This window comes from Anopheles coustani, chromosome 3, assembly GCF_943734705.1.
Source record: "Anopheles coustani chromosome 3, idAnoCousDA_361_x.2, whole genome shotgun sequence".
NCBI lineage: Eukaryota > Metazoa > Arthropoda > Insecta > Diptera > Culicidae > Anopheles > Anopheles coustani.
Genome location: NC_071288.1, coordinates 31,840,817 through 31,984,995, shown reverse-complemented (window position 1 = coordinate 31,984,995; position 144,179 = coordinate 31,840,817). Strand labels below are relative to the sequence as shown.

General features: G+C 42.9%; 3 protein-coding genes across 3 annotated transcripts in view; all 3 read left to right on the top strand.

The window, feature by feature from the left end:
- Positions 1-40,950, top strand: part of LOC131259433 (uncharacterized) — a 60,460-nt gene extending 19,510 nt beyond the window's left edge. The window contains exon 4 of the mRNA XM_058260935.1: positions 40,897-40,950. Coding sequence (XP_058116918.1) covers positions 40,897-40,950 — 54 coding nt within the window. The remainder of the gene's footprint in view (positions 1-40,896) is intronic.
- A 12,096-nt stretch (positions 40,951-53,046) lies between these two features.
- LOC131259424 (DDRGK domain-containing protein 1-like) lies at positions 53,047-53,721 on the top strand. Its single transcript, XM_058260924.1, has one exon. It carries the CDS (start codon positions 53,047-53,049, stop codon positions 53,719-53,721), a length of 675 nt encoding a protein of 224 aa, XP_058116907.1.
- An 18,833-nt stretch (positions 53,722-72,554) lies between these two features.
- On the top strand, positions 72,555-119,341 carry LOC131259628 (neuroligin-3). Its single transcript, XM_058261168.1, has 8 exons — positions 72,555-72,787; positions 107,611-107,828; positions 108,031-108,180; positions 109,132-110,197; positions 111,216-111,334; positions 111,473-111,733; positions 112,846-113,778; positions 119,058-119,341. Exons 1-8 carry the CDS (start codon positions 72,555-72,557, stop codon positions 119,339-119,341), a joined length of 3,264 nt encoding a protein of 1,087 aa, XP_058117151.1.
- Positions 119,342-144,179: the final 24,838 nt, after the last annotated feature.

Below are 144,179 nucleotides of genomic sequence, written 5' to 3'. Positions count from 1 at the left end.
GTGGATTATGCTTGTCAGACGGTGTGGCCTGAAATATGTAACGAGCATGGGTTGGTGGAAAAATGCTAACCAAAGTTGGTGGACGAAAGAGACACATTCAAGTCACGCTTCAGTTATTACTATCTTTATGAAACTCACCCAACGCTTTGAAGGTTTACATTTAAAAACTTTAAGAATAAACAGTTGTCGGAACTATACTTAGACTAAAAATGAATAAGATGCCGTAGTAAGAAGGTTAATTAAACAGTTTATATATATATATATGATTGACTTAATATGAGAAAATGATGACTTAATTTTGTCTTTAGCCATGCTTCGACTTAACGATATTTTGCTGAACAAAAAGCCAATTCAGAACTTCGATTTTGATAGAAATGCTACAGAAAATCTCTGTATAATCTCTATCGTTATCAGCGTTGTCATCGAAACCGTCACTGACCACAACCACGATGGCCGTGATTATCTTTGGGTTGCGATACCGGATTTATCACAAACCGCAAAACAACCACCCTATATAATGAAGATGCTGGCACTAACCTCGCATTGTAGAAGTGGTTGATTGGTGTCGGATAAGGATTTGTAAATGCACGCAACACGTGTTTTCGATTATTTTTAATCTGCTTTTGGCAACAATTGCAATTCCATTTCTTAAAATTTTTCTTTGATTTAAACAAATCACATACGTCTTTAATACGCTTAAAGGAGTCATCTTTAAGCGTACTTTAAACAGTTAGTCAGACTTTGTTCAACAAACTTCTTTTAGATTTGTTTTTTACATGTTCAAACATCTCTTTTTACGGAACGTAAGGTACACGAGAAATAAGATGGTGCCGGTTGACAATGTTGCCGTTGTTTTCTGCTCCAATTGGACAACCTTCTGTCATGACCGGCTTGACTTGGTTGTCGAAAGTCTTCCGATTCCAGTATTCATCTGGTCTGTGGCATCCTTTTAGCATACGCATGCTGGCATCAAAGTGAACGTCAGCTGGTAGGTGTTGGCATCGGGTCCGGATCGGTTCGTAAACGGGTTTCCCGTAGACTTGGGATATACCGGCTTCTTCACCAATGTTTTTTTCTATTATGCCCCCTAAAGGCCTGCGCAAACACTTGCCATTAATTATCCATCGAGTAAAGGTCGGGGCAACGACACGACGATTCATATAGGACGACGGGCACCGGGAGTTTGAACAAGGGTGTACCGAAAACATTCCAGTCTTAATCCAAGAAGCTTTTCTGCCGTGCTTTCGCTCCATTCGCCATGAAGACTACCGATTTTGCTGGGAAGCTATTCTACAGAGCTTTTTGTTTTGAACCTCTGTTAAAGCGTCCCAGCATGGCAGCAGTTTTCAACAACGCATCGGTGAACACGATAACAGGGTGCCTGTCGGCAACCGCTTCTAGACACAGGTAGAAAGGATGTGAAGTAGAATGTATATTTTATGGGCACACATTTGCCGACATACCGGCATCATCAGCTGCCAGGATGTGAACGTTTTCAACGATAGAATACGCTTTTTTGAGCGTTCCTTTCTAAAATTAAAACAAAACTAGTGATGACAACCATACTTAGTTTTAAGGAGCATATCAAAATTGAAATTTATATTTGTCCTTATCATATTATTTACCGTGAAGACAAATGTTTCAGTAAGCATGTTTCTCCAAAAAGTTCAGATCATCCGATGAATAATTCTGCTTGTAATATAATCAAACGCCAAGAATCAACGACAAACCCTCACAAATCGGATCGTTCAACCCGTATCCCGAATCTGGAGTATTTCATTAAATCGTTAATGGTCGCATTAATTTGATGGGATTGATTATTTGTAACTGTACTTTCATGGGTCATGGAATATTTTTCAAGGTAAGTAAGCCTTTATTCGTACGAGAGTAATAATAAGTATTGTCTGTACTCGTCTGAAGATTATTTATCCAATTTTTCGCCATGATCACACATTTATCAGCTTTCCAACACCCCTTTAATCATACTTCAAATGAAAATCATGTTGCATTTGCTACTGCCCATTTTTGGTTGCCAATAAATTCGGTCGCCATTGGAGTGAAAACTTTTACAAAATTTGCGAGAGAGTTCAGCGCATTGCAGGTGGAAATGAAGGCCGGGAAATAATCGCTACTAAAGCGAGCATTTTTCCCGCCCTTCGACTCTTTCAAACCCTTCAGCAACGAGTGCAGCTGTTGGTACCGGAGGTGTAAACCAAGGTGAAAAGTGGTCAGTTCGTGCTGGACAGCGAGTTGGTTTGAGCTATGACACCTTCTCATGAGCATCAAAGCTGTGCAGTGGCATTGACTTCTGTCGGTGCGCATATCCTCACGTGCGGGATCCTATAGATACGGAGAAAAAAAGCAAAAACACGTCCAGCTTGGCCACTTTTCTTCCGAACTGCTGTATCAATCGGGTTCTCTGTGGTCATAGAGTTAGCCCACCATACACACATTCACACACACAAATATAGTTTTAAGGTGCTGCATTCAGGTACGGTTACTTGTGCACACTACTGAAACCAATCGGTTTGAACCGAGGTCCCTTTCGCAGAGTGTGGATTTATGAATGGCTAAAAGGCATTCGGAGCACGTTGCCTTTTCGGGTAATTTATATCATATTCCATGGTTGCACGGCCCTGCAAGTCTTTTCCCAGAGCTTAGTGTAGTCTGTAAAGGGTCATGACAGTTGAGACATTTACGTCACTCTCGTTGGTTATAAACATACTTGAGCTGGCATAGGCAAAGGGGACAACCAACACTTCAAATAAATAACACGTAGTGGAGACGATCAACTAAACGATGATAGAATCTAGCCACATTTGTGCTGTGCAGAGTAGGAAATTTTCATGTTTCATTGGAAATATTTAAAGATTATTTGTAGTATGGCCGTAAAGTATTTATATTTATCAAATAGCATATTGGTTGGAATGTGATGAAATATTTTATGTATGCTTTTTGCTTTGATATAATCTGATGGATACATAGTTTGGTTAAATTTAAAGAAAATCGTAAGAAATCGAAGATATATTGTTGTACAGTGTGCAAACTCCTAGGGAACAAAAGATAAAATAAAATAAAAAATTCTGATGTCCGTTTAAAATCGAGGCGTATGTAACAACAGATCTGACGGATATTAAACTCTTTTATTTACTGTTAAGTTGTAATGGGATGTCACCTGCGTCAAAATTACTTTAGGCTTGGCAAATAACGACCAAATGTAGAGACGCGACACTACCCAGAAGGGTTCTCCTATAGCATAAACTTTCTTATTGCTGGCCCATTTTTTATTGTTTGAAGAAATAACAAAAGCTTTGTTTTCAACAGACGTTGAAAAGGGTTTGAGTTCTTGCGGTATCGCTGTTTATGACCGCATGCTTTGTCCTATATCGCAGATTTTTATCTCCGTTCAGCCGAGTTCAGGTTTTAGGCCCATTTCATACTCGGGTAAGGTGGTGATAAATTGCATCGTTTATCAATTAAAAACATCAGCGCTCGTTTAAGCCAGTTTCTTGGGTCTATGGGAAAGAATAATAAATCTCGCTGACCACAAGCCACGCAATTTTTCCAGAGTGTGGCAAGTTTTTGGACTGAAATGAATGAGGTGAATTAAAAACTTTTCGGCAAGGTTTGGTGGTTTTTAACGAAGTAAAGAAGCAGTTAAGAGATTTTTTTTTAATTGTTGCTACAAAAACTAGTTGAAAAGTCATAGAAATGGTTAGGTTTTGCGCCATCAATAAAGTAAAAATAGAAGAAAAAAACAAATTATTTATGGAAAACCTTAATATTGTTAAAAAAAATAATCGAAATGTATATTAAACTATTTTGTACGTAGCATTTATTTTTGAAATCTATACATTTAATTAAAATAAATAGTGAATCGAAGTAAAATGGTTTTTAGATCAAAAAAATTAATACAAAATGTTAAAACGATAATTAAAACGCAAATACAACACCCAGATCCCGTTGAGGAAGTATTTTATCATACAAAGCATATAATTTAAGAAGAACCACACAAAATATAACGTTTCGGTGAGTTTTCGATTGACGAGCAATAATTTCAATTTTTTGCCAATCGGACTTGAGGGGGCAAAATGTAGAAAACATATTCGCTGTTTAGATTCCATTTGTACCGACTCCAAGCAATCGAAAATCTTTTTGTGGAATTGATACCAACGAACGCTATGCTACGGAAAAAACGAGGTGTACCAACGGGCTGCCCGGCACTCACTGTAAACCCGCTAATGGGGCATCTGGATGTAGCCTGCTCTTTTCAATATGACTACGACCATCAATATGTTTACCCTTGTTTTTAGTACCCACCAAACGCAAACACTTTTTGCAAAAACCTGTCCTAACGAGTGTATGTAGTCAACGATCGAATGCGATGAATATGGATGCGTGGAGTAGAGAGCGAAATAAATGTTTATGCAATCAATTGTTTATTTGTGCTTGGCGGTTTAAGTAATGTTCAAAGTTCATAAATAATAAGGCGCAGATTTTAACATTATTTCAGTTTTAATTTCCTCACTGTTATGTTTTACATGTTCCGATTGTTTTACAAAACTTGCTTCAATAAACTGTACACATAACCCTACTTTGGTGAAATGGAGACGCCCAGTAGTTCACTAACTAGGGGTGATGGAGGTGCCTGGTGTTTCGCTATGCTGCTAGGTACAGCCTGTCTTCAATTTTCACTGAATTGGGACCAAAAGGTCTCTACAAAAGAGTTTCAGCATCTTTTTTTGCTAGTACTATGAATCTCCTCATGTAAAGTACATTCGGTGTTTTGATCCTACATATTCAAGGATTCTGCAAATGGAACTTGCTCTAAAGAAATAATTTCAAATAAAATAGAAATATTTACAAAACAAGAAGATCCCAACCACATTTTTTTACTAAGGATCAAATGAATTACATAACACCAGTTACAAATGTTTCTTGTACGTTGCTAAAAATCGAGAAAATGACACCCGAGTGTTTTATGGAACTCGAGGCAAAAAAACTAGATCGTTTTTCACTTACGTGCTTTACATAATCAGAATTTTTTTTGTTTACTTCGTAGAGATAGGAGACACTTTAAGCGACAATGAAAAAAGTAATACGAATGCTTGAAAAAAATGATTTGAACCAGATGGTCTTCTGGCGCTACAAGCCATTATTTTGATTTTGCTAAACATTAGTGTTCTATAAAAAAGGGCACAACGAACAGGACAGGTGTTAGGTGAATAAAAGCGACAGGTGAATAAAAGCGCTGAAAAATAAGAACCACATTTTCTGGTTTATATTTATCAATGTTGAGACAGTGGGGTGCCAGAAGCTAATAAATGTGAAAGCCTGGGACACTTGTTAAACTTCTTTTATGATACCATCGTATTGACGGTTGACTACAATAAGCAATTACGACGAAGATAGAACGTAGTGCTAGATTTGTTTTCATTTTCACTCTTTCCATCGCCAACTGAGAGTAGAGAGTTAATGAGAAAGTGCTTTCATTTTCCAAGCAAACAGCCACCTTCGAGGTACAAAAATTTCGCCAACACTGATTGTTTGTACAGAATACGAAACAATACCAAACCTAATATTGCATGGTCGGGAAATGGAGTAATTAGGCAACATTGGAGTACATATATAATGGAGTAATTAGGCTGCATTCTCTTGAAACTCTTTAGTATCATTTGCATTAAATCGCCGCTTATGGTGAATGATGTGTGAAAGTTTTTTCTTTATTTCTTTAAGCCGTTTTAAAGAAATTTTACACAAGCGGATACTTCTATTATTCAGTACCAGATGGCTGGAAACATTGAGAAACATATGTTATAAAATTAAGGGATATTGTTGATGAAGTATCGCCGACTATGACGACCAATCCTTTGCAGGGTGTTTATTTCGATGTACATTCAGTTAAAAATGATTGATTATGCAATTAAGAATAATTAAACTGCGCCTGGCTGGCGTCACTCACATCCCATTTCCCAGGAAACGATTTCATAAACTCCCAGTGCCAACCTTTCGAGGCTTTGCTTTTTGTAATCTTTATGTAACATATTTTTATGTTGTTGCTAAGTTACAAACAACCGACAACTTTCACGTTCTGATTTGCAAACCATGTTCAACTGGACCCACATTTATCGTTCTCGTATATCGGACAGAAAATATGTTTCGATAGAATGTACTGCATTTTCCACAATTTATTTGAATTATTATTGTCAAATAAAACGTTATAAACTGAAAATGGATGTACAAAATGTGTAAAATAAATCTTTTAATCCGTATTATGAATGCTGAAAACGTTTAAAACTGCGGAATGGAGTAAAAGTGACGGCCATTCTAAAATATTGCAAGCATACGAGGACCACTCCACGAATTTATTACTTGGAACCATAGACCAAACAACTTAAAAGATTGCGAATTGCTTCTAGTGCCTCTTCAATTCCTTATTGTACGATTAGTAAGACAACAATAAACACTTTTCTTCTCTGAAAATTGTTATTGTGCCAATTCTACCAAATAAAGATTTCCTTTATTGTGTGTGGTTCTAGCACAAACAAAGTTTTAGTTAAGTATATGCTTCTATATTCCGTTTCGGAAGAACCAAAACCGAACCCAAGGAACGCAAAGCCAAAACAATGTTACATCCACTCAAGTAAAGCTCAAAATTTAATTTCCAAGAAATGGGCCGTGGACTCTGCTCTTCATACCGTAGCAGGGAGTTTTTGCTTCTTTTCCTAATGGTAGTAGTGTTCAAAAATTTGTTGAAAATTGGATCTCCTCTTGATGGAAGCGTGTGTACCAGCACGACGCCAAAAGAATGCTTCCCACAGCATGAGTTCTCCCACTCTACCGATGAAATGCTGTCAACTGCCGGATGGATATCGGATGGTTGGCAGCGGGGACATGCTAGAAGAATCCAGTACAGCTAAAATGACAAAAGTTTTTGATTATTTTACGTCTGGCCTGGAGGTGCGATTTCATTTTTTCTTCTCCTATGTTGGCATGTTGGCTAGCAAAGGGATGAGAAAACGTTGCTAAATGGCCCAATTTTGCACCGGCCACTCTCAGTGTCGTTATTTTTTACTGAGCTATTTCGTTTCATTTTTTCTGCTGGCTCTAAGAACTCGAGAAGAACAAACAGTAATTTTTATTCACTTGAATTATGATTATCCATTTTTTATACTCTACAGTTCTTCTATTGAATGTGGACCAAATTTTATGTCAATAACAAGAATACTCTAAGAAAACACGAATCTTATTATTACAGCTCTGGTAACACGCCATACTGTCAAATATTATCAAGTTTACCCTGGCCATTACCATCAATAAGAAATTGCTTCCCGCATCGATCAAAAATAGCAAAACACTTGCAAAACGTCCCCTTTTCCTACAACAACGATAACCAAACGTTGCCTTTATTATCCAGGTGGCTAACAAAGTGAATAATTTATTATTATGCTGGTATAATTAATCATTGCAGTTTGCGAATACTGTCGCGTCCCAGGGTATCACCATCACCAAAAATTTCAGCCGCCCAATCGTTGACGCCGATGAAGGGCACCCTCCTCCACTTGCCACGCGAATAGTGACGTCGTGTCACGGTTATCGGCGAGTAAATCGACGCGACGGTTTTTGACAGCTATTAATCACGCGTGCAATGCTTCACGGGATCACGTACCACGGGATGACGGACGGGGATATGCCTGTCGAACACGAGCCAAAGTGAACTGAAACATTTGCACAATGACCCGAACATGAGAGGTTTGTTGTGCTTTATGTAATGCATATTAAGTTGTTTATGAAAAGAAGCTAATGGCGTTGGCTACATCTTTAGTTTTCTAATTCTCATTTTCAAAGAACCTGCGAAGGTTTCATTCGCTAACCTTATTAAATTGAATATTATTATATCACCAATTACACAAAAACATTACAAACACAGCTATGTATAGTCATGCAGAAATCAATCTTAAAGGATTTAACCAATTTTCGTTCGAATTTGACCGTCGAAAACCGATAACTAAAGAAACATAGTCAGGAAGGTAATGACCGAAGAGATTAGCTGCCCGAACCTTTAACCCCGATACATGATGACATGATGTTCCAGCGGTTTGCTGGCTGGGAATCATTATATTAACATCACAATACTCCTTCGGATGGGTGTTTGTTTGCCATCGATGGTTCCAGAGGCATGTTAAACGACAGGTGACAGGCGATCCAGGAACCGCGTTCACACTTCCAGTAGATCGAGTGATTTGCGTTGTTTGTCGTTGACATTATTTTTCCATTACACCATGCTGGGATCCCTCCGCTTTGGTCATAAGGTAATATCGGTGGCATTTCCATTACGTTCCATTTTTTCCAGCTCCCTCCATTTGTGCATGAAAAGGGATGGAGTAGCATAATTATTGGTACAGGTGAAATCGAACGTCATGCAGAAATTAAACACGGTTGGAAGCATACGACACGAATGTGTTTGTTTTTTATCGTAACACCAAACAAACATTTAAGCCATCTTTAATTAGTTGGATTAATGAGAATTTTCACACCCATACGAGAAGTGTAACGTTTTACATTCATTTAAAGTCTAAGTGAAAGATAATGAGCTCAAAAGGTTTATTCTACTGAAATGGAGCTATCTAGTTGGTTCTATCAAACTCTTTAATTTCTTTATTGAAGATTATATGTGTCACACCTTTCATGGCGTACCTTAATGAGCGGAAATTGACTTTATTTCGCGTTAAGATTTTAAAGGCGCTATTTAAACGTCCCTTTACTCGCACCACCACCAATATCATCCGTTCTGTTTTAAGCACTCGCTTCATCCCAAGCATGATATTTTCCATACGCCATCGGAGGATGCTGTCAGCCATTACGGCTCGGTGTCGCACATGACGTGCCAGAGAACCGACGGTAGGTTAAGTGTAAAATTGTTCCCGTGGCTGGCAAGACGGCTTTCGAGAGCTGGGTGGCACGATAGCATATGGGAAGCATTTCTTGGCTGGAATCAGCAGGGGACACATTATCTTTCGATCGCTCAAAACCCGAGCTGGCATCTCGCAGGTGTTTGAGCGAATGGCAGGGGCCACGGCGGAGACGAAACGGTTCGGCACAAACCGGTTCGTTCATCAGCTTTGCACTTTGAGATCGTGTCAAGTCACGAAACGAATCGACGCAACAGCTGGAAGTACATAAGTGGCATCGGTTTTACCCCCGTAAATATGTTCTTCTTCCCAATCCTCCTCTCCAGAGCCGACGACGAGAGAAACCGGGGGCAGAAACTGCACACTATCTCGCCAAGTCTGGTGACATCGACGATTGCTCCATGGTTTGATGGCTTTTCGTCTGACGTTAAGTATCTTTTGATTAAAAATGGATCGATTGTTTCCGAGATTGTGGTTGGATTGTACACTTGTAGACGAGCACTTTCCTCACGGAGCCCATATGTTGTTCTGAGCTTGGAGATGGCAAAGCGTTTCGAGGTGCACTGATATACGACTTTCACAGCAACGTGCACAAGCTGGAGAAAATGTGGCAAAACGGAAGCCGAACGGTGATGAGATGCTGCAGATTCTGAGACAAATAGACTTAACCACATTGTCACACATTTCATGAAGCGAAATGTAGACATTTTGATGGTAAAATTAATTGTTCATACTCAAAGGAGTTCCATAAGTATTGAAAACTTATTGTAGATACAGACTTTATTAATTGGTGACTTTCAACCCACTTAGTTGCACTAGACTGAACATTTCTTTACATTGTTTCTTTAACCATGACCAGCCTTTTTCTCAATATGTAGAATGTTATGGTAAAATACTAAAAACAAATTACAATACAACAGAAAAAACTAATCAATTATTTTTGATAGCCAGCTGAAAAGTAAACTTGAAAATGTCGATAAAAATGTAAAAACAAAAGCCGTTAAAAATAATTTCACCAATTGATCATCCGAGCATGGTCTTTGTTTGGGTTTTAATAAATTTTATGAACAAATTCTAGCAGCACATTCAACGACTTGAATGGTCCATGTACAAAACACAAAAACTCAACCATTCGATTTCTTTCGCTTTAAAGTACAATTAAATTTCAAACTCCTTTTTTTAGAACATTACACACGATGGAATTAAAACAAACCGTTGTTAGCAAACCTCGTCTAATGCATCCTCGGAAATCATCGTTTGGAAAATCGTGTCGAATGGTTCGTAAAGATCAATTGGCTGGAATTGGAGCTTAGGAGAGCCGGTTCAAAAGGATAAGAGCTCACCAGCACAACGCTACGTTACTAATCCCGGTGTTCAAATTATCTTTTCTATTTACCCGATCTGGAACGATCGTAGAACTGTTTTCTAGCTCGAGGCTGAAATGAAAAAAGCAGGACTCTTCCCTTTTAGATGGCATCGCTTTAAAAATCTTGCTAACCCCGGACGCGTCGTACACAGCAAAGTCTAATTTGCCGGGCGGGAATCTCAAATGCACACTATCACAGCGAAGGTGGAAGCGCCAGGTACAGAACGCAAGCGGTACGTCGTCCCGAGCACCATCGTCCATTTTATGGGTTGGATTTTAATTAAATGAATTCACCCGGTAATTAGTTGCATTTCACCACGATCCTCACCGCAACGTTTCGTGGAAAAACATTTGTCCCTCCAGCTGCTGCCACATAGAAATCCGGAGCCTGGAGATGTCTGAATATGGGCAACTCCACCCAGGTTGATGGTGCAATCCATTTAAACAGAGCCCAGTAAACGTGGCTTCGATTGCGCCACTCACGGCCGGGCTGAATCGATGGGAGACCGGGAAATCTATGCGCCTCCAAGCGCGATTTTGTGCAAGGACTGGCATGCCGAGCTTGGGGTTGTTTGCATGTGCGCCGGTTCTGAGTGAATAAAAGTAATTGCTATTGAAATTATATTAATGGGCATGTTTTATCGAGTGGAATCAGAGCACAAAATCGGCTAGCAATCACTACTCTTTCCACAATCGTTGTCTTTAAACTGCGGATAGGTAAAGAATACGGTTCTATTCTGCGATTATCAAACATTTCAATTTCATAAATTGATTTGACGATCAACCATATCCTCTCTGTAGAGTATCCGCCTTACCTGTAGCTTTAAAACGATGTTGGATCTTTTAGAAATACTGAACGATTTAAATCGGCAGCCTTACATCAACACCTTAGGCACGTTTGCCATTATCCATTGTATTGGAAGCGGTAAAAATGACTTTGTAATCTTCTCCTATACACCACCACAAGTTTTCACCGTTGCCCGAAGTACTTCCGATAAACTTTTCACACTTCTCTTCAATACCATACGACTCCATTGAACTGGCGTGGCTATTATGGACCGTTCTTTTTTCTCTTTGCTGTGATAAACAGCGCCGGCTTCAAGCTTCACCAACGTCACCAGCCAAGATGGTGTTTTATTAATGCTTTATGTCTTATCAAAAGCCCATTAAATCCAGTCATCGATTACACGTACTGATCGAGGTGGTAAGAGCATGGAACAAGAAGGCGAAAGAGAGAAGTTGCAAGTAAGGTTCGAGAAACACTTTAAATAACAATACCAGTACCACCGGTGATAAATAAAAACCCAACCCCGCCAGGGCTCCAACAAGTACGGACCACAAGAATGAGGTCGTTAGTCTGGCTGTGGAGTGACGAACGGCGAGTAGCAAACGGCATAACAGCAAACGGCAACGGTTGATGTGGCCAATTTGCAGAAAATGGCACAATTTTTCACTTTTCTGACATCGATTTGACAAATTTTAATGAACCATTTCAACCAACCCAAACACGGACGGGAAGTAAATTCCGGGTGCCTGCCAGTTGCCAGGTGCAGCTTTCTCCTTACTAAAAAACCAACTGGCATTTACGCATTCTGACAGTTTTATAAACGGCTTGTTTACATATCGTTCAATGGGCAAGTTCAACTTTGACTCCCTAACGACCTTCTACCCGGCAAGGAAAACTTATCCTCCACCATACGAATCGAGCCCAGGAAGCATATGATGGTTACGAAATTAAATGAATTACCGGCCGAAAAAGTTTGCTAATCGCCCTCTTAAATTACAGTTAGAGGGGACGTTGGCATTAGATAGCAATAGCGTGGAAGGCGAGCGTAGGGAGGGTGAAAGTGAGATGCAAACAATTTCTACGCGTCGAAATTTCCCCTACAGCGTAGGAATTTCCCCTAAGCGTCGGAATTTCCCCTTAACGCTGTGCTGTTGCTAAGGATACTATGGATGCAGGATGGAGGGGAAACATTTTTTTTTTTGGTAATCGATGGTACCTACCAAAAATACACCTTAGGTGTATACACCTTTGTTGTACATAAAATACACCTTTGGTGTGTGGTGTATTTTACACCACCCTACACCAAAAATACACCAAATATACACCAAAAATACACCTTTGGTGTACACACCTACCAAAAATACACCTTTGGTGTACCTACACCAAAAATACACCTTTGGTGTACATACACCAAAAATACACCAAAAATACACCTTTGGTGTACCTACACCAAAAATACACCTTTGGTGTACCTACACCAATAATACACCAAAAATACACCTTTGGTGTACCTACACCAAAAATACACCCAAAATACACCAAAAATACTACAAAAAATACACCTATATAGCAATAGCGACGGTGAACGAGCGAAGCGAGCACGTAAGCGAGATGCACAATTTCGACGTTCCGGTTTTCCCACGCACTTTGCTGCTGTAGCTAAGGATACTAAGGATGTACGATGGAAGGGGAAATTTTTCTTGCGCTCTGATTGGTTGCGCGGTTTGATGAACGTTGAATGAATTTTTGGTAATCGATGGTTACATTGATTATCGATGGTTACTTTGCCGAAAAATAAAGCAAAGCGGAAATCTGTTATACAGTTTCATTCAAAAGTTTGAAATAGTTACGAAATGAAACGTTTTCGTGATTTTGGGGACATGACAAGCTTACCGCTTGTACCGGGTTTACCACCCGCAACATAAACGGCCGCAGGTGCAGTTAAACATAATCGGTAGCCAGTGGCGGTCGGTTGCCCATTCACAAGCCTATCCGTTAGCGTGCCACTGCGGCTCGGAAACCTAATCTTGCCAACCGCATTTTACGCGCTTTGACAAGACGGTTGCGGGGTTGCGATATCGAGCGCCGCGAAGGGTGGCCCAGGCAAGGATTGCCCGTCCGAGGGGGCTATTAAAAGGAAATTAAAATATAAAGTGCCGCAGCGAGCAGGGAGGAAATGGAAGGGCTGGTGCCAAGGAAACCAAGGCGCCATGGTGTAGGACTACACGAGACAGTAGGTAATAGATTTTAGCACCAGGCAAACCAAATTATTAATCGCCCTCTTAAATTACAGTTAAAGGTGACGTTGGCATTAGATAGCAATAGCGTGGAAGGCGAGCGTAGGGAGGGCGAAAGTGAGATGCAAACAATTTCTACGCGTCGAAATTCCCCTACAGCGTAGGAATTTCCCCTAAGCGTAGGAATGTCCCCTTAACGCTGTGCTGTTGCTAAGGATACTATGGATGCAGGATGGAGGGGAAACTTTTTTTTTTTTGGTAATCGATGGTACCTACCAAAAATACACCTTAGGTGTACACACCTACCAAAAATACACCTTTGGTGTATACACCTTTGGTGTACATCAAATACACCTTTGGTGTACCTACACCAAAAATACACCAAATATACACCAAAAATACACCTTTGGTATACCTACACCAAAAATACACCTTTGGTGTACACACCTACCAAAAATACACCTTTGGTGTACCTACACCAAAAATACACCAAAAATACACCTTTGGTGTACATACACCAAAAATACACCAAAAATACACCTTTGGTGTACCTACACCAAAAATACACCTTTGGTGTACCTACACCAAAAATACACCAAAAATACTACAAAAAATACACCTATATAGCAATAGCGACGGTGAACGAGCGAAGCGAGCACGTAAGCGAGATGCACAATTTCGACGTTCCGGTTTTCCCACGCACTTTGCTGCTGTAGCTAAGGATACTAAGGATGTACGATGGAAGGGGAAATTTTTCTTGCGCTCTGATTGGTTGCGCGGTTTGATGAACGTTGAATGAATTTTTGGTAATCGATGGTTACATTGATTATCGATGGTTACTTTGCCGAAAAATAAAGCAAAGCGGAAATCTGTTATACAGTTTCATTCAAAAGTTTGAAATAGTTACGAAATGAAACGTTTTCGTGATTTTGGGGACATGACAAGCTTACCGCTTGTACCGGGTTTACCACCCGCAACATAAACGGCCGCAGGTGCAGTTAAACATAATCGGTAGCCAGTGGCGGTCGGTTGCCCATTCACAAGCCTATCCGTTAGCGTGCCACTGCGGCTCGGAAACCTAATCTTGCCAACCGCATTTTACGCGCTTTGACAAGACGGTTGCGGGGTTGCGATATCGAGCGCCGCGAAGGGTGGCCCAGGCAAGGATTGCCCGTCCGAGGGGGCTATTAAAAGGAAATTAAAATATAAAGTGCCGCAGCGAGCAGGGAGGAAATGGAAGGGCTGGTGCCAAGGAAACCAAGGCGCCATGGTGTAGGACTACACGAGACAGTAGGTAATAGATTTTAGCACCAGGCAAACCAAATTATTAATCGCCCTCTTAAATTACAGTTAAAGGTGACGTTGGCATTAGATAGCAATAGCGTGGAAGGCGAGCGTAGGGAGGGCGAAAGTGAGATGCAAACAATTTCTACGCGTCGAAATTTCCCCTACAGCGTAGGAATTTCCCCTAAGCGTCGGAATTTCCCCTTAACGCTGTGCTGTTGCTAAGGATACTATGGATGCAGGATGGAGGGGAAACATTTTTTTTTTGGTAATCGATGGTACCTACCAAAAATACACCTTAGGTGTATACACCTTTGTTGTACATAAAATACACCTTTGGTTTGTGGTGTATTTTACACCACCCTACACCAAAAATACACCAAATATACACCAAAAATACACCTTTGGTGTACACACCTACCAAAAATACACCTTTGGTGTACCTACACCAAAAATACACCTTTGGTGTACATACACCAAAAATACACCAAAAATACACCTTTGGTGTACCTACACCAAAAATACACCTTTGGTGTACCTACACCAAAAATACACCTTTGGTGTACCTACACCAAAAATACACCCAAAATACACCAAAAATACTACAAAAAATACACCTATATAGCAATAGCGACGGTGAACGAGCGAAGCGAGCACGTAAGCGAGATGCACAATTTCGACGTTCCGGTTTTCCCACGCACTTTGCTGCTGTAGCTAAGGATACTAAGGATGTACGATGGAAGGGGAAATTTTTCTTGCGCTCTGATTGGTTGCGCGGTTTGATGAACGTTGAATGAATTTTTGGTAATCGATGGTTACATTGATTATCGATGGTTACTTTGCCGAAAAATAAAGCAAAGCGGAAATCTGTTATACAGTTTCATTCAAAAGTTTGAAATAGTTACGAAATGAAACGTTTTCGTGATTTTGGGGACATGACAAGCTTACCGCTTGTACCGGGTTTACCACCCGCAACATAAACGGCCGCAGGTGCAGTTAAACATAATCGGTAGCCAGTGGCGGTCGGTTGCCCATTCACAAGCCTATCCGTTAGCGTGCCACTGCGGCTCGGAAACCTAATCTTGCCAACCGCATTTTACGCGCTTTGACAAGACGGTTGCGGGGTTGCGATATCGAGCGCCGCGAAGGGTGGCCCAGGCAAGGATTGCCCGTCCGAGGGGGCTATTAAAAGGAAATTAAAATATAAAGTGCCGCAGCGAGCAGGGAGGAAATGGAAGGGCTGGTGCCAAGGAAACCAAGGCGCCATGGTGTAGGACTACACGAGACAGTAGGTAATAGATTTTAGCACCAGGCAAACCAAATTATTAATCGCCCTCTTAAATTACAGTTAGAGGTGACGTTGGCATTAGATAGCAATAGCGTGGAAGACGAGCGTAGGGAGGGCGAAAGTGAGATGCAAACAATTTCTACGCGTCGAAATTCCCCTACAGCGTAGGAATTTCCCCTAAGCGTAGGAATGTCCCCTTAACGCTGTGCTGTTGCTAAGGATACTATGGATGCAGGATGGAGGGGAAACTTTTTTTTTTTGGTAATCGATGGTACCTACCAAAAATACACCTTAGGTGTACACACCTACCAAAAATACACCTTTGGTGTATACACCTTTGGTGTACATCAAATACACCTTTGGTGTACCTACACCAAAAATACACCAAATATACACCAAAAATACACCTTTGGTATACCTACACCAAAAATACACCTTTGGTGTACACACCTACCAAAAATACACCTTTGGTGTACCTACACCAAAAATACACCAAAAATACACCTTTGGTGTACATACACCAAAAATACACCTTTGGTGTACCTACACCAAAAATACACCTTTGGTGTACCTACACCAAAAATACACCAAAAATACTACAAAAAATACACCTATATAGCAATAGCGAAGGTGAACGAGCGAAGCGAGCACGTTAGCGAGATGCACAATTTCGACGTTCCGGTTTTCCCACGCACTTTGCTGCTGTAGCTAAGGATACTAAGGATGTACGATGGAAGGGGAAATTTTTCTTGCGCTCTGATTGGTTGCGCGGTTTGATGAACGTTGAATGAATTTTTGGTAATCGATGGTTACATTGATTATCGATGGTTACTTTGCCGAAAAATAAAGCAAAGCGGAAATCTGTTATACAGTTTCATTCAAAAGTTTGAAATAGTTACGAAATGAAACGTTTTCGTGATTTTGGGGACATGACAAGCTTACCGCTTGTACCGGGTTTACCACCCGCAACATAAACGGCCGCAGGTGCAGTTAAACATAATCGGTAGCCAGTGGCGGTCGGTTGCCCATTCACAAGCCTATCCGTTAGCGTGCCACTGCGGCTCGGAAACCTAATCTTGCCAACCGCAATTTACGCGCTTTGACAAGACAGTTGCGGGGTTGCGATATCGAGCGCCGCGAAGGGTGGCCCAGGCAAGGATTGCCCGTCCGAGGGGGCTATTAAAAGGAAATTAAAATATAAAGTGCCGCAGCGAGCAGGGAGGAAATGGAAGGGCTGGTGCCAAGGAAACCAAGGCGCCATGGTGTAGGACTACACGAGACAGTAGGTAATAGATTTTAGCACCAGGCAAACCAAATTATTAATCGCCCTCTTAAATTACAGTTAAAGGTGACGTTGGCATTAGATAGCAATAGCGTGGAAGGCGAGCGTAGGGAGGGCGAAAGTGAGATGCAAACAATTTCTACGCGTCGAAATTTCCCCTACAGCGTAGGAATTTCCCCTAAGCGTCGGAATTTCCCCTTAACGCTGTGCTGTTGCTAAGGATACTATGGATGCAGGATGGAGGGGAAACATTTTTTTTTTTGGTAATCGATGGTACCTACCAAAAATACACCTTAGGTGTACACACCTACCAAAAATACACCTTTGGTGTATACACCTTTGGTGTACATAAAATACACCTTTGGTGTACCTACACCAAAAATACACCAAATATACACCAAAAATACACCTTTGGTGTACTTACACCAAAAATACACCTTTGGTGTACTTACACCAAAAATACACCTTTGGTGTACCTACACCAAAAATACACCAAAAATACTACAAAAAATACACCTATATAGCAATAGCGAAGGTGAACGAGCGAAGCGAGCACGTAAGCGAGATGCACAATTTCGACGTTCCGGTTTTCCCACGCACTTTGCTGCTGTAGCTAAGGATACTAAGGATGTACGATGGAAGGGGAAATTTTTCTTGCGCTCTGATTGGTTGCGCGGTTTGATGAACGTTGAATGATTTTTTGGTAATCGATGGTTACATTGATTATCGATGGTTACTTTGCCGAAAAATGCAGCAAAGCGGAAATCTGCTATACAGTTTCATTCAAAAGTTTGAAATAGTTACGAAATGAAACGTTTTCGTGATTTTGGGGACAATTTCGAATCGAACATTGCATTTAATCTTGGGAAAGGTGGTGCTTCAACGTTTTGGGAAAGGTGGTGCTTCAACGAAATGAAAATAACCAACGCAGAATAAAATCAACAATAAAACTACCGGGCCCTGTAAACGGGCACTGTGAATTGAACGTAATACCGGGCCCTGTAACCAGGACCTGCACACGGGCTCTGTAAATGGGCCCTGTAAATTGGCCGTGTTGCCGGGCCCTGTAAACGGGCCATGTAAATTGGCCGTGTTACCGGGACCTGTAACCAGGACCTGTCAACGGGCCCTGTAACCGGGACCTGTCGACGGGCCCTGTAAACGGGCTGTGTTACCGGGCCCTCTGTAAACGGGTCCTGTAACTGTACGGTCCTGCAACCGTGTCCTGCAAAAGGGCCGTGTTACTGTGCCATGTAAACGGGTCATGTAAACGGGTCCTGTAAACGGGTCCTGTGAATGGGCAATGTAACCGGGCCCTGTAAACGGGCCCTGTAAACGGGCCGTTTTACCTAGTTAACAGCGAAACTTCATTACTACACTTCGTTGCCACTAGAAAGCTGCTCGTTCTGGCAAAAGTACCCAATTTAAAATATGTTCATCACTAAAACAACTCAAGTGACATCATATTTTCAAATTTGGTTGTTGAGTTGTTCTGCAGTTACCAACTTGGTCGATGTTGTTTTTGAATAATTCAATAATAAATGAATTTGAAAATGAATTTTGTAACTAGAGAGTAAAGTGTATATTTGCACAAATAAATGTTAAAATCGGCATATATTTTTTTCAATATTTTGTCGAATGCGAAGGAAACTTAAAATCTCTCCCCATACCGTTGCCACCCATACCAACCCCCTTCATTCAGGAAATTATGTTTGCAAAGCCATCGGCTCATGAAAACGGTATATGACTTCATATTTCTTTCGTTCTTTGGCGTCACCGGTTAAGACAACTCTACATGTTTGTTCAGCACCCGGTTGTTCGGGAAGGAATTGAAGCAGATTAATTTAAATCTGTTTCCTTCAATACAATCTCACCTTTGACGAGCAATAGGTTCTTAGCTTTTTTATTGTTGTGAATTGTTGTTTTGTTGCTAGGCTTTTCCATTGTGTACGTGTCAACAGCTCAAAATCTCAACGAAGAGCGGGAAAAGCCTCGTCTAGTGACAGCGACTTTCATTTGAGCAGGTATTTGGTCGGAAAAGCTGCTTATGGTACAGTTGAAGGTAAAACATTCTTACCAAACGATGAACGACGAACCATGCCAGGTTTGGTTCGGCGTGTGGTTCTCATACGCCATAAGGTTCGGTAATCATGTTGGATGCCATTTGCTCGAACAGCGTCGAATAGGGTCTTCCCAAGAATGGTTGGATTAAAGGAGTCGCATGTGTCTGGAAACAGGTTTAATGCTCTTACACGGAGCAATTGGAAATCATTGAAAAAATAAACAACGGAGAGAATTACCAACATGGTGCCTAACGTCACATTAGGTGTTTTCTTGTCGCAATTGACTTTTCCCTCTTGGAGGTAAATAAATCTGAATTACTGACCATAAATACACTTAGATCTCTTTTCTCTATTCAAACAAAAAGGTGCTCGAAAGAAGTACTTTCGGTGCAGGGGAAGCAATATTGGCAGGTAAGTAATAATTGATCGGTTGACGATAATGTCAAATCACCCGCAGACCAACACCAGCTTGCATTTACGGCAACGAAACAGAAGGCAACGACCAAACTTCCTCATTTTCTCCACGACTAATTTTAAGCTATTGTGAAGGACAGGATTAAACCGTATAATCCTTTGTCATTAATTTTTGTCACCATCGACACGTAGCTCACACTAAAGTTCTCCGGTACGCGCCAACCACCCGCTAAGCGCATGCCAATAACATTTTTTCCCTTCAAAAGAGGAAGAGCGCAAAATAAGGAACGGTGTGGTGCAACAGTGGTGTGTGGCTTCGGAATTTCCTTTGGGTTGGACCGAAAGGCGCTTCGTCACGGTTGTAAATGAAGCGTAACGAGCGTTTGGCGCAGACTTGCCGGAAATAATGAAATTAACATTTCACGCCCAACACCATCCGATAACAGGCAGCTCTTTTTTGGTAGCAAAGACAGTTTTTTTGCTTCTGCCATCTAGCTAGCCAAAGAAGAGTGTAAGGTAAGGGCCTGGTCGTTATCATTACCCGTGCGAACGTTAGTGTGAGGCTAACGAACAATTGGATGAACCGTGAAAATTTCTTTGGAACTGACACCGTCGATGAGCAGGCGCAACATCCTGCCAAACAGAGGATTAAGCGTTTATGATTGACATTTTCTTAATGAGTTCGTAATACCTGATTTTCTTACACACAAGGTATAGCAAAAATAAATGGAAAGTTTTAGACAAGTGAATGGAGTTTCATATAAATACAGATTTCACATATCTTGGGAGTCATGTAGAAAAATAATATTGAGAAAAAAAACGTCATACAAGAAAAGCAAATAAAATATAGTAAACAAAACACACTACTGACAATGATCACGAGCTGATATAAAAGCAGGCATCGCCTGTTGAATTTAATATTGTGTTCTAAATTCAATAACACCTGGAAGCGCCACACTGCCTTCGTAATCCTGCTATCGGTTACGATGAACTTTTTATTATTCCATGATTTGCATTCGTTAATATTCAACGAAGAGGAAACAGAACATCTGAAAAATCAAATTCGAAACAAACAACCACCATCTCTCCCAATCCCTTCGATCTTTGCCCATGTGGACAAAGATTGACATATCTTTGCTCGGTATGCAGCTGATAGTAAGAAATGGATTGAATATCCGAAAACTTTTGAATATACGAAAACAAATGACAACCCATTGCTCGCTACATGTGTGCTTAGGCCTGCAAATTGGAGAGCAAACAAGTTCATCCATGTGGTTTTATAAAAAAAAGCTTAATTTGAAAACGGTTGACCGGTTCAACCTAATTAAAAGAACGAAAAAAACACAATTGATTGAATTTCGCCACAGGTTTCCGATTTTATTTTCCTACTATTTACACCTTTTGCATTATCACGGAATAATCTTAGCAAATTACGTTACACTCTTCAGCGGTTTCACTGCATTGATCGTATGATTGCGTTCCTGCTCGACATTTTTTTCTTGCATTCTTGTCGTAATCGATTATCATTATGCGTTACGTGGCATAACCGATCACCTCCGCCTCATATCGCGCGTACACGGAAACCAATTTCATTCGTTCCCTCCTGTTTTTATCCACTCATTCTGTTCCCCTCAAATGGTCCTAACGAGCGAATGGAGCAAAGTCTTGCTCCCCAAAGCTGGTGTGCTAGAGTTTGATTCCAGGTCGTTGAAGCCGTCTGGCCGAGAATGTCGTCACACACGGAGCGGAAAAAACAATAAATTATTCGGTCCAATTTCATCAATCGTCCGTTGATTGACAGGTTGGAAAAGGCATAAGAAGGACGGAGCACCAAGATACACCGAAGGCAAGGCAAAGGAAACCAGTTCTAGCAAGATGAACGCCTCCAAAACCACGATGCTGTCGGTGGTTTTTCCGTGCTGAGGGTTTGTGCGTTTTTATTTTCCCTTTCTTTGTTTTGTTCGGGTTGCGAACAATTTTCTCAATTCATCATTCGAGCCGCAAAACCACAAGCAGTTGTTGGAGTAGAAGGAAAGGGGACGGTCGTAGCCTCGCTACGGAACATATGAGACAGTGAACTTTGGCAGTGGCCTTGAACGACGGTGAACAGATGAAATACATTAGCTAATACATACTTGACATAACAAGGTTTCCGCAGGCGATGACAAGAGTAAAACTGCTAGTCGAAGGCGAACCATGAGAAGGGTACGATTACGGACAACAACTTCAAATTGGGTCTTTTCGCTTTTCCTTTAAGAAATACTAGATGTAAGTTTTGTGGTAAAAGATGCAAGTGATAAATGGAGCGAACGGAGTGCCGAATTGATTATATCTCACGGACAATTTGTAAGCTCCTTACATTTAATTCGTGTCAAATGACAATCACAAACCTGACCATCAAATATACGGAACATTATTCTAAATATAGAATGTATAACATTGGTCGTTCAAGTTGAGGAAATGGTTCAAAAAAATGTCTCACATGTAATGAACATTTTTACATTTTTGTATTCTTTTTGGTCTAAAATCGAAACATTACATTTTCATAAAAATTTTAGGATTTTGTTGACTGAATGATGGTCAGTTTGCATAGCTTATATGTGATTGTGATTAGCAATAATTTGCGATTAATAATCAGCCAAAATTTGTTTTATTTGCTGCGATTAGTATCAAATAAACTTGTAAAAAATTACATACACATAAGAACGTATTTTCGTAGCAGGTACCCTCAAAATAAACGCCGCGCAACGAAAGCAGAAACAAAACATAGGACAAAAAACCCGGGCAATGCTCGAGTGGCCATACAAATTGCATCCACAAACTGTGAAGGGATTAACGATATAAACTGAACATAACGATTTTTTTTCGAAATTCCCGTCGAAGTCACGCTGCGTGGCATGTCAAGCTTGAGCGATCCCAAATCCAGGAGCTGAGCATGTCTGAGTGGAAAACTGGAGTGTTCCTTGCGAATGATCGATGCGGAAGCTTCCAAAGTTCCACCATGGACAAGTTCCACCATGGTGCAGCTTTCGATTTGTCGCAAACGATAAGAGGCGCTGAAGATAGTGACCATTATATTTTAACGTACTCAAGCGCAGACGATTCATTCGAATGCAAAAGTAAAATGGTGTGCTGTTGATTAAATTGATCGATAGTCGATGATGCTTGTAGCTGTGAAGCTTGGATTACTTTTGTGAACAGTTTGAATCATTTGTCTCGTCGGTAAAATCAATTTATTCTTATCGTTAAGCATAATAATATTAGGCGGTCAACATAATCTTAAATATAGGAAAAGGGTTGTTGGTCTTAAAAATGAAACTGCCAAACCATGATAAAAAAAGTTTGTTTCTGCAGAACTTGCACTTAATCCCATTAAAATTATCGGTAGATATAATGCTAACACGCTATTCACAATTTTAACGAGATGTTTTATCATGTACCAGTCATTTAAAATGATCATTACATGGACCACAAACATTCCCAGGAAAACGATTTTCCCCGCTGCAGAAATTTATGCGAAAAATATGAGAAAAGTTTTACCCTCGTCTAAGTTTTACACTCGACGTACACGTGGTTTGGTATCTTCCAGGATTCTACAGTAGCTCTTCCAAAGCTTTGCATTCCCAAAAAGAAAAATATTGGATGACTTGCTTTAGGAAAAGAAGTGGTGGGTATGGGTTTGGCCACCAATTTGGAATGAAGCTTATTTTTCAAGAACAGTTTTCATCCTATGGGTTGGGCAGAAATAAAAATTAAATTGTAGTAAAGGGATGACGATGCAGTTAAATTGATTGAACTAGATTACTTAGACATTCAGCAATACTTTTTTTTAAATAGTGTATCACCATGTTAACCATCAATTTGCATACATCTACCAGATTATTGAGGCTGTAATTTTAAGAAATTTTTCAAATCCTTTGCTACGTTCCATCTAATCATCCAAATAGTATACATCATCCAAATTTATATTCAATTTCATCCAATTTCATACATTAAATTGGCTCGGTGCACTGCCCTAATGCGCCCTATTCTATTTGAGCCGTTGCCTTTGGGATTGAAGCATATTTTGTCATCAGAAGAAAAAAAAACTCTTCAATCTGTGGGTAGACACTCTTGAAGTGCGCGTGCCAAAGTGGGCAAATGGTTCATTTTCAATCAAGCTCATTCTTAGGAAAATGTTCAATTCCATTGCTTGAAATGGCGCTAGTGGCATATATTAAGTTATTTAAAATAAACTGCACACAGGATTGAACTTTATTCTAAGGAAACATACTTCAATTATACCTATTTTCAACTGACATTGCGACTGACTGGTAAGTATAAATCACACTGAAGCGAGTTTGGCATCACTGCTCTAAGTCAACACATACAAGTATCTGAGTCAAAGCGGCATTATTGTCGTATTGTAGTCATTTCGTTCAAGTAAAAACCATCAGGAAAGTGTGCATCTTAATTGTCGTCCCGTGAAAACCACCTTCCATACGCTTTTGCGCTCACAATAAAGTAAAATTACCCTGGAAAAGCAGGAACACTCTCTCTGTAAAAGCTTGCAGCAATACCAAACAGTTGTTTCTGCTTGTTTGCAGCGTAGAGTAACGTTTTTGTGGATGTTATTTGTGTAATTGTAAGTGCACAACAAATAGAATGAATTGAAACACATACGGTCGTAGCAGTTCTGCTCAGTCGAGCTTTCCATACACGATTGGTACTACCATCTATAGCAGGGGTCGAAAAGGCCAGTCCAAGGACAAAATCCGTCCCGCCAACTTGTTTAATGAACTATTCTTGTTATATGTTTAAGAAAATCTAAATTCAACAAAAATAAGCATAAATATGTACAAAAAAGTTTTACGCTAATATTCCAAATATTCTATCTTTTGCACTTTTATGGTACTATTCAGAAAGTTGACACTCGATTCAAAAGGGTACTACTTTGAAAACATTAAATCATCATTTAAGGCATCCTGCCAGCGCTTTCTATTTTCATTAATTCATATGGCTCTTTTTAAGAAATGTATGCGGGAAGTTCTCGCAGCAACATTTTAATTGCAGTGAGGTAAAACTTTCAGACACTAACTACTTTTCCATAAAATGTTTGCGAAGCGTGTGTATGTCTGATGTCGCATCCACTATTCTATCTTGGCTCATATTTTAGTTGAACTTTATAGTTACAACATCTTTTGGTTGTGCTTCCATCTGTAAATTCTTCAATTCTGTTCATCTTTTTGAATGCACTTTATTTGATTCGTACTACGTCTTATTTCGGAACCATAAAACTTCCTGGACTTGTGGAATCACAAAACAAAAAACACAAAACAAAACGTTGTTTATATTGGTTATATGAAAATATTAGTCAAATAGAAGTATCCTAATTCATTCGATTACTGATACGCACTGTTCCCGTGTCAGTCTTCAAGCATTTGATCTACAGCAATTGATATGAAATAATGCTGTTAGCAGTCATTGCGCTACAATGATAAACGGAGCTCTGTCTCTCACACTGCGTACAGTCGTCTCCGTTAATATTCATGACCCAACATCACTGACGGTATCAAATAAAAATTGCTCACGAAATACATGTATGCGCTCATGACAAATGCGAATAGTTCCCTGTGGGCCTACGGTAATAAGCAGCTGTGCTGATGGTCGACATTCTCTAATAATTCCATCTACTTACACCCGCCACTGTGACCCTTGCGCCTACCAAGCCACTCTAACCACTTGTCGAGAGAGTCTTCCGAGAGTGGCGAATGTCCGAGGGCCGGAACTAAGGCAATAAATTAAGAGGACGAAAGTTTGCGCAATGTGTTCCACGTATGAGCGGTGGGCATAAATTTGGCCATTGCTAACTAACTTTGTCGAACTCGTTACTGTGGGCTTGTTATAATGGCGCCTTCAAAAAACCCGGTTCAACACTCTCCGTTCTAGTTCTCGCTATTATCGCCTCGGATTTTTGGAAGCGTAGTAAATTTAATCCCGACGACAAGCCGACCAGGCATTCCTAGGCAAGCGATAAATCAAAGAAAAAGTTTTGATCCTTGGACTGCTTGTTTAAATGGTTCTTCAGGCCGTTTTTATTGCCAAACAGCCGGCCGTTCCAAGGAAAAACATTACACTTCCGGAGACAATTCTATTGCTACGAGTGTTTTCCATTTCCTCAGAGGGCCATTTGTTGGCCTAACCTTTACTTGTTAGCGTTTAGAACGCATCGATTGTAAATTTATTACCCGAAGTAAAAGAATAATTTTAATGTTTGAAGTGAACATTAAAAATAAACAAATTGCTATATAATATGAATACTGTGTGTAAAAGAGACCATTTAGAATTAATTTACTCAGAACAACAAAACATTAAACCCGAAAATCATTTCACGGACACATGGTTCTACCTAATCATTTGTTATTCCATGTTCGTTCGTACTTTTCATTCCAGTTTCGCCAAGTGATGGTTTTTCAATTACTCATACAGTTAACAGCAGTACCGCAAGTAGTAACCATTCAATTTAAGTCGGTTTATCTATCCTCACCAGTCCCAATCGTAGCATTGCCACGTGACGCACATACCGGAATCAATTTTCCGCGTACAACAGTTCCCACTTCAGCTCGAAAGCGGGAGAATATTTTTCATTCCTAAAAGTACAATTTGGCGCTTCCGAGAAACTCTACTTTTCTGCAGAAGACCAATCTAAGCTACGAACTGGAGTAACTGGAGAAAGAGGGTGCTTCTGCAGTAAAAATTCGTTCAGAATGGATTTTGCCATTCTCGCTTATAAATCTTAACCCCTTTTCGACGCCCATAAACGAAAGGATTTCGTGCAAAAAGTGCACAATAAACGTAAATCAATACAAAACACCAGCCCGGTAGAGTGGCGTCTAAAGGGCGTGCACCCGAACACCCCGGAAGCCCCTTCGGTGTGTCTGCAAAAACTGCCTGACGAGTGTATTTGCTAGTGTTTAGAGCGCCTCGCTCAAGGAACCGGAGAAGCCTCAGTTCCGGGAAGAACCCCGGAAGCGTTTTGCAAGGAAACCCTTCCGGAGTACGAACTGCTCGCAGCAAGTATCTGACAACGCCCCAAAAAGGCGGGCTTTTCCGGCGAAAGTAGTCAGACCCTTGCCTGAACGACCCCATAAAATGCAGCAGATTGTGTTTTGGGTCGAAATTATAAATAAATATCGTTAGCAAACACGGGAATGGTTTATTATTTTCTTATATGCAATGTTATTCTCTGATAAATATTTGCTACTTCCGAACCTTTCAAAAATACCACGAAAGCAGACAAGTTGCTGTGTTTGTATCGCCAAAAATTCCCCAAATTTATTATATACTTTTCACTGTCTACTTTCCTCACAAACAATTCAATGTCATTTAAATTGCCGTTTAAACATACGAAGTGCCGAAATTCTCACCTTCGTTTTATTTCGCGCGGAGATGATGAAGTATCGCCCTAGCAGCGGACACATATGCCACATCCACTTTCCACAAGCGAATGCGATGATATATTTCAAATAAATCAACACTCATTGAGCATTAATTCGCTTTCAATCGTGCATCGGAATGAGTGGAGCCTCTTTTCTGTTAACACAACAATAAATTGAGGATTTTTCTTTTTCGCCCTTTGAAAAGCAAGTGTTCATGGTGAGAATTTCTAGAGAGAAAAATACACCGACCTGGAAAACGGTTGGCACATATTCCCAAGGACACACCGATTTGTCGATATGAAACGTTTGTTGTGGATTGCACACTCATCCCTGGAGTGTGTGCACGAGAGTCTCGATGTCGCCTCTTCTTCCGAGCCACCGTCTTGCAATAAAGAATGTTTTCAAACAGCAGTAAACCCAATCCGAGCCTCCGGAATGCCTGGCATATTGATTTGCGCGCAGCAGTCCGAAGGCAGCCGGTTCGTGGTTCGTTCGTCTGGCTCGTGACCGTATCGAGCCTATGAAATATGGTTTGTGTGTGCAATTTATCAGCATTTCCTCTGGAGCCAAGTGGCAGTGGTAGCAACGTTTGAACTGAGGTGCACAGGAAAATCGGAACAACGCGGTAGAATGATGCTCGATTTTTGCCTCGAGCAACGGTGTGTTTTCGGCCGTAAGCAGTCTTTTGCCCGGGTGCTATATGATCCCAGCACGGACAAGAATATGCTTTGTCGTGTCGTTGCTCGAAGCATCTAACCCTGCCGTGGCCAACGGATTTTCGCGCCAGGACCTGGACGAGGAGTTCGGGTACGGTGAGGACCAATGACCTGGTCGCCTGTCGACATCGAACGACAAAACACTCAAACCTTTCAGGGTGCTCAGATGAAGAGGCAAAATGATGAAAATCGGCAAATGAATGGTACTAAATTACAGACGAAATGGCGTGATATTTTTTTCGCTATCGTCTCGCTGAAATTGTCGGAATCCGTCGGTATCGTGAGCTTTGTCGTAAGCTAGATCCTGCTCGGTCGTTTGGTCGGTTGGCTCTGCAGGGATGGCTTCGATGCCTATGCAGATGATTGGTTGAACATGGATCCACATATCGATCTTTTTCTGATGACCATGCTGACGGACGCCGGGAAAACGGGGAACGGTTGAAAACAAAACTGATTTCTGCACCAATAGCTCTTACTTATCGCGTCCATGGTAGGTAATGGAGTTTTCTTGTCACGCAAAATAAAACATACACCACCAGGCAACTGCTCAATATGATCCAGCTGCAACCACTTTTACCCGTAATGAAATTGGCTCTCCCCTCGTTCAAGGGGAGCATCCCGTCTCAGTTAGGATTCGAACCTACACTGTTGAGGGAGCACCCGCTCGGCTGTCACAAAATCCTAGCTCCAACCAACCCGCTTTTTCATGGATGCTACTATAAACATTCTTAGATATGATTTGAAATGAAATTACAGTACATTCCTTATTGCTGCAAATCATATCTGAAACTTAAATACTTCTGGAATACTGAAGTTTAAATTAAAAAATTCTTGTTGAAATCACTCGATAGCTTCAAAAGCTTTTACTACTTTTCTCTAAAAAAAAAAGTAGGACCAGCCGATTGTCCATTGTGGTTCTTGATAACTGTATAGTCCATATGGTTTCGAATGGCAGCACAGCAATCATCTGTTCCCACAGGAAGCATTAGTAATACATGCTACCGGTTTAGGAAAAACGCTCCGACATTTTACAGCTGCTTATCAGGATATCTGTTGATGAAATGTATCCAAGACATGCCTGCTATGTACGTAAGCTTTTTCTGCTAGACAAAAGATATTTGTGGCGTTTCTTGCCACTCTTGGCAATGTGCTCTTCCTTAATGGTTGCATTATAGTTGACGCCCATTACTTACTCCGACAAAACGTTAACCATTCACAAATTCACAGCCCGTTGGTTGTCGCCAGTTTGTTTTCATCTGACCGGTGAAAGTTGGAGCAAAGTTGCAAAACATAGTTCAGCAAAGTGCGCAAAATGTTATTCTTTGTGTTCGTTCATGGACGAAATTAATATAGTTTACAGTGTCAAGACTCTAGAAGGATGAAAAAAAAATTTAAATTAATGCCGAGATCTGACGAAAATAATACAAACTGAAAAATAGCAAAACAGATTTCTGTTTCAATAGTTTTTTTCCATGCAAGTGATAGGATCTTTCTCATCAACGATCACACTCTTGATAAAAATCCCCAGTAACATTATTTATATCCAACACGTACTTTAAAAAAAAAAGTCAGAATCAAAACAATATATTGCGGACTTTGGAATATTGTTGGAACTACTGCTCCACCAGGCTAACCATTGGTTGGACACACATCTTTAGTGAAGGAATATCATCTTTAGATCGCGTTAGTTGGTAAGAAGTATAATTTTACGGAATGAATTTTCTACAACAAATCTTAAAAGCATTCAGTTTGCAGTGGTTTATGTCAAAAACTATAGAGTGATCCATTTTCTCTCTTTTGCAATGATACAAAAGATATGTGCTGCATATTTTTAAAATTTATCTTCAAAGCTGGGAAAACGGCTGCCACCTTTTTCCATAAAGATAAAAAGGTAAATTAGTCGCAGTCACTTGAAACTTTAGGACCTTCTAAGATAAATAATGAATTCAGAAACAAAACTAATAACTGTAACAATAAATAATCAAACGAAACACGAGAGTCTGGTTTCATCCAGCAGACCTGGTCAGGAGACAAACTTTAAAGCGTAGCTCCACCGGATTGCGAGCGCTATCGTGGGTAAATGGAAAAAGTTTCCCAGTAACTAACATTTTTCATTCTGCAATGATCATATCGCACCGCGGTTCGGGGCGACATTTTTCACTTTCAGTGATTTGAACAACACTCTCGCGGCGAACATAAACGATGTTTTCCTTTGCCAAGGCAGAGCGAAACATGTTTTTTGAGTTTTTTTTTATTGTTTAAAAACGATGCCAGATGGTTTCAACTTAAGGTGAACAAAACGGGAACTATAAATTTAACTAAAATGTGGTTCAAACACATTTTTTCGGATTACCAGCCATGTACGAGTCGTACAACAAGATTAATGAGGAAAAGGAAACTGAACTGTTCTCTTTGTACGGTTGGAACATAAATTATAGACAGTTCGAATGGAAAACAGAGGGATATTTCTAGCAATGTGGAAAATCTGTTATAAACTGAACGATTTACGCAACTGGAATGTTCTTCATCTACCAACCGACATATTGATATTCCAGAAACACATATCAGAATTTATCGTGCTATTAACGTTAAAGTGTAGAAGAATTGATTTCTAAACTAGATACACTACATACCGACACAAACTGACTCCTAAAGTATGGAATAGCATTCCAAAGTGCTGGTGCTAACATGCTTCTAGTTCTCATCTCAAAGCATGTGGCCAAGTGTTTTGCAGCACTCCCGCTTCGGCAGAAATATGCAAATAATTGTTCTTCATTCTCGTCGGCACATCCTTTGCTAGCCGTTGACGATGCGGAAAATGGGTCGGTAAACGATGGCATTGTGTTTGTCTAAGCACAACTAATTGAAATACTTCCGGTGTTGCTGGAATCGCTACCGATGAGTAATAACGTCCTGCAGAAGCTGCACTAGAGATCGATCAGGCAGAGTTAAAGAGTTCAATTATGCACCATGCAAAGCACTCTCATTTAACGGGTATTGGACGGGGTATTTGAAATATAAAAACTGATCAAATTAGGATGTGGAAAGAAATAAATCTTGTTAGATTTTTTTTTTTTTTTTTAATTGAATTTTAGAGACTTTGACCTCTCCGGTCATTCGTCTCTGAATCTTGTGAGATCACAAACACATTATTCTGTTGCAGAAAAATCACCATTACTGGCATACTTGTTCCAGGATTAGTTTTGCTGCCCAAAACATGACATCTTGCTTGCCCGATTGTTTAATCCCGTCAATCTATGCGACCACTGCATCTGCGCTTGACTTCTCCAGCACAACCATTTGAGGCTAATAAAAATTCTCCAAAGCTAGACGCTCGGAAAAGCTCGTTGAATAAAACATTACCTCCTTTTTACTCCTGCAAATTCGATGCAACTTTCGAATGCAAAGGCACGGGCGCATCACTTTCCACCAACACCGCCGGGCAGTTTCACACCATTTTCCAATTCAATGCGGCGGAAAACTGCACCTCAACTTGAACTTTTCCATTCGAAGTTCGGTGAAAAACTCTCCACCTGTTCTCATCTCTCCTGTGTCCACCTGCGCCGCGAAACGTTTGCAGTGGATTTTGATTTCCACTCTATTGATGTCAAACCAGAGATGAAATATCGGTCACAGAACAACTACACGTGTAGACACAGTTTTCACAGTGCACTGGCAGGAAAGTTTGGTGGGCGGTGCATGGAAACATACTTTCTAACATGGATTCACAAACCGTTCCAACACGCTCAGGTACAGCTTTGCGATGTTTAGCTAGTTGTTAGTTTCTTTTCAGAATGCCCATGAATGCGGTATGTGTTATCGAAATATGCAACTAAAAATATTGCATATTGCATGTGCGGTATTTTGCATGCATTTTTCATGAACCATCTATGTTCGATCGATCATTGCTCTATAGGGAATGAACTTTTTTGGACGTCTGTTCATGAGAAACTAATTTTGAAAACCCTAGCAAACGACCATTTTATTCCAACAAACCAAAAAACTTTCTAACTACAAAAAGAAAAACGGAAACATACCTCGATATTAAATAAAAATCGCAACACCCGAGTGCATTGACGCTTGGCAGAGGTTTCTTACAATGCGCATCTCGATTGGGCCCTGCGTATTATGAAAAACCTTCAACGAAACACGCTGTGCCACTATATTCATTTCCCAGGGTGTTGCAATACATTCTTCATGTCGCTCTGAATGAAATGTGAGAATGGAGCACATTTCAATATGTCGAATCTATTCTGAATACTCGGTTTTGTTACTCTTCTCAGATGCTTTCCGACCATTCCATGGCATTGATGTATTGCAGAGTGACAATAGTACCATTCGGGCTGATTCTACAGTATTGAGGCACGGAGAAGATTCTTTTCCTCACGTTTTCTTACATTGATCAAATTTACTTCAGAAAATGCACATTACACCACTTTACAGCACACCGTTACTATCAAGATCAATTAAAAGACAGGTCGGGTCAAAGCCATTTTTTGCACCGCCATTGTAGTGACAGTTGGTTGAAAATGTGTTTAAAAATTTCTAGCATACTTGTAGGAGTTCCCCGCTAAAATCTTCGCAAAATAGGTAATTGGTAATTCTAGATCAAAGTATCCAGGGTCTCGCAGATAGAAATTGAGTGTGTTGGTCTGCCTTATACGCAACCTTCGTCTAGAACATATTTCGACACTTCAATTACTTGTTCTGTTGATGAAACATACCAAATTTGCAGTTTTACCTCACTTTCCTGGCTGCTCGTGAGAGTTAAACAAAATTTCAACCAACTGTCAAAAAAATTTCCACGGTTTTTCTCTCGATTTCATGGTATGCGGCGACAACTTTTCCATTGACTTTCGTTACTTTCTTTGTTTTGCAGTATAAATCACAGATAAACTTATACAACGATCATACGTAGCTTTGCATGGATTATTTTGCTAGATTCCCTGACAGTTGCTCCATCAGTGTTGCACATTACCTTTTGGCGCTGCTTGGTACATCGCGACTAAAATTTTGGAGATTTTTATTTTATAACAATTCTCTCACATATCCCAAAACTGGCTACACACAGAAAAGGAAGCAGTGAACTTTTTTAATTTCCGCAACGCTCTCATAATTCATGACCCAAATGGAAAGGAATGTGCCCTTGCGTACACTGACTTTCGTACAGCTAGTTGTAAGACATAAATCATGCCATGCATTAACGAAAAACGCATGGTCAGCACTAGGAAGAGTTCCTGGCGTGACGGATCAGATCAGCTGACTAAGGTTGAGCGTATCCTTCAGCAACTAGGAGTGTTGTACGTCCTGCCGCACAACCTTGGACATAATGTTGCAAAGGGCTACTTGCACAAAATTTTAACTTTAGCGAATGCGTAAAATGCAAAATGCGGATTTCGGTTAACACCATCAGTTTGTTCCTCCATCATTTAACGTGGCACAGTGATGGAGCATACACAGAATGACATCAAAGTGCCCAAAACGAACGTCACTCACACATACACATGGTATGGAACCAGGAAGCAAGGGAACCGTCGGAATATTCAGAGTGTGAGTCTCTCCAGATGGCTCCAGCTTCTTTTCAGTAGAATGCATAATTATTTTCATGGAGAGTGGGAGTAAAAGTTGGCGCTGCAGTTGGGCGACGGGCGCGTTAGCTTAGAACAAACGTGATTTGCCACGTACCGACCATTATGCAGATACGGTAGGCAGATCCACCAACTTTGACGTCAGCCGGGAGTTGGCCCTGTCGTGCCGAAATTACTTTGCAACAGAAAATTAGCATACAAGAAAAAAGAGGCTCCGGCGCGTGGAGCAATGCTATATCTCCCTCTGCTGGTGGGTGGTTAAATGGGTTTGCTGGTAGCATAATTCCTGCTAGTGAAAGTGCTCTCTTCCATCAGACCATACCGTTCGATCAAACAATCGTTGTAGGTGGGAAAACAAAATGTCGAACACAAATTAATTTTGATAACAGATTAGAATCCCAATGTACGAGTCGCTATTCGAGCCATGTGTCAAATGGATTAGTGTTGTGGTGTGTACGTATGGAAGCAACATCGTATCACAACCTACACAAAATCATATCGCAAACTAATCTGCAACGGAGCAAGGAAGGCACGAAAGAAATACCAAACAGGTGTTAGCATCAGATAGGGTTTCCTAGTGTTGTTTACAACAAAAACATAGTTCAGTGGTTTGTTATTCTATTCCTTCCCTTCAATTTGATGTTCGAGTATTTGAAAAATATACATGGCTATGTTAAGTGAATTATCCTCCTACATGTTAATAAAAAAAAATCTTTCATCTAATCCCTTAAGAAAAGAAACCTTGTAAACGTTCCGACCATTCCTGAGGGTTGGTTTTGTTTGTAGTTTCTTTTTCTTTCTACTATTCTTCTGCCAAACTCGATATCATGTGATGGAAGGAACCAAGACGGAGTCAAGGAGAATAGACCGATATCCGCAGGAGCCCGATTAGTAAGCAATTCCTTTCGATTCGATGGAGATGCAATCAAGCGCACATTACCCTTCAATCATCCCTCGGGTGAGGCTGGATGGCCCAGGTGAAAATCTAGGGATCAATAACGCCGATCGAGCCGGTGAAGGAATTCGACATCGCTTCGAGCTCGTTTTGCAACGGTGGCTTTCTTCTTGGCGAAGGGAACCACCAGCATACCAACGCTGCCTGTAATGTAGTAACGCTTCAAAAATGTTCTTTTCCCTTTCGTCCTTGGCCGTCGCTTTGGCCAAAGGTAGAAGACGATGGTTTTCCACAAGGAGATGCTGCCGTAGGCCGGTTAAACGATGAACAAAGCGTAGATAAATTCATATATTATTCCCTCACCATCACTTTATATTCCTCCGGAAGCGCCAGGAACAATGTTTCACGTCATATCACCGTCCTTCCCCCCGGGGGTCATCTGTTGACCGACGAATTCAGCAGACGTTGCGATGGGAAGCAATTTCATCCTAGGTTTCCCTAAGCGGAGTCTGGTGATGGAAATAGATTCACTAACCAGAGGTTGATGGATACCAAGAAAAGCCTCCCGAATATCGATCACCTCGCTACAGGGAAGGTTTTTCTATTTCCATTTTCTTCTAGCAGATGCAAACAAGGTCACAGGGTATGCTGAACACTCACAATTTTTTTGCATAAATGCTTAGAGGATGTCAAACCGTTAGGAAATGTCTTGTTTCCCGAGCCATTTTTCAACATGGCATGAGAGAAATGTAGGTAACATAAAAATTGCGCGACCTTGAAACAAAAATTGAATTTTTCCAACAGCCTTAGTCATGGTTCAACCCAACCGCCCTTTACGGCGGATGACAAAACTTTGACGCACCCGCAAAAGTCCGCAGGGCAGGGAACGCTGTTTGAGTTTAGTGATAAATTGAAAATTTTGCCATCAGCATCGAAAAGACCCCTTTTTTCTTCCCTTTCTGCCTGGCAAAGTCTTCGACCGGTTTGGTTCAGACTTTCGGAGGCGACGTCTGGAAAATTTTATATGACAAGAACCTTCCAAGAACACAGAGACAGAATCAAAGGCCAGGTGTGTCTGCAAGCTGACTGAAAGGCACAATAAAATGTAATTTAAGATTATCTAGTCGGAACCAAAAACCGGATAAGATGAGTCAGATGAAGGCTTGGTAGAAACCTTTCATCGTTCGATGCTAGAGAGATGATCCAAATTTGTGGGACGTAATAGATTCAAGAATATTACCCACGTAATCGTACTGCCGTTGCTGGATCAGTGTGAGGGTCGATAACGAATTTCGTGCCTGATAGATGAAGCTTTACGGCTCAGCTAACTTTCCAGCGACTTACATAATGTTTCACTTCAGGGAGATTTGATATATTTTATTTTTTTTATGTAAAAATTAAAATCCTGTTTTACATAGAAGTATGCAGACTTTTAAGTAAAATTCATTGCAAGGGAAAAACAACTTATCTTACATGTTACGTTCATCACCTTGAAAATCAAAGTTCCTAAAATCCTTATTTCACACCATTTTGAAGCATATTTCGTAAACTATTTTGTCCACAATAAACAAACCTAAAAGCGTCCGTTATTACACGGCATAAGTTTTCCGTGCCAACCCCTCGCTTCTAACCAAGATGAGACCGCGACCACAAGGCTGGTTGAAGAAGGTTCATCTCGTTCTGGGTTTTACTGTTCTATATGTGGAAACATTTTGATCCTTTGTCGGGCGAAAATCACACCCCATCGTAACGCTGGCTCTCGTATGTTTCCACAAGGCAAAGGTTCCATCCTTTTCCTTGTCTGACGACACTAAGGGATGCTGTGTGAACGGTTTAAGCCAGCAGATGCACTTGCTCGTAATCCTCGTAGGAGAATGCAGAAAACTGTTTGCGTATCGGATGAGCTATCAATGCTAACAATGCTATTTTTGTTCTACAGTAAATTGAACAGGAAATCTGGTATTGAATGGGCAGAAAAGCAGAAATAGAAGATAACTAGTTACAGTGTACAACTAAAATTATATTGCCTAACATAGTTCAAAAAACTTCAATAAAAATGTGAAATCACATAAAAACACGTCGAATTTTGGTTTATAAGCCTATTGTTAAGTATGATGGTTAAAAACATGCCAAACCAAACCGCTTCTATCGATTGATATCGCATAATTCAAGAACAACCAAACACCCGTTGATTGTGCTTATATGTCCTCCACCAACCGTTCGCGATTCCCATCAGTAGTACGTACATCGATAAACATAATTAACGTCATGTTGGCACATAAATTAGAACTCTTGGGCATGTAAACAAGGTCCTATTGCCTACCAGAAGTGGCTAAACACATGCACTTTTGCCGAAACTGGAGGCGGCTAAGTTGCGGCGTGACGTAAAATAAATTACAAGCGTATCCAGTACTCGGTATACTCAGGTCGATTGCATTCCGCAGTAGCCAGCAATCGATTGACCTCGAATCTCTTTCCGGCCTTACAATCTGAGAGGTAATTGCTAATCTGTGTCAGTTTCGGGAGGCTGAAGGATGAGAAGTAAGAGGATACCGCACTCAATATGTAACCAATATCTGCAGTCCGATCTTAGATTTGTCTATCGAGGACATGGTCAAGTGTTTCTGTTCGAGGATATCCGGTCGACTGCAAGGAATAGGAGTTTCGCCTACAAGTGCTTGTTCTATTGAGTATGTAATCATATACGTTCAATAACCCCAAATTCATTCTGGGTACATCCGAAGGGATTCATTCCATCGAGCATGATTATTAGGAAGTCAGGGACTCTAGTATTCAATGTTATTCGACGATCGAAATCGGAACATTTATGTTAATGTATTCAACACACACGATGTTTGAATACGAACACGCGCACATGCTGATAATGTTAAAATATTTTGATAATATTGCAGTAAAATCTAACCAATACTCTGACAGTCACTTCAAAATGTGCCTCAGATGTGTACCACATCATCACCGAGTCTTCCAAATGTTACAATCTATAAATAATATTCTCAAAAGCTTGCAGCTGGCACCGGACGCTTATGAAATACTTCCTTCTAGACGAATGAAGATCGCTTTCTTCGACGAGTGGACCCTTGAAAAATGAAAAAAAACCCATGCAGCTGGCGACACCCTTATCTGCATCTCAGATCTAAAGTGTTCTGATGCAACTTCACCATGGCGAGCTCTTGTTGCGTGTGATTTTCTTTTTCTTTTATTTTCTTCAGATCCTTATTTTTATGGTCACGTTTTGCGCTCTACTTGGGAGACAAAAGAATCGCACTAGAGAAAAGAAAGACTACAGCCAGTGCGAAGGAAACCAGAGGTCATTGAACGAAATTTTGCCAACTGCCGCTCACCGCCGGATGGTTGTCCGTTCGTTAAGCTTTCGCAACCACTTTTCGAATAAATTTTCATTAGACAACCCTCTTCAATCACGATGACGCTCCTTCGCGCACGTTGGAAACAATACAAACCCGGTTGTATGCAAGAAAGGCGAACGGCTAGCGCAAGATGTGGTCGCTTAAGGAAGGCTTGATTTGTTTTACTCGACAACTTTTTCCCATTCTCTGTTTGAAGTTGTCCCAAGAGCAGTATACTGCAACCCGAGCGGCGTACCCCGAATGAATGGAGATGGTGTGGAATTTGTAGATTTTGATATGAGATAAAGCGTATCATGTGTAGTTCCTGCAGGAGTCAAAATGTCTCGAGACATGTCACGTTTTCCAACTAAATAGAAAGCAATCTTACGTAGTATGACGAAGAAACCGTGATTCAACTGGCAGTGCAAAAAATAAACCAACCGTCATTTTGACACATTTTCAGACTATAGTAGAAAGAATTAAAAGAGTAGAGAGAATTAATGCATACAAGGTTCCTTTTTTCAGGAAGAAATTTTTCCGTCAAACGGGATTTATGGTAAATTTTTAGGCACGGGCGACAGTAGATATCTACATATAACAAAGGTATAAACAAAGTTACGAATCTAGTTAGCAATTTCAAAAGGGACAGACAATAGTCTAATAGAGTGTCTGTGGAGTGCTCGGAAATAATCGTCGAACAGATTTGAACACAATTTGAATCAAAAACCAACAGATGCAGCCGTGAACAAAGTGCATCCAATTAACTCTTGGCCTAGAGTGATTTTTAAGCGGAAGGAAATAATGGGAAAAGTTCTGAAGATGCCATTGTGAAAAGAAGTGCAACGAAGAAAGAGCATGGCCGAAAAATCCCACCTCCGATGGAATCGGGTGTAAAGAATTTAAAGTTTTTCAACCATCTATTCCGGGACGGCTATCTGTACATGTGATAGACTTTCGCCTACACCGCTTTACCAAACCGCATGTGCTGAAGGTTTGAGTGGAGAATTTCGGAACCTCAGTGTGAAACCCGGTGTGAAACCCGGTCTCGTAAGTACACCTTTACAATTCACCCCTTTTCTTCCACAATACAGAAATTTATTTCTTGCGTCGTGCTGGGGCAATCCTTTACCTAGATTAAGGACCTCGCAGGAATGGCTTCCATATGGTGCCCGAGGTTGGTGTAATTTTCCACATTGCTTCCACAGGTTTGGATAAGGTTTCCTGGGGTGGTTGAGGTCTATGGCTTTGCTCGGGTTACCCGGGGTGGCTGGTTGAAAATTTACCTAAGGTGAGAAGAGGTCTATCTTACCGTCCGGGATGTACTTCACCTATCGTAGGTGGGGCGCGGGTTTTCCAAACGATGTTTGGTGTGGCGTTTCTGCAACGTTGTGACCTCGGCCGTGATTTCTTTTCTTTTTTCGCCATAGGCTGTTTAAACACCTGGGCGATGGGTTGGAACATGGGCGTTAAACATTCCCTTGTCCGTTCTGTTGCAAGGGCTTAACAAATGCGAAGCGAAACTCAGAATTCCAGTCTCGTAGCGCCTTTCGAATCGTCAGCAATGTTCTCGTCGACAGCTGTAGTTAATGGGAAATGTCACAACCCACGGCTAGTAATTAGTGAAACGACGCACGAAAGCAGTAACGTAATTCCGGGCCTTGCTCAGGTGACCGTAGAGCTTCTGGTTGCCAAGTATGTTGTGTTTCAGGCATCATGTATTTATATTTATAAGATTCTCTTTGAATATGTTTCTTATTTTATTTTAACCAATAATGCTTAACGTTTCTAGATTCCTCTTGATCTCCGGAACGCTATTGCAAAATGTGAACTTCCCAAAGTGTTTAATCAAGTATTCTAAAGTAATAAGTGAAAGTTTTCATCGTCTTTAAGTGCCTTGTTTTCAACCTCTTGATCAAATTTTATGAGTAAAACCATAGCTGGGTTGTCTTCATAATGTTAATCAACATCAACCTCTTCTTATTAAACTGAATCTATTGATAAAACGCACACTGGACCGTTTGATCGTTGATTGTATTGATTTGCGGTGCTGCTCACGCAATGTACAATAAACATATCAACTCACCCCATCGTCACCAGGAGTGTGAATCTAGGCTATCTCGTTCCAGAAAGGAATCGATCGACGTCGTTAAGAATAGACATAGTCGCAATGGAAGTGGCTGCATCTGCTGCTTCACGCGCAGTCAAAACCATGGTCAACAATCCGACTCGTACAGGATGTAATTGAAATAAACCCATCGTCTTAAGAGATTAACGTCGTAAACAGTTGCTTGCACAAACCTGCTTTCTGACACCCTAGGAGGATCTATGTCGGTCTTCGGTCTTCTAGATCCATGCCGCGTGGACAGACACAAACACACACTCGTCCACACCAGCCGTATCGAATGGATGAAGCTGCGTTAGCTACTGAATAAATGATTCCACTGAGACACTACAGTGAGAGTGCAAAATAATACGCCGTCAGGTTCGGATAAGGGTGCACTGAATCCAGATACTTGCAACTTGCAACGGGCTATCACTTCTTCGTATCAGGCTAATTTCGTTTCTGGTAGGCAAATGGAACTGAGGTTGTATAGAAGCAAGCTACAAAGCCGAAGCTCATAAAGTAGCGCTTCCAATGTTCCTTGCAAAACAATCGTTGCCTAAGGTGGCCCTTCCTTGCCCACACACACCCTCTTTTAAGGTTGGGTATAATTCTTGGAGCGAATAGACATAATTCTTGGCGCTTAATCTTACGCACTCATAAATTATGATTTATTTGAACCCGCATATCCTTGACCTTTTGCCAGACATTGTGTATACCGCGAGCTATCGAAATAAGATCACTTTTCGTTCGTTGCACGGAATACCCTTCATCTTACACTGTGCTCCATCCAAATGTCTTTCTTGGCATTTCATTTCCGTTGCATGTCAAGGTTGTTACATGTTTAATAACAGTTTTTTGAATACCATATTGAAATTGTTGTGTTTTAAAATCACTTGTTTTACAGGATTACCTATTAAGCCAAAATTTTGATTAAAGAGCAACTCAATTCCTACATCCCTTTCACCATCTTGTGGTCAGATAAGTACTGCAACCACTTATAATCTACACCTTCAGCATTATAAATAATTCTTTACTCGCCTAATCCTGCGCTCGATACATTTAACCTCCGGAAGAGTCCACAACGACACAAAGGATGTACTTCCAAAATCCACCCAGTCCACCAATGTCCTAATAGGGATAATTATCTCTAACGATCCACAATTTCGTACTCTTTCAGTGCCACAGCATGGCCGTATTTACGAGACCTTCGGTGGAAGCGGCTGGCAGATAGGAAAGTGTTTAATTTCGCACTAAATAGACTCATCCAAACGAATGTGAAGAGTGTACTTCCCGTTCCAGGAGGCGCTCTTTAGTATCACCAAATTTAGGAAGAACGGTACTTCGTTTTACTGGGTGGAAGTTGCGATTTGAAGAGAGTGCGTACTCCAAAACTGGTTGAAAAGAAATTCAGCACTTTTCGCTATGAACTTTCCCTGTTAAGTCTTGTTTATTTGCAGTAGAAACAAGTTGAGCAACAAATTTTTGAAACACATACTTTGTATGTTAATATTACTATGCATTATAAATCACACCACTTCATTCAATCAAATACTTGGATTAATTTTGATTTTTGCTCTGGTACTATTTAAAAAGCTTTACAAACTCTTACACCACAAATCCTGAGAACGGATACCAAATGCTGATTTTATTAAGAAGTTTTCATCCCCACCTGTTCGTGCCATTTGACTCAGGAAAAGTATTCGGGACGAGCAGCGAGTAAGGATGAAACCTCATTACAATTTAATTTAATCAAAATCCTTCCTCGCCAGAAGGACAGCAAGCATCATTGCTACGTGAAATTAAATTTCTTGACGCATAAAAAGGTAACCAACTTGAGAATGTCACCGGATTGTGCAACAAAACCTTTTAAAAGAGATTGGAGTCAATAAAGTTTAGCTTGTTTCCGACACATTTGTCTCTATTTATGACAGCTGAAAAAGGACGCAACACGTTGTCCTGTTCCTGTTCAATTACATATTCCAAATCTCGAACTCTTTCCAGGATGTCACAAATTAAAATTACTTTACATATTGTTACTGAACTACGGTGGAAGAAACCAAGACAAAGTAATGCCTCAACCTTACCGCATCAAACGCTGTACCTAAGATTTATACGAGAATATTTATAACTCCCACCCCGCGCCAGGTTACCGAATCCGTGCAAGAGCATTGTGTGAGGAAATTATTTATTGGATTTGTTGCTCCTTCCGCCCCACGAAGATGATGCTGGTGATCATGACCAGGAAGAATCTTCTTCACCCGAGCCACCCGAGGCTTTTGTCATGTAGACCGAAAACGGAAGCAATTAATCCTTTGCTCAAGGATTGTGCATTACCCGCCTTCCGTGCAAATCCCTCTGCAGCAGTACCGTTTTGTTTCCTGTTCTGAATTTTTCCAGCTATGAGACCATTCTTCCGGATTGGTTCCGGGTGAGGTTTCAATGGTGAAACAGTTAACGAAACAATTCCGCTGCCAAATGGAGTCAAAAATGGTGCGCCCAAGCGGATGGTGTAGCAGCTACATCCGATACAGCACACCCACTTAATAGGACGCCATTTTCATGCCAGATTCTTTGCAATTTTCTAACTCAAACGTTGATTAAATGGAACATTTGATGGGACCATAATTCAAACTGATTAATGCGTAAACTTATTACTCAACAAAACGTTCCCTACCATACGAAACGATCAGAAAGGCAGTTCGCGGATTGGTGAGTTGATAGATTTAAATTGAAACGTTCTGCTAGCAAGCGCAGAAGGCAGCTAATGAAAACAAAAACTTGACGCAAAACCATTGACGTAATGCGATATGATAATTTTTTTCAATTTCAACCATAAAAGTGATTTAGGAAAGTGGAAATCTATTACGTTTTGTTTATTATAAGGAGCAGAAACACCCTGCCACAGAAGCATAGCTTAAAAATTATGAAGATAAATTTTAAAAGTTACAGAACGACTCATGAAGTGAAAATCCTGTACATGTAGTCTTTTAATTTCAATGTTAATAAAATTAACTACTGAACTCAAGTAGATTTTTCATTTTCTCCGTAGCTTCAAGTGCTTGGTGCAGCAAAAATCAAATCAAACGACCTAAATCACCCTTGTTCCAATCATGACGTGTCCACTTACAATGCTGCTGTCCTCTACCGAGGCCCGGTATTTTGTCTCAGCGTAAAGGTTCATGCTGGTGACATAAAATAAAATGTCCGTTTGTGCCCGCACCGGCCGAAAAGGTTTTGTACTACCCGTTTTTAATTATTAATTTATTCATACGAATGTTTCCTGCTGGTCAAGTCCGGACCGGTTTATCCGGGTTGTCATTTCTTCTGAAATGCACCGTCCCTGTTTTTTTTTTTTTTTTGCAGCCGGACCAGCCCCTCTTCGGAATGCTTTGCCTTTGAATTCCTTTCCAGATGTATCCATGCAAGTGGTCGCTAGGAGCACCGTCAAGCCAACCGTACAGATGTACTCGAGGTTCGGGAACAGGATGAGCAGGCCAAAGACCGGACCCGTTTCATCCACCGTTCCGGAACCGGCTTTTGCCGAACCGAAAAAGGACCGGGAACTCATGGTCGTGATGACGGCGGGACTGAAGGCCTTGGTTTGTGGTCTAGTCCGATCTAATTGCATACCACCGTGTGCCCGGGAAAAGCCGCAAAGGCACACCCAGGGCAGACGAAACTTTTTGCTACACACACCCTTCGAATACCAGCATCCTTACTATCCCTTCTCCGTGACGTACCTTCCTGGCCGTGACGAGCCTTAGCTGCTTCATTTCAATTGCAATACCGAAGCGAATGATGTTGCTATGAATTATCGGTCTTATTCATCTCGTTTTCCTGGCAGATACTTAATGCGGCGCTCGTTAGCATGTATCTCTACCTCAGGTCGAAAGGATTTTTCTTGCACAAATTGCTATTTTCGTTATGCTTCTCTTTGCTTCACTCGTAAATGGCCGGTAGCAACGGCCGACTCAATATTCAAATACTTACTCCTCCGACGAATCCCGGAGATGGCTTACATTCGAAGCAATTTCGAATTCGACCAGCGTACCTCTCCAATAAGTGCCTCAACCCAGCGTTGGGTGAACATTTGTAAGGTGACCGGACTCGGCCGGGCTCGGTCCAGAATGGAGGAAATGTTTTCCGTTCAGGTTGGGTTGTTTCTTTCTAGTGCTCATTTGCATTTCAAGTGCCTTGCCTTCTAGTCTTATTAAATTTCAAATGAAATTGACGTATTGAAAGCATGCAAATAGGTACTGAATGACATTGTACAAGTAGAAACGTTTTTCCTAATCAAGAAAGTCTGGCCGTATAAGCAGTTTATGTGTATTTTGCAACCTGTGTTACTAGTTTATTTTTAAATTTCGGTTTCAAACACAATGTTTGAATATTGGTCATTAATATTTCTTTATAACGATGTATTTATTTTTTATCGTTTCCTTTTCAATCGACAGCTTCGCGATGGCAGATATGCAAGCCTTTTATGAAGAAAATTAAGCTATTTTAAATCTTCTTCTATTTTGTTAAACAAAATGCAAGTATTTCTGATCAATTATATTGCTGATGTTCACTGGGTATAATTTCTAAACATTTTTGCAATTAAATTTAACGTATTTAAATATCTGCAAGTTTCTTTTCAACGACAAACCGTTGGGATAGATTACATTGAACTTGTTTGATTGATAAGTCTATTGATGACGGGAACAGCCTTGCTTTCATTTCCTGCGAGATAAATTTTTGAAGTTGATTTGACGTAACAATATAAATAAAAAAAAGTTATTACTTCACCACGCATGACTAGAGAAGCAACATATTTTGTGACACAAAACCAAAACCATGAATATGTTTCGCCGTTCATCGAAAGAATGTTCGACCACATCTATTAAATTTCATTCCTCTCTTTCAAGACTAACACTACCTAGTAGCTCAAAAATGGCATACACGAAATAAAGATCGCATCGTTTACCTTATTTTCAGCGCGTAGTTGCTTTTCCAATCCATTTACTAAATCCCTCAATTTTTGAATAAGCAATACGTTGCCAAGTGGAGCGGAATCGCGGTGGAAACCATTTTACTGATTTTGCCCTATTTTTTCAGTTTCCTACTCACGACCCCACGAGCGCAAATAAATTTAACATGTGCATTTCCACTGCTCACACACAGGTCAGACCGAGATGGAGAAAGCAAAAGTAAATATTGTTGGCAAAAAATATATGTAGAGAGTAACGCTCCATAAAGTCAATTCCAGAGCGAGTGCAGCACGATTCGCACGAGGTGTGAAACAAGTAATACGTGGTGTAAATAATCCAACAGCTGCTATCGGGCACACACTTGCGGTTTGGCGGCGGTGACGAGAAAATATATTTTCCGGGTAGGTAGCCCCAATACATTTTCCCCTTTTAGTTCATCCACTTGGTCAATATGGATTCGATTCGAGGCATGTTCGAATCTCGAATTTGTGATATTTGCCCCCTGGACACGTACAACGGAGGGAAGAGTTTAAATTTTTCTCATAAAGCACATCCTATATGATTTTTATACATTTTGTTTCATTATGCGGCTCGATTCAATCAGAATTACTCGTTGTGTTTATTTTCTTCACATCGTAAACTCACTTATTTTAATTATATTTTTCCATACAATAAACATCAATCAGTAAGTGTTATTTGTCCATCGAACCAACAAAAAAGCTTTAAAAATTGTTGTCCTCTACTGGAGCATTTTCATTAGCTGATGTAAGTTTGTCACGTTCGACGAAGTATGCATCGCTGAGAAAAGCCCAACAACAAGTGAATTCACTCATCCTATTGCCCTACATCATGCCGTCTTAGTCACCTCCTTCGCTCGAAGCATTCGATGATTGATGGTTTTCAATTTGATTCTTTTTAATGTGTAAAAACACGCGCTCGGCCCATCGTGATTGATGAACGAAGTGGTGTCCGGGTGTGCTACAGTCGGGCCGACCCACAGCGACTTCGTTTGACGAGGGTTCAAAGCAAGCTTAACCTCTTAACTTCTACATCAATCGAATGCGCATTACCGAATCGAAACGAAGTGTCTTGGGGCCAAGTTAAAAAAAAAGTGCCGGCGAAAGTTTTAGCTTGATAAATTACATGATACCGGAGAGGAACAAAACCAATCGGAATTGAAGAAAGTGTAAAGCGTTCGTCATATACGCAGGCCGGAGACTTATGCAATTGTAAGTGATGAAAGATTGCAACCAGAACAAGAGTGTCCCTTAAAAAATGCATATACTAGTATAGTAAAATAGTCAAGGACTCTCCTCTGTACAAGAGGACTGACTATCCACGTACGTAAAGTGAATAAGTCTAGTAAGCTCCTAATGGAGCTTTGTCGCTGGAAAATACGTCTAACTCGGTTGATGTCCAAAAGCGAAGCGGATTAATTTTATTGCTAACTATGCCAAGGCAGTACCTTGTTCTAAAATAATTATGGGGCCTAATTATGTCGCCCGTTTAGGGGTGTGGGTTGAGTGCTCCGTGGTGGCGCTTGAACTGAGCGCAATGTTCGTTACGCCACAGAGCAGACAGTGCCAAAGACGTTCGCTTGGCCAAGAAACAAGAGGATTATCCATTACCTATCTCAACGCAGGCTACAAAAAGATCTTATGTTGAATGTTTTCATTTTCTAAAAAATTAACAATTAGCTTGAAGAGCGTTAACGCTGCCAAACAATTAGACATCGGATCGATAAAAAGATAAAACGACGCGGACACTTGCCGCTGCCAGCCGAAAAGCGAACCATGTCTGCATAAAAGCCTAGGAAAATCGATGCAGCCACTGCAGCCATATCGCTTTCAATAGTTTCCGTTTGCATCCACGGCATACCGTGGCACAATAAGGAAGCTCTAATAGGGACAGTCTCGTGCGAGCTATTTTGCCCATATTTGCATACGAATCTCGCGGCGCTCATAAATCGTTCATTTCCATTTATGCAAATTTAAACGATCGAAAAATTCCATGTGCATGTGCATCGCGGGCAGGAATACCGCATCATGGCACCCGGTCGCACGATCGCACAGTTTGGTGAGCAAACAGTTTTATGTTTAGTCTGGCCGATCGATAAACATTCAATGAATACTGAAATGCGATTCGTGGGAAGCGGTGGAATTATAAATTGCCCTGTCGGTCCTTCCGTCCGTTCACCCGCGAGTGCATTGGGGGCACCACTCCGGTGTACTTGATTGTGAAACGAAAATGTAGCCCCGGCAACCCAAAGCTAAAAGATTATTAGAATCAAACCAAGAACCGTGACACATCCATTGTCCTGATTCGATAAATACCAAAATTTCCATCGCTGACGGGATGCTTATGATGTAATTCGGTAAAACAGTGGGTGATAGGGATTCATAATGAACAACCTCCGAAACAGACTGAATAATCCAATTGGTTAATCCATGCTCATCAAACTACTTACATATTTCTCTTGTGCATAGTTCATTTTGGTTCTCTTGTAAAAACAATCATCATATGAAATTCAATTAATTACCCCATCAACTACGATTGATCTCATCGAATATCACAGTATTTTTAATAGCACTGCAATGAAAAATGGGTTAATTTTCAATTCAATCTATCAATTGGATTGCATTTAATAATTTTATGTACATGGTGTTCTAGACGATACTTTCAATTTACATTCTAATTTGATTATTTGCTTTCGGTTGGCATGTTATTAAAGTATGTAATGTGAATGGCATAATATTCAATTATGAAGCACGTAGGATGGAGGCACTATGGTACAATGCCATTTTAAAATGGATATTATTGATATTTCGTTTCTGTTTGATAAAGGCAGCTTGCGTTTTTTCGTTCTAATGAGTTTTTATGCCAACATTCCAAAACTATTTAAAATGATTTAGCAATATTTTCAATTCATTTTTTTGTGCTTGGCTCAAATGCTTGGCACAAATTGCGGGACTTGAGTAGATCCGTATCCTTTCTTTTTTCCATAGGGTCTTTGATAAAACCGGTTACTTCAATTTTAATACGATGGAAGAAGAGAAGCAGAGAAGAACCTTCCCTATCTTTCTAGCCCCTTCTTCAAAACGTGCTTAGAACCTTTAATTTCGCTTCGTTTGTAAAATTACAGTTTTCAATTCGAGTCTTGAAAGGTCCCTTTTTTTAAAGCGGATTTGAGCGGATCCAGGAAATTAAAATGACTGATTGATAGCAATTAATTACGCCGTCCCGTTTGCTTGTTTAACCGTGCATAAAATCAGTCATTTTACATCTAGTGAAATTAAAAAGACGTTTTGGGTATTTTGAAGCGAAACCCATTTACATTACTGATGTACAATAAGTTTAATGCATGTAACTGGAGTGGAACACATTCTAAACGATATATCTTGAAAACAACCACCAATGACATGTTTATAAGTAGAAACGAATTCATCTTGAAGCAAAAAGGCGCGTTTTTGTCGAGCATCTACCTCTAATCTAACCGTTTCCAAGCAGGTGTTGCTCAACATCAACCCCGCAGGAATGCTTCTTGTGGCAGATTATTTTAAATCCTTTATTTCCAACAGCCGGTACGCTCTGATTTCACATTTTCCAAAAATGTGAACGAATCCCAGGACGTGCTTTGTTCCACTGGCAAAAAAGAAGCAAACAACTACAAACTGATAAGGGACAACTCTGCAAAATAATGTGAAAACGTGCTACCATCTTAGGAGCATTTTTCTTCCTCCCCATTCGAACCCAATCCATCTACAGCAATGCCATTTCGGTAACGCAACGCCAATATAAGGAAAGCAGTCAAGCCGTGGACCATAAACAAAGCCATAAGGTGGTTCATTCTTCTTGAATTGTCTACGCCACAAATTTGTAGCGCGATGAAGGCGCGCCCGGAGGCAACTTTTACCTTCACGTTTGTTAGGTTGGCCAATAAAGTAGGACATAAAGCAAATGGCGCTCAGGCAAAATCGTTGCTCGAAAGTTGGGCAAAAAGGTTTTGTCTTCAACAATACTGGTTGAACACAAATCCGTGCTAGCTACAATTTATCGGCACCGACAGTAGCTTTGTCGGTTGAATTGAATTTCCCACGGAGTTGCTGGATGTTCCCACGGAGAGTGCGTACGCACGACACGTGTTGATAAAACCACCCAATTTATTTGTTTGTCGACCGTGTTTCCACGTTCAAACAACTAAACCTCTCGCAACCAACGATTCGGGACAACATCAAAATTCAGACTTATTATTTATGTGTAATAACAAAACGATATGAAGGGCATCGTTATGGATTATGTAACCTAATTAGGTTAATTGTTGGATCAATGTGGCTTTAAAGTCTTGGGAACATTCTGCCTAAATGCAAAACTTACAATCTTAACCAGTTTGTCACCAAAAATCTCCATCGACAATTTGGTTGAATTGGTCGTAGTGCCACCATAAGCCTGCTCATATTCTTTGCTAGCATAAAACCTTTATGTGTAAGACAATCTAGCTGTTTCGTAAAAAATATTGAACAGGCTTTCGTTTTTGATATATTCGAAAAGTTTTCTTTAAAGTCTCTGTGGATGCATGAGAAAAACCGAAGATAAGAAAAGCATCTCTCATAAAGAATTGAATCATTTCCCCAATACATTGAGTTACTTTTGGAAGATGTCTTAGGCACATCCAGGCTTTAGTGACAATCAAAATGAACCGATCCATTCAAAGCAAGTGTAAACCAGGGTTTACGTGAGGCACTCAACCTTTTTTGCTGCCCTTTCATTTGCGGTAGTCCTCCCCAACTTGAACCCTCGTCGACGGAATGCGCCGGCGCATGCGAACGATCCCCACCAACTTTCAACGGCTCGCCTCGCCAGAACTTGGAGCCAACCTGACACGGGCAGCCGTCGGCCATTGCCACCGAAACGCAGCCGTCAGTCTTCGGGCGTTCGTGCTTCCTGCATGAGTCTGGTTCCGTGAGTGTGCCGTCGTTCCGGGGTGGCTCGCCAACATCCGTGTGGCCCTAAGAGGCAGAGAGGCGTCGCGCGGAACGCTAGCGGTGGTGAGTGGTGATAGGCCCTGCCCAAGAGGAGGTGGAGAGGTGGATTGAAGGGCCAGGTGCATTTGGTTGTGTTTTTAGTAGGCTCGAGTAGGTCCTGTATGCTAAAAGATGCAGGCCCTAGTTTGCATTGGTGTGCGCGGTTATGAATGGTTGGAATATCAGTGCGTATGGAAACAAATCATAACAAGTGTGTGAAAATCCCGGAAAATACGGACCATCTTTTGATCGTCCGAGAATGGTTGTTCGCAACTGCAAGTGAAAGCTTCGTGGCACAACAACCAGATGTAAAGTGACTGCGTGCAAAGAAGTCAGACACACCTTACCGGGTGGTAATGCATAGTGTGTCTAGTTGTGTTTGTGTGTATTTTACGTTTGTAACACAAACCCTTGAAAGGTTTTCCATGTGTTGAGGAACAACAAAACCAGTCCCAAAGCGAAAAGGAAAACACGTCTCTCCTTGTCCCGAAGCTACGCAAAGAAAGTTCTTACGCTGGATCGATTTGTGCCCGGACGTTCTATTGCATAAACCTACACACATGTACCGAATGGGAAGGCAGAAAGAAAACGAGTGAAAACATGTTCAACTATTCTGAGCCGAGAAACAAAAATGAATGGTGTGGTGAGGTTTGTAATTTCGAAAACGGAACATCCCGGAACACTTTCAGTAGTGGAAAACACTTGCGACTGTGTGAGTGAGCAAGCGAAAGCTGAAATGTGACCCAGAATTTCTTACACTCCACCATCGAGGGTGACCGAAAAGTGAGAGAAAGTCAACGGAAAAGCGAGAACTTTCTCGTTTCAGTTGGTGCTGAAACCATCGATTCCTCTTCTCTCCGGCGAGTGCACATTTGCCAGTTTTCTCATTCGTTGCTCTCCGGTTTTCGCTGCACTGGTGATGCTGAAACATCCGTCAGCGGAGCACACCCGTGTAAAAGTTTTGCCAGCAGCAGAAAATTGGATGTGACATTTCACCGATAGCCAGTTATCGTCCGTGGAGCGTAGCAAGGCATCATCCCGTTTTTGCTTCTTCCGTTAGTTTTTTTTCTAACTACATGAGTCCAAACCGGTGCCCATCTAAGTGTGTGTGTGTTTGTACGTGCTTTTCCCAGTTCGTATGAGTGGATGTAACTGCAGTGTTGCCTCATGCATGGGAAAATATGCAATCGGCTGGTTATTCGCGTGGTGATGTGAAATTGTAATTGTAAAAAGTAATAAAACGCTAATCATCACCTCGGAAGGGCAGATGTTACCTACATTCAAGTGCTTTAAAACACAGAAGCAATTGTGCTGTTTGTTCTCTTATTGTTGCCAGAGTTTACGTTGAGAGTTGTCATGTATTTTGACGTTGCTCGTAGTGATTCCCGTTGCATCGGTTCGATTTCCTTTAAGCAAGATATCTATAAAAATAAGCGGTTGAGTTATTTCCACACAAAACCCTTGTTTCGTACCTGATAAAGTGAAATGCGTACCCCATAATTTCTAAACTAAATGTTCTCCGAACTCTCTTCACCATAGGTAGAACGATAAATCAATAATCTAGTGCATTTATTGAATGTTTATCGTCTGGAAAAACGTCAAAACGGCGATGCTATGCTAGCATGAAAGATACCATACTTATTTGTGTAAGAGTGTTTTGCAGTCAGTTAGCCTAGATTACATTCCGATTGGAAAAACTACTGTATTGTGTTGGCGTGATGAATCGTGGTAGTACTTTTAGGCCGATTTATGTTATGTTGAATGAAGAGAATGTTATGAGAAAATTTAAGATGAAGTGTACTAAAATTAAACTGATTTTCAGTTACATTTAAATCGTTTTCTGATACGGAAAAGAAAGTTCACCAATTGAAGGTTGATGCAAATTGAAAAATCAACCTAAATAACAATATCTGTCGTGAACTCTGGCCAAGAAAAAGTTGTGCAGAGCTTGTAGTGACAGAATGTGTATTTAGAAGCTATTTTAAATAAGATACCAATCTATCTAGCCCTTTTGTGTAAAAATAGTGTGAAAATTCGCCAACAGTGAACATGTAAGTGGAAAGTGCTACGTTGAAAATATGATATGATAACAAAAGAAGAGCAAAACTTATGAATGGATTACTCGTTTCAAGCCGTCATCATGTTTACTACAACAGATAAACTTAAGGTAAATATATAAGCTCAACTGAAGGATTTAAGGTTTCTTATACTAGTTTTTCATTATAAAACAGTTTTTCATTATAAAACAGTTTTCCATCAATACGTCTAGACGTCTAATATTACATGAAATCAGGGTTCACACATGTGTTGCAGCCATCATTATCAGCTGCTTAAATATTGTATCTAGTTTCGCTTTTTGGAACCATCTACGTTACATTTCCATAAACCCTCGTTACCAGCTACTCCAGCAAACACCAGCACGTTCCTCTTATGTGCTCGACACGATGTTTGCCTTGGCGATAAGCTAAAACCCCCGTGCCCGTTTCTGATGCAACTGCTTAGCTCTGGCGGTTTTATGGCGCCGTGCATTTGCTTACTCACGCGAAACAGCGTGGCTCACTGGGGAAAAAGGGCATGCATCAATATGTATCCCGCCGATCGAAAGCAAAGACGGGAAGAAAAGCCTGGCTCTAGGGTGCGAGGTTTCCCCGGTAGATTTATTGCATGCTTTACCGTCACCTAGCGTGCGCCGGTCGCAAGGAAGCGTGTTGTTAGTGGGCGGCAAGACCACTAATGCGAAACCCAAACAACTTTGTCCCTTGTCCTTTGGCCGTGCCGGTTTGCCGGATTTTATCGCGATAGGAAACCGATAAAACTGTTATGCTGCAACCATTTGTCCACCGGTTGGGGAGGGTGCTGAACTTCCGCAGCGCGTTCTGATTTGGAGAGCGGGAAAACCAGCACCTGCTGCTGGGCTATCAAATATGAAGAAAAATAAATAGTGTTGCGACGATCGTTCGACACCCCAGGAGTGAGTGTTCCTACCCGATTGGGATCCTGCACCGTATAAAAGGGAAAGGCAGGGTCTCAATCGGGTAGTAGCGAAATAGAAGTACCAGTGATAAGTGCGATAAGAAAGTGAGTAAAGTGAGTAAAGCAAAGAACCACCGAAATTAGAAGGACAGAGGGGGAGAGGAGTAAGTAGCAAGGAAGAGTAATGTACATGTAAATGACATAAAATGTATGTAACATGTAAAATTAATAGTTTCAGAACCGCCCTTTTGGTTAAAGAGAATCATCCCAACAACTTCTGAAATCCTTCTCGGTGAAGAAAGAAAGGAGATGGAAGTGAAGCCAACGTGCCAGCTGTGTGACCGACCACAGGACGGGGCCATGATGGAGCATTGCTGTTTGTGCAATAAGTGGGAGCATGCCGAATGTGCGGGACTGTTCGACGGGAACAAAGACCCCGATACAAAATACGTGTGCTCCAAGTGCAAGGACAAGCAGGAATCCACGGCCGCCAAGTTCCGTGAAGATCGAGGATCCGCCGGCTTAAAACCTTCCACGCGGTCGAGGAAGGGGTCAACGGCATCGACTAGGAAGAACGAACGGGGTACGGTTAAAAGTATCACCTCTACCTGCCTCTCAACGGATGTTAGAGAGCAGTTAAAGCTGATAGAAGAAGAAAGAAGCTTTAAAGAACGGGAGATACAGGAGCAGAGAGAGATGCTGCGTCGCAAGAACGAAGAGTCGGCCCGACAGTTGGAGGAAAAAAGAAAGCTCGCCGAAGAGGAGAACCTTCGTCGAGAGATAGAGATGAAGGCAGAGGCGGAACTCATCGCTCGAGAACAAAACGCTCGCCGAGAGTCGCTGGAGAAGAAGCGAGAACTGATGCGCCAACTCTCTCTACCAAGCCGTTTAGGCACCGAGGACAGCTACAGTGAAAAGGTAGTATGCTGGCTTAGTACGAACAAAGGGATGAGTGGACAAAGGCCAAATTCGCACGAGGATGCCCTCTCCCGCTCCAGCTCAGCGGATTCAGTAGCGCGGAAAACCTCATCAGACTGAAAAGGTGCCTAAAAGGGAATGCGCTAGAGCTAGTTAAAGAGCAACTAACGCTGAAAGAAAACGTGCAAGATGTGATAAAAACCCTAAAAATGGTGTATGGGAAACCAAGTTTGCTGATCCGCTCCCTAATGAATAAAATCCGAGATTTACCTCCACCAAAGCCGGACAAAATGCGAACTATGATCGAGTTTGGGCTAACCGTGAAAGCCCTAACAAACCACATGAGAGCCGCAGGATTAGTTGAGCATTTAAAAAATCCATCCCTACTCGAGGAGTTGGAAGATAAACTACCGGGAGAGATGAAGCTGAGTTGTTCCGCATTCCAAGAAGAAAAATCAGTGGAAGGGCTTGAAGGGTTTAGTCTATTTGCCTCGCGCATGGCCGAACGTGCTTGCCTAGTGACTAACGACCTTAAGGAAATTAGTAGAATAGGAGAAAAGAGAAGGAAAAATACGGTCGCCTTAAACGTACACGAAGCTCCGCCTAATGCCCAGCCGATCAAGCCACCACCACAACCACAGATACGAACACCAGTACGAAAATCTTGCACGGTGTGCCAAAGAGAAGGACATCGAATCTATGAATGTGATCAGTTCAAAGCGGCAACGGTGGCCGAACGGTTAAGCTTTGTTGAGTCGAAGCACCTTTGCAGGACGTGCCTGAATGACCATGGCAACTGGCCCTGCAAATCCTGGCGAGGCTGCGCGGTAGACGGGTGTCGAATAAAGCACCATACGCTCCTCCATCCCGAGGTATCGGTGAGAGAAGCCGTAAGTGCCTGTGCAACGCATATCGACGACGTAAACACTGCAAATCCTATGTTCCGAATACTTCCAGTTACACTGTACCATGGAAACCTCTCTAAAACCATTTACGCTTTCTTTGATGAAGGATCATCTTACTCCTTGATCGACGAATCCATAGCGAGAGAGTTGAATGTGCACGGACAAAAAGCACCACTTAAGTTGCAATGGACAGGACATGTAACGAGGACAGAATCTAATTCCGAGATAGTAGGATTGCAAATTTCTGGACAAGACAGAAACAAACAGTACAAAATGGAAAACGTTAGAACCGTCAGCCAACTCATGCTCACACCGCAAACACTTGAGTATAAAACTCTGCAGGAACAATTCCCTCACCTAAGCGGTCTACCAATACAAGACTACGAACAAGCGCAGCCACAGCTTCTCATCGGTCTGGATAATCTTCGACTTGGAGTGCCGCTGGAGCTGCGTGAAGGACGACCTACGGAGCCGATTGCTGCTAAATGTCGGCTAGGTTGGTCAATTTACGGAGGATGGGTTACAAACACACCCCAATCAGCGAGGGTGAACTTTCACACCAGACCTTGTACGGACTGTGATCAGGTAATGAAAGAGCAGCTAAACGAGCACTTCGCAACGGAACAACAAAGCACCAGCACCTATTCCGGACTCCTGGACTCGGAAGATGAGAAACGTGCACGTCGGTTACTGGTAGAAACAACTAGACGTGATGAGACAGGAAACCGCTTTGAAACGGGTCTTCTGTGGAACATGGATTACCCCAGATTTCCCGACAGCTACCCCATGGCAGTAAGAAGAATGGAGTCGCTAGACGCTAAATTCGAGAAAGCACCGGCACTGAAGACAAAGGTAGCCCCATTCAAGACAGTCTCGATACCTAAACTCGAACTGAAAGCCGCAGTCCTAGGATGTCGGTTACTTGCGAGGATAAAGGAGCAACATACCCTCACGATACACCGACAGTGCCTGTGGAGTGACGCCGGTGTCTGCCTAGCCTGGATAAAATCGGCAAATCCCCGACGTTATCAGCGGTTCGTTTCGGTACGAGTTGGAGAAATATTAACCACAACGAACCCTCAAGAATGGAGGTGGGTGCCTTCAAAGCAAAACGTGGCGGATCTGGCGACGAAGTGGAACAACGGCCCCGATCTGAGTATGGAGAACCCCTGGTTCGTTGGACCACAATTCCTGCACGAACCAGAGGATAGTTGGCCAGAAAAACGGTCAGTTTCCGACACCAACGAGGAAGTAAGAGCGATACACCTTCATGCCCGACCAACAAAAACACAACCGATGGACTTCTCGCGGTTCAGCTGTTTGGGAAAACTACTTAGAGTCACAGCGTACATCATCCGCTACATGGACAACCTGGGACGCAAGGGTGATAACAAACCACTAGAGCTCGGTGTGCTCCAACAAGCTGAGCTTAGGAAAGCAGAATTGGCATTATGGAAGAATGCCCAGAAGGATGCGTTCCCCGACGAGATAGCTGAGCTGAGTACAACGAAGGGCAATCCCGAGGGAAGATACAATGTTGTCCCTAAATCCAGTCCCATCTACAAGAAGTGGCCTTTCCTGGACGATGATGGAGTTTTAAGGACGAGAGGACGAGTCGGAGCATCTATCCATTCAAATTTCGACGCTAGGTACCCAGCTATACTCCCGAAAAATAATTATATTTCATTCTTAATTGTAGATTGGTACCACTTAAAATACCGGCATGCCAACAGAGAGACAATAGTGAACGAAATTCGCCTACACCTGGATATCCCCAACCTCCGAGCGCTTACAAGGAAGGTTGTATCCTTTACTACACCTACGACAAGCTGGAACTTTATTCCGCCCGCGACTCCACACATGGGAGGAGCGTGGGAGAGGATGGTCAGGTCGGTAAAAACCGCATGCGGAGCGGTACAAGGCTCATCTAGGAAACCAGACGACGAGACCCTAGAGACTTTGCTCCTCGAATCCGAAGCATTAATTAATTCCCGACCCCTGACTTACATCTCCTTGGAATCAGCCGATCAGGAAGCCCTAAAGCCAAACCATTTTCTGTTAGATAGCTCAAACGGGACCAAACCAATGCCATCGCCGAATCTAGACCAGAGGGCAACACTTAGGAGCAGTTGGAAGCTAGCTAGGTACTTAAGCGACCAGTTCTGGCAGAGGTGGCTCAAAGAATATTTACCCGTGATAACAAGAAGGAGTAAGTGGTTTGACGAGGTGGAGGACTTAAAGCCAGGAAAATTAGTACTAATAGTAGAAGGTACTGGGAGAGACCAGTGGGTGAGAGGAAGAATCGAAAAGATAGTGGTCGGAAAAGACGGACGCGCTAGGGAGGCTTTAGTTCGTACGTCGAACGGCCTGAAAAGAAGATCAGCAACCAGGCTTGCTGTTTTGGACGTCTTGAGGGACGGTGAACCCAACCCAATGAAGTAGAAGATAGGGTGAGTTCACGGGCGGGGGTATGTTGCGACGATCGTTCGACACCCCAGGAGTGAGTGTTCCTACCCGATTGGGATCCTGCACCGTATAAAAGGGAAAGGCAGGGTCTCAATCGGGTAGTAGCGAAATAGAAGTACCAGTGATAAGTGCGATAAGAAAGTGAGTAAAGTGAGTAAAGCAAAGAACCACCGAAATTAGAAGGACAGAGGGGGAGAGGAGTAAGTAGCAAGGAAGAGTAATGTACATGTAAATGACATAAAATGTATGTAACATGTAAAATTAATAGTTTCAGAACCGCCCTTTTGGTTAAAGAGAATCATCCCAACAAATAGAAATAGTAGAAAAATTAAAGCACAACACGGAATTTATACAGATGGTTTTGGCTTGAATCGGCCCAGGAAATTGTTGGGAACCATTGTCGTTCTTATGTTAAAGCTTGTTTGTAAGTTTTACGCATAAAGATATTCAAATGCTATGCAAAGTGCTGATATTTAAAAGATTTATTTCCAACCGTTAAGCATCTTGTATTGAAAAATATATTTTCCTGCAGAAATACCGCTTCTTTAGAGTTTCATTTATTTCGGCACTTGAAGGTGGCTGTGAACCTTAACGAAAACACTATCCTTCATTCGAAGGCGGTCTGTCTAAACGAGCTAGACTGCCCTAGTAATGGAATCTGAGCCTACAGCGAACTACGTACAGAAGCATTACCATAATTTATTACAAATATTTACCAACTTCTTGCTTTCCCCCGGCAATGGCTATTTAAGTGCCCCAAAGTCGAAGCGCGAACATACATTTTCCAAGCTCCCTCGACAGAGAGAGAAAAAGAGAAGGGCAAAGAGAGTGACGGAAGCCAACTCCGACAACCAAAACCAAAGTATTGCATGCTCCGTTTCGTCAGGGAAAACGCAGACTTTGTGCGGAAGTATGTATTTGTCGTGCAACTACAGCTCGCACTTCTTGTTGAGGCATTTCGTGAGTTTTATTTGATCTACCTATGTTTTGATTTCGTAAGATTTTACTTCACACCATCATCCTGGCCTCAAGTGTGTATATGTTTGGGTGTATATGCATTGGACACTAACAGCTTCGGTCCGAATGACCGATAGACGCTGCGTTTCTAATTAATGATTCAGCAAACCGCACCGCTAATTATGGCGTCCGCAGGGAAAAGCGATGCCTGGGAAAAAGAAATACCACCGGACCCAACCAATCCCCGAGCCCGATTCGTCAAACACCAGGCTTAGAACTCGCGGTTATATTTGTCTGTGAGTGTTCACTGACGGCAGCACTAGGCAAACCAGCTGAAAAACGTGCTTTGAAACATTAGTAAACATCAAACACAGTCACTCCGAGGTAGTAAAACGCCTTGCCTTGTGAAATGACCGGGAGCCGTTATAAAATCATGTTTATTTTACGTTTGATTATATTTGAAGTACGCCATTTTAATCAAACTGATATTGAGATTGTCTTTTTTTTTTTAATGTACTAATGCTGTTGAATACTACGGCCATGGAAAAGCTTATTGTATTAAATAGCAATAAAACAAGGACTGGCAATAAGTGAGTGAATTCTGCATTTATTGCTATTCTGCTTCCTGGTAAAATTTTCAAACTGTACTTCCACTGTACATTTATCGTACATAATTCAACAAATAGCCATCATTAAAATAAGTGATTCCAACGAAACACGGTATGTCATTTCTGAACCAACCCATTCCACTTATAATGACACGCTCAGTATCGGTAATGTCATGCTGAAAGTCCAACGGTCGCAGGAAGACAGTATCGACCTCAATTGCGTAACTCTGCGGTAGGTAGTGTTTTACGGATATGGACAAAGGGTCTTGAGTAACAATTACACAATGTGATTGCCCACGGCCTGTTTGTGGAACGATTTCGGTTGCATGTCGGCGGCATCGATTTTTGCAGGCAAAAAGAATCGTTTGTGGTATGGGAAGTAACCTGATTGCTCGTAATCATAGTTCTAAGACGAAAGGTGTGAAGTAACCTTGTCGGTTACAAACATGTTCAGCACGTTTGAGCATTAATTATGTCATGTTTACCAATCAATTTATTCTTCTTCTTCTTCTTGGCGTAACGACCTTGGTCATGCCTGCCCGTTAAGGGCTTACGAGACTTTTTTCCCTGTTGTACGTGGATAGTCAGTCCTCTCGTACAGGGGAGGGTCCGGTCTCGGTTGGGATTCGAACCCACGCCGTCGAGGTGGTGAGCCCCGGCGCTCATGGGCCGATGTTCTAACCGGCGCTGCCGCTCGGCTGTCGCGGACCCCCCAATTCAATTTATTAAGTGTACGAATTTCAATGCTATTGTTATTTGTCTGAAATGTGTTGTGAGCACGATGAAAGGATATGTGATAATACAAGGAACTTTTGTTTGTAACTAACACAGTACTCTTTTTATTATATTTACAATTTGTTTTTCTAATCGTATTTTTCATGATTCAACAACTGTTTACATACTTGACGGTCTTTAACTAATAGTTAAGATTTTTTAATGTACAGTAAAATCATGTCTACTTCAATTCAAATTCAATGTAAACAACTCAAAAGATAACTTTCAATCTTTCTTTCCCATCACTTGAGATAAACAAAAAAACTAACACAACTCGGTCCAAACGGTCCATAATTGGACTCCAACTGCTCGGTCCTACGGCTAATCCGTTTTTTGTTCATCGCATCGAAATTGAGTGTGAAGCCAGCTCACATCGCGTTCCGATTTTCTCCGATGGCGCTCTTATCTATTGCGAGTTCGGGTCCAATGTCCATAGTAGCTTACCAGCAAAAACGAACGTTGAACGATGCAGTTCTGCCGGATGTTTGTGAATCCCTTCGTCCGCGTGCGTTTCACACTTTGGCAAGCGGATTTTCCGGACCGAAGTTTGATGCTGGATGTGAATGCTACGACTCGTTCCGCTGGACCATGTGTGTGTTTGTGTGTGAGCATATGTGGCTGCTGATGCTCGCTAATGGATCTGGACGTCCGAATGTAGAACGTACGGACTTCTGGGATCAAGAGGTTTCCAATTTCAGCGTTGTTCCCCATTAACCTTATCGATGCTCTGGCGCACCTTTGGTTGAGCACATGGTTGACTGAAGTCGAACAACTAAGGCAAAATTTGATTCTCTGTTCTGGCGGGCGATTTGATCATGGCTATACAATCAACTGCATTTCTGCCAATCAAACTCCTTTCGTCCTTGTTAATTGATGTTTTTCAACTCATTCTCATGATTGAGTTGAAATGTTTTCCACTGTTGCTGATATGTGTAACAGCATTTATTTTTTATAAATACTTTCGGGGACTGTTTGATGAACATTTTCTCCCCAAATCGCTACCATCGTAACCGAAAGCTCCATTTAATGTTCATCAACAATTTACTTCAAACAGTTGGAAATTGACATCTGATTTATTTAGCAAACACACCTCGAAATCCGGTTTAATCCTCGTTCGTAACCTTGCCATTACCCGACCAAGACCCAAACGGGCGTTAAATAATATCGAGCTCCTCCTCCCGGGCGGAAGCCCTACGTACACAGCCTTTCGACACTTTCCACGGTTCGCGGGTTTACGAATGAGGTAATAATGATAAATGAAAAATGAAGGGATCGTCAGGAAACCGTGGTTAAGTAGCTTGACACCTGGTTGGAGAAGTTGTGGCCAAGAGCGGGCCGTAGCATGAAATGTTAATTCCATTATTTCCGGGAAGCTGCCTCCACCAAGTGCTCATTATGTTTCATTTGCTACGGTGACGAATCGTCACCCGCCGGGTTTGATTACGGATGCGGATGAATGGGACGATGGGGTTGGAATAGCCACCAGAACGGCGTGGTACACTCCAGTCACGCTCTGGCAGCAATGTGCGACGCGCTGAGCGTGTCCTAACGATAACGTCCTCTTGGTGGCGTCGTCGAGAGTCCTCATTTCGTAAGCAGACCAGGTTACTTCCCCTGCGTCTGAGGAAGGATAGACCCATCAGAGATAAAATAAGCCGTCAGTGTAGGCTTGTTGACTGACTAGCAGGGATGAAATGGTAAAATTATACAATATCAGGGTGTAGTTATATTGAATTAGTGTGGTTTTTATCGAGGATTGGTGGAAATGATGTAGCAGAACTGCTTACGAGTAGATAAGGGAACATTTAAAGGGAAACCATAGCCTCATCGACTTCAAATGTACTTAAATTAGGTATTTCAATAAGCATTTTAATCAGATCTCGAATCTACATCTTATCAGAGGCAAAACCACGTTCAGAATCGGTTTATGTTGAATTTTCTTCAAACTCAATTCGATCTATAAAAGAAACTTCAGATAAACGTATTTTAATTTGCTGTTTATACAGCGTTTTGACTATATGCTTTGTCCAGAAAGCAAATAATCCCTCAAATAAAGGAATTATTTTTTCCAAGTGTAGTGTGAGTTTAACTGCAAGTGTGCTAAGATGCTTAAAATGAGAAAAAAATAAACCATGTTTTAAACCGACCATATTCTACCAATTTAACGGATGCTTGTACGACAGTCACAAACAACCAGCTGTCGCTAGCATAACTCGTACACAGTAGCATTATGCCAGGGAGGGTATTTCAATAAATTTAGCTTATCGCTCTTAAGCCACTGATTTATGTGAAAGAATAGACAGCAATAAGGAGCGTTAAAAAAAACACCCTCCGCTTCAAGCGCCTGCCTTGTCTGGAATGAGTTTTCATTTAAGATCTTCTTGTAGCTGTATTATCAATGGAGAACGATGCAGAAACATAGTTATAGGTTAGAAAACAGAGCAGAGAAGAGCTTAACATAAACGTGAGATGATCACAGGCCCACATTACTGTAGATTTAAAAAAAATCAGGACTTCAAGTTGGTATGTACAAGTACATTCTCTGATATGGCAAAGTAAAAAATAAACATTAACCAATATTTTAACGACCTTTCCCTGCCCTTTAGAAGGAAACTCTCGCGGTGGTATTAAGAGAACAATGTTTTGATACTTGCTTGCACAGAAAACCCACAGAAATCCCACGCCGTTATCCTATCACGCGTGGTTCGCGTTCGTTATCAGACACACGATAAAATTAACGGTAATGTGAGCGGTATGCTTTCCAGCTGAAATGTCAACCATAAAGCTTCATTTGCCTGTTTACGATTGCGAATTAGATATGCAAAACTGAGGTAGCATGTGATGGGTAGGAATCCGTAAATGCTGCTCGAATTAAGCGTAGGAAAAACCGTGCCGTTCGAGTAATGCGGAATAGGCTGTCACTTTGCGTATTTTACAGACAAGTTTGATTTTACAAACAAGTTTCTTCCCAGTGGCCGTTTCACCTAAGTCCCTTCCGTTTTTCAACATTCATGAGGAATTTACAACAACTCCTAAAGACATAGGTCTTGTTAAACTGGTGAGTGACTATCAGACGATACCTGTTTGGGAAACCTTTTATTTTGTTTGGCCACATGAATTTTGTTGCAAGGGGGTAGATTTAAATAATAATTCTATTTGGTGCAACACAATAGCTAGAGATTCTCTTCATTAGAAGGTAACTATGGCATTCGACTAAAATTATTCGGAAAATTATGGAATTATTGTGACTATTATTGTAGTTAAGGACTCATTGTAGGTTGTTTAAGGACTCATTCGGTGCAAAAGGAATTCCTTATTATGAAACGCATTACTTGACGAATTTGCTTCCTCATTAAGCTCAAAGCTGTTTAGCGCCAACATTAGACACAAGGAATTAAAAACTGTGAGGATAATGAACGAATAGCAAACTAACATCTCGCGCCACCAGGTCGTTCGTTCTTGCGAGTATCCTCATGTTTCAAAAATGCCACCAAAAGGTAAACCGAGTGGAAAAAGTAGGACAATAAAACTCCTTTCATGAATATAGTATATCCAGCTTTTCGTGTATTCAAGCTTCAAGAGCTCGCAAGAAAGCTGCAACACTACAGCTTCTCTTTCCGTAGAAAGAAAGCAGCCTTTAATTCATACGCCATTCAATCTACAATGCTAGTAGCCGGGTGTTGCACAATCGAATGTTTGCACAACTGTGTCTCCCACCCATGCAAAAATAATAAAACCCTATTTCCAGCTACGTACGAATTTGCGCAAAGGAATCGCAACCCTCTGACGGTGTTTTGGAAAACCCAGCACAACAATACATTACCGCATGCAGCAGCAAACATTGAAAGCAAGCTTTACAAAAACTCACCACGAACAGTGTTTTTGGGAAAGTTGCTGGAAAATCCCAATTCAAACACAAATGCCCATGAATTTCTGCGAATGTACCAAAAACCCTCCTGTTTCCTGATGGTCTATGCGGCCGTAGGTTGGACAAATGTATACCGTACATGTATATGTAATGGTAAATATTTTAAATCCGCTTTTCGCGTAATGCCAACGGCGCGGTTTCATTTTTCCCGGCCCGTTTTCCTTGCCCCTCCCTTTTTTGTTTGTTGTTGTCATTTGTTGTCTTTCGGCCCCAGCTATCTCTCGGCCGAAATAGCGATGGTGGTGATGGTGTGTAGAATTCAAAAAGCGTCCCCAAGAGATCCTCGGGCGGTAGGATTAAATACCCTCGACGAAGGGAAAAGAGTTTTCCGGGTGAGGTTTGCATGTTACAGCACTGACACGGGATGGCAATGTTACGGGGAAAGTGGTGGCACTCGCTCGGTGGTGAGACGCGCACGTGTATGCGGGACCAGCACACTAACCTGGCCCCGGGGAACAACGGATATTTTCCTGTTTGTAAAGTCCCCCGAGGAAAACGGGTACTCGCTCATCCTCGCCGGAAGGCTTGTTGTCCTCTTTCCTGGATGCCGTGGATGGAGTACGTAACGAGGAGAAAGGGCGCAAAAATGTGTCCCAACCCCTCGGGCGTGTCGGAACCTCGTCCTCCCCATTCAAAGCTTGAGATGGGCCAGCAGTACCGCACAACTCACCCGTGACGCTGAAGAAAATGAGTTGGCACATCACGTGACGTTGCGCTGGGCATGATCACGTGAACCCTATTATTGCCGTCATTCAATTTGCCCCTGGAAAGCTCTCTTCTTCGCTCGAGAGATCTCCCTCTTCCATTCCAAAGCTCAGCACCGGCACCTACCCTTCCCGTTTTCAGTTCTGTTGAAAGTGGCAAACAACAAAAACAGAAAAATGGCGCGTGAGGTTTCGAATTTTATCCCATTCTTTGCGTAGTGTGTCTTCTCCCATATTCTATTATTCGTATCTTGCCTGATATTTCCGAATCTTTTCTCAACGAGCAGTTTATGGTTAAGCACCTCATCCTCAGTGAAGTAAAAATTTGCCCCAGAACAGGAGAAAAACCTCCGTCAACACACCCAAAAAATTAAAGCTTTCTCTTCACCTCGGATAAGCCACTCCAAATCTGGTCCCCTGCCATAACCCGCCGTTCAGGTTTCATCGTTTCTCATTGTTATCTTCGTTTATTATTTTTCTCATCCCGCCTCAAATCGCTCCACTCACTTTACCATCGACCATTCCGTTCGTTAGCGCTTGATGACGGTACGGCCCAAACAAAAACAATTTATCAAAACCGAAAATCTGCACGGATCACGAAATTACGATATTAATTTCGTTCGCTTTTCCACGGCCCGAGGCGGCTGTGCTAAGTTCTTTTGGTTGGCCGCACGTGAACCGCATGTTCGCCCGCACATGTAGAGATAAAAGATGGCGGGATCTGTGTGGAGATCGATTGGTATGTTCCTTTTCCTTTGATTCTTGTGGTAAACAATGTTGGTTGTTGAAAAACAGAAAATCACCCGCAACCTTCGGTTTAGAGAGTTATATTCATCTTTTGCTGCGTCGGATGTGTTTTCGTTTTTGCTTTGGTGGTGTTGGTACAGCGTTAGGTTTTTCTTAAATTTTCTTATTCTAATTTGTACCACAAACACGTTTTTGCCTTATTTATCAAGCTAAGTTTTGATAATTGCCAATTGAGTTTCTTGCTGTAAACTAACCAAGAAATATCTTAATTTATTTTTGTTTACTTTGTTTTTGTACTATGCGGTTTGAGTCCAAAACGAGTTTTTTGCCTTACTCATTCCTCCTATACAACCAAAGTGTGTAAGAACTGCGAGTAGATTACGGAAGAAACTGCTTTCGCACTGCAGCCTCTTTTCATAAGTTTTGACTTGTTAGAGGGTACAATATTGACCATCGCAAAATTGTTGTTTGCTGTCCGTTCCGTAAGTCGGTGACTTCATTAACTTAGTGGTGCTGGTTGCGCTGCTTCGAAACACGTTTTCTTTCTTTGAAGTCCGCAATCTCCTTAGCCATATCTTCACCTCTAGTGCAAAAAAAAAAAAGGTACGCAGGCAGCTCGTTACGAAGATTATTTCATAATCATCGCCACCCCAAAAACCACACCTAGTGTTCTGGCAAACTTACGGGAATGACATTCAGGCATTAAAAACCGCTAGACCGGAGCAGAATAGTATCGTCCAGGGTGGTTGAGGGTGATTGTAGAGGTGCGCCACTTTTTGCGGTTTGGATGAAACTTAGTTAGGTACCATCTTCCAATTCAACGTTCTGCCTTACGGTACGTGTCTGGTTTTAATTATGGACCATTTCTGAGAATCCGTCCAGGATTACATCGGGAGGAGTGGAATATTTAGCGACAGGATGGGCATTTTTATGCAAACGATGCCTTTATAGTTTGTTAGCTCAACGCAGGCTTGCTGTTTGAATATTGACCAGATTTTGCTCAGTCATTTACGGTATGTGAGTTGCCTGGGGACTAAAGCTAGCAGGATAAATACAAACCACGGTCCCATTTCTGTAACAAACTACTACTAGGAACAGTTCCAGACAGCCTGCTGTTTAATATTAATTTATTCACTGCTTTATAGAGCTCATGAACGGATCCAACGACAATGAATTCAACAACTTTTTTGAAAAAAAAAATGGTCACACGTGTTCGTCGAGAACGTCACAAATGACGGTGCATCGAATAATTCGAACGGAATCGTTATTAGGCTGTCTAGAAAGGCCTATAAACATTGCTCGAAAAGAGTTACACACACAAGAATTACGCTTCTTGTTTTATAAATGGACCTCAGATTCGATTCGCGTCCCCTCCAGTCGAGACAATCCGCTGCCTTTTTTTCAAGATGGTATCGCACACAATTGCGACAGGGCGGAGGTTTTCCTTTTCTTGCCCTCAAACCGGAATGAAAACCTCCGGCTAGTGCTAAGCTATGCGTGCTCATCCATTAAACGAAGGGCCGGCGAATTGGCGGCTCAACCGAATTGACATGATATGAGGCATTGAGTAATTGGATTAACTTGTTTACGAGCGATTCTTATCGGAAGGCCCGAGCAGTTGTCGTAGTTCCCTGCTGTAGAAGATATGTGACTTCCATTTCGGCTGAGTAGTGCAGATCCTTTCGATTGATTACTCCTTCCAGACGAATTCTCGCCTGCGTGCGGTACGCACTTGACTGGTCTCCTATTTGGCTTGAATTCAACTTATGTTGATATCAAACAGATGCGAGCTTGCAAAAATGCGACCACAGAACAATTGCTTTGAACATATAGTAACTTTGCAAATACTTCCGATTGTTGGTGCAGTATGTTTTTTTTATCAGAATCCAAACCAAATTTGACGTTATATGTGAAACGTGAAATATTTTATTTGACTGTACTCAGTTTACATAAAAGACTACATTTTTATGTAGTTAAACTTGTCAGAAACATACTTACGTCACACTACACATCCTTTAAGTAATGGCTAGGATGGTATAATTTATTCACGCGATACTGCTTCTTATTATTAGTGAGAATATTATGAAACATAAGACACTTTTCCATTATCAAAACGAGGAAGTTCAGTGTAGAGCTCTTGCTATCAACTTATTCTTCAAAACTTCTCTACCGTCCCAGCTTTGCGCACATCATCGCTATTGGGTTCACTTGCAGCTAACAAGACTTTCGCATCGAGAATCAAACTTTCCCTTCAATTTGTGATAGTTGAAAAGTTTTCCAAATGCTCTAAAAGAGCAATCCAAAGATGTTGGCGATCTCAGCGTTTCCGCTACAGGGTGTCGCACAACAGCTGATTTCAATATAGAATTGCAAGTCGCAAGACGATGATATCGAATGAAGCAGTAGCATATGGTATCCGAGATGTCATCCACCACATTTGCCATTTGTCCGCCGAAACCCAGCAAAAACCAGAAAGTTTTGCTGCAATTGACAAAGAACACAACGAACAAAACTCTTCGTGTCTGTGCAACAAACTATGCCTAGATTTTGCATGAGGTTATGGAATGCTTTTCATGTCTAAAGAAGAACGTTCAGCATTTTGTGAATTTCTTTTTCATAACATCTGTCTGGTTGACAAATGCTTTTAATTAGTTTTTTTTTTCATAACATCTGTTGTTACAATGTTACAAGCTACGAGGGTTCAAGATGATCTTAGAAGAATGAAGATTTGTGGATTTCTTGCTGATGAAAGCAAGAGCATAAATATAAAGCAGTTGCTATAAACTTTATGAAGAGTAGGAAAATCTCAAATTATGTTATCAAAAATTTCAAGAAATGAACCGCAAACCAAGGTTTGATTTAAATCTTCTGCTTGCAAACTTGATAGTCACTAGGTTTCACTAAGAAGACTACTTTTGGTTGTTTCCAAATGGCTTGTTTTAAAATGTTTTTCGAATAATAAAATATATTTTTAATTCCATATTTTGTTTTAATTCTCCAAGACTCTTTCAATTGAATTGAATTTAGTAATTCTTGTCGTTATCATAAAATACTTAACAATGCGTCAAGGCATTAAATTATAGGGAAGAATAGAAACACAATTAATTGTTGCTTTTCTTTTGTGTTCAAGAAAAAATCCGATCGCTTAAAATCAATATAAAAGATGGGAAAAGTTTACTCTACCGCAAAAAATAATAAACGTTTGCTAGCAGTTCATCGGTTCTCGTAGATGTATTAAAATCGATGAAATATATTTGATCAAATAAAACATCCTTCATTCCCTTTGGTGACCTAGCTCCCTGTGAGAAGGCAACAAAATCCATCATCGAACGGATCAGAGTATTCAACTAAAATAAAACCCCCACGATGCATGAAAAGGGTCTTCATTTCAGGGGAGCGGGAAAATTGAACACAAAATTCATCAGCTCAGTTGGTAGCAAACGAACCGCCTCTAATGCCGCTTCGCAAGGACACTATAACTTTCGGACGCAGTCGAAAGTATCACCGATATCAGTGTTTCCATTGGTACAGGGATGCGAAGAAAAAGGAACGCTTAAAAGGGCTTCACCTTAAAATTTCACAAAGGCAAAGAAAGCCCTCGCTAGCATGCTTCACGGGGTTTGCTGAATGAAGGTTTTGGTGACAACATTGGAAATCCATGGAATTTGGAAGCCTTGCCGAACAATTGTGCCGAGGTCCTAGTCACCCATTTTGCCCATTTATTCCGTCTCGATTCAGCTCACGGCGTATAGTGATTGGAAATGGATCGAAGATGTAATTTGAGATTATCCATCGCAATACCTTGGGCTGGGCCACATATCACGAAAGAGGGCAGCAGAATAAAACGCAGTCACATATTTTCTGATGACGGAGAAAAGGTACAAAATTACATTTTATTATCTATACTACAATCGGAGCTGTATCTGTAGGCAAGGATGATAAATTACACCACCTTCACAGTTCAATAACATACAAAGGATATTTTAATCAACTCTACGATATCTGCTCTTTGTAAAGGTATTCTTTGGTGTTTAATGAGTCCTTATCTCTTTCAAACGAAACGCTGCAATACAAAGACATTATCTTAGCTATGTTCGTTGAAATATTTTCAAGTTGAAAGGTAAATGCTCTTCTTAACTGTAGTATCTTACACATTTATCAGCAAAAGAAAACAACTATCAACTAAGAAGTATAAATGATATCAGATCAGTCACACATCACCCAGGAACGCCTTTTTTGAATTTCGAACGTTTTGCTTAGGCCCAGGTGAATTGGATTTGCTCGAATTTCATGATTCTTATCATTGTAGCAGGAATACATCTTCCATGTGTTCATAGGATCCCTTGTTGGGAAACTTTGAAACGAGATTGTGTTTAGAAAATGTCCCAACAAACCGTAGTTTAGGGAAATATTCAAAGGTTTCTAAGATTTATGTGTTATCTAGTATGCATGTGATAAGATTTTTATACAAGCCGGTTAGACATTCCCATTGTCTTTTAGAATACTTTGGTTTGGCTTGGGACAATTAATTCAATTTGGTTTTGTTTTCTATTAGTCCACAAACAAATCCAACCATCATCATTCATCATTCACCTCACAGTGCGAATAGCAACATCACCTTTACCTGTCCTAGCCAGGTAGGTTAACCAGCAGCTTAGCAAACAAAAATCTTAACCGTAAACAGTGTGCAACCTACCTTCCCTCTTAGCACCGTTTCTTCCAAGAACCACTCGTGGATTCATTTGGTCATCTTACAAAAATATACCTCACCTTGAAACCGTCTTACTAACGGCCATCTTCCCACGGGTTAGTACTGGTACCGGTTCTGCCATCTGTCCATGGTCCGTGTCCGTGTTTGTCGATGCGCCGTAAATAAACATAATCTCGCCCGTCTTCAGACGGCCGGATGTTTTCGCGCACTAAGCCATTTTCGCGGGAACAGTGGCGCTCTCCAGGACAGCAAATAATTCTGCCGAGCGCTGATGGATTATCCTGTCTCCTAGTAGCGATCCATCTTAGCGCTACGTTTCGCGGAACCGCTATCCCGACGGGATAACGTCGGGTGAACCAATCATAGCCGTTTCTTGTGCGGGAAAACATTTCACAGACGTGCACTCAAAATAGGGTCTTACAGACAGAAGCTTCTGCAAGCAAACACCAAGTGCACCATTGTTTTGTACAAATCTGTACGCGGTTTAAACTAATCTGCAAACTGGAGCAAAAGAAGGAACAAAGTTTTTTATATGAATTCATGAACTTTGTAAACCAGATTGTACGGAACCAAACACTGTCTTAGGAATAAAGTTAGAAAGATAAACCTTTTGAAAAGGTTTCTCGAAAAAATCTGTTCATCAACTTCATTTGTTTGAAAAGCAATGCAGTATTTGTAACTGCGTTTCATACTATGGTTTGCACATGTTCAAACAGCAGTAAATGGAGACTGCTTCGAGTTATGTACGTTGGAAAACAAATCTCATGATAACATCCCTGACACAGCGGCACAAACAACAAACTTCGAGCAGGTAATTTTCAATCAATCTCGACACAGCGTAATTGATTACTTGCAAAATGAATTCTATCACGCAACTACGAACGCTGACGGCAATATTCTGCCGAAATCTCTTCCCATCATAAATGATTCATAGTCAAATTACCTACGCCCGAGCCGTGGCAACATAGGACAGTCAAGCGGAATAATGTTCGCAAAAAGAGCCACTAATTAAAAATATGTCACGCTCAACCGTAAGCTCCGGTGCGACTGAGTTTAATCGATATCATGCACGCAAGTGCAGCGACCAACGGCGAAGGATCGAATATATAGCCAATTCCCACGTTTTATGTATGCTTTCCGTGCCAACCTGGCACGAGCATGGTTACGTCGATGAAAAGTGGCTGGATTTACATTCGATATCGCGTTTCACTTACCTACGTCAATTAATGAGGGTTACAACATGAGAGAAAATGTTGGCTTACAAGTGCGCTGGATTTATTGATACACATTCTTGAGATGGTATATAAATATTAAATCAATATTTTTGTATCGCTGGTTCCTCTATTTTTAAACCTCCAACGAATTTGTAAATGTGAGCAACACTGCACAGTTTGTCCACAGCATGTTATTGCAATAACTGCTAATTGCTATTGCTTCTTTGCTGCTTTTGCAGGCCGCTGCTTACGACCCCTCATTAGCCACACTCTAACTTTTCCTCATTCTTATCTGATTCTCTTACAGATCTCAACCTTGGCCAACCTAAAGTGAACTTGCAGTTGTTGGCGACTCGTGGAAACAAACAGCCTAATTACGAACCTCTAATGGAATCACGCTGGTATACAGTTACTTCTGCCGACATTGGACCAGGAAACCGCAGTCTGTTCAGCGAAAGTCGTCACACCAGTGCACAAATCCTTCCGCCATCGGTTTGGTGGTGCGCAATAAGATCCCAACGACACACGGCGTGGTAAAAATATCGTCCCGGAAAAGGGAACGCCTCGTGCATGGTGCTTATTAGTTGTCAAGCTACAACTTCAAAAACTCCTGCTCCAACCCAAACCCCTGCCAGCACCACACTTGCTGCCGATGTCGGGCTGGAACACGTTCCGCCATGAGTTCGTTTGTGTCACCGCCAGCAATCGTTAAGTGTCAGTGTTTATGATGCTCGGGCCAGATAAATGATACAAGGTGGCGGTGCTGGGCGTGTCCGGGGAGCGGGGCGTCCGACCAATCAGTGCACGGGTATGGCACGAGCACTTCGTTGGGCGGCGGTGGGAAAATAACACCGGAGATAGTTTCCAGTGAACTTTACGCCAAGCGCTGGCAGCTCGCGCTGCGAACGACAACGACGACGAGGAGGATGACGTGGACGATAGCGCAACGATTATTGCCTAGCGATTTGTGGCAATTTCTTTCCCGTGCTCTCGTGCGAAATCGAACCCGATGCCACAGTAATAAAAAAGGACATCTAAAGTGTGCACCAGCCAGGAAACGTCTGTAAGATATGTCACTTGGCACCGTTTGACATCTCCACCCGAGCTATATGTGTGTATTTGTACGACGGCAATCATTACTCGCAGACTAATGAGACGAAATAATGATATTGCAGCACAAAGTTGCACCAAGTGGCACCACCACTTCGAATGCGAGGCGTCGATTGCTTTCCAATAGTGCAGCCATCGGGGTTAATGCAATAGTACTCCATAGTAAACACAATCAGTGTGAGAAATGGAACCTTTTAAGGATCGCGCCCGCTCAACTGCTCTAAGGACAACGCTGAATGATACTCCAGCGCCGAGTGAGCTCCACACAATATACAGCAGCCGGGAAATCGTTCAGCAATTAGCTTGAGTGCCGCCACGAGTGACCAAGTTGGTGATAAGATGGAAGTGGTTAGAAGAAAAAGTGGAAAAAAGATTCTAGTTTTATCCATCCAACTCTTCAACCCAGTGTAGCGTGGAATAAAAGTGAATCAACGCAATCGGTAACGGAATCAGAAGACAACTAAACGTGCACTGGAAACATTGTCAATGTAACCTAACACGGCGCTCATAAAACGTTCGATTCGTTCTGGCCTGTACTGTAGTGATTTAATTTCAAGCTAATTACTTTTGGATAGAATCTGTCGGTACTAGAAAGAAGTGAAATTCTACAAAACTAAAACGATACCTTCTACCGAAAGTCTCTTATCGATCGGATGTAAATAGTGTTGCTCGGTTAGTGCAAACCATTCCATTATTATTCTCGTCGGGTGTACAATATTGTCCATACATTCGACTGTATGCAACGGATCGCAAAGCGGAACCGGAAGCATCGTTAGTGTAAACGAAGTCATTGAAAGAAAGAGGAACAAATACACAAACGGACAGAAAAATGATGTTTGTGAAATTCCAGTACTTCTGCATCGTATACTTCCTGCTGATGCGCTTCCTTAACGGTGCCACGATGGATCTGTACAAAAATTCGCGCCTCGGCAATCGCATCGTGCAGACGCGGTACGGCCGGCTACAAGGGTTGGTACTGCCACTGGAAGGATATAAATTTCTCAAACCCATCGAAGCGTTCCTCGGCGTACCGTACGCCACGCCACCAACTAAAATGAACAGGTAGGTAACTTAGCTGTTCTTGAATATGTTATGGAGTTTTGGATAAAGACTGACCATTTCCATTCGAAAAGCACCAGGCGTCTCCATGGTAACATTCTGAAATTTTTATCAAAATGCATATTTTTCATAAGATTTTCAACTAAACTTATTGATAACAACGATCACACAGAGTTGAGTTGTGGAAAGTCTTCGGTATAAATTTTTACTACGTCAGAGAATGAGTTATAAATAAAAATCAATCATATTATGAAGGCATGACAAAAACTCGGTCAACATCTAATATTACCTGGCGCAAATATTGAGAAAAGGAGCAAAAATCTTCATTCCGATTTTCTCTCATTCTCCCTTCATCCAACAAACTTTTTTAGAACTTTTTTAAGCCTCTTGAAAGGGGATGTTTTCATTTTGACAGCGTTTGAAAAGGGTCCTATAAGGGAAAAGACAGATTTTTGGGACACTTTTTTTTGTGAGAAGTTTTTTCGGCGCAAACTTGTCGTGAAACGGGTTTCGGCAGCCTATTTCACGCCTGGATTAAGGTGATGAATGAAGTAATTTATCAATTAACTACATCAACGCATCACAGCATCGGCTGTCCGACAAGATTGGACCATGGCGAAGGCGGATGATCAACCCGGTCGATTGTTTTTTGTGCAACTTCGTACCGTGCTCTGTTGGTCATCAGAATGAATGATAAAGGGTCGACCGGCATTGTGAATACAAGTTGTCTTTTAATTATTGCTTTTTATGCTAGACTATCCATCCCATGTTGACTTCGTTTAAACTTAGTTATAAAATTTAGGCAGGATACTTTGTAAGGAAAAAAACGAGCAAATACGAAGGAGTTAAGTGATAAATTTTTAATTATCAAACTAAAACTTTCAAATGTATGTTCAAACTTGTAGTTTATTGTGTTCACTGGGCCACCTGCAGACCTGAGTTTACTGAGCCACCAATGCCACTAAGTTTACTAAGCCACCCAGTTGTACTGGTGGCTGGAGTTTGCTTACTCACCTGGGTAGTAGGTGAATCATCTGAGTAGCTGAGCTACCTAAATGAGTGAGACACCAGTATGTTGCAGAGCTACCAAAGTTTTTATTTTAAGTACGTGGCTCACTGCTCAGTGAGATAAGGAGAGTAAGCAAGCTGGCTCACCCACTCACAACCCAACACAAATCGCAGCCGCCGTAATAAACCTTTAGGTTGATGGTCACGTAAAGTGAAAACTGCTTAAAAACGTCACTAATAGCAAATAACCTTTCCGCATGAAGGAAGTATGCATTTAGGCAATGGTATGAGGCGAAGCAAGCCGTTCGTTTTATTTGAGCGTGACGACATTAAACAATAAAAACATCTCTTCGCATTCAGATCAACGAACAAAGTTTCTACTGGACCTGGGCCAACATTATTTATTTTATTTTGCATCGCAAACTCTAACGTCGGGAACATATAATTCCGTTTCAACCAAGCGTCATTTATGTATCTGACGCAAAAATAAGCATTAACCCTAGAATGAGCAACTTGTACGACGGTTAGGGTTTTATGGGGTATAAACAGTGGTTTGGTGTTGGTACACTTGGTGATACGAAGAGTTATCGCTTGATATATATTGGCTTGTAAACGACAACGCCTCAGAAGCATTGAACTGTGATTGTTTGTTTGTGCATTTTGTATAAAAATAGTATAACCGTTACAACCATTTTGTTACCCTTCATGTTTAGCAAAATAAGGACCAAACGAAACAGCCACGGTCTAGAAATATTCTTTTCAAATAGTAAACTTAGTTAAAAAATTTAATATAACGCAAAATCTCTACCCTGTAACAGTAAAAGTAGGAACCGTTGTTTAAGGTTTTTCCTTTATAGTTGTACCAAACATTTTCTCAGTTTCATTCCGGAATCGGTTATCACGTCATGCATCGCGTCCGATTTCATGAGAAGGAAAAGATGGAGCATAAAAATTTTACGAACGAGCACATTTTCTCCCTACTGCCCGTTGCCCATCGACCCTGTTTTCACCCGTACGATGGTTCACCGCATTTTCCCGGGGCAACGGAAAACTATGACTCCACAGGCCCTTGGTGGTCGTGCCACCATCGGCCAAGGCATTCGTGGAAGCGTCGGCGCGCAATTGCTGACGCTATATCGTGCAAAATGTACACTTTACTTTCGCCTCTCTAATGGCTTGTTTGTGGGCATTCTCATTTTCGATCAATTCCTCACGACCCACTGGATCTTGGAGAAAACTACGGCACTGAATTTCGCTTTGAGCCCACGTCAAACCCAGCACGGATGGTCGCTTTTCTTTGCTAACCCCGGACAGAGAAGTAAAACTGCCGTGAGGGTCGTGAAAAACACCAAAAAGAACCCAACGTCCAATTGCATAACGCAAGACATGGAGCGACGGTAGTAAAGAAAAAATACTTTTCACATCCAATGTCTTTCCAAACGACCACTTTACCTGAGAGCATAAAAGATTTAAGATTTAAAAAAAGTTATTATAAAATTGTTTACTTGGCGAGCCAGCACAAATGTTGCAAGGGTGCACCTTGTTTAATGTTCCTAAAAATGATTCTGTATATTGAGTAGATGAAACGGTTTTGGTTCCCCTACGAAATAAAGATGATGAGTCCCACCTCTTACCACAACATAGGTATCTACAATGCATTCTTTAATAGATCTGCAGGTTCATGAAAAATTATATCTATAGATATAAAATACTTGTGCTACGGTGTTAGTGGCTAAACTCCTCCTAAACGACTGGACCAATGTTAAGCAAACTGTGTTCACATATTTCGTAATTTTACATGAGAATAGGTTTTAATTAAATCGTACGTCTGGAAACTATATACTTTTTAAATCAATTACGATATTGGTTTGTTTGTTTGCATTCAGCAATGAAATTCAGTGATAATATTTATATATGATTTTTGTTTTGATGTCTATTACATACATGCATGCTAACGTTGAAGCAAAAACATGCAATCGTCGAAGAGTTAAATGTTAAAATACAAAACCATATATTTTCATCGATCCAACTCCCACAAAGTTGTAAGAGTTACGACAGAGTTTTTGAATTCTTTGATCTTTACATAACATGGTATGGCATAAAGCATAAAAAATCAAAATGTATAGTTAAAAACCAAATATTTTCAACCGATGTATGCCGTTCAAAAATGTTTGACCGAGTCAGCTAGCTAAATAGTAAAATGTTTCAATCGAATTACTGCTGTTCTTTTATCTTGTAAATCGATTCCTAGAACTTCACCACAATGGTTATTTGTGGTGAGCTAAATACTGACCGTTTCCCGCGTCGGCTCGATATTTTAGCTCTTTGGCGTGCGCTTGAAGGCCAACCGGTCGATAAACAAATCCATGCAAAACCAAAAATCTCACGTTCGCCAGCTTGCATGCAAAATTCCGCTTGAAGGATGGTATTATTGGTGTGGCTTTTCTCACTGATTTTCTCTAACAATAGAAATCGGCTCCATTATTGAATGGTTCGGGTCAGGATAGAAGAAAAATAACCGGAACGTTGCCGCAAGCTAATCATTGGTGTCGGTGCTTTCCAAGAATACTACAGTGAAATAAAAATGGAAACCTCAACTGAAGTGAAAGGTTGAAGGCTTTGGTTCTGCAGATTCCTCGTGCGGCCAGCCAAACCCGTTTCCTTCGAAGGCTGGTCGAAAGCTGGCGCCACTCAATGGGTCTAGGAGGCCAGGAAAAAACAAACAAGCAAGTGCCAAGACCAACGCCGCTAATCAAATACATACGCATCAACTAAGTGACCGAAATTCCAAAGCAGCGATGTGAACCGAAACAGAAAAGAAAGCAAAAGGCCATTAGTGTACGGCACCAGCCGAGCGGCGCTTGCTGAAGCAGAACGATCCATAGTAAATACGGAATAGTGAAAGCTCTGAAACATGCCTCATTCCTGCCAACTAACGAAACCTTGGACCGTGCCATGATTCCCCTACAGCATCGACTGACGTGCCAGCCCGATTCGAGGTCGATCCGGGGCGTTAGTCATGGCCTTGCGGATTACTTTTGACTATTTTTCATTTCATTTAACAATTCGCCATTTTGCTCAGTAATTTTGCCGCCCTTAAGCGATGGATAGGAAGTGGAACGAAACATTGGAAGAAACTTGGAAAATTGCGTTTGCTCAGTGAAACCCCTTACAACCGACGAGAAAGAAAAATTATTCTTTCCTAGCAAGCAACCAAAACCGATCTAAAAGAAACGTTTGATAAACATTGCACCAAATTGCTGGCAAACTTGTGGCAAACGCAAATGCTTGCTATTCCCTCTACTTTTCTCCACTTGTCTTTGCCATTTCCCCGAGGGTTATGCATTTGATTCTTGGCTCGACGGAGGCGCCCAGTTCTTCATGTGCCGAATCGATCAATGGAGGCGCATGGTGTTTTGATGCCAGGCACCATTCCTTACCAGCGCCCATTTGCACTGTTGGAAAATATGAAGCTCAAATGTGCTAGAAGGTCCGCTGGGTGACATTGGAAGGCGGAAAATTAATGACAGGCTTACTACGACGAATAAGATGTCGTATATCACGCGCGAAACCTTCTACATTCATATTCACAGTGTATGGAGTTGTCAAATTTAATAAACTAACAGTATTTTATAGGGTAAAAAAATTTGTAAAATCATCATAAATCGACCATTACATAATTAAGAAGAAGTTTTCAATTTGTTTCATAAGCACTTAGCGGTTTCAATGCTAATGTATTTTTCTACATAATTTTTCCATTATTTTTAACGAGCCGTGCCATTATCATGTAACGATCCAGAAAATTGCTCTCAGTTTTCGTTCATTGTTCGGCCTTGTCAATAGATTTGCCAAGATAAACGTAAAATCGTTGACCATCGATCTTAAGCAAACAAGCGCCACTACTGACAGCTTGTCCACAATCTGCATCACCAAGCCAAATGCCATCCGTTCCAAATGCGTCTAACGGCATATTTATCCTAAGAGCTCTATTTTTATAATCGATTTCCGAGAACCAGCCAACGACGAAGGCAAACACTGTTCCCGGAATCTCCACACCTTCGGTTCTTTCCTTTTCCTTTCCATTCTATCATACCTACCGTCACCTATTCTCGGGACACTAATGCTTCGCTTGACCATGCAAAGCGTTATCATTCTCTGCCAAGCTGTTCTCATCGACCGGTTGTGTCGTAGCATAGAATCGATTTTACGCAAGTGCCGTTTCTCGTCGAGGAAGCAGCAGGACAACATTGCAACTGATGCTTAGCGAACCATTTCTCCATCCATGAAGGTGAAAATTCAATTTCAACTTGCTATGGAAAAAGGCAAACACACGCTTGAACGACCAGGTTCACATGAAGAGATTATTCGTTTATGTGCAAAAATTCTATTATTCATCGAGAAGGACAGTTACCACGCCGAGAGATTTGAAGTTAATCTCATAACGAATTTTATATTACATTTTTTACTCTACTGAACACAATATACTTCTTCCAACCACCCTGTCTTTCAACTTTTCATATTAACAGAAAGAATATGTAAACACATAATGTTTGCAACAGTACAAAACGTCTCTAAATTGTCTACTTTATATTTACTAGCAAATAACATCAAACAAATCAATCAAAACGACGGAATGCAAACGGTTACACAACGGTTAACTCAACTGCATCAATACATCCTGACCAATCCAAACACAAGCAACGAAAAAGAACTCGTACGGAAATCCGCAAACATTAGTCGAATATTCATGGTCTAGCACCACTCGCTAAATGCAGCCCCGCAAATCAATAGAGCTCTCGTTCGTTTTTCTTCGCCTAACTGAAGTTTCATGATTGGAAAAACGGAAAGGTAGGAACGAAACGAGGTCAGAAACCTAAAAGCAAACCCGTCGATGGCACTCACCTGTGAGTAAATTTTCCAAACAAAGCTTAAGCTAACCTACGTGTCGAAACTTACGTTAAGCCGAAACTTTACATGTACTCTCTGAGTCCCTTGCCGACTGAACTCTTCATCGCATGACACTAGGCCTGAGGGCTTAGGTCTGAAAATCGAACATTTTAACACACACACACGCACACATCACCAACTCTGTACAATTTTTCTATCTCCTCCTGCTCCGTTACCAGTGAAACTTTTGTTTTAAGCGCAGTTAGAAGAACAAAAAACCACCGAAAGCTAAACAAAGCAGACAAATTTTTGCCTTTGGGATTGAATTGACTTTTGAAACTTTACCAAGGTATTGTGGGATATTTTTTCCAGGATGTGTGATCTAGCACCTGTGCTGATTTTGTGAAGTTTCTTTTCTAGGTCAAGACGTTCTACAAAATGAATTATTTGCTCATTCGAAAAACTGAATTGATTTTCGTTTTTCTTTTATTTTAAGAAAAATAAATTGAAATCATAATTCCATAATCGATTTCCCTCAAATCGATTCACCTGCCGTTGAAAACCTACGTCTATTCAATGGCAAGGCGTTCGCTGCCTGAATTTGTCCTTTCGTGTTCAAATGCCATAAAGAAGTTGTGCTAACTTTCGATTCAATTTGCCACCTGTCACCTAAGGACATTGGAACGAAGATGAAATGTCACTCCATCTCACGAAAATGAAAAAATGATTCGATTTTCGGGAGCAAAGGCCTATGTGTTTCGCCCCATCATATCGATACGTATCGGATGGAAAGTTAAGCAACAAATCAACAATTCCACCAATCAGAAGTTAGAATGAACATTACCATAATACAGATACTAGGGTACGCTTTCCTCCAGGGGTGCTGTCTTTGAAGGATTGACATTCCGACGACAATCGGCCGGGAAGGAGAACATGATACAGTTGAAGTTGTAGTTGTGCAGTTGGAGCGAAACTTGGAATAAGTCAATGTTCTGGCCACTGCTCTGACTATCGCAACTCGATGTCTTTACTATCATAAACATCCGATGTGTTTTGATTTCTCCAGGAAAACCGATACCGGAACGATTATTGACGCAAAGCAAAGCAATAGAGAAATGTCGATCGGGTTCATATCACTCGCATCCAGAATCCTTACTACCCTCACGTTCCCCCCGTTTTCTTTGTACAATGAAACATTATTTCCGTTTGCTTGCTTCAAGCAAACGTCGTGTCGTTTTTCTTGGCCCCGAGGGGAGGCGTTGGGAAATCGATGGTAACACCTTCCTATCGCCTGTAGTGATACGCATTCGTTGTTTATGTGTGTGTGTGTGCGCGCGTCCGTATATTTGTATTGGGGGCCATAAATGTCGCAAAGCAACACGGAACATAATTAACGTCATGTTTTAACATAAATTAGACCGAACGGTAAGCAGGCTGTTGGTCCTAACCGTTAACCCTCTCGTTCCGCTGTCACACCTCTCACGCTCCTGTAGAAAATCCCAAGGAGTCATGCTGTACGCGATACGGAATAATCACGACAAGCATGCACAGGAAAAACCGACGGGTGGAAACTGTAAAACAAATTACTGCTCGATTCGAACTTCTCCGAACTGTCGATAAATCTCGACCCCTAGGTCGTTGGGTTGTACAAATTCAACGATCGGCTATCTGAAAATCCCTCGAGAAACCCTACGAGGAATGGTGACCTTTGCGGTCGCTTAAGCCCTGCCCGAAGTCGGTGGGCCTAGATTTCGTTCGGCGATATTGTGCTATGGGTAATTATGCAGTCAATCCTGACATTCGGCTCCAAAGCTCTGAACTCCGGCGTGGGCCTCCCTCGTGTGAGCTTAGTAGATATGGTTCGTAGAAGTCTAATACCCGCAAATAACGATGTGAGTATGTAAATGTGTCTCCACTAGTTTCTAATGCGTCTCGTGGTACGACGACATCCGGCCGCTAGGCCTCGTTCATACGCCTCCGTTGGCAATGTAGGGATCGGTTCGGCTGAGTTTCGGTTGTCAAAAATTATCGCCTCCGTTCGACCTTTCGGACGACGCCGTTTGCGGGAATGTTAATGCTTGTTAGTGTTTGCTGGTTGGATCAGCTGTAAAAAAAGTTAAGAGCGTACAACAATTTAAGCTTGATACGTGATAACAGCCTATTTCTTTTGGAGTGTGAAACGGTCCTTTCTTGGAGCGTTTCTATTAAGGGTTCAAAAGGTTTGACATAACAAACGAACCATCTTACAATTTTAAATTGATACGCAATGAAGTAATTACATTACAGAATTATATAATAAGTGACCATTTTTTCAATTTTTGTAAACTAACAAACAACAACAATTCAGATGATACCTACAAATTGAAACTTGTACTATTATGCGATGAAAATACTTGCATGCGCTCAATATCGTCGCGACGAACCTAGATTAGAAGTTCTCATTGGAATCACTCCAGGGAAGAGCTTTTAATTTGCAAGCACCTAAAGAACTTCGCTCAAGAAGCACTTTTGAAACGATCTTCCTTTTATCTCCTTTCCACTTCACTCTATCAAAGTCGTGGTCGAGTTTCCTCACAACCAAATTAATCCCTACCGGCTCTTTTCGATTCTCACCCTGTTTCATCGCGACCCATTTCTCGGCCTTTTGGTCGTACGCGCAGGTATCGGAGCACATATTTGCAGCTTTTCGGCCCAAAATTCTGCCCTTATCCCTTACGGGACCTTTTTTCAATACCTACCGGAAAAACGGTTTTTTTAATTTTCGAGTGAAGTCATTTCAATTATCAGCCAACGTAAACGCACCAAGCACTTCTTGCTCCGAACAGACCGAAAATCGGGCCCTTTCCCCAGAAGGCCTCTTTTTTATTTCAGTAACTTTGAAATGAGCAAAGGTACGGGATACTTTGTTCGGGTTCTGCAAACATAATAAGTTGGGATTAGTTGCCTCAGGTGTGTCCTTCTCGAGGCATATTACTCGGTCGCACCCAGGAAACTAATTTCTACCGTAATCCCCGTATGTCAGCAAATTTTATAGGGAAAGATGTTTTGCTCCCAGAATATTTGAATATTCGAAACGTTTTTAACTTTGACACACTTGAAGATTTTTAGGATCATCATGATATCAAATGATATACAGGAACCATGGATTAGTAACGATGTAGAAACATGTGAGAAACGATAAGAATGACGAAAAACATTAATATAACCTACAAGAAAATGAACCGGTTTCCAAACGGTTTTCACAATATTGCAACAAATCGATAATAAAACACGAAGCTTCTTTGAAGAGTAAAAGCTACAAACCAACATGCCGGCACCAAAACATACGCAAGCCCATCAAATGGATGTGGTTAAAAATAAAATCGCATTTTTGCACCCATAAAATGTACTCCCAACCGTAAAATATTATGGTTTTCATCTAAAACCTAGCTCTGCTTGGGCCAGAAAACTCATCTCGCTGATATCGCACCCAGGTGTCCCATTGCGAAAGATCTACGAGCTATCGTGTGACACGCATTTGTTTTTCTACTGTCACGTGAAACCCGTTCCAACCCCAGAAAAGGTCACGGCTTTCCAAGCTGGATCATTTTTCGGAAAAGTGTGGTTTCAAAACATGAGAAAACAGAAATATGTACGTAGCAACCAGAAACATCATTTAAACTTGCTTTAAACTTTAACAAAAACGTCCCTGACGAAATCATCAACGCGCTTCATAAGCACCACTAAGGGTTAGGCGCTTTCTCACCTTCATTTACATCGGTGTGTGCGTGGTTGGGTCGTTTGTTGTCAAAAAGGGTGAAAATATATCTCAGGAACGAAGGTGGAGGGTACGTTACCACAGCATCATAATGATTAGCTTCATCAGCAGCTGATGCCTCCGGTACTAATTCATGGAAGGAGGCTGGCATACCACAATGGTGCCGTTCAGGTTCAGGCTTGAAAGCATTCTCGGAAACATGCAAGAATTTTGCCAAAATACTCATTCTATGGCTTTTCTAGTCATTATTATTTAAGATAAACTGTATCAGTATTGAATTCTCATAAATTTATGATTTGGTGTTTTCTGTGACAAATTTATGTCAACCATTTATTTATGAATTAAAGAAACTTGGTTTAGTTAATTTATATTGTAGGATAAACTACAGTTAACCTCACACATTCCAATGTAACAATCATGGTGCAAATAATGTCGAAAAACATCCCGAAAATCCAACGCAAACGCTTAATCATGTCTATCCTTTTCTGGTGTACGTTTGCGGTGAACCTCATTAACGTTGGCTCTATGGAAGAAATGAATCCAGCCAGCCTTATCAAATTTTCATCCAAAAACCCAAACTTCATCAGCACCGCTATTTGATAACTCCGCACACGAATCATCATCATTTTTCCAGCCCGCGGCTTAATATTGCTCACATTTCAACTCGCTCCTGGAACCCTAAGGTCGGTTCCCAGCAAACAAAGGCCAGCGGTTGGCGCGACCCGGATGGCCAAACCCTGGTTACGTTCTGTAACGCGAACCGTTTGGTGAAGGAAGGCCGTCGCTGATGGCGTAGTTTTCACACCACGTTTGGGTTCATCTCCGGGACCTTCACGGGTATGACGATCGACATTCACTCGTTATCGCCCGCCGGTATCAACATGTATAAATGTATCAGGTAGAGCGTAGCTCGGCGTGAAAATTCACAAGATGCAGGTTGCAGGCCGTTTAGGATTATCTTTTCTTGCATAGAAACAACAAAACGTAAGCGAGATATTTCCACGGTAAAATATATCGTAAACCCGCCATGACGGTGGAGTCAAGTTAGCTGAGCTGCGGGCATAAGCCGACTTTGGAGTTTTTCTCTTGTAGCTCACCGATCTGATGCGCCATCGCATAATGTCTGCTGCAACACGACACCGGCCTGCGTTGAGTAGAAAATAAAGAGCCCCAAGGCAGGCAGCAACTATGTATAAAAAGCACGAACAGTTATCCTCTATCTTCCGGAAAACACGGCAAACGTGTGTTTGTGTGCGTATTGTATTACATGCTCCCGTCCAACCATCGGGAACGTCTCTCTCGTGTGAGGATAGCAGCTAGATGCAGTGTGAACGTCATGCTAATGGGCAACTGCTCATCTTTAGCATGGTGTCGTTACGCAGGCATCTGCAGTACGCTTTGATGATGTGTGGTAGACGACAGTGCCGAATAAATCAATTTTGCGCTTTTCGTCTCTGGCCAGTGCTGGAAGCTATTGACACTACAGCTACCTAATGGCCGTGAGACTAATCTTATGAGCGTGTTAATCAAATTGAAAGAAGGAATTGAACATGATAGTATCATGTATACATGGGATCCTGGCCCAAGCAGGTGGAAACGATGCGAAATAAGTTAGTATTATGGGCTAATTATGAATTAAGTTTGGTTTCTTAGTTGTGTTGTGTGATTTTTGCAATATTGTTTTTAACAATTGCAGTATTGAAAGTGGGTTGAGACTACAGAAGCGATGCTTTCGTTGCTCCTCAAAAGCCTTCCCTAGAGAGGATAATATTGCCATTACTGTAAAAAATCAACAATTGTTCATGAAAACAATGAAAGTGTTGAATAACATAAACTCAAATTCCCTCAAATGTATTGTTCGGTTTGATATTCTTTCTTGTCGAACAGACTAACTACCTCTTTTACATACGAATAACTTTTTGTTCAATTTCTAAGGAGCTTACTCGCAACTACTCTTTTGTTGCGGTGTGACGTTTTATGTCTTGAGTTAAGTGTGTCCGCTCAGGAAAGGGGATAAAAAACAAGAAACTTGTTCGTGGTGTGCTAACTCTTGTTTTTCAATTTCAATTCAAATGCCATATTTTCTTATTCAAATAACCAACATCTTAACTCGAAAGAAAACCCCGCCATATATAAATTAGAGATCTTGTTTATCAGAATGTAAACAAGATTGAAACACAATTCCCTTATTCTTTTCGTAGTGAACGTAAAGCCTGTTCCATACAAATCCAACGAAACTGCAAACATCTCTCCTGACGATTCCGGACACCGATAGGAGCCGCGATGCGTTCCACGCCGCATAACAAATCAGTAACCGGCTCTCGCTAGCGGCTTTTCACCCGGGCACTCTTTTCGAGCCTTGTGTAGGTTTTTCCTCGGCGTAGCTGTCGAGCCCCAATGGGAAATAGCCACCAAGAAGACGCACCGCCGGGCCCACGCTCGGTGTCGATTTATTGCCCACACGCTCGGAGTCACCGGAGAGCCATCAGCTATTGCGGTTCCATAATTGATCTGCAAATCAAACACAACCACCAACACCGGCCGACCGAAGTCGCTTCCGCATGCACCTGGAGACCATTTTGAGCCGTTTTCGATCCACCATTCGTGGAGGAAAATTACCTTCTGTTTCTCACACACCCGGGGGTCGTTGGGGAGATTTTTTTTTCCCTCAACCCAACCCCAAAGGAAAGGTGAGCAACGATTTATCTTCTTTGGACTTCCGGTCAGGTCCCAATTTCCCCGATCTAATCGTTCAGAGTTCGACCGAAAACCTTACAAAGGGTGTGTTTGCGAACCGTGTTATGCCGATGGCATTCGATCAGAGTAGACCACGCAAGAAAAAGCGAATACATTGGCCATATTCAAGCCTACCCGGATGAAGACGTGCCCCACAAAATCACGTCTTTCTTAGGGCGCAGCGGCGTTCGGGTTTGAGACCAATTTCGATGCAGCACCGTCAGTTTCACACGAGGACCTCTACACATGTACAATAGCTTTTATTGCAATGCGGTGCTCTTGCAGGGGAGGAGGTACATTTTCCCTGCAGTATGACAACCGTGCACAAACGAGCACGCCTTTCGAAAAAGGGATCTTCCTTTTCTCAGCCACTGATTAAAATTCCACCACGTGCGGAATAAATTTTCATTAGGGACACTCGCAGTGGCACTCCACATACACTTTGGCGTCGACGCGAGCGCAAAAAGGAAGAACAATCCTTCGAATCTTTTCCCATCACAGAGAGAAGGACGAGAAATAGGGCCGCGGGCTCTGGGCGATTTTTTTTTTCATGAAAGAAAAAGGCCATGCAAATCCGCCTGAGCCTAGAAGAGCAACACTCATCTCGCAACAGTACGGAACGGAAAATTGTTCCCGGTGACGAAACAGAGCAGAGTTTCCCTCTGCTATACGGAATTGTGCCAGCAATATTTTGGGGGAACTTGTGTGCCTATTGTTGTTGTTTGGTTTCGCTCGTTTGTTCATCTCTAGCCTGCGGAGGACGTCGTACGTGCTTAAGAATCGGAATGTTTTTCTACCAAACCACACGCGTATATTTTCCTCTTTTTTGTTTGCAAAAACCTACAGAATCATTCTTGCCATTTGTTGGGGTGCAATACTGGCGATCGCTGAAACATTGTAAATATAGATGCTGGTGAGAAGAATACCTCGCAGAAGCTCTGAAACATACAATATTTCCTTTCCTGGAGTATTTCAACGCCAGAGGACCCTTTTTTAATTTGTGTGTATGAATAACAGTTGCAGTTTGACACTCTAGAACGTCTGCAGACTCGAATTTCGAGTCTCCGTTAAAGATGCCCTCATTCCTAAGAAAAACGGCGGTTGTTAACCATGTCCTTCACGCTTCCCTTCGCCCAACTCAGTACGAAAAAGGTAGAACTAATATTAACTAATGTACGTTGCTGCTGCCGCTGCCAACACTATGTTAGACTGGGGCACTCTCCTCCTGGAGATGCTCCCGTAGATGTATGGCCTCTTAATGACCTCGTTTTCGTAGAAACCCATCCCTTTTCTAGTTTCCCCTCTCAGTGACTTGGCTCCTCATCTAGACGTTGCATCTCACCCGAAGCAAGCTCCAGGCACTGCGTCCTACTTCACAGTAGCTTTTTGCAGCTGCTGGGTTTCACTTTAGTGTTACCCTTTTTTATGTCTGTTTAATGCCTGTTTTTTTTTGGGTAAGTTGCGGTGTGCTGGCACCACGAAACCATTCATTCGTGTGCACGTTTTGTTTTACATTTTTATGCGCTGAATGCGGCCACGGAGAATGCATTGCCGTTTCGTTTGGGGTTGAATTCAGTGCGTCTTTTGTTTGTCTCGAGCCATTCCCCGGGGGGTGGTTAACGAGGTACAAAAACAGGACGCGACTTTGGGAGGATAGCAAGGACTCATTCTCCCTGGCCCCCTTTAGGGATCACCTAGCCCTTCACGGGCCTTAGTATGGAGATTGCGTAGCGCCATCTTTACACAAGCGAACCATCCGCAGCATTTTGTTTTTCCTCTGCATCACTTTTCCTTTGCATACTCGTCGATGCGTTCCCGCCTTTGGGTTTGGGAAGGTCGTTTCTATATTCCGGCCAGCCACGAGCGGCTCACGACTCAAGAGAAAAAGGGGACCCGTCATCAACAACACATTCGACGCGGGAGGGCGACGAATTTTCTCATTACCACAACCCATCACAGTGCTCGTCATATGCATTCATTGGATGTGGTGTGACACGTGACGTCCATAGAAAACAAGTCATTTTGTGTTCCAGTGCGTAATGACATGTGTAATGTTTCCAAACAGTTACTCGGATCTGGAGTAAATGAGTGAAACTATTTGCTGGCATTGAATAGAACGTTCATTATGGCTGGCATCTGCATCGAGTTTTTGAATACCATGAAAAAGGTACTGCATTTACGTGTTCAGAATATGAACATCCTATGTCTCTCTTCTATAGATTAAAAACAACATGAAATCTCATTTCAAACAGAATAGAATTCATGCTTTGAACACACTCAATTATTTTTTGTAAACAGGAAATGCTATGCAATTACTATACCTACGGTTAGAGCTCTTCTTCCAACGACTCCAGAAAGCATTCAACATCAGTTCCCATACTAAACTCATCCATCTGAGGGTTGGTTGTCTCGGATCAAGTACCGGAAGCCTAACAAGCTCTTGGGTGGTCATGTTTACGATAAAAGTTCCACCTTCACCCATTTTCTGCCATCTTCCAGGTCAAACTTTAGCCTGTCTCTTAAAACCCCGTACCCGATACCGAGAAATGCAATGGGAAGAGAAGTTCGCGTTTAATTAGAGAAGTACTTCTTCGGTGCGGCTTCGTAACTCGATTCAGTTCGCAACCCTGATTTAACCGTCTCGTTTGACTTTCTGCTCGTCTAGTTGCACTTGTAAAGTATTACCGGTTAACAAGTGCTGCAGAAATATCACTCCTAGACGATGGAGGTTATCGTTTTTCTGCGTTCCCTTTTAGTCGGCCACAGCATGACGAGTAACGTTCGGGTGGTTCGTTAATTTTAAACTTTATCTATTTACCTTTTAAAAGTCTGGTAAAAAATACCAAACGCAAGGATAGACCGGGCGCCAAGAAACCGATGATGGCTGTAACTATTCATCCATTCCATCAGCATCAACAACTTGCTTACGATGAACTTTCCCAAATGCCAGCTTTTGTGGGTTCGAATAGAGCAACCCATCAAAATACTGCAATTTACAGGATTTGTTAGCTTTGAAAGAGAGCAAATGGAAACGAACTGCAATAAAATTAAGTATTTCGTAAAGGAACACAGGATGCTTTCAGTGGAGTTTGACTGACATACAAAGCCATGTTGCATATAATATCTCGTTAAAGTAATGAGACGGTTAACAAGGTATTTGACGATGAGAACGAAGAAGGTTATCCTTGATTTAAACAATTATGTTTTTTCCCACTCTACAAATTAACCAGTACAAGTATCTTGTTGAGTTTTTGGAAATGTAAATTGTTAAGCTGAATTGCAACAAATCGACACAGGTATGATGCAATGAAATGAGTTTGAAAAGCAATGCATGCTTAGAGACCCAACCAACTTGTAAATATCGTAACACATAAAAAACACATACGGTGTGTTGGAAAAGTTCCGAAGGTGCTATTATGCATTTAGCAACGCATTACGCCCGTTCATCTGCCCTACAAGACATTTAAAGAACATATCAATTTAATCGCTCAAAGCATAACCCCATAACAATAAAAGAAATCCCAAAAGTATTTGCGCATACTTTTTTCCGGCAGAAGAAACAAACGACAGAAGAAGTACCCTAAACCATATGATCATTCGTCTGTCCGTTTCGCTTTCTAAGGCCCCACTTCAGTGGACGTAACGCAAGCCCGCTATATTTTAAGTGCAAAATAAACATAACGACCATAACAGCTTCCTCTCATTTACTTTAGCTTTATTTGACCGTTATCCCGGCTGTGCGGCCGTGAAAGTACGGGGAAATAAAACTGAACAAAACAACACAACTCGTAACACTCGACGCAAACGTTATCGTGCGTTGTGTGTGTCGACTTTGGTCGGTTTTAGAAGACCCAATACGCAGAAGGAGCCGCTTTGCCATTCAAAACCTTCAAAAACGACAACTGGCAATAGGCCAAGTGTTTTATGTATGTTGCTTTCCTTTTTTTCGCACAAACTTTGGCGAGTTTGAGAGAAAATAAGACGAAAGAAGATCGCATGCTACCGGGGCAACCTTGAACAACGACCCTTTTGAACACGAACCACGACGTGCAGTATTTTATGGCTTGGGAAACGACCATAAAAAGAACCCTTTTTGGGTTTCTCCCGATCGTCTTCCTATAACAACTTCACTCCCAGGACGCGCCATGCTATGTTTCTTCCTTTCTTCGTTCATTAATTCTTGCCCCAATCTGTCGTCCTCGGGACTGTCGCACCAATAATAGCATTGGCAAAGTTTTTCTTCGATAAAAAGGACGCTTTTTACTCCGTCCTTTCCATCATGGAAGAGTGCCTCTCGAAAAACCACCCCGGTTACTCAGAAGGTCAGTAAAACTCGTGACGATCGAGGCATGGCGGTCTACTCTGCAGGGAACGAAAAACAAAAGTACATGAACCTAAATGCCCCAAGGAGACGAACCGCAATAAAAACCTCATCGAAGCAAATTGTTTGATGGATGATGAAAATTCATTCATCACCGTAAAGCGATGATGATGAAAACTAGATCCGTTCGTTCGTGGCGTGGACAATGGCAATTGTGACGTACGGTTTTTACACGGGATTGATTTTTTCTATGTGTTATATCTCATTGAACAAAAGTAAATTAGTCTAGCAATTTTTCTAGGAAAAGATCTGATTGCAAATTGAAAACATACTATGTGCCGCATGGTGAATCATCTTATTGCATTCGGTCCAATGTTAATACGCTCTTATCGTGGGCAAACCTAGTCCAGGACCATGAATATCAAAATTTAACGTGCTCCCAACGGGCGAGAAAATTTCTCTAATTCAATTTGGAAAATATTTCCCATAAATTAATTACTAACGTCACGGGCGTTTTCCCTTAACCACCAGGGGGTTTAACTTGTCCAGACGGAACCCGTGCTGCGGGCAATACTGGGTTGCATTGCTTCACACTCCATGCGGGCTTTGAGATTTCTCGTCTGCACTGAAAGGCTCGGTACTCCTCCCATCCGCTTATGCTCCTCCTCCAAAATGACCGTTTGTGCGCTTGATTTGCATTTTATACCGTATCGGTGGTAGCTACTCTCGCTTGCAGCTTCCCGTGAGGGCAGACTCGTAGGAACTCCATCCAAACGCCATTTTACCGGCGGTGCACCTGGCGCGAAGGACGAACAAGATGAAAGTCCGAACCAACCGCGGGTCATTCTTTGGAACACCTGCAACCAGAAGAATGGTCCCATTTCTGGAGCCTCCGGGTTGGACCTTTTCTTACACCGACATAGGCTCCTATTAAATTACTATCATGCCCGGTGCGGCAGAGAGGGCCTCCAGTGGAGCAGCTGCCTGTATGGCGAAATAAAATTCCAGCACGTTTGTCCCTTAAAGCAAAATAGATCCCGAAACGAGCTGGTAAAGATGCGCCACAGCAAGACACGGCTGGTGAACGAATCACTTCACTTCCGGTGCTCGGAATCTTTCACCCCTCAAAAGGGCGCTTCGGGAGGAAGGAACAGTGGACCATGGTACCACCACCACCAACAGCATTCGCCAGCGTTCGCATATCGGAACATGACAGTCTTGTGCTGGCGATCGGCCCCGGAGATGCAGTAAAATTTTATTAGCTCGCCCGTAAAGCTCCGTTGGGAAATTCATTTACCACCCGGGCGGCAAACAGGAAACAGGTAGCAATCATAACAGTAACGTCAGCCGTTATGGGTAAAAGCTCTCGCAAAAAAAATAATGAAAAGAAGATGCCTCCAATAAAGATTTTATCCACGACTCCCATTTGTCGTTCGCAGGAGCTTTACTCTAACGTTTGAAAGTGTTATATGTGAAACTGTTAAACAATTGTTGCTCTAATTTCTATAATTTTTTCTAGAACATTATAATATGAAAAATATCTCTCATTCTATTGCTGCATAATAATGAAAATTTATGTTGACAGAAGCAGCAGCGAAACAGAATTAAAGTACAGAAACCGAAATGAAAATGAATTCTCAGCGCCCTGGATCGTTACGCTATTCACCGCTCAGAAGAAAAGCTCTTGAATTAAGAAAAAACAATGGTTTAAGCGAGCCTCACCTCATGGTATCGATCGTATCTGGTCCGTTTTGGTTATTGTTTGCATTTCTCTTGATCATGCCCTCTCGAACTTGCTAAGATTTATCTCTCTCGGTTTTTTCTACTTCAATTAGAGATGAAGAGGCGTGCAGTTTTATCCTACAAAACGTGGTTCGCTTCCAACATGCGAAGTAATTTAATTTTATTTTCCACCACCATCGCAAATTAGCTTTAGATAAATTAAATTGGCAGTTTGTTTGGAAATTAATTGTAAGGAACGTTTAAGAGCTGAAAGTAAATGCACAGTGTAATTTAATACACAGAGTAGATATTGTACAAAACAAACCTCTTCCAAAAACTTTCAAAAAGAATGGTCTAATGCAGATTAAAGGGGGTCCCAGAAAGTATAAGCATGATTTCTACATTACGTAGCTTTCAGCTTCGAGGATACGCCGAAAAGTGGTCAAAAATCTGGTCCTATCAACCAACAGTTGAACCGGGAAAGAGCAAAATCATTCAAGTAAAAATAGGAAGGTTCCATTCGCGATATGGCTCAACAAATGGGTACCTAAAAAAGTAACGTCCAATGTGCCAAGGCAAGATTGAATTTAAAATCGTACAAAAACCAAAAGAAATCGAAAGAGAGGGCAAATCAGGCCGCATGCTTTAAATATCGGGCCCGGAAGCTGTACGACAAGCTGCTGTGTGGTAAATCCTCATGCATCAGCTCGACGACGAGTCGGCCAAGACCAGACCAATTGAAATATTTTGGGCGCTAACGAAGGCACACTTGAGAAAACATTTTAAAGCTGCGGAAGACATTGACAGTTTTCAAAAAAAACTGTAAAACCGTTCAAAAGTGTCGAAACCCGTTCACGACAAGTCTGTGCTGAGCCATATCGAAGGCGACAGATCAAAAGTGCGGTCATTAGCATACGATTAAATTTTTAAAAATTTTGTTTTTCGCAAATAGTTCAGAACATAACCCAAACACAATTTATGAAACAAAAATTCAGTTTCTGGAACAGGTTTTATTTTTTACCTAATTTTGAAATCGTGCTTACACTTTCGGGGACACCCTTTAACAAACAACGTAGAATCTATGCCTTAAATGCTAGAGATTCCCATTTCAAATCAACAAACAAAACAATAATTGACGACCGACAATCAAAACGTTACCAAACATTACCAAAACGGGTAACCAAACGGGTATCCGAATGATATTTTTCCACGAAATTATTTTCGCATCGATTTCACCCATAAACCTGGTCCGTTTATGTACTTTCCGCTGACATGCGTATTACTTTTATCTCCTATCGTCAGTTTACGGCCGTTTCATTTTGCTATGTGCTCCGAGAAGAAGCCAAGACGGGGCAACTAGTATGCGCTCTGAAAGTAGTACGATCAGTGCATGAAGGAAGGTTTTGATGACTGAAACTAAAGCCCCAGACGAGAACGGAAGGTGTATCGTAAGGAGGGCCTGGTCGTTATACAAAAAATTACGATCGCTCCCCTTTTAATCATCAGTGGTGGTCGTTAAACGAACTAACTGCAACCGAGTGAAGGTAGATAAATAAAAACGAGCATAAACCGGGACCGACACGGGATCGGTTTGAATCCATCTTTAACCCAATGCAACCTACTGCGAGTTTTTGACGACGGACGTCCGGCGGATGGACCTCTTTTGAAGCTGCCACTTTTCGCTGTTTATGCCATCTTTACGCTAATCCTCACCAACAATGGCTGGAGTCAGCGTCTGAAGTGGCCGAACTGGGGAAAAACTAAACTGACAATGTCTCTGTCACCAACAACCCCGTTGTCCCGGTACGGCTCAGTCCTGCGTCCAAATAGCATAATTGACATAGTCTGTAGGAACCCGGGGACACAGAAAACCACGGCACGGACATGGAAGAACATGAGCGGACGGACGGATGGAGCATTTATTCGTGCGGCAGTAAATCCCGTCGCTCCCTTCCCAAAAACCGGCTTGCCATGGCGGTTGGTAAGGCATCCGGCGACTGTTGCCGACCCAGAGTCAACGTAACCTCCGTAGTGACTGTCCCTACTGGACTCACAATACCCGTCACCCATAAACGGTGCTCGAGGATAACCACTGGTTCCAAGCCGACCCAACTGCGCCAATGTAAAAGTAATGATTCACAATCAGTATAAATAATGTTAACCATAAACTTGGTTTGTGACAGTCCGAAAAGCGGACCCCCATTTTTACTTGCGCCGTCCTCGTGGGGTACCCATAATTCCGGCCGAAAAATGCTGCCCTCCGGCATGAGCCCGGTGGGGGTGTAGAAGACTGAGGCCCGCACATGCCAACTGCACTAAATGGAGCAGGGTTCTTGTGGGCAACTTTCTCCCGAGGTCAGTTGAGCGAAAGTGCGCTCGTTGGCTGCCGGTTGTATGTTAGGCATATTATAGCTCTACCCCTCCCTAAAACCCTTGGGCGGGGAAGGAAGAAACAAAAGCTCGGTGCAGCATGACTTTCCTTTTTGCTTCCGTTGCTGGCAATGGGTTGGTTGGCAAATTGCTTCAAACGAATCTTTTATTTGAATGAATATTTAATGAATTTCCAGGCTTCGTCCCGAGAACTGGTGACTTTATTTAGAGTATCTGAGGATGTTGCCAAGGATTCCGTAGGGTGTATTATGGAACTCGTGTAAAGGTTTACTCAATGCTCTTGACAAAACAAAGAAAATTTCCAGAAACTAGTGAAAGCAGATTAATGAATTCTGACAAACTTATTACCTTCTACAAAAATGCTTGGATTCTCCACGAAATTAGCTTCAAATAAGTTGGAGTAGCAGCGATTATGTTCTACTATTGTGGTTTATTCAGAAATTGTTTGGATTGGGTGCATAATTCATAAAACCTTTACGCCTTCACATGGTTCATTTTTCGAAGGAATCCATCCTCACAATACTACCATCTGCCTCTTCAATCATTGCTTTTATAACCATTCCTATGACCACACTCCCTACACACACCCGATGTAGCTATGGAACTACTCCATGGTATTGCATATGCTGATGTAAAGGATCAGAATTTGCAATTCTTAGGAATTAGTTCTTCCCGGTCCTGCTTCATCCGAGATTGCAATCGTAAACAATCTCTTATGGTCTCTCTGCTTCCAACCAGAAAGGTACGGGAATTTTGGACCAAGCAGTGATTACATGATGGCAATACGTTGATTCAAAGCCATACCACCGTGGATGGTCGTTTTGCGCCCCGATACGCGCTTTCGATGCAATTCCATAAAAAGGTTTGGAAATCCGAAAGGCTCGATTCCACTTTCAAAGCGTACCAGCACCTTCACCGTTGCATTACACTGTGACCTGAAATCATTTATTTATAGCCTCTCCTTAAATTCCACCTCGATATTGGGGGTGCGTTTCAAGCTGGCGCAGATTAGTTTCTAGTGGCTGTAGTGATCGAGGGTGGGATATACGGAGAAACGAGCTTGACTCCTGCCTGGGGTTCCATTTTATGTTTGCACGCCACGGACACGTGCATTGCTTTGCATCTTCTCGGAAGGCAACAGAGAAAACGTTACCCGATCCTAGGATGACCGCACGTCCACAAGGATGAACCGTAACGTGTGGGGAATGAACCGTAACGGGGTTTGGTGTGGGGAAGGTATTCCTAGAAAGTGTCGACCAGTCTTTCTTTCATCTTTCTCCAAGCCGTTGCGAGCTTTGGGAGATGAGCCTGTGGTCGGCTGGAGACCTAAAACCTGAACCTTCTTTTGGTAGTCCTCCCAGGACGACTGTCCTTTGGCGTCCAATTCTGATCACATAATCTCACACATAAATCATTATTTATTCGGACATTTACACCTCACGCTCTTTCTCTCTCTCTCTCTTTCGGTAACTCTGGAAATGGGCATGTTTTCGCTTCCGATATTGCACTTCTGCGAACCCCAAGCGGCTCCTGTGAATATGAATTCAGGCCACGCACATTTCAGGTGTTCTTAGCGGGAGGATCCTGACTGATGGTATCTGGGGAAATCGTGGCAGTGGTATATCACTCCGAAACGTGTGACTGTGTTGAAGGACAGGAAGTATAATTTGTGATTGCAAAAATGGGCTAAATTTGAGACATGTTTCTCCCAAACAAACGTCCCAGTGTTAATTTATCCCTTGGAGTATGCAAATGCATAAATATAATTCACGTTCGTTTGTCGTAGCTCTAAAGCGCGGCTGGTAGTTGCTTCTGGGTAGTGAAATGTTTGCGACTTCCTACGACCAAACCAGAACAATTGAAATTCTTTGCCCGACGAAAGCCAAGCCCCTTGTCGGAACGTAAATCTTGGCCGTTTTTCACTCTCCCGAAAGAAACCCACTCTAAATCACTGCTTTTGAAGCACAAGGCACGTGCGTTGGGTCGACGCCACGTTCGATTGCCCGGCATGCTCCTAGGAACGGTGCGTTGTTGTGGTGTCGGTTTTGTTGTTGGCCGCTGTTTTGTTCGAAGTTCGTTCCCCGAATAGCAAAGCCCGCGGAATGTCCTCCATCCGCCATAACATGAAACTGGCTGACGGGTTTGCTCGAGTCCCACAAGCAAAGCGCAGACGGGTTTCACCAGCGGGCATCCAAACCGATGGATTGGTAACAATTTTCCCCCTTTTCACTACCCCATCTTTCACCGCCTGTGCCATGGAATTGGATTCCGCACCATAAAAGACACGCTAAACGCCTCTCGGAAGAGGCGGGCAAATAGAAAAACTGAAGCCGCGAAGGTTTGGGCAATAAAATTGCGATCGTGATTGGAATGCGTGTCACAGCGTTTGCGTGCGTGCGTGCGGTACTGTCGGGTTTTGCGGTACACACGTGGCCCGTGCGCCGGAAGTTTGGCTTCCTCGCCGCAAGCACCAGCGGAATGGTTCGACCCCGCCGAAATCGGAGGAAAGGGAACCCCACATTTGGCTGTCTGGGTTGATTTGATCGACAAAGGATTGGTTCGGTTTACCATAACGTGTGTCCGAACCGAAACGAATTGTGTTACTTTGAGGGAAGATCGGTTACGGGCCTTTTTATGAAACGCCGCGGATGTAAACGAAGACACGTTTCATCTAAATATTCATGGGTTAAAACGAACTCTTCACCAAAAAGCAGCAAAATAATTTTTGGTAAAGTAACAATTTTCCATCCGGAGTGTTTTTCTTTCTCCTCCAAAAAGGACTGCTCAAACCGTCGGGAAAGCTTCCGTCAATTCCATCCTAAATTATAGCTCAACTTCCGACGGTGAGAAAACTCAGGATGAGGAAACTTGCCTGACGATGAACTTTCGAGGCCCCTCCCGAGTGAATGCATCAAAGGACTGGAAAGTTTTTCCTCTTGCAACATATCCAATATTAAAAGTACCGTTCACCGGTATCGATTTACGCTGCTTTTCATGTCTCATGTTCCCTTCCCGTCCGGTTGCTTCTTCCTTCCTTGAACATGTACTTCAGTGAGCAAAAACGCTGCAAAACCGATGATGGTTCCACGCCAGCACAACTTTTGGCCGTTTTGGCCCGTTTCCTGGCCCGATAAGCTCATTTGCAATTCCAGCCCTCGGCTGAAACTCCCAGGCCAGATATCCGATTCCGTTTCGAGCGTGTGTTCCGAGGCCGTAAGATGTGTGTCTACGTGAACCCTCGTTTGAAATGACGATAAGCGATACCGAAAGAACGTATGGGCCAGGGGCAAAAGTTCTTGAGCCCTTTGATGAATAAATCACAAAACTTATGATCCACCGGATGCTCGAGATTACGGATGCACGCACGCTCGGCCGTTCGCCATTGCCGAACGCGGAGGATTCACCGAGCCTACAAAGAAGGCTGGGGAAGCTGGTCGTAAAGATTCAGATCGAAGGCGATCTCTTTGATGTTTGTGTTTCGCGCTTTCTGCGTGCTTTAGCAATAGATTCGCAATCCTTTTTTTTTCAAGTTAACATATCAACAAGCTCTGTCTGAAGCGGTTGCGTGTATTTTTATAACCAATTTTTATTCCGATGTGCCCGACAAAATGTTTTTGATTTCAATGAGAAAATTCTGTCATTCTTTAAAAATACTTCAAAATCATTCCGGATCATTCAGGTTTTTCCGGTTCAAAATAAAATATTTTTCAAATTCCCTATCAAATACTTATTTATAATTTTACATAACGTACAAAACTTCATCACTTCCAACCTTCTTCTAGGCGATGATAGATTTGTGATGGAATGGAATTTAATTTTCCCTCACACGGCGAGACCGAGTCACAAGAAATCCAACCGAGATTTTTCTACTTAAAATGGCATCGACGAGCTCGAGGCCAGCCTCAGTACTTCACATTTCGCTGAGAGCAGTTTAAAATCGAAAAGATAGAATGTTTCATTACCGGTCAATAATAAATATTTATCATCCCATCCATTTTTCCCTCCGGTATCAGACTACCGACTTTCCTACGAGTGTGGAAAGGAATGGCAAATGTTTCTCGGATGCCCCAAGGGTCGGCAAAAGGGCAACCGTTCCGCCAGTACACATTCTTTCAACAAAAGCGTGGCTTGAGTTCGGTTCTGCACAATTTTCCGGTTCCAACCTCGTTTTGCCAAGCGGTACCGATTCAAACAAGAGTCCATAAGATTTCTTCTATTCTTTTAGCCAAAGGAACCACTCCATAAAATCCCGCTCGCCAAGAAATGCTACAATGGAGCCATCAAATCTCAATCCAATGAAGCGATTTAAATTCAATCCAATAAAAGATTCCCCACAGCAAGTTGAGCAAAACGAGAGTAAAGTAATACGAGAACCACAGAAGAGTGAGTAACATATATTTTCGCTTCCCGCTTCTTCAATAACTTGTGCTGAATTATTTTATTCACTTTCATAAACCATTTAAGGTTTTCCAGTTGCAACTGGAGAGTGGACCTTGCAAATCAAAGCTTATCGACGAGTTTATGTTTACTCTAATGTTCACAAAGGTTACAGAAAGTAGTGGTAGATTGTGTTTGTAGCTCCAATTCAGGTTTGGAAAGGAGTGTTACTGCCTGTTCGGGTATGTCCCTTACCTGCATTTCACATAGACCCATTTCGTTCACGGTTAGCCACACCAACTCGACCGTGGTGCTGTAAAGCTCCATTAATTATGGCCGGCTGGTGAACGCAAATACAACAATCCACCAACGCTAGGGACCACGATTTGTGTACATACAATCAACAATCCGGACCGATTTCACTAAATTCTTGCCCACTCTGGTTGGTTGTGAGTGACAATAAAATCGGGAATCTAGGGACACTGGCTTTCGTGCTGGCGTTAGAAGTCATACAGCACATAGAAGCTTTTGCAACGCTTTATTTTTGAGCGTTTATGGACCCAAAGAGGTTCCCTCGCGAGTCAGCAGTCAGAGTGGATTTATATTCTAACCCGATCCACTCGATTGCACTTCACGGCGGATACAACTTATTGCGTGACGTTACAGCACTATTATTTTATGTTTAGTAAGTAAACAACTACGTTGCGAATCTGGAGTTTACAGATAAAAGCAATGCAAAGATTTGCTTCGCTTCATAGCATAAGTAAATTAATCTTATAAAACTAAACAAACACGAGCGATGCCAACTGTTCACCTTCAAATCTTTCAATCCTTGACAATCCCTGAATTTAATCGGATTTACAGATCCTTTTGTTATTTATCCCAAGCCTGCTTATGGAAACATACCTTGTCACGCCTCAAGCTCCTATAAACATGACGGTTTTAATTAAGGTTTCTTCGACAACGTCGACCAGCATCTTTCCGCCAGTTCAGTTTCTCATTAATTCCAATCGAAACATCTCGCAAATGTTACCCGAATCCTGCTTCGTATTTCTGTCGGAATGATCCTTCAGGCAGTGTTAAAGCAAATGTCAATATTCGTGGAAGTCCCTGGCCTTTGCTAATATTCGGTGGCTACTGACCTTATTCACCACTGCTCGAGCTGTTTGATGGCTAATTTGAATTCTGTTCAAACCCCAGTCACGGGCCCTGGACTGGAGGTCAACGCCCTAAATCCGAGCTAATGAAACGTTTCTTTATTTATGCATCACGAATTTTTGCAATTCAAAGCAAGCATGGTTCTATGGTTCTGTACAGCGAAAGCGACGGAGTGTAAACCCTAGGAATGAAAAACAAGTGCTTACGATTTAGCCTGGAAAATCATTCGACCGCTTATTAATGCAGCAATGTCGGTCAAACCGTTGGGTGTACTTAATTGATTGAGATATTTTACTTTTTACTACTACGTGCCACCAGGTAATTTACATTTCGCAACAATTTTAAAGAAAAATTAAAGATCTTTTGCCCAAAGCTTGATCACATGTCTTTAATTTGGGTGAACAGTTGTTAATGATGGTTCAAATTAGCTGAAATAAGAAAATAAATATGTAAAATGATGGATAAGAAATCCATCTTATTCAAATTCAACATACAGCAACTCATTAACCGACTCGTTGATTTCAAAGTTCTTGCAAATTGTTTTTCCTGGATTTTTGTTGACAAAACCGTCAGTTTTTTGCGGCTAGGTATACAACCTTTTTTGCACATTGCCCGCCCTCGACAAGCTAACTGAGTAAAATAAAAGCTTTTCACTCGCTAAAGCAAGCGTGGGCGAGATTAGGTTTGTTCCTCCCCGCCTTGGAAGTCATTTTGCCGCCACGATTAATGATGAATGAGCTCGGACGCTTCGGTGACCATGAATGGAAACCAGAGCAGTGTACGTGCGTCTATGCTGAGCAAACGGCCATCCATTAAAGTCTCAAGGTCTCCAGCCTTTACTTTTTCCATCTTCCATGCCACTTCTCTATTATTCTGTTTTGGATTTATTTTTATTTTCCCCTTCAGTTTTATCTTCTGACGCACGTTCCATTCATATCCGAAAGGTTACAAATACCCACGACTAAAATTTTCAAGCTAACCCTCACCTGCACGGAGATGCTTTTACGAGTACACTAACCTCTCATGCTTCAGAAATACGAATGTCATGTACTGCTCGAAGCTATAACTGCGCTTGACGCTCTATGTGGCTCTTTGAACAGCTTGAAGAAGTTTATTGATTATTTTTGCTTCGCTTGACACACCGCGAGTACCGCGCGAATGTTGATTTTACAACGCGACTTAAAACACGCCGCAACTCAACACGGTGTGGGAAGATAAACATTGACAAAAGTTTAATGCTTCTTTCGTTAATTGAAAGCCAAATGAACCTCTGTTTAACCTGATGTTTTATAGATGTTGTCCCAATCTTGCTATAGCTAAAATTGCCTTTTAAAACATTGCCATTTTCGTGGTTTGTGTGGAATTCTTCCCTCTCGAATGGAATTGATTATAATGAAGGCATGCTCATAAGGAGCGGTTGATGGAGCAGCAAAACATTTCAGTAAATGTATATGGCTTCCCTTCAGTCTTCTTCAAAATGACAACATTTCACATGTCACTTGTCAGTTAACCGCTCGCGTTGCTGTTTCAAGTTCGCTGATTGCACAACACTTCGTATCATCACCACAAATGTACACGTTTTCAATTTTCAGAATTTCCTACCTATACTCTCACTCTTCTGTCTCACTTCATCTTTTCTCCAGTACGAGCCGAATTCTATACCGTGTGGCTCGTTAGTTCAACTAGTCGTCTAATCGCTCAAAAGCGTTGACGGAGTGGTGATCCTACTGAAGACAATTTTCCCGACCGCGGGTTCAGACAAGTCATGAAATGTACATTACATCATTTCTCTGTCACGCATCGCTGTTTTCCCCGGGGAAAAATGGCGAGTTGGCTTACCGACCTGCAAGGATGAAATTAGATATCACCGTCAAGGAATCATCTTATGTTATCTTGATTGTGAGGATCCTTCGAATTGTTAAGCTTCTAAGCTCGAGATACAACGAAACTTTTTCATTTAAGAAACAAATAACCTGAGTCATATAGTCATAAATATTTTATCGGCATTGCTACAGATTCATGATTTTACGGCTATTAAAATAATAACAATAATAATAATAATAATAATAATAATAAAGCACCTTAAATAAAACACCTCAACATAAGCCTCACAGCCTCCAGTTAAAAGCTGTTCCATTAAAATGCCAGAACTGTCTGGCTGAGGAAAATGGCCTCTACCCGAAAGCGCTTCATAGGAAAAATTAAATTGTTTCTGACCACAAAACGACAAAATAGAAATAACCGGGCAATTTAAACGCACCATTGCTCAACTCTTTGATCGGCAAGGTTTACCCTCGCAGTGCACCACCCTCCTTCTCCTTAGTGCCACCAAACACCAGAAGTGAAACGAATGATTCTCGAGGTCATCGGCCAAATCCGTTACGGCCCTCGGGTTCCACCAATTGGTAAGCATATGCCAGTGGCGATACGAAACACTTCAATATGTTTTACAAACGAGATAACTTCATAACATGAGCTCTCAAACATATCAGCTTTGCGCAAATCGCACATACACCCTTCTTCTCCATCCGCCTTCGCAGTTCGTGGACCCTTGGGTTCTCTCAGAAGAAATCGTATCAAGGCCACAACGATGACGAGCGGCGCACCCACGCCGAAGGCTTCCCTCGCTCGTCGGAAAAGCCGCGGCAAATTGGGATGGATTTTGATACCATTTACCCGAAAGCACCACTTTGCCTCGTGCCGTTCGCCGTCTGCGGGGAGTTAAATTGGCATGCGTCTTAACTTTTTCCTTCATCTTGAAGGGCCGGTTTATTTATTTACTTTTTTCACCATCTCCTCTTCTCTCTCCATTCACTCATCCCACCTTTCCTCGGCCTTGCAAGCCGAAGCTCTTCATAGATTATCTTTCGGCTTAAGCTGCTTCCATCTCAAGAGCCTGGTTTTTTTATACCACTGCGGTTGCTTTCTGCCTAGCTGGCCATTTTTCCTTAATTTTTTTTTATCTAGCTTTCTTTTGTTTTCCTCCTGACTTAAGCATTTAGTCCAAAATTTAGCAACTCCAATCAGGCTCGGTACCGGGCTGGAATCTTATGTCGAAATAAAGCGTACCAAGCGATGGGTGAAACAAAGGAGGAAAAGGGTCTGCCCTTACGAGGTCAAGAAAATTTTCCGAGTCCATAGCTTTTCGTGGTAAACGGAAAAAGAAAAAGAAAAGGGAAATAAAATTTGAACCTTGACTACGCGCTACGTCTTGGGAGCAAAAGAAACTGAAGAAATGAAGAAATAAAAAGACGTCGAAAACGGACACCAGGGAAAACATGATTTGCCCAAAGACAGGGTGGATCACGATAAGAGTGAACAAAAAAGAATCAAAAAAACAATACAAACACAAGTTGTCGACTAGCTAAAGCGAAGCGAATCTTTCCTTCGTTTGTAGGTTCATTGTCTGTAGGAGGGTGGTGCATACTTTTTTCAACAAAGGCTTTCTTTTTTTGGTTTGATGGTCGCCCTATCCTTATGTAGAGCTCAGGCGTCTTTCTATCGGCCGTATCATGGTGTTCACTTCAAAGACGCTAAAATTCAACACCCATACGAAGAAAACCTATTAAAGCAAGGGCTGAAAACAAGTACAGTATGTACAGCGGACAAATGATCACCGCCTTCGACTCGTATGTTTTTCGTTTTTTTTATGCTTTTGGATATGTGATTTTCTGTTTTTTTAAGAAACATCAAACACTAGCCGGTACAACATTGAAGCTGTTCATCCACGAAACTTCTCATCTTTCCCATTTTCCTCCAGCACGGGGCGGTACAAATCAAAGAATACCGAAAAAAGGACAATCCCAAAACCATGCCCTTTCGTTCATTAAAGTAAAAAAATAAGTATACAACGAATGTTGAATCTCGAACATTTCCATTCGAATGTCACGCCCTCGATTGAAGCTGTTTCGAAATTTACAGTTGGGTTCGAGATTTGTGCTGTAGCTTGCAGTCGTGAAACCGCCCTCGAATCCCCTGAGGGGGAGTGGATGGTTGGATTAGATCCCATGTCGGATAACAAGAAACAAACCAGCAACCCGGACTTAGTTCATCTTCCTTGTCAATAGCCCCGTTAGTGGTCGGTTTACAAGCTTCAAAATCTTAATTGGAGGAAACAAATTTCTTTGAAACGATAGGCTTCAGCTTAAGATGTATAACCTTCGTTGTGAAAGAATTCATACAAAGAAGATCAATGTCAACAAAACTTTCAATTACTAATTGAAAGTCTATGTTATGGTTCTTAAAGTCTATTTTACATAAAGATACTAAATTATGCTGCAAGTTGAGTTGAAATTTATAAAAGTAACAGTTGCTAATACGGTTCAAGTTTGATCATATGAATAGTTGATATGAAATATAATATGAAATAATGAAATATGAAATACAGGGTGGCATCGTAGAAGTGATACACTTTGTTTATGTAATAAAATTGAAACCAGGTATGATATCTCTTCGAAATCGATTTAAATAGCATCTATTACTATTAAACTTGCATTTCACTTAATTTTTTCAAATCTATCACCTTTGCACTTGATAACTGCCCATAGAACCTTATGAAAGTCGTTGCAGACCGCACGCATAACTTTATCCTGCATTTCATCCCATATCTTAAACAACCGGACTCTCCATTTTTTACCCGGTTTCTTCTCTAGAATAACCGTGCCTGTCTCCTCGTATCGCTTGATGGTCCGGTAGACAAATAATCGACTTAAATTGAGATGAGACTTTAATTGAGGCAGACAGACAGTCTGTCTAATCTGAGCGTTTTTCAAACCTTGCAAATGCTAAATATTTAATTATTCGCGAGTTGAATTCATTGCAATTTACTAGAAAACTGAACTGAACACTAAGTGTACGTTTTGTACATCAAATGTAAACATGTTAATTTATCAAAATATACCCATGTATGTGACACATAAAGATTGTCTGAAAACACTCAAATAAGTGTATCACTTCTACGATGCCACCCTGTAAATAAATAAATAGAACTTTCTGAAAATAATGTGAGTTTTTTAATGCCATAGCCAGGAAAACTAATGGTCCAACATCGCGTAACCATTAAAACAAAACCAAGTGGAGCAAAATAAACCATTAAACGATGTTTTTGTGTACCATTCAAAAACATTGAACTTATGAGACGGGCGATGGAAATTGAAGAAGAATGGCCGCCATCTTCTACCCAGTGAAAGCGATCCCTGTATCGAGGCGGTGCGCTGTAAGGTGTTTTGACATTTTCCTCCTGGCGAAATGCACCTTGCAGACCAGGCCAAATGGTCCGAAGGGGGTTGACTTTCAGACGGCATTCAATTTCCTTCTTTTTCCAAGCCGGTTCTGTTTTCGTTAAACCTCTTTTCTTTGCGCACGGTTATACGCGTAATAATCATAACCGTAACATTGATGACGCACCTGACAGTGGCATCAACAGCATCGGCATCATCAACATTTGCCTGCTTTCACTGATGCTCGTTTTCTACCCAACCCGTGGTGTTCCTGTGATGGGTGCGAAGGGTGTTTTTCTTACACTTACTCGCACACTTTACCGTCTTGGGGTGAATGTATCCGAGCCGATGTAGGACGACTACGCGGGCACATCGAAATCCCATCAGCGGGACATTGCTTTTTTGATGATGAACATAAAAGTGGCACCGGTGTGTCCGTTTGCCACCACCGACATAAGCCACACACACACCGGGACATACGGAAAACCGTGCTTCAGGCAAGGTTAGGAAAACGGCGCACGTCGAAGCGATGCAGAGATTCCGACTGACTGACCTTTTGAGCCACGGTAGAAGCGAAATGTTTGTTCCCGTGTCGGATTTTGGTCTGGCCAGCAAATGAGGCTTTCCGGGCCGGATGTGTTGTCGCCCACCGCCCCTCCGTCGACATTGCACTTTGCTCAACGCACTAATGATGCTCATTCATGTCAGCCGAAAACCCCTGAAACCACTAACACTTTCCGTGACACAAGGGCACGCATCTGGACAACGGCACACGGAGTTGGCCGACCCGGATGACACACTGTGATGGTTCGGGTCGCCTGGTATTATCATAATGGTAATAACCGTATAAAAATAATTATTTACCACACAAACGCGCCACACCGCAAACCATACTGACATAAAATCATTCCTCGTCCAGCGCTCGGTCATGTCGAGGCGAGCGAATCGTTGCGTATGTTGCATGAAATATATCGCTTGAAATTGTGTGTAAGCGGACGTGTGCATCGCATCGTCCCCAGTACTCGGGATAATAAATTAAAGATAGCGTTGAACAATAATCATAAATTAAGCTATCGCAGGCAAAAACTAAAAATTAATCGGTTTTAGCCGGCCCAAAACTATTGCAAAACTAAATCAACCAATTTTTTATGTCGTGCATTTTATGTTGAGCGCATATGTTTTCGAAAGATCAAAAGAAAAACTCTCACATCAGTAACGCGAAACGGTTATGTTGTCGTTGCGCAACTTATTAGTCATGGCGGTGGGGGAAAACCCTTCCACAATGCGGGGGCTGCATTCGATTGCATCCGATGGATTATCGTGATGCTGTTTTTCTGATTGAAAACTATTCCATCAACCTACCCCTTCACACCACTGCTCTAGACCCTTGCAAGGCCCCCCCCGACAACGATGCGCAAAATGAATGATACAGCGGTACGATTGCGTCCGGTACTCCATCAGCTCCAATGCAGACACATTTGCATCCGCAGCACTCACCCAGCAGCAGCAGCAGTTGGCGTTCGATTGGTCGAAAAACGGTGGCTGTGGGAAATTTGACTTGCATTTACCCTTTTTTCATCCTCTCAACCCTTCCCGTGAAATGTGCGACGTCAATGCACCACGCTTCGCACCTGATTGGCACAAATGAAAAAATATCCGTAAAATAAAACGACCCGAACGGGCGCGCGAACAAATCAATCTCGTCCCGGTTGCGGGCCGCAATTCAATCCGGAACCACTTTCCACCCCCCGCCCACCAGTATTGCTGTTAAAATGGGTGCTAATTTAAATTCTGTACAGTTGTAGATTTTTCTCACTCCCCCACGAAAATAAAAACCCTGCCCGCCCGCCAGCCACTGTCGCTATGACGCGCTTGTTGGCTAATTGAGATGGAAAGAAATTTGTCGAACAAAATTACCCACCATAATAGGCCAGTGATATGATTCGATTGATGTGTACGGTCTTTGGAAACTACTCGTCGGGCTCTCTGCATGGGAAAAGGGGGGCGTTTCATCAAGCCATCGTTAGTTGCGACCAGTGTATTGAATTTTATTTGCATCCGATTAAAGGGCAGGGTAAAAAGGTTACCAATTTTTTCCCAACGTCACTATCGCTTCACGAAATCGCGTTATGGTACATGCTGGATAATTGTCTAGGTTTTAAATTAAATAAAAACAATCCAATGATCCGCTGATTATAGGCAAAGTGAATGGAAAGGGGAAAGAGAGAAGATAAAAATCCACTATATTGCATTTGCGTAATGCCAAAGATCAAACGGTGTGCCACTGATTATATGTTGAAGTATTGCATAAAATTCCATGTTAGCATTCACACGAATCGAACGACAAGTGCGAAACAAATCGAACCAATACCGTTTAGAATAGATTCAAGCACGAAGAATAAAGTGGGATAGTTCAAACAATTTAAATAATAAAAGGAAAACCTCTTTTGAAATTGTAAATTTTGTTTTCATGGATTATTGTATATAAATATGTTGCAGTAATTACTATTTCCACGAATGGTATCCATTTGCATGTTTTTCGAAACAAAAGGGTTCATGAATAACTTCAATACTATCAGTTTACAAAATTCCCTCCCGTGAAACCTGTTATGAAGCACATTTCAAACCACAAAAACTAAACAAATCACTTTAAACCCCATTTGAAAGCATCTATTTCAAATGGCTTTTCAAAGCACATTGTTCGTCGAAATGATGGTGCGAATCGATTGACAATTCCCGATGCGATTCGGATGCTTACCCGAAGTTGCAACCTCGAATGTTCCTCGATAATAAAAAGTATAGCCGAAAATGGACTCGATGATCACTTCCCAGTCCCAGTAGACACATCCGCAACTGGGTGGGTCGTTTCGTCTTCCATCTTTAGCTGACAGAAAAACACCAAATCGTGCATCGTTAAGAACCTCGTTCCGTACCAAATTTGAAACCAATCAAAACTACTTTCGAGCCGCCGCTGGGTTTGCCCCGGAGGTCAGCGTCGACCCGGTTCGAACACGATCCGCCAAGAAAATTGCACCCTCATCACCGCGCACCGGTTTCCTTCCCCAAGGGGTTGGTTTGGTTTCGGGTGCCAGTTTCTAAAACAGAACCCTAAACCCGCGCCCGGTCGGGTTTCATCCCTTTTCCCGGGGTCGTCAAAAGTGGGGCAGTCTCGGTCCCGAAAATGGTGGTGTGCTTGTTAGCAGATTCTTATCGTTATTTTTTCCCCTTTCTCTCTCTCTCTCCTTTGCAGATTTAGTCCAACCCGCACGCCGTCGCCCTGGGACGGCATACGGATAGCGGATAAGTTTAGTCCGGTCTGTCCCCAGCGACTGCCGAATGTAAATAACGAAACAGCAGCTTTAGATAAGATGCCAAAAGGACGACTAGAGTACTTGAAACGTTTGCTACCTTTTTTACAGAACCAATCGGAGGACTGTTTGTATTTGAATGTATTTGCCCCAGTTCATGGTAAGTCGCTTTCGATTTTTTTAAACCATCTGTTTTATCTCCCCTTGGGTTTCCTCTTTTGGGTAGATTTTGCGTACAAGATAATCCATATTTTTCGGTCAATCTTACGCCCGCAAGAGCTACTTTGCTTTAGCACATAATACTATTTGCTTCGCACCTGATGATCATTTCTTTTCTTTTCTCTACTTCTCCCTTCCTCTAGCCACTCAAAGTGACAAGAAACTGCCTGTTATAGTATTTTTACACGGAGAGTCGTTCGAGTGGAACAGCGGGAACCCGTACGATGGTACCGTACTAGCCAGTTACAGTGATTTAGTCGTAGTTACGTTAAACTATCGGTTAGGTATATTGGGTAAGTTTTGCCATCACCGACAACTTTTAGTTTTCCCCAACAGCTTTTTTAGCCCGCGTTCGAGCCAGTAGAAAACACATCTACCTAAAACAAATTACCACCATCGCTAAATCGCATCGGGCAGAAGAAAAACGATGCCGCAAATAACTGTGCAACCATTCATCAATCATGCAAAATGATTAATTTCTTACCATTCAGCTTTATTCACTCCCACTCAGTCCTTGCCGGCCTGATTTCCCCCCGCCCAAACCACCCATCCATTCGCAAAAGTCAAACTCGGTTCTGATTTATGAATATTCTAGATTGAAGCTTGAAAGGAAAAATCAGATCCAAGCCGGGGCTCAGGCACTGAGCAAAACCGGCGATAAAGAAACATTCCAAACCGATAGCTGTACCAGACACTTTTTTCCTTTTCGCAGAAACTACCCTCCCCTTCTACTCAATCAATCCACTGATTGATTTTCCGATTAATTGCGAATGTGCTTTTAATCAACATTAAAAAGAATGAGTTTGTCTTTCATTTTTGCCGACCGTCCGATTGGGAGTCGGATGATTTTTACTCTTAATCCGGTGAATTTAAATTGCATTTCCTGGGTAGCGAATGAATCAGCATAGGTTGAATGTGGGTGAAGGTTGCAAAAATCATTAGCTATTGCTAATCCACTTCAGATTTTAAATTTCCAAACAGTATTTTTCTGTGCTTCACGATCCAAGATGTGCTTCTCCAAAGAAACGATCAATAGAAAGGACCTTAAAAAATATTTGGATTATATTTAGCACTAATTGAGCCTAACTAATATATTCTTTTTCGATACTTCTTCATCTTTGACGTATGAAATTGGAGTACAAAACTTCATCTTGAACGTATGGGCGAGAGGGTACAAAAAATCATATAACTTACCTTATGAGAATGTAGACACTGTAGAGCACCTTCCGTTGCTATTTCCGCAGGTTTTCTTAATGCCAATCCCAGCCCACAGTTGCGCGCCCGAGTGGCGAACTATGGCCTGATGGACCAGATGGCCGCCCTGCACTGGGTCCAGCAGAACATCGCCAAGTTCGGCGGCGACCCGTCGACGGTGACGCTGGCGGGGCACGGGAGTGGCGCAGCCTGCATCAACTTCCTGATGACGTCCCCGACGATGGTGCCGGGCCTGTTCCACCGGGCGATCCTGCTGTCCGGCTCGGCCTACTCGTCCTGGGCGCTGGTCGAAGACCCGGTAGTGTACGCGCTCAAGCTGGCCAAGGAGGTCAACTGCTCGATCCCGGAGGATCTAATCAAGAACCACGAGCTGATCGTCGACTGCTTGCGGGATGTGCCGCTCGAGGAGCTGTTCGCCGCCGACATTCAGCCACCGAGCTTCCTGAGTGCGTTCGGTCCATCGGTGGACGGGGTGGTGATACGACCCGGCCGGTCCAACCAGGACATCGACGAGCTGCCGGTCCGAGCCGGCACCTCCAAGCGCTCGCAAGGTGCGGCCGGGCGCTACGACCTGCTGTTCGGCGTCGTCACCGGCGAGGCTCTCTGGCGCTTCAGTGCCGCCGACATTCAGAGCGGGTTCGAGGGCGAGCGACGAGACAAGATCCTGCGGACGTACGTGCGTAACGCGTACACCTACCACCTGAGCGAGATCTTCTACACGGTGGTGAACGAGTATACGGACTGGGAGCGTACCGTGCAGCACCCGATCAATATGCGCGATGCCGCCGTCTCAGCGCTGTCCGATGCTCAGTTCGTTGCGCCACTCGTGCACACCGGCGACATGCTGGCCCCACCGCCGCCACTGCCCGGCCAGGAGCCGTCGGGGCCGAAGTGTTTCTTCTACGTGTTCGACTACCAGACCAAGGACGGGGACTACCCGCAGCGGATGGGTACGGTGCACGGGGAGGACCTACCGTACGTGTTCGGCGCTCCACTCGTGGACGGCTTCAATCACTTCCCGCGGAACTACACCAAGTCGGAGGTGGCCCTTTCGGAGGCTATCATGGTGTACTGGGCTAACTTCGCGCGAACAGGGTAAGATTTCTTCAGACAGTCCAATTTTAGCAAGACTACTTTGATCGACAATAAATTCGACACCGTTTGTATATACGATGCGAACAAGTACAAGTTGGCTCCGGTTTTCGTCGACCTCGATTTGTGTCGCATGAAATTAGTTCGAAATTAGTTTATACTAACGTGGTTCTTTACCCAAAGCATTAAATGCATTTTGTATGACAAAAGATTCGAGCATGGACTAATAAGCGAATTGGTGCAGGCTTCCCGCATCAGACTACTTTACTCAATCAAAATTGTCTTTCAATTGAAGAACTGAGCGTATTATTGTAAACCTACACGGCATAGACACCAGAAAGGTAAAAGAAAGTATAAAACGATTAATGGCCATTGATTTGTATAAGTATCGTTTGTTCTGTATCTATTAAGTCTTGAGTAGGCTTTTGAACGCTAGCCGATGTTTTCGTCGTTTTCAAAGGCCCATTTGATCAAGAAAATCGGGGCCGGTCTGTAAATGTAAATGACCTGACCTGTGTCATTATCAAACTGTCCAACTCCACACGTGATAACAACATAATAATGTGAATGTTATAGCAAAGCCTTTGATACCGTACCATGTACATTTATCCTACTAGCAATTATCAAAGCAAGAGCTCTCTCCACACCATCCAAGCATGCTTATCAGAGCACAATGTATCCGTTACCGGCACACAATTTCATCAAATTGAGTCCCTGTTGAATCTTTCTGAGGATGTACTCGGCTTCGTTACACGATCCAGCTGTGTCAAGCGTGTAAACTAATTTCTACCATAACTGGAGCTAATTCCAACTTCAAAGAACCAAACGCCATTCGACCCGAAAAACATTCTTCTAAATCCACACCCAAATCCGCGTTTATCGGCGAGCAAGGGTGTAATTAACTGTTGTTCCCTTACTCTCTATGGGGCACCGACTCGAGGCTCCGGCCACGCTTGGTTCGACGAAGGTTCGACTGGCAAAATGTGTTTAATTATGTCTCCCTTCTCGTTCTCGCTTTCAGCAACCCAAACGAGCACCATCGACAGGACTCAATCCTGTCGGCGTCACGCGAACGGAACCGCTTCCGCAGCATCAACTGGGAGGAGTACGATCCGGTCCATCAGAAATACTTGGAAATTGGTAATAGGCCGCTAAAAGCCCACCCGGCCAGCCAACGCACTCGCTGCGTGTGCTAATGTTCGTCCGTTTGCTTTTTTCTCTCTTCCCATCGTCCGAAACCCTCCCACCCACCCACACACACACACATGATGATGGTAGGCATGAAGCCACGGATGAAGAACCACTTCCGAGCGCACCAGCTGTCGATCTGGCTGCGGTTGATCCCGGAGCTGCACAAGGCCGGCATGGAGGACGTGATAGCGAGGCACAATCTCTTCAAAAACCACGATGACATGGACCTGTACGAGGGTCTGGTGAAACCGGACTCGTTCGCCGGCCGGCTCAACTACCTGGAGGACAATCTCAAGCGCCGAGGTATGCTCACGGGCGGCGAACTAGGCCACGCACTGCACGCCAACGGTACGTTTTTCTGCACCAACTCTGCACCGTTCTTCATGCCGCTTTTTCCTCGAAATTCACATTCCGCTAGGTCGCTCGTGTCTTGTGTCGCCCTCGCTGGGGCTGATGAATTAATTCACACCAGGCGGATGCCGGGCCAGACAGCTTTTAGTTGCCATCCCCTGGGGAATGGCTCTAACGTGTCCACTAAACGAGTTTTTTGCACGAGTGATCGTGAAAGGTTAATTTGATTACGGTACTCGCGCTGAGGTACATTACGAATCTATGCTCAGCTAATTTTTTCGCAGTAAAAGTAGCAGTTCAAGTCAACCTCACTATTTTCCATCGGATAGTGTTGTATTCATTCAAGTATCAGGTAAATTACTATTTAACCGGCTCAGAAGTGGCATTTTTGGCGTGTTGAAAGTTTTGCTCCTTTGAACGTTTCTGAACGTCGCTACACTATTGAATGAATAGCAATAATTAGCTTCTGAGCACATCTGCGAGTACTTATTACCATACCGAACATGAATGACTCTAACCTCCCTTCAAGATATTCGAATTATGGTAAAGTCACACTGCGCTGTGCAGAATATAGGCAAATGTAAGATTAGCATCTATGGGTACTTAGACATAAGCATTTGAAGTATTAAATGATGCGTTATACTTTTAGGCACAGATTTCAATTCAATTTTGTCTGAACAATCTCCCTCTTATAATGAAATTAGACACGTTGTAGAATAATGAATGGTCCGTTTATTAAATACTCCATATAATTGTAATAGAAGAGCAAAATATGTAAACTGCTCTTCTGATTGCATACGATGTCCTAAGGAATTTATTTGAGCAGGCATTACATCAAATTCTGTGAGAGCTACAACTCTTATTCCACAATTTCTTAGATGAAACTGAGTCCTCCAAAACAGTTGGAAACGAGAAAATAATCAGATAAAGTTGGATCAAAAACAACCTTGCGTATCCATAAATATCAGTTAAGGACTTCAAAGAAAGTGCTCGATTTGAGTCTCCCAGTGGCTCACATGACACTAACGAAAGGCGTCAAGGATAGATCTTACTTCCCCAACGTTAAGTGGCATTGTGCTTGATTTTAACCGCTCATCCTCTGCTTCCAGTCGGCATGACGACGGCCGAGCCAGTCCTGCTAACAACGTGCATGCCGGTCGGCAACTACAGTGCACTGGCGCCGACGGTCACGGTCCTGAACGCCACCACGGACACGCTGGCCGGGCTCGAGGCGGCCGGATATGCCGCCTACTCGACCGCGCTCAGCGTCACGATCGCGATCGGCTGCAGTCTGCTCATCCTGAACGTGCTCATCTTCGCCGGCGTGTACTACCAGCGCGACAAGACGCGGCTCGAGGTGAAGAGCCTGCAGAAACAGTACCAGCAGCGGGGCGGTGGCCTCCACCAGCAGGGTCCGTTCGATCCGATTAAGCACGCCCACTACCATCTCGGCCATTCGCAGTCGGCGAACGTGATCGTGGACGTCGAGAACCACGATACGGGCGCGCTCATCCTGGCCGGCGACGTCAAGTCGTCGCACATCTGCACCAACGCCATGCAGATAAGCGTCATGAAGAGTGGCTCACCGGGTGGTGGCGGTGTCGATGGTCGCGGTAACGGCGGTGGTGGGAATATGGTTGGGAATGTTGGTGGTGGTGGTGGTGGTGGTGGAGTGGACGGTGGAAGTTGCAATGTGCCGGCCCCGCTCGGCCAGTCGAACGTGACGAAGATGTCGCTGCAAGCGAACAACACGTCCTACGGTACGACGAAGCTTCCGCCGCGCAGCGAACACATCGCCATTCCGATCAAGAACTCCACCTTCATCGGCACCGGCGCCGGTGGGGGTGGTGGGACGTTCGTCAGCGGCATGATGACACTGCCAAAGCCCAGCTCACAGCAGCAGCAGCAACAGCAGCAGCAGCAGCAACAACATCAGCAGCAAGTGCACATCCCGATGAGCTACAACCGGAACGAGTGCATGACGTTGCCGCGCGGCGTGGGCGGCGCCGGACTGAGTGCAGCTTCCGCCGGCACCAACACAGGTAAAGTGAGACTAGATTTCATGACTACACCGATATGAAAACGAACCACCACCACCACCACCTTCACGATCACCATCACCATTCGGACGTGCACCTTTCTACACCACACTACCATGACCATTAGCACCTCGACCATCAACAATGGCTTTCTCTCGTGATTGTCTTCCCGCCATCGACCGTTAATACACTCACAAACAACACCTTCTTCCTTCCATTGCGCTTCCGTTTGCCTGGCATTGAACGAACAAAACAGCACCGGAACCGAATCAGTTATTAGAGGGACACATCCTTCCCCCCAGACGCCTGTACAACTCTCCGGTTGCACACACAAAAACTAACCGTATACCATCTCCCGTCCATCCCCAACTCTGCCCTCTGATGGAGGGAAGCGAGTGTGGAGAGGGCATGATTCCGCAAAAGCGATCGAGAACACAATTAAGCACACGTCATTCGTTCGGTCGTTCCGGATGCCTCGGTGGAGCAAAGTAGAAGGAACCAAGGGGGTGGGTTTGAGGTACAGGGACGCGGGACAATGTAAAGAACACTCGGGTGTACGGTTGCCGAAGAGGGAGAATCTCTGAGTGACAGGCTTCGGGAGCTCACTTCGTTCGGCCATTTTTGTTACCTTCGGGACATGCTTTTTTCCTTGTGTGGAAACTGCTGTGTCTTCCTCGTTATCTGTTAGCTGATTGATTGTTAGTGAGCGAACTTCCCTGTGTGAACTAATCTTTTCACCAGGGGGTGGCAATGGAAGAACCTAACACAACTCCTGAAACACACACACACACACTCAACCAACCTACGTAATTGGATCTCTTCTGTACCGTACGTTTAACGCTGGAACCTAAGTTTCTTTAGGTAGCCGTTTTGTTTCGCTACGAACTCGTTACTGTTACGTTCGCGCGCCATCTTGGCGCAGGTTGCGATAGTTGTTTTAAAAACTGGTGATGGAGCTAGTTAAATAGAGTAAATATAGTTAAATTAGGGAAAGGTGGGAAGTTCGAGAGCGAGAGGAAACCAGAAACAAAGCACAGGGCATTGTAAGCGGGCGGAAGTTTAAAACGAACAAACAAAACAAGAAACGACAGAAGGCAAAAAATATATCACTCAATAAAAACCAATGAACGATGTTTCAAACCAATACAAACGGGACCTTTTATTTAACACGAACGGTTTGTGAATTAATTTTCAAGCATTAGGCAATTTTAATGTAAAGTTGAGAAATAGAGACAGAGTGACTGAACAGTATTTAGTTGTTGGTACGTATTTTAAATTTTGGTTCAAGTACATGTATAGAGCTTCTTAACTTTGTTAGTTTTCAAATAAACATAAATTGGTCACCTCTCAAAATAAGCTACAGACACTAGATTCTCAAATTGTAGCTGAAAATATAAAAGTAAAATGTTTATCTCTAGTTCTCGGTTGTTTCTTAAAGGTGCGAAATTTGCTTACTAGTGTATGCAAGTGAACAGTTTTGTTTTACCTTTTATTGACAAGATCATTCATTATAAAAATAATGTGTTCAGGCAATGTTTCAATATTAGATTACTTCCTTTGATTTTCTAAAGTGCTTCTGCAACGTTGCAAGAGCGCTGTAATCATTTTCCTTGGTAAAGCATCACAAAATTGACCAATACCTAGCTTTGAGCACTTTGGAAATCCACTTTACGATAACGATTAACATGAATTGGTGACTTTTATACGTGAGAACATTCATAATAAAAAATGTGTTCAGGAAATGTTTCAATTTTTGATGATTTCCTTACATTTTCTCAAGAGCTCGTAAGAGCTACCTTTGTAAGAGTTGTGCAATCATTTTCTTAAGAAAAGCATCACAAAATAGACCAAAATCTACCCTTGGGCTCTTTGAATCCACTTTGCATAACGATTAACATGAAAAGTTTTATTTCAGAGTAAGCTCAGCAAGTACTACTTGGGTTTCTTGATAATTCTACTGAAACTCTAGGGCTAGAAAAAATATTTGAACGAAAACATTTGCTTCGTGAGCAGAACTTTCGCAATCAATCGACACAAACCCCGTGACGTACGTTTGTCACGGAAAACAGCACCTCCGCCATGATTCAATTTACGTTCCGCCCAATGTAACACATTTTCACCATCGTGCCGCAAAACAATAAAACTCCTCCAAGCGTGAAAGACCGAAACGCGGACATCATTCCACTCCCCCATCTCCCCACTCTTACCATGGCGTTCCCGGTGAGCCATCGCTGTAAAACGTCATAAAAGCATTCCCACAAAACCCCGTGTCCTTCCGACGCTTTCCCCGCACAAAGACCCTTAGTGTTAAACAATCTACGAGCTATGAATCAAATTAAAACCACTACCCATTCTCCAACCCTCCTCCCGCACGTGGACACCTACCGTCTGAAGCTATCCCGTTTCCGTAAAGCGGAAATTCTCGTTCCGAAGCAGAATGCGCGTGGTGAGGCGCCATTTGTTAAGACTATTATTTTGTATCAATTATTCGCAATAATATACTTTCACTCACTGCCTCCACCCATGTCTTTAATGCGTGCCTCCACCCCCTTTGCGTTTACAGCCCCTTCCGGCAGCGCCCGTAGTTTTGTGTCTTGATAATGGTGATGACGCCCGTTTACGCTCATCCTTAAATATACCCACACACGCCGCCACAGACCTACCCCATCCTGACTAAACAAACCTTCTGGCAAAACTACGCTCGGCAAATAACTAGTTTCGCTCTAACTGTAAACCCCATCCCCCAACAACCGAAACCACCCCCGGTTCCGCCCTGCAGCCATTATAGCAACGCGTACCACGGAGCTTTTTGTTGACTGTCGCTGTTGAGCACCCATACGAAAATCCTTCGAACCTGAACGAGGGCCACATGGGGCATTGGGAAGGGGCGAGGGTGAGGCCGGAAATACTTAAACGATGCCGCTTCCGCTTCCGACGGCTTTTCCGGTAACCACGAAAGATAAAGTGATTAGCGAATGGCTCCACCACCAACGCCGCCGGAAGTACACGAAGCACTGGTGCGCGTGGCAAATTAAACACACCCAGGGCAGCCTCGCCGCCATGCCGAGTGTGCCATACTCGAAGGCGTAGAGCAGAGTAATTTTTTGAAGTGGTTTTACTTCACCCACCTAAACGGCCCCCCGACCGGTTTTCCCGAGGACCCGCGTCGGTTGGTGTACAATTTTAAGCTCCCTTAATTTCATTTTCTTCCATTCAAAACGAAAAAATACACCACACAAGGACAAACCCATGTAAAGGCTTATGCCACCACTGCCCTTTCCCGTGATGTGAGAATGTCACTATGGTCCCTCAAGCTTCAGCGGAACGAATGTTTCCAGTCATCAGGAGTGCAACATGAGAGTGAACAAGAGGCGAAGAAGAAAATGAACAAATTGCCCTTCATCAACAGTTTCCGACCCTGCAGGCGACTCCTACCCGGTTCGGAATGGCCATGGCAACCGGTATTTGGGAACTACTACTTTTTCTCTTTACACCCACTGGCACTTGACTTTACTCCGAGCGAACGCTTCCAAACATTGTTGCTGCTAGAAACTTTTAAATTAAATATTTCAAGGGCCAGAAATAAGGAAACACTTTTGCGCACCTTCCGTGGTAAAGTGCTAGTGTAGTGTAATGCACTGAACTATTTGCGATTAATTTTCGTTTATTAATGCATTTAACGCCTTTAACACATGATAAAATCCTGCGATTAATTGGTTTTTAGTTTGAAAACTGGAGATAGAAAATTCAAGATTTATATTTTAAACTAATGTAACTTTTTTTTTCAAAGATATTGTTTAGAAATAGTGTTGTGCCTTATGAATCTTTTGGCTAGATTAATTCATATGAATCTATCACCTAAGTTTCATTCAGATGGATTCATAATCCTTTGGGGATTCGAATCTTCAAACGTTTATGAATCTTTCGAAACCTTAATTAATCTTTATGAATCTTTGAAGCAAACACGTTTTCTCATTATGCACAACATCAAAGTATTTGCTCTAAAACTTTGTTTTGTTTGGATTGGATTTATTTTTTTTCCAAGATGGTAAATGATAAATGGATGTATTGAAAATGTCTAGTTCCGATCCAAATAATGGCAAAGTTTCTAATTATGTTTAAAGTTCTTTGTTACCAATTAAATTAAATGTGTATAAAAAAAAATTTAAAATTTGGTAATCTAAACAAGTATCGGTAACGTGGTTTAAAACCCTTAAAAATAAAAACTAAAGCAAATAAAATTCAATCACACTTCAGAATATCAACATATTAACATTTTTACGTTTAACGTCCTACGCTCTGTATTTTTCATTCCATTAGTTGTAGAGCCCTGAAAACGTTCATGTTTAGTATGTTTTTCAAAAACAAAAATTCTAGAAAATAAACAACTTTAAATGTAGCAAACCATACCCGAGCATGCGATCGTAGCCATGAGGGTTGAACAAATTTAAAGTGCTTTCCGGGACAGACTACATTTTGTTACCTTTTCATTCGAATAATGACTAGATATAGCACTGGAAGTTAACCTAAAATCCACCGTTACAAATCATTACTAGCCCGAGGTATTGACAAAACAAACAGCAACCGGCACACTTAATTATTTCGATAGATTTATTGAAATCCTCCACACCAAAAACCCAATTAGCGCAGCACGGGCGCTAAGCGCCCCCGGGCGGAATGAAGTTGTTTATCTTTTCCCGTTTGTACGCTTATCAGTCAATAATTGCACATTAACACCGGCACGGGGGCGACGAGGCTTGGGCGATTTAGCTAATTACTAATTAAAGATTATCAAATTTGACCACTCTGGCAAAACCGGTGTTCGAACTCACCCACACTCTCTCGGTTGTGTGCTTTTTTTTCTATGATTTCCGGTAGGATATTTACATGGTTTTGATTAGCAGAAGCTTGTTCGCACATTTCGGGCGTTGGTAAATCCCGGTCACCGAACGACCGGCTTGTTAGTCGATTTGGGTCCCACGGTGTTCGCAGGCGCCGCGAGTTGATTGAGGTGCCTTATACAAACTCCGCCACCAAACAAATCCGCTCTGTGAAAACGGTCGGGAACATCGGTACACACAAAACTAATCCTATTCCAAGCCATTAAAATCCGTAGGCTTAACGGAGGCGTCACCGTAGGAGGGTTGATTAAACGGACGCAAACCCCTGAACAAACTCAGACACACACGCACTTTATGACCCACCCACACACACACACACGCACACATTACCCACATAGAGGTTTTACATTTCCCTCCCCCATTATTCGATTGCTTTTCTAGATGTGCAACAAATTAAATTACCACCAAACGGAACCGCCATCGGCATCCACATGCGGGCATCGCAAGCCTCGCCGGAAAACCGTCCCCTGCTCGCCACCCACCAGCAGCAGCAGCAGCAACAGCAAATGGTCTCGTCCGGCCACTCGCACCACCATGCGCACCATGGACAGCAGCAGCAGCAGCATCAAGATAGTTTAACGCAATTAAAATCACAAAATCTGAAGAACAACAACTCCTGCCCGCAGCAGCTACCGCACGCGGCCATGAGCGAGATGCGGGTCTGATCGCATACCGATTGCGGTGATTTGGTCTGAGACGGCGTCCTGTGGCTTCTGTGGCACCGAGGCCCACCCAGAAACGGTGACTCGGCCCCGCAGGGCGCCGGCTTAGGAAAGGCCGGGCAAGGCAACGGACACTGAGTCGTCACAAGTTCAACCCCAAACCCCGAGCTTTCCGGTTTCGGTCAATCGATAAAACTAACCTCAATTCAGACGGTTGGTCGTTATCTTCGACGCACATACACACACATTGGCGACCGATAAACTCGGAAAACCCCATCCCGGACAGTCGATCTGGCCACACTTAATTCCACACTCCGTTAACTCCACGAGCGTGTCGGGGCCGGATTAGCATAATGCCCTTCCTATCAATCATCAAACCGATCCCATCACAGCGGTCGTCTATTTTGCTTCCGCTTTTGTCTCCGATAATCGCTTTTCCCGAATGGAGGCGCCTGGTCGGTCGAATCTCGATCGAGCGCATCCCTTTTGAGTGCCATTTGCTTTGTTTCTGCCGTTTTGATTGCCCTTCATAGGCGATTGGAGCGCTTCCCATCCGTTTCCTTGCCATGTGACATGTGCGCGCGATTGTTTGACGATGTTTATGGCCGGTTTTATGGTTCATTCCAGCAATCGATGCGTTTTATATGGGGGGGTAATACACTCCGTACTCGTGGATGGCAAAAGGATAAACACTGTGTCGAATTTTAAAACCATACCATAAAGGAATGGTTTCGTTCTCATCCTGCTCTTTTCTCTTTTTCTTTTCAAATGGCGTATGAAAAACGTATAAAAGTTCATATTTAACTATCTTAGCCCCCGAAGCCATAATGATATTTTAAAAAAGCACTGAATTCAACGATAAAGATTTGATTTAACGTACGATCAAACTAGAATTAACGACATCAACTCTATTTTGCGAAAAAGTAAAGAAAATCTCAGTGTAGGAATTAATTTAACATTTCTAATTTTTCGTTTTAGTTAATTTAGTGTTCCGCAGACATCGTTAAAACAACATAAAATGCAGTTTTCAAGATGTTATCCTCTTATGATTTTGTTTTCTTTAAAACTAATTCACTCATGTTTCCCAATGCAAATAGTTTTCATGAACAAACTCATGTTGGCGAATGGGTAGAAAAGAAACCAACTTTTCCACTCTCAGTAAAATATTACACCCCTCTCTGATTCACACACACACATACTCAAGGAAACTTACCGAACTTAAAACCAACTTTGTCCGGGCGCTGCCGCAAACTATAAAACAAATAAGCTCGACACTCTTGTAAACTTCTGAAAGCAAACGAACTTTTCGCTCAAGTGCTTCCCCACACATGCGCTCGTTAGAACGCGCTTCCCTTCGACTTGCATTCCTATTGTAGCGCACTCCGAGTTTTAGTGAGTCAATTAAAATGAAACAAGCTGCTCAACGCTTCCCACTGCCCTAGTTGTTCTTCTAGCCGGCTTCTTCCGTCGGTAAAATGACGACTCCGAATGTACCTTCGCAATGAAGCACCCGGCGCAAGTGTCATCGTACGACGTACGGTAACGTACGGTAGCGCAGTCCATTTAAACTTTATTTCACCAATCAATTAGCACAGCGTTTTTAGCGTTGTGCAAACACATTTGCCATTTTTTGCGCCCGGTGCCGAAGCTTACGGTACTTTTCGATTGCATGCGTGGGTTGCAAAAAGTTTCGTTTTAATTCCACCCGTCAAAAGTGGCAACCCTTTTTATCCTTTATCAAATTCCCACGCGCAACAAAAAGAAAACAAACGAGACTCTGTTAATTTTTACATCCATCGCCCCAATGCGCCCATGAATGGATCAAGTTAAAAATAATATCACGCCAATGCACTATGGAGCGAAAAGAGCAAATTGCCGGGATAAAATTCAGAATCAAATGTTTTGCAATTTTTTCATTGTAATATCGTGTAATACTATTATATTACACGAAATTATGATGTTTCGGGACAATCCCGCCAGGTGGCGCTGCAAAAACCTCATATTTTTGGAATTTTCTATGGGTGCATTATTTTTTAATTTTTTTTTTTTATACTAACTTAAAGATTTTTTAAAGTTTGATATAAAACAAACTAAATTTACTACAAACTTCCATTCAAAATATTGTCATCTGGAATATAATTGATATTCAAAGCATCTAACGCGGACATAACGTCTCCTAACGAAGAGCTACTATCTGAATATTCTGAACTTGTACCATCATCTTCTTGGGTTTGAATTGGCAAGGGACTGTTACTATTTGAGGAGCTGTAATCTACGAAGAATGTTTTTACTGCGTCTGGGTATGGAATTTGTTTTTTATTTTTCAACGATTTAGCCAGAGATATTGTTGAAATGTATGGATCGGATGATTGTAATGCTCTCATAAAAATGTCTTTAATATTGAATTCTCGTGACATTTTACGGGCGTGTTCTCTTCTATCCCTTCTGTATATTTTATTTCTACCTTCTGCTGCTTCCTCTCCTAAGGATCCCAATGGAGCTGGGGCATTTACAATGATTTCACCTACATGCGCAAGAACTTTATGGACAGTGGAAGGCATTTTGTACCAATTGTAATGATGTATGTAAAACTTGTATGTATCTTTGCAATATAGACTAATAGTTTTTGGATTTAAAGGCTGTGAACAGTTGATGGCTATTAAAATATTTCGAAACCTTTCTATGAGTTCTGTTTCTATTTGCAAAATATCGCTCAATTTTTCTATGTTTGAAAAAGCCCGACGACAAACATTTCCCGTCGTACTATTTCCACCCATTTGCCTTGGTTCATCTACTTTTACACCAAATTCCTTGTACATCTTTTCCAATACAATTTTTTTTCGATCATTGTACATGCTTTTAAAATTTTTAGTAACCTTCCATTTTTTAAATTCAATTCTGTACGAAATGTGAAGCAAGCATTCGAAAAATCTGATCCAACAGTGCAGTGGAGATATTCCATAAGATAAATTCTCAGGAGTTGGAATAAATCCATTTTCTAAGTGCTCTACACTGTTCATTTCGGTTGGTTTTGCACCACATATACAACATGTTTGCATAGATAGAGTGTCGGTTAAATATGCCAAAATTTTTCCATCAATTAAACTCATGTAAAATGAATAGTTTACCGTCACATTACTTGTTTCATTTAGCTGAATTGTATAAGGAACTAACCTGGTTATTTGGCTTTTGATTTCGTCTACTGTTTGTAAAACTTTTTCTTTTGACTCTTTCGCAAACTCGATCACAATTGGCCTGCAAAACCTAACACTTTGAGGCATCAAGTTTATCCAGATGATATCTGAATCGTCACTGATGAACGAAAGACGGATAGGCGTTAATGCCGATACTAATAAATCACTGTCTGATGCAGTATTTTCTCCGGAACCATGAAGCGGTTGATTGTAAATGCTGTGTCCACTAGATCCGTCAATGCCCCACGAGCACAATAATACGACGCTTAGTGAATCACACAAAGAAGATGAAAGGTGTCGCAAGATTTCTGCCTTTTGTATTTCAATTATTCTACACGCAGTGTGATTAACCAACTCTTGTAGATTAACTTCAGCTTTTGTTTCACTAATAGAAATAAAATCTTCACTTGGTGCGCAGGTTTTTTTAAGTTTGTTGATTTGGTAATATGACGGAAAAACTTTTTTTGATACTTTATGCAAATCATTATACTGGGATTTTGAGAAACTATTGTCTATAAAACATGCCAACGCTTCTTCGGCAGATACTAAAACATCACTTTTGGTTGTCATTGGCATAACACTTGAAGGATTTTTCAAAAACATGTCTATCATACTCATCAGCCTTAACTGCTTTTCTTTAAAAGCTAACAACCTCACTGAGTATAATTCCTTTTCGAGATTGCCGTTGATATCTGTCTCTTTGGCCACACTTCGACGTTTATTCCTCACGCAGAGATCATTAAACTCTTTTTTTGGCCGTCCACGACTTTTGTTTTCCGTATAGGCACTAATGTCAAATGGTTTGTTCAACCAGATTTTCGAATCCTTTTGAAAATTCTTCGAGTTTCTAGCACATTTCTTCAATCTAGCCTTGAAACTTTTTTCCAGTATCATCAACTTATTAGTCACTTTCAATTTATCACACGGTTTGATGCTTACTTTACTTTCAATGAACTGTAAAGCATACCCAATGTTTTCCTTGCAAGAAGCATTGTTTTTCAAAACGTTTATGATATCATTGATTATAAAGGAACCCATCGTGAAATTATTAAATCAATCTCAGATAGATTATTTACTTGAAAACTAGAAAAACGTTGTTCGTTCTCCAAGGAGCTTTCTGACAATTGGTGTTTATGCTGTTCAAGGTAAAGCTTGAATGATGTTTTTATAAACGAACGTATGTTATATATGTATCTTTTCAAATGCATACCGCTATGGTATGCCGTTCGAAGGTCAAAATTTTAACATCTACCTTAGCTGTTACTGTATGGTTAGGGTATATTGTTTTCAAAAGCAAATATTATCAAATATTTGTGTTCACTTCTATGAGTTATCCACCCACAATTAGCGGCGTTTTACCATTAGGGTAGAAAAAGAGTGACAGGTATATCTACCCAAAATTCACGGCTTTTACAGGTAAGGGTACAAACAGAACAAAGTGTTAGTGTAGGGTACATTTATTATTATTTATTATTTTAGTGTAGGGTACATTATTCCGAGGAATTTTGGGTATAAAAAAATGGGTTTGTGAGCTGTAGAACAAGTAAAAGCGACCTGATACATTCAAAGCAAACCAAACCAAGTTTCATTCTTTGCCAGTGACTTGGCTTGTCTTTCCCCTTTTATGTGATGTTCAATCACTACCCTGCTTCACATTTTTCATTGAATGAGAATTTCAAATTTGAATGCATTGAATGAGAATTCATATTTCTTACCACACATGATGCTGCATATGGCATGATGGAGGCGCCTAGTAGCTGATAAACTATAAGCTTCACATCTAAAGTACAGAATAACGTAAAGATGCGCGCGTATGCGCAAAAAAAACTATCATTTATTGTTACAAAACATTCTAGGCTATAAGTGGGTATGCATCATATTACAATCTTTCGCAATCCTTAGCGATGGCATAAGGTTAAAAACAGAAAATTGAAAAATTTTCCGGGAGTTTTGCGAAACAATGCTTAATATTTTGTGACATTCAATTTCAATTAGCTTAAACTGTCAATAATTTTAAAGCTTGATAATAAACCTTTCCAAAACTGTGCTTGGAATCCGATTCCGACCATTATTATAGGAGTTACAGACCTTCAAAGTTGATGGATTTTTTTCAATTTTTCACGCAATATTTTCACAAATCTTGACTTTGAGAGGCTGTTTCTCAGAACCTGGAAGAGCAGAGGCTCTAGTTTTTGGGTCATTTCTTAGTTTCATCTTGTAGTTTAAGAAAACATGTCTCTTTTTTCTGAAATCCAAAAATGAATTTTTGATTTTTATCCCGGCTTCGCTCCATCGTGCAATGGACAGGTTTTTGTTGATTTTGTGGCGCGCTTCTTTGCATTCATCAGACCAAAAAATAAATTATTACACAAAGCTTCATTGTTGGTGCACTTTCAGAAGCAAGCCAAAAAACCGAAGCCCTCCCGCCCACAATGTTTGCACACATCTTGTTTGAAACGAATTTTTAATTCCATCAAGCCAATCAATGTACCGAAGTTTGCCCACGGTTGATGCGAAAATTCCGAGCAGGATGCAAAAAACGAACCAAGCGGCAGCGAAATAAATCAACCTGTGCGTAAAAGCATTTCACTCGGCTGCGTCCAGCTGCGGGTCAAATAGGCCGAAAGCAGGGAAAGGCATTTTCAAAAATACACTGCCAACCGTGGGCAATCGTTTGAGCCGGAAAAAAAGAATGATTAAAATAAACCTCTTACCACCCGGTGGATCTACATATTTGTTGTAGATTTTGCACTCACCAGTGGGCACTTAATGTTTTTTCCCATGGACCACCCAAAGTGTGGGGTGGAAAAACACAACCTATACGTATCGCCCTTTTAAAACATTCGAAGGCCGAACCGGAAAGTGGGTACCTTTGGGGAGCTTGGGGAGACACAATGCGCAGCACACACACATGAAAATCACATGCAATCACTCGACCGAATCGAGAATCGAATCGGGCAAAGAACAGGCAAAACCCGGTGGAATTTAAAAGTTAAAAATGTGTTAACTGTTGTAAGCATAAAAGCATAAAACGATGTGTACATTGTAGTCGGTAGATAACATTACAATTACTCCAATTTGGTACATGCGACCGTTTATCTTACATGTTACCGACGGCACGCTCGGAAGGGCAGCGTGTCAGGATCGGAAGGTTCAACTCCATTACCCCCACACAAATATCGAGCCTTTCCCCCTCTCACTACAGTCCTGTGAAGCGCTTCGTACGCGTGAATGCGTGTTTCAATTCGACCAAAGGTTGGTGCGGAAGGACAAATGTAAAAACTACTACGAAAAATTAACCGCAATAGAGGGGGGGATAGAGTAAAGCAGGAATATGTGGGTTTTGGAAACAAGAAATGTCCAAGATCAACGTCAGAACAGGAGTTTAATAGTACCAAAACCACCCGTTAGGTCAAAGTTAAAGCGGAACCAGCCATCAAAACGAAATAGCACCGACCGACACAACGTTAGATGTTACTTCGAAACTTATCAAACGAACATGACAAACACACACCCTCACACATGCTACTAAACATACCGGAAACGGGACGTTCGAAACAGAACAGGTTCAATCAATAAAAGTACCACAGCACGGAAGCGAGACAGTTTGGACAAGGGAATAAAAGACTTTTAAGCGAAACACTAGCGAATAGGTTTGGTGCATCGGTACTGGGGGCACATGCCCGGCGATGGAATCACACGTGTTTTACAGCATTTGAAATAACTAGCAAATAAATATAGTTAAGTGATAAACGGAGAATTGTAAGATATACATTTGTAAGTGCGACAAAATGAGCAACAATCGAGAAGAAATTATTCGAATAAACTATTTAACAAATTAGTTTAACGGTATTGTGATTTTCCATTGGTTTTGGTAAGTAATTTTGCCGAAAATGTTCGTCCACAAGAGAAAGCAGTATTTTCAATAAACCTATCTACACTTTATTTAACCAAAAAACAACTGTAAAATCGGAGCATTACCATTGGAACGAATGGATACCGAAAATTTAAATAACTAAAAGTAACCTATAGACCTATAGTAACCTATAACTCAAACGTAACTAATTGCATGAAGAAAAATATCCGACATAGCTATCGAGTTACGATCGCAGTACACATTGGACTTCATTTTAACAGTGCCGCCACTCCAGAATCCTACCATTTGTAGCTGTGATTTGCTCAGGGTAAGAAGTTAATTGAAGCAAGCATAGAGGCTGCTTTTTGGAAGTGAATTTTATTTCAGAAGATTTTTCAAGAACCTTTCGAGCACCATGGACAACGCTCTTGAGGTGAGTTCAGTTTGATGTACGTTTTCTCAAGTAAAGAAATCTAACCAGGAATCAGTTCCAGCTTGAACAGATTGAAGAGGAATTCAGCATCCCGCTGAATGTGCTGGACCCTCCGACGAACGTAGAAGAACCAACTGAGGCCCTCGTCCGTCCTCGATCATCGTCCCCGTTGCCGATGCAGCTTCCCCTCCATACGATGCGTAAAATGTATCCGCCTCCGATGGACCCGCATGATGAAATGCCCCAACGTCGTGGTTCCTCGCGAGGCCGTTCGCGATCAAGAGATCGTCGAATGGCGACGGCTTCCGGCGACGCGAAGGCCAACGAGGAGGAACACTCCATGCCAATGCCTCCGGCCGCGTCTCGGGCACGCCAAGGTCGAAGCCGATCGCGACCAGCAAGTCGTCGAGCAGCATCAAGAAGCCGTTCACGTCGTAGTCGAAGCCGGGCCCGATCGAGTAGCCGTCGGGCGGCGCCACGAAGCCGATCCCGTCGTCGTCGAAGCTCAGCCGCCCAAAGTCCAGACCAACCTGCCCCAAGAGCTCAACCACGGGCTCGATCCCGAAGCACACGACGAGCGGCGAGCCGACGCCGTCGTTAATGAACCGAAGGATGAACGGTCCACATCGTGCGTTGGCTGGTGGATCCTTTTGGTAAAAATCCCATTCAGAAGAATAATCTCAAACAAGTCCAAACATTTGTTCTCCAAAAGCCAGTGTATAAAGGGAACGAGTAATGTTTAATAAAACTCGAACCATTTCATAGTGAACCCTCGTTTGCATTCCCCGCAATGTCACTACGATGATATTTTGTTTCCACTCGTTACGAAAGAAAAACGCCTTTCCCGTTTGCACAAAAATGAAAAGCTGGCTTCGCCATCATCATCTCCATTGTTCATTTTCCAATATTTGGCATCCGAGCGGGCAGAAGCTGTTGGCAAGATGTTTTCTTTACACCATCGCTAGAAAACAAAACATCCTGTGTGTGTATGTGTCAGTGTTGTTTTTTTGTTCCTCCTACCCCCCGAATTTTGTTTATGTGGGTTTTGGAAACTAGAAATGTCCAAAATCAACGTCAGAACAGGAGTTTAATAGTACCAAAACCACCCGTTAGGTCAAAGTTAAAGCGGAACCAGCCATCAAAACGAAATAGCACCGACCGACACAACGTTAGATGTTACTTCGAAACTTATCAAACGAACATGACAAACACACACCCTCACACATGCTACTAAACATACCGGAAACGGGACGTTCGAAACAGAACAGGTTCAATCAATAAAAGTACCACAGCACGGAAGCGAGACAGTTTGGACAAGGGAATAAAAGACTTTTAAGCGAAACACTAGCGAATAGGTTTGGTGCATCGGTACTGGGGGCACATGCCCGGCGATGGAATCACACGTGTTTTACAGCATTTGAAATAACTAGCAAATAAATATAGTTAAGTGATAAACGGAGAATTGTAAGATATACATTTGTAAGTGCGACAAAATGAGCAACAATCGAGAAGAAATTATTCGAATAAACTATTTAACAAATTAGTTGAACGGTGTTGTGACTTTCCATTGGATTTGGTAAGTAATTTTGCCGAAAATGTTCGTCCACAAGAGAAAGCAGTATTTTCAATAAACCTATCTACACTTTATTTAACCAAAAAACAACTGTAAAATCGGAGGATTACCATTGGAACGAATGGATACCGAAAATTTAAATAACTAAAAGTAACCTATAGACCTATAGTAACCTATAACTCAAACGTAACGAAATGCTTGAAGAAAAATATCCGACATAGCTATCGAGTTACGATCGCAGTACACATTGGACTTCATTTTAACAGTACCGCAACTTCAGAATCCTACCATTTGTAGCTGTGGTTTTCTCAGGGTAAGAAGTTAATTGAGGCAAGCATAGAGGCTGCTTTTTGGAAGTGAATTTTATTTCAGAAGATTTTTCAAGAACCTTTCGAGCACCATGGACAACGCTCTTGAGGTGAGTTCAGTTTGATGTACGTTTTCTCAAGTAAAGAAATCTAACCAGGAATCAGTTCCAGCTTGAACAGATTGAAGAGGAATTCAGCATCCCGCTGAATGTGCTGGACCCTCCGACGAACGTAGAAGAACCAACTGAGGCCCTCGTCCGTCCTCGATCATCGTCCCCGTTGCCGATGCAGCTTCCCCTCCATACGATGCGTAAAATGTATCCGCCTCCGATGGACCCGCATGATGAAATGCCCCAACGTCGTGGTTCCTCGCGAGGCCGTTCGCGATCAAGAGGTCGTCGAATGGCGGCGGCTTCCGGCGACGCGAAGGCCAACGAGGAGGAACACTCCATGCCAATGCCTCCGGCCGCGTCTCGGGCACGCCAAGGTCGAAGCCGATCGCGACCAGCAAGTCGTCGAGCAGCATCAAGAAGCCGTTCACGTCGTAGTCGAAGCCGGGCCCGATCGAGTAGCCGTCGGGCGGCGCCACGAAGCCGATCCCGTCGTCGTCGAAGCTCAGCCGCCCAAAGTCCAGACCAACCTGCCCCAAGAGCTCAACCACGGGCTCGATCCCGAAGCACACGACGAGCGGCGAGCCGACGCCGTCGTTAATGAACCGAAGGATGAACGGTCCACATCGTGCGTTGGCTGGTGGATCCTTTTGGTAAAAATCCCATTCAGAAGAATAATCTCAAACAAGTCCAAACATTTGTTCTCCAAAAGCCAGTGTATAAAGGGAGCGAGTAATGTTTAATAAAACTCGAACCATTTCTTAGTGAACCCTCGTTTGCATTCCCCTCAATGTCACTACGATGATATTTTGTTTCCACTCGTTACGAAAGAAAAACGCCTTTCCCGTTTGCACAAAAATGAAAAGCTGGCTTCGCCATCATCATCTCCATTGTTCATTTTCCAATATTTGGCATCCGAGCGGGCAGAAGCTGTTGGCAAGATGTTTTCTTTACACCATCGCTAGAAAACAAACCATCCAGTGTGTGTATGTGCCAGTGTTGTTTTTTTTGTTCCTCCTACCCCCCGAATTTTGTTTTCTGTGCCGGATCGTATTTTACCCTCGCCGCTTTTTGTCCGCACGACTAACGCAAAGACAACATGCTTTCCGGGCGAAGAACGGAGAATCAACATCGAGGGAACGAAACGCCCTGCGTCGGAGTGTGGGTAATTTGGAGGCGCACCAAGCTTTCCCCAAGCAACGCGACGCCGGTGCACTGATCCATGAATAAAACATCCTGCCCGCCATGGATGTGCGTGGGAGGGCGTTGGTTTGGTTTGGCCTTAGCGAGATGATCAAAAACATGAGCCTACGTGGTGGAAGGAGGTTGGTTGGAGCGAGAAGGTGGCCGGATGGGTATAGACCATTTCCATTTGGGATTATTTTCAGTGGCAAGGTTAGCCAGAGGGATGGGGGGGGAGGGTAGAGAGAGAGAGAGAGAGAGAGAGAGAGAGAGAGAAAACAAGCATAACCAGAAAAGATGGAATACGTTTTTTCCAAGATAGGCTTCCGGGGTCGGGTGCGTGGCATCCTGACGATCTGCATCCTGGGTTTTTCTTTCTTAAGCATCCGAAGATCTGTAATCTTGCCTCGTCTAAAGGTCTTTTTCAGATCTTTGGTTTTTCCCTCCCATTCAGACTTCCAGCAAGCCAACCCGGATCAATGGAGTAAGCGCGCATAAACCCTCGGCCGAGCTGTGCAATGCTCTTTTGAATGAATGTGTGTATGTGTGTGCGTGTTGTGTGACGTTGTGCCGCTGTCCCAGCGTCCCCGAAAGTTGGACGAATGCAAAATAATGAGTTCCGGAGCGGACGGAACGGAGCGTAACGAATCGAAAGCGGAAAGCTCCAGCGAACCGTGCGAAGGGTGCCCGGGTCTATAGTTTCGTAACTCATCATAACGGCCGAGGGTTGAGATGCAAAAAAAACTCCCTTGGCCATGACCAGGAGCGTTCCATGGACCGGCGTGTCCCACAGTTTCCCCGGTTTCCGCTGAGCATCGTTGTGCAGCGTGTTTTTCTTCGGAGGAGTTTCCGGAGGCAAGGAACTGAACCGCTTCTAGGTCCGCTAGATCGTTGTGATCGGTTGAAAGATTTCGGCGTATCCGTGGAACCGTTCCCGAGTTGTCCATGAGACCGTCGGTATCAGATACACCCGGTGAATGACCTTTGTACTTCGAGCAAATTAAAAACAAAAAAGAATGCGCGTTCCCCTCAAGAAACACATCCAGAAGACCCTGCGCACGGATAATTAGCAGCAAACAATGGTGCGACAGTACATTAGCTGGATAAGAAAAGGCACTCGATTCGTGGAAGAAGGAAAAACAAGGGAAAACGAAAACTGTTATTGTCCAGCAACAACAGCTAAGTCCTGATGTAGCATCTTGAGATAAGACAAGGATTTCATGACCATCGCCCGTTAGTGTGTAGTAATTTCGAAAAACGGAAACCACTTTCGAATGAAAAATACAAACAATGGGAGTTAAAGAACTTCCCACCTCTCTGGGCAGACACTCGGACGCAGAAATAGTATGCTTGTGTACGTGTAAGTATTTGCAAAGCTTTTAAACCATTTCACGATGAACGAAAACGGAAGTGGCCTCACTCGGTCTGCATGGGCAAATTGAATCAGAACTGTATGATTCACTCTGATCTTTCTACTGAGCGAACGATTACCGCACATTCAAATCAACCAAAATGATTCTTCCGCACGCCGATGGTCCCGACTATGCATACATAGGAAAAATCACGACTCGCCAGCTGTGTGACGATGCCCTAGTGGCAAAATCAGCATGCTTTCTCGTTCTGCCCAATTGACAATTGATACCGACAGAACGAGAAAGCATGATCATTTTGCCACCGGGGTGGTTCCTTACCGTCTATAGCCGTACGCCAGCGGTGCGATATTGATTCGTTCTACGGTTGATCATGAATGTGTAAGACAATACGTCACCCGCTGGCGGTGTGGTATAGGTTCTACGTACGATCGTTCACTGTGCTCCCTAGCCCTGCTCAACCGCACGCCAGACGTGCGGTATTGATTCCTCGTGCGGTCACCTACCGTGCAGGCTATAGCCGCACGCCAGCGGTGCGATATTGATTCGTTCTACGGTTGATCAAGAATGGATAAGACAATACGCTACCCGCTGGCGATGTGGTATTGGTTCTACGCACGACGATCGTTCTTCGTGCTCCCTAGCCCTGCTCAATCGCACGTCAGACGTGCGGTATTGATTCCTCGTGCGGTCACCTACCGTGCAGGCTATAGCCGCACGCCAGCGGTGCGATATTGATTCGTTCTACGGTTGATCATGAATGTGTACGACAACACTCCACCAACCGGCGGTGTGGTATTGGTTTATTCATTGATCAACGAGCTGGCTAGCCCTGCTCAATCGCACGCCAGAGGTGCGGTTATGATTCTTCGTATGGTTGATCAACTTTCCTACTATGTAAGTGTGGGGCAAATCTTTACACCATTCTTTCTTTCGTTCGTACATAAACGATAGCAAAAAAAAAGCGGTTATTGTATCAACCGCTATAATTTTGAATGAATTACTGTTTTAGGTGGGCAACGATATTAATTATGGTTGTTAAAATCACATCCAGAAATATCATGAATAAATATTCTAATATCGAATATTTATGTAAAAAATATTCTGAATGTATGTGATATCTTACAATATATCCCATTTTTCACGGTGTTATAATGACCAGGCCAATATTTGTCGTTTAATCTATAACCCATTCGACGAAAAATCGCTCTTGGGACGTGCGGAAGAATCACCGCACGCGTTCAGTTCATCTCACTGAGCGAACTGCACCGCACCTGATCTTTTTAAAGAATCATCTTTCCCATCTCTACTCCGCTCGTACATGCGTCCATCTGTACCACTACCTTCGCACGCGGTCTCGATGTCGTCCGGACACAATTCCAGCGGCGGAACGGAGTTGAGTTGAATAATTGATAGGATTGAAAATACATTTATTAAACATTCAACAACATCCGCCCACCGGTTTCGAAACTCAACTGTTGGTTTAGTCATCACGGTTCGACGACCCGGTCCGGAGGAGGGCCGGAACTGCAACCACCTGAGCGTACACCTGTTTCCGGAGCCTCGTCCTTTTTCTGGTCCGAAGGTAGTGTGGCCAGAAAAGTTCCTTCAACCTCCCAGGAGCAATACTGTCCAGAATTGGGTCAAGTTTATTCATGCCGTTTCGATCCGGTTCTTCTAGAAGGGAAGCAGCTGCCAAGATTTTGTGGGGAAAGAAGTTGTAGAATGTTGCAAAATTATGTTAATATTTACAGTATACCCCAGTAACATTTTGCAAAAATAAATTATGTAAAATTTATTTTGGTCATGTAGTGTATCATGATTAATGACACTGCTTTTATTTTATTTTATTACAACCGCAGCCGCAATCAGCCAAACTCTATAAACAACTTCATATTATCGCAGTCAAACTCAAATGAAAAGGAAAGACAAGTACAGCACCAGAAAATATTGTTAATGAATCACAATTTTATAACTTTTTTTAACTGAAAAACTTTATCTGTCTATTTACTATCTAACAGCTCCACGTTGTTTTGAGAAACAGAACAGGAAAGAAAAAACAAGGTAATTTGAATTTGGACACACTGAACTAATCATAACTCGTGTGCCACGAATCTCCATTATAAGTAGATTTTTTTTTTTTTGTTTAACGTCAGGGGAATCTTCCGAAGATACGGGCGCGACTCCGTATGCCGGATTTTTACCGACTAAACCACCTGACGGGCGCAACCCTCATCCCCCCCAGTTATTGCCGCGAAGCGTTACTGGGGGAGGGGTTTGGCTCCTTTCTGGAGCTTTAACGCTGCGACCCGCTTGGGGCTCGCGCTAAGCCCTTGCGCTGACACTGCTTGACGTGTCCGAATGTGGGTTCATCCACCCGCTGCTTGCGCTGAACGGCGCCGCTACCACGACTCTACCACAGCAGTCCAGGGTACTAGCGGCCTGAAGTTGTGGCTTCGGTGATTGCTGCGTCCTCGTCGGAGGTGAGGGCTCGTCGGCGTGAGCCGTCAGCCTCGTCACCGCTTTCACCGTCGCTGTCGCTGCTGTTGCTGCTTCTGCTGCTGCCCGAGCTGTCATTGCCACCAGCAACGTCGATATTAGGGAGCGTGAGTAGAAATAGCTCCTCAAAGTATCCGCGGGCAAGCGCAACCTGTCTTACGCGCTCCAGAAGCTCGCGACGACGTCGCCGCTCTTCACGAGAGACTTGTGCGGATGGTGACTGTTGCTGCTGGTGTGGCCGCCGCTGCTGCTGCTGCTGCTGCTGCTGCTGCTGCTGCTGCTGCTGCTGCTGCTGCTGCTGCTGCTGCTGCTGCTGCTGCTGCTGCTGCTGCTGCTGCTGCTGCTGTTGTTGTTGCTGCTGCTGCTGCTGCTGCTGCTGCTGCTGCTGCTGCTGCTGCTGCTGCTGCTGCTGCTGCTGCTGCTGCTGCTGCTGCTGCTGCTGCTGCTGCTGCTGCTGTTGTTGCTGTCGCTGTAACTGTTGTTGTTGCTGATGGTGCTGCTGCTGCTCTCCGGCCTGGCGAAGCCGGAGCCGCTCATAGTATCGGCGTTCACGCTCTGTTACTGCCGCTCTGCGAGCAAGGGTTCCCGGGGATGGAGGGGCCTGCGATGGTTGTTGCCTCGCGTGCTCAGCACTGCCCGCTGCCACCCGCTCGTTGCGTTGAACATTCCGGTGGTTATCGCGAGTCCGTAAGCTTCCAGCGTGTGTGTCCCCTGCTGCCTGGGCTGCATCTCCCTGCCGTGCAATCATTAGGTTGGCGCGCTCCTCGTTCCACTCCGACTGAAGGGTCGACGTGATCCGTGTCGCGAGTTCCGTCACGCTACTCCACTCCTCAGGTCCACGGAGAAGGAATATCTGTAGCATGTCTGGTGCCAGTCCACTGATGTACTCCCGGCGGATTTGAGAGAACCGTGGGCACTCAAAAACGGCATGCTCGGCAGTCTCTGGGATTCCCTGACATCGTCGACAGTCTGGGGATTGCGTGAAACCCATGCGGCACAGGTAGTCTCTAAAAAATCCATGTCCAGAGAGAACCTGGCACAGGTGGAAGTTAACACATCCATGCTTCCGCTGCATCCAGGCTATAATGTCCGGGATCGCTTTATGCGTCCACCTGACAAAGCGTGAAGCACCTGGTCTGGCCGCCTTCTCGTCCCACTCCTCCTGCAGGGTTTGGAGAGTTGTCATCCGCTCCTGCTCGCGAACCTGCTTGGGACTCAACTGGTTTCCTTCTCTTTGCAGCCTGGCAAAGCACCTCTCATCTTCCTTTACCAGGCGGCATATCGGCACTACGGTGGCTATCACGGCAGCCACCTTGTACGACACCGTGCGGAATGCAGAGGCCGTCCTGAGAGTGCACTTGCGCTGGGCCCGACATAGAATCCTGCGTGCCGTTGTGGTCTCCACGGCCTCATGCCACACGGGAGCAGCATAACGCAGTGTTGACTCGACGACCGCGGACAAGAGCCGCCGTTTGGCATCTTTCGGTCCGCTGTGGTTCCGCATCAGGCCCGTGACTGCGTTGGAAACCCTTGATGCTTTTTCGGCAACCTCCCTGATGTGTGGAATCCACGATAGGCGCTCGTGAATCCGGACTCCCAGATACTTAATGTCCTGTTGTGTCGATATCCGCTGGCCGTTTATCTCCACTGGGATGTTCCGATGTCCTGTTCTCAGCTTTGACACCATAACAACTTCCGTCTTTTGTGGAGCTAGACTTAGACGGTGGGCTATCATCCACTGGTTGACGGCTTCTGTGGCTGCGGTTGCTCGGCGGGAGGCGACTTCGGGGGTCGGGCCAGGGACGAGTAGCACTATGTCGTCAGCATAGGCCACTGCCTCCGTCCCCTCCGGTAGATTAACCGACAACACGCTGTCGTACATACAGTTCCACAGGGTGGGGCCAAGGATGGACCCCTGTGGAACCCCCGCCGACAACGGCCTTTCAACCGCGCCATGATCGGTGTCAAAGACTAACTGACGATCCTGGAGCCAACTCTGCAGTATTCGCGTGATCGGAGTTGGGACTTCCCTCTCATGCAGGGCCTTGGCAATCTCCAACCAGCTAGCAGAGTTAAAGGCATTTCGGACGTCCAAAGAAACGACCATTAGACATCGATCTGCATTCCTCCTCGTTGCATGGTGAGACCTCGCAAGCTTTCCTGCGTCTACCACCCGCTGAATGGCCTGCACAGTCGAGCGTCCTCGGCGAAACCCGTACTGGTTGGGGGACAGGCGAGGTGTCTCCACGTCTTCCAGGTGCTCGTTCAGTCGATCAACAATCAATCGTTCCAGCAGCTTTCCTGCTCCATCCAGCATTCCCAGGGGGCGGAAGGAAGAAGACTCGCCAGGAGGTTTGCCGGGTTTCTGAAGCAGTACCAGGCGCTGTCGCTTCCAAGGGGCGGGGAAAAAACCCCGGTCGAAGCATTCCTGATATATGTCGCGGAAGATTCCAGCATGCTCCCTAATTGCCACTTTGAGTGCCGCATTGGATATGCCGTCCAAGCCTGGCGCTTTCCTGGAGGGCAAGTTAGTAGCGATGGCACGAATCTCTTCCTCGGTGACCGCCCGTACGGTGGCCTCCATTACGGCAGCCTGCGGTGTGGGCCACTCGAACGATCCGTGCTCCGGGAACAGGTCATCTACAATCCTCTCCAGAACAGCTCGGTCTCTCTCGGGTGGCACACGGTAACCTCTCAGGCGAGTCATCACTACTCGGTACCCGGACCCGAAAACATTCTCCTGGACATCTTCGATGAGCTGATTGAATTGATCGTCCTTGCTGGCCTTTATGGAGCGATTCAGCTGCTTCCTTAGCTCTTTATGGTGATCAGTGGCGATGGCTCTTTGTACAGGGTCTGTGAGAGAGAGTAGGCGCTCGCTGGCCGCGAGACATTCCTCGCGAAGCCTACCGATCTCTGGGGTCCACCAGAACATTTGTGGCCTGATGTGAAAGCCAGAAAGGTTGTTACGCTCCATTATCTCATCACATGCTCGCATAAGACCCTCCACAAGTCCCTCAGGGGAGTCCGCTGTCACCGGGAAGTTAGTGACCTCCAGCGCCAACTTGTACGCCTCTGGCTGAAATTGACGCATCTTCCACCGGTTACCTGACGTTCGTTGTCTGCTGTATACTGGTTGTACATGTTGGTGTGGAGGGCCTGCAGTCGCTGAGACGCTAGGCACGTCGAAACGTATGTACCGGTGGTCGCTGTACGAGTATCGATCGACTACTACGTACCAAGTTTCTGGGAGCGCCAATAGGTTTCTAGCGAATGTGACGTCGACTACACTTGATCTCGCCGCTCCGTTTCCGCAGAAGGTCGGGGTGTTTCCGCGGTTGAGCGTGATAAGTCCGAGGTGGTCAACCAACGCCAGCAACTCCTCTCCTTTCGGTTTGGTACGCGAGCTGCCCCACTGCTGATGCCACGCGTTAAAGTCGCCAGCTAGCACTATGTTTTGGTGTGCCCGAGCCTCGATTTCCACGGCCCGAAGGAACGATTGGAAACCGGTGATGGTCAAGCTCGGGGACGCGTAGCAACTCACAAATACCACGCCGCCAATTTGTGCTGCCACTATCCCGGGGGCATCACTCCAAACTCGCTGAATCGGGTGTGTTCCAGTAGCAATGATTGCAGCTTTGCCTGTGGTATCGACCGACCAGTTGCCATTGTTACCCGGGTAGCGGTAGATTTCGCAAGCCACCACTACGTCCACGCTCATATCTCTCGCTGTCTGTAGGAGCAGATCTTGTGCTGTCCTACTGCGGGCTAGATTGATCTGCAGCACCCTCAATCTAGCCGCGGGTCGCTGTCTGCCGTCTGCGTTTAGGGGGAGCATGGTGATGGTCCAGATGCACAGACTGGATCCCCCGTGATGTGGGATCGGCCGCAATCTTGGCACTTCGGTGGCGCTGTACAAGTCCGAGCCTTGTGCGCTGTTGAGCCGCAGCGAAGGCACAGGTTCGTCCTGTCAACTTTGCTTGTACAGCTCCTTGCTTGGTGGCCTCGATGATGGCATCTCACGCAGCGCTGCTCACTGACTGGAACTGGCGGCAGCTCTTTTACTACGCAACGCGTTAGTCCAATCGTCACGTATTCGTTTCGGATGTTTTCCATCGTTGCAGTGGGCACGCTAATCCTGGCACGTTGAAGACCGCTAGGGCTGCGCCACTGCGCAATGTCCTCAGGCAGAACCGTCACACCAAACACCTCAGTCATGGCAGTCATCGTGTCCTCGGGCGTTGCGAGCATGTCTATCCCGGAAACAACCGCCACTGTCCTAGGGACCTGCAGTCTGGCTTGACCCACTTCCCCAAGTGCCTTCCGCACAATGCCCAGTGCTGTTGAGCCATCCGAGTTTCTCTTTAGGCTTATCCTGAGGACGTTATCTGATGCCCTGGTTGCCTTCAACACATGCTCGTTGATGAGCGGATCGCTACGAATCTGTTTGTACATATCCAAATAGGTTCTACCCTCAGGGACCGTTACTTTTATTTGAACGGGCCGAGTTTGCTGCTTCGACTTGCTGCTGTTCACAGCATGTTTCTGCTGCTGGTGCGAGGGCTGTTGCTGCTGCTGTTGCTGCTGCCGGTGTTCCTGCTGTTGCTGTTGCTGCTGACAGTGCTGTTGCTGCTGCTGTTGGTCTTGCTGCTGCGACTGCTCCTGGAGCTGGGAATCCACACCGCGCGGCTCCCCCGCAGCCGGGGGGGAATTTTTCCCTTGTTTTCGGTTTCGGTTTCGTCTCCCTCGTCTACCACGGGATCTCCCAGTTTCTTTTCCTGCCTGGGGAAGGCTCTCCGCGATCATCCTCTGTATCGCCGCCGTCGATTCGGTTATCAGTTCCCCCACGTTTAGGTTCTCTCTCCCTCTAAGCAATGCCTCCAACGACTGCCGGCATTGCCGCTCATGATCTAACTCCTTGGCCAGGAGTTCCACCCTCTCGCTCAGCCCATCTATTCTCTTAGTCAAAGAAGAGATTATATCTGCTGTGGGGGAGATTTCGGCTGCCTCTACATTATCTTGGCTGCTCTTTGCCGGCGAAGAAACTGGCGGTGTGGCCGAATGTGCCTCTATACTCCCGGTCGGCGCTGCGGAGGACATCGGGTCCGTCAACCCAGCTTTATTAACCACTCGCGTGGGGCGCACCGGCAGCTTGCTTGTCGGCGGGTTGCCTGGTGGTTTCCCTGCCAGGCGGGTCGAGTATCGCGTCGCTTGTTGTGTAGCTGCCATTCAAATCCGCTCTCAACTTGGGCCCTCAGCAACGCCAGCACACTATTCCAGTCTGGGGAATTTCCGTTGGTGCAGATGTTCGCCTGCCACGCGCACACAAGCACACACACTCGCACTATACCAGACTGGGACTCGTGATTCCTCAGTCAAACACGATCAAACACGATCGAACACGCCGCTGAGTACTCAGGCCTCGTATGTATGGCCTCGCTCGTGGCGCACTCGGTTTTTTTTTTTTTGGTTATTCTCTGTTTCTCTGTTCTTTCGTACGGGAGCTCCGTCAGAACACTCGGTTTTTTTTTCGGTTATTCTCTGTTTCTCTGTTCTTTCGTACGGGAGCTCCGTCAGAACACGTCCGCTCGGTTCGAAAGCTCGACTGCCGCTCCCATTATAAGTAGAAATAATGTTGGACTACTCAAAGAAATATATTTTTCAACTTATTCTCATTGAAAATACCAACGACTTAGTCATAGTATTTAAAATGTCATACCAGTGACCTCAATTTTTGCCAGAATCGGTTTGTTTATTGGGAAGTTTTCATTAGCAGCTGCTTATTTATTGATTTAGATTAGATTTAGATTTTAGAGTTTAGATTCGTAGAACAATTTTCATCGAGTTGAAACTGAGAAAATAAACATTTTTTGCAATATTGTCTCGATTTCCAAGTATTTTATTAAATATAAAGTTTCTCAATTTTCAGGTCCTTTTTTTACGTTTGTGGATATTAAATTTCCATTCCGTTTCTTATAAAACAATAAACCTTTTCAACCCTCTTACACTTGGTAAAATCCATGTCGATCCATCCTTGTTCCAATTTTCCATATTGCCCCAAGTATCAAGCAGTAATATTACATTCTTAGATTTTATTACTGCAAAAATTGTTACTGGAAAATTCTCGCCACTTTTCATGTTCACCCTGGCGCATTGCAATTGAAAAACAGGCAAGAAAATCACCCCCACACGCACTTCTCATTTCGGAACGGTATCGGGTGCAAAATACCGGGAAGGACCTACTGCACGGGACAGCGAAAAAGAGTTTCATATAAAACACAAGCCCAACACTGCCAACGATGCGTTGCGAACTCGAGTGGGTCTCGAGAAGAATGGAAAAACAAAACCAATACCCCGACCGGACCTGATCACATTTGCTCATGTTTGCGTACTGTTATGCCCGAAGATTTGCACCATTTTTCGGTCAGCACCGCCGGGTGGCCGGGTTTTCTTTCTCAACACCAGAACTGGGCGTTGGTTTTTTTTTTTTGTTTTTATTTAAAGGAGACGCCCAGCATTATTTCATTATTTTCATCCGTTTCTATTTTTTTTTTCTTTTTTTGGGGAGGGGGGGGAGGAGGTTTGTGTTTCACTTTCTGATTTCTTTGTTCCGCCAGTTTCGAGTTCTTTCGCTCGCGTCTCCCATGTGTTTAGGTGGCTCAGATCCCCCTGCCCCGCCCACTGCCTTCCCCCTTCCCCATCTGTGAGTGGTTTTCTTTTGGTAGCAAATAGGTTTCGGGCGTCATATTTACCAGCGTGTGCGTAGGGCAGTACTTTCACTGATGGCGGCAGACTCTCCTCGCACGCGTAATGTTCATAAATATTTAATGATTTATCGTAGCTAATGTTTTTATGTACCCGATATTTTTATTTTTTGCCTTCTGTTTCTGTTTTCTCTCCCCCTCTCTCTCTCTCTCTCTCTTTTGACTCCCACCGGAGTCCTTTGTCTTTGCACAAGGCGCTAACGGAACCGTGGAATGCTAAGTGTGCCACCCCTCGAGCTCCGGTTATAAGCATGAAACCCCGTCCCGGTATCGGCCCGCAGCCCCGTTTTCCAAACGAATATGATATGTATCGCTTTTTTATGTTACCAATTTCTTTTTTTTCTCTTTCCCACATTCACTCCGAGCTCCGGGGACGGTTTTCCTTCAATCGACACGAACTGGTGTGCCCCATCGTGGGCACTTTCAATGTTTCCTTCTTGAACCACATCCACCGTCCAGGGTGCTACGTGACGTAAGTTCCTTTTTTCCCACTGTATGGGCCAATGTTTCAAATGTGTTTTGCTTTCTTTTTCCACTCTTTGTTACTTTCTTCCATTCTTCAACCAATTGGCCGAGTTGGTTCTCACCCAGCCCGCAGCACGTCTGCAACCGACTGGAGAACGGATACTTACTTTTACGGCCAAATTTAAATCAATCTGAGTTGCAAATTTGTCACTTTGTTAACATATTTTATGCTGTCGTTGCTGGCCGTCGAAAAGTAAATGGATCACATTTTTGCCTACGCAGTCTCGAAACAAATAGGAAAAATAAAAAAGCCAAGGCCCACAAACCTCGCATTGGGAAACAACGGCTAAGCGCAATACACGTTCGGCCCAAGTGGGGGCATGGGAGGAATAATCTGCATAAGTGTAGCTGTGCGGCGTAAGCACTCTCGAACCGAACGAGCACCATTACTCATTAAAATGGCATTATGCGAGCTGGGTCGTCCGGCGGTTGTTACTCCTTGCCAGTGCCTTTCGTCATAAACTTCTTTGGCGAACGCAAAAAAAGGCCTGCGGTTTCCCCTGAAGGCAGCTGGGTATTCGGAATACCATTTTGTTGGACGAAAAATTGCACCCGCTACCCCCGTTTGCACCATCACTTGAGCACAGTTTTGGAAACATTGCGCGGTTGCAAACGAAGGATTTTCAGTTCATAGAAATGGGTACCGAATTTTCTGACATTCGGGCGAATCGAAAAGCACAGCAACAATAAGCAAGTATTTTTGAATGGTGGAAAAATTAACCGCACACAAAAATAAACCACACCCAGTGGGAACTTTTCAAGGACGGAGGGAGCATCGGTTTCAGTTCCCATGGACCATGGGTCGTATTGATGTTGCCTCTTTTCTCTCTCGCTCAGATAATTTTCTAATGATGGATATTTCGTTATGCACAATAACCTATTATCGTGCCGAAGGGGTTTACAAAGTTGTTTAAAAATAAATTAACGTTGATTACTTTGCGAAGGTTTCTGACGAGTTGCTACAAATTCACCCTTTCAACAACTTTTCAGCACGGAAAAGATAAACATAAACAATGAAGAGCAATTTGCAACTAAATTATTTAGCAGTCATGTAAAATTGATATGGACAGGAACTTTACAATCTTACTTTACAAGATTTATTGATTGCTTCAGGCGTAAATTTGCGCACGCTCGTGGTAAATATACGTGGTTACAAACTCAAAAAAAACAGAACGTAAATTTGTTCTGTCTTGTTTGAGAATGTCGTAACGTTGTGTCCTTCGCTCATGTCTACAACTGCAACCATATATTTTTGAAAATTTTGCATTCAATACGCAAATGATTAAAATAAATTATTCTGACGAACGGTGCGTTCGAATTACCAAAACCTTACGAAACCAATTCAAATATAGCATCTAGCGATAGGCTAATTTCCTGATGAACGGTTTCGACTCGGACACAAATTAAACGAACGCTCCTTAATGCTTCGCAGGGACTACGGAAAACATAGCATGCAAATGAGAAGTTTCAGGTAGGAGCGGTAGTTTACGTAAATCCAACAGGGCGAGCAACCAGTCACATTAAGTTCCAGTCAAGCGGAACTAACGTCTATCTAATCGAATTTAATAACCTCCATCATCCGCTCATCAAACTACGCTGTCATGGAATTGTACAGTATGACGTACATAATTTACTTTCACAAGTTTGGAAAGGTGAATGTAATCAAACAGGGGATATAACATTATATGAGAATAGTTCACTTTTCTTCGAACTACTGTTGAGTTATTCAGTTTCTGACGTCCTATTCGATTATTTTTGCGCTTCAAGCGGTCATTAAACCAAACTTCTTGTTTTGCTGCACAACTTGTTTCCATGGCAACTCAAACCGCTGTCCAGCAGAATTCATCGCAGCACTCATGGGAGTTTGCAATAGCTTCGCAACATTGGCATTTAACCTTGAACCTCGATTGAAGCTAGAAGTAATTTTAGACAGGTGAAGAAGCTGCTTGTTGGAAGTTGGTTTTATTTCAGAATATTTTTTCAACAACCTTTCAGTTTCCGCACCATGGACAATGCATCTTTTTTTTTCAGCAGCATGGACCCTGCACTTGAGGTGAGTTCCGTTTACTGTACGTTTTCTTCAGTAAAGAAATCTAACCAGGAATTTGTTCCAGCTTTCACAGATTGAAGAGGAATTCGACATCCCGCTTCCGCAAGCTGAAATTATGCTGAACGCGCCGTCGAACGCAGAAGAACCAACTGAGGCCCTCGACCGTCCTCGATCATCGTCCCCGTTGCCGATGCAGCTTCCTCTCCATACGATGCGTAAAATGTATCCGCCTCCGATGGACCCGCATGATGAAATGCCCCAACGTCGTGGTTCCTCGCGAGGCCGTTCTCGATCAAGAGGCCGTCGAATGGCGGCGGCTTCCGGCGACGCGAAGATCAACGAGGAGGAACACTCCATGCCAATGGCTTCGGGCGCGTCTCGAGCACGCCAAGGTCGAAGCCGATCGCGAGCAGCAAGTCGTCGAGCAGCATCAAGAAGCCGTTCACGTCGTAGTCGAAGCCGGGCCCGATCGAGTAGCCGTCGGGCGGCGCCACGAAGCCAATCCCGTCGTCGTCGAAGCCAAGCCGCCCAAAGTCCAGACCAACCTGCTGAAAAAGCTCAACCACAGTCCCGATCGCGAAGCACACGACGAGCGGCGAGTCGACGCCGTCGTTAGTGAACCGAAGGATGAACGGTCCACATCCTGATTTGACTGGCGGATCCTTTTGGTAAAAATCCTATTCAGAAGAATAACCTCAAAGAAGTCCAAACATTAGTTCTCCAAAAGTCGTTACGAGACAGTTACAAAAGAAAAAGGCATTTTCCGTTTGAACAAAAATCAATACGAATCCTAGCCATCAAAACCAGAAAACAAGTCTGACTATTTTATAATTAATTTTGATCTGCTTTTATGGTTTACATATAAAGTTTTAAACAAGCATACTTATTCTGCGCATATTTTCTCCCCCACTGTACCGGATAACTCTCATCATAAACTTGTTCCTATCCCAACACTAACGGTTCCATTTACTATCGGT

Bases quoted from the DNA above. Each gene is read 5' to 3' on its own strand.
- LOC131259424 (XM_058260924.1), top strand. From the start codon at position 53,047: ATGGAGCATTGCTGTTTGTGCAATAAGTGGGAGCATGCCGAATGTGCG.
- LOC131259628 (XM_058261168.1), top strand. From the start codon at position 72,555: ATGATGTTTGTGAAATTCCAGTACTTCTGCATCGTATACTTCCTGCTG. The intron at 72,788-107,610 runs GTAGGTAACTTA...TCTCCTTTGCAG, and splicing joins CCACCAACTAAAATGAACAG to ATTTAGTCCAACCCGCACGC. The intron at 113,779-119,057 runs GTAAAGTGAGAC...TTGCTTTTCTAG, and splicing joins TTCCGCCGGCACCAACACAG to ATGTGCAACAAATTAAATTA.